The 144,179-nt window shown below is 41.5% G+C and overlaps 2 protein-coding genes across 2 annotated transcripts in view; one reads left to right on the forward strand and one right to left on the reverse strand.

Moving 5' to 3' along the window:
• Nucleotides 1-47,893: 47,893 nt before the first annotated feature.
• LOC139638073 (nesprin-2-like) lies at nucleotides 47,894-79,068 on the reverse strand. Its single transcript, XM_071512098.1, has 36 exons — nucleotides 78,727-79,068; nucleotides 77,365-77,499; nucleotides 76,010-76,203; nucleotides 75,174-75,255; nucleotides 74,837-74,937; nucleotides 74,488-74,608; nucleotides 74,020-74,310; nucleotides 73,086-73,681; nucleotides 72,177-72,329; nucleotides 70,744-70,894; nucleotides 69,694-69,852; nucleotides 68,711-68,878; nucleotides 68,194-68,295; nucleotides 67,547-67,747; nucleotides 66,572-66,779; nucleotides 66,083-66,195; nucleotides 65,718-65,920; nucleotides 64,768-64,875; nucleotides 63,739-64,018; nucleotides 62,412-62,738; nucleotides 61,798-62,127; nucleotides 61,047-61,376; nucleotides 60,179-60,484; nucleotides 59,095-59,322; nucleotides 58,265-58,381; nucleotides 56,669-56,998; nucleotides 55,560-55,904; nucleotides 54,130-54,308; nucleotides 53,374-53,590; nucleotides 52,942-53,040; nucleotides 52,235-52,399; nucleotides 51,678-52,025; nucleotides 51,437-51,573; nucleotides 49,614-49,731; nucleotides 49,021-49,194; nucleotides 47,894-47,920 (listed from the first exon to the last, which is right to left on the reverse strand). Exons 1-36 carry the CDS (start codon nucleotides 79,066-79,068, stop codon nucleotides 47,894-47,896), a joined length of 7,485 nt encoding a protein of 2,494 aa, XP_071368199.1.
• A 63,107-nt stretch (nucleotides 79,069-142,175) lies between these two features.
• The window catches only part of gphb5 (glycoprotein hormone subunit beta 5), a 2,796-nt gene continuing 792 nt past the window's right edge, over nucleotides 142,176-144,179 (forward strand). The window contains exons 1-2 of the mRNA XM_071512099.1: nucleotides 142,176-142,237; nucleotides 142,808-143,003. Of these exons, the coding sequence (XP_071368200.1) occupies nucleotides 142,176-142,237; nucleotides 142,808-143,003 (258 nt within the window). The remainder of the gene's footprint in view (nucleotides 142,238-142,807; nucleotides 143,004-144,179) is intronic.

The raw sequence follows: 144,179 nt of genomic DNA on the forward strand, positions 1-144,179 counted from the left end.
GGATTTGGATGAAGTTTGGTGGACAGATCGCCTTTGGCCCAAGGATCAGTTGATTAGATTTCGGTGCTGATCCAGATCTGGGATTTCTGCCATTAAATGATTTTTATTTTTTAGCTATAACTATTATGCTGCGTTCAGGTACTGGTAGGAAAGTCAGACATCTGGGACTTCCAAGTCGGCTGCTAAACAGCATTGCTTTCAGGTGCTATTTTAATCTATTTTCTTCAATGTCTTCTTATTTGTTTCTGTATAAGAACTGATATCTTCAGTTTTCATTTGAACTTGTTAAAAATAGGGAAATGTATTCTTCTCCCACCTGATGATAAAAATATAAACAGGTGAATTGTTCAGCGTTGGCGGAGGTTTGCGCTTCATTAAGTGCCTTCTAGCTACAAATGTCACAGTGAAAATTGGGTATTAACTGTTTGACTGCTAAACCAAACATGAAAAATCAAGAACGCTTTAAACATAGTTTACCAGTTAGCCTGTTAAACAGTTTGAATCCTGTAGTAGCATTACATAATACTCAATTCTTTATGCACAAATTGTTGCTGAAATCATGGAAATTCATCTTGCATCGTTGCCACTGTTCAACATTTTCTGAAAGTTAATATGGCCGGCTGAGCAAACAGGAATAAACCAAACAGATATAGAATATTTGAATAGATTCTTGACTTTGTGGCTCACTTTGTTGTTGTTTGTCTGCAACACTCCCAGCTAGTTTGTTTGTTTTGTTTGTTTGTTTGTTTGTTTGTTAATTTTAAAAGCTTGGATTTTTATATCTACACGAATATGACATTTTTCTCAACAGTGTTTTATAATGTGTTTTATTAGTTTTTTTGAATCCCTTCACTTCACACTCACTGTAAAGATAACTAAACCAAACCACACTGCAGATGTTACCTGTAAGGTTGTCTGCATGGTGCTGCCTGTCTCCAGAGCCTGCTGCTGCAGGCGGGCCGCCTCGCCCTGCAGGCCCGTCACCACGCCCTCCCACCTCCGCAGGGCGCTGTCCGGGACTCTCTGGGTCAGGTACTGCAGGTTCCTCACATGGCCGCCCAGGAACTGGAAGAACTTCTGACAGCAGGAAGGGAAATTAAATGATGATGAAGATTATTTTTTTGGTTTGGCATGTTAAGACACATTCTTGAACCCCAGATGTGCAATTGTGCATTCATGTGCTATCGGATATATCGGAAAAACAAATTTCCTACTTGGAAATTTTACATGAACGCCCTCCAAAGTCAGATTATTAAATCAGAAACTCAACATTTTGCTACACTAGTTTTCAAGTTATGACACAATGGTGACCTTTAACCTTCTCAACAAGGCGAAAAACTCAACTTTTGTGTCAGTCAACAGTAAGAAAACATACACCTTTATTGCAAATTTGTTGTTAACCTTTTGTTTGAATGAAGTTTGTCTAATAAGCTTTTTAAGATGCAGGACATCCGTGTTTGTTTACGTTTTGTCTTCCAGGTTTGACTTTCCGACAAAATAGCACATTAATGTCACGCTGTTTAGCAGCCGACTTGAAAGTCCCAGATCTCGGACTTTCTCGCCGGCACACGAACACACCGTAAGTCTTTCACCCACTGACCGTATGGGAGCCGAGCTGCTGCTGGAGCTGGGCCCGGCTGTGCAGCTCCACGCCGGGCTGCAGCGCGAGGCGTTCAGGGCCCAGAGAGAGCAGCTCCTCCAGGCTGAGGACCAGCCGCTCACACTGCTGCTGCAGCTCCACGCCGCTCCGCAGCTCCTCACAGCGGGAGGCCACGCCGCCCAGCGCACCCTCCAGCTCCACCTGCACACAGGAGGAGACGGCAGGGTCAATCTGAACTCCACCACTGATGTGATGATTCAAACATGCATGTGATAAACAAAGCATCTTTAGGGAATAAGCTTCCTAAAGTGACTCAGGGCTTATGCAGGAAAAGAGACTTAAAGAATATGTTCAGAAGTTACTGGGTCAAAATTTCATATGGCACAGTATGATATAATGTATAATGATGACTTTGTCCATGAAGTATCTAACTGTAGGCTATATATTTGTATGTTTTTATAGTGTGTTTTATTTTATATTGATTGAAGGGTGTTTTTAATGTAGGAGAGTAGAGAGTAGGTCACTTGGGAAAGAAAGAAAGAAAGAAAGAAAGAAAGAAAGATCTGAATTCATCTAATGCAGTAAACCCCACCAATCTGGCATTACAAACAGGTTAAATTAAACACTAAGAATTATTCTCAACTACTAACTGGAAAATAATGAGAGAAGAACCACTTCTAATGCAAAAGGACTATTTATTCAACAGTTATGATCACAATGCAATGGGAGAGTAGATGTGGCTTACAGTGCATGCTCACTTTAGGCAACACATTGCCAGTAAATAGACTCTTTCTCAGGTGGCAGTTGCCTGAACTGTGTGTGTATTGAATGGCAATTTTTTGTTTCCTTTTTGCATTACAGTGGTTCCTCTCTGTCTGTTTTTTCAGGTATTTTGGGCGGCCTCTGCCCTTCTCCTCACCCATCACAGTTGTACTAAATTCTCTTTAACCCAGGAACAAAATAAACCAGTGATCCTAGCCAACACCTCCTCAGATCCTACCTGTAGCTGAGCGGCCTGGTGGATGAGGGAGGCAGGCAGGTGGTGCTGGTCAGCCTCCCCCAGCAGGGAGCTCAGCTGCTGGGCCTGCTGCTGCAGAGGCTCCTGGACCTGGAGCACAGCCTGGGACATAAACACATGACACTCTGACACTCTTCTATACTGTGAAGTGAATACTTTATCACTTACTTTTCTGAAGTACTGGCTATTCTTGAAGTTTTTGCAGGTTTTAGCATTAGGTTTTTAACCTTTTACACCCCAGTTTGTCTTACTTTAGTGATACAATACGGATCCCTGAAATCTCTTTTCTTTTCACTTCCCCCCCTCCACAGGGAGGTCAAAGGTCAGTGTCAGCTACAGAACAGCACCCCCTGGAGCTAGGTGGTATTCAGTGTCTTGCTCTTCAGCAGGGCAAATAGTTGCCAATATGGGGACTTGAACCTGGTGCGTAGCAAACAGGGAGTTTAAAAAGAAAACGTCTTGTTGCAAGGCGTTTGTTACAGGTTGTTATTGGCTGAGACGGCGATTCTGCACGTCCTCCTCAAATAATTCTCTGAGCCAATTGTGCAAACACGTGACAGGCATTTGTGCGTAGCCAATGAAAATACAGAATCACCCCAAACGGAATTAAATGCACCTCAAAAGCCGTTGCAAAAACGTTTCACACCGTTTCACACCGAGAAAACGGTTTGAACGTGGTCCCGACCAGCCTCTGTACTCACTGCTGGTGCCTTTTACACCTCACTTTGTCTCTCTTTGGTTTTTGAATTGAACCACTTCACCACTCTATCTGTGACTGTATAATTGCAGATGATGATCAGGGTTTGAACTTAAAAATTTGGGGCTCTCACTTTGAGAATCTCTTTTGCTGCCATTGCCTATACTATAAGCCACCACTGAAATTCTAGCTAGTCAAGGCAACTTCGAACTACACCAGACTGAAAAATACGGACATGAGAAAGCAGGAAAGTGAAAACTCCATCTCTGCATGAGTGTGTATAAATCCCTGTTTTATTTGTATTTGTATTTTGTGACCTTTTGCAAGATGATGTTTGTCTTTCTGCAGAAATTTTTCCCGGGGATTAATAAGGCTGGCATCTAAACTCTTGACTTCTCATCAAACTGAATTAGAAGGTCTGTGATAATTAGCAAAACCATAATCAAACAAATACGGTATTTACACAGTTTTATGAAATCACAATATGAATGATAACATTGCGATAAACCAACATCACCATGGTAACAGTACCTGTAGTTGATCGTTAATGCCCCGGGTCCCATTGAATTCGTTAGTTATTTGGTGAACGGCCAACTGGTTAGAGGTGAAGGCTGCATGCAACTCTTTGAGGAGCCTCTGTTGGGTTAGACAGACAACATACAACATACATACAACATATAAACATACATATGTGTATCCAAACATAGAACAAAGGTTTGATTTGAATAAACAGGAATATTATTATATGTTACATATATATGTTAATATGTTATTTCTGATACAATCTGACTAATTGTTCTAAAAAAAAGTTGTACTTGTCGTTTTATCCAGAATAATCATCATAATTGGACCCATATTCATCATTTAGACAAGGTGAGTTGACTGATTAGCTCATCATTATACAACATTCAGAAGACAGTAAGACAAGTCACACAGATCTTGAACAGTAATACAGTATATTTAGCATTTAGACTGGTGAGTTGACTGAAGTCAATAACAAAAGTCACACTGGAAACAGCAGTGGCATCTGTAATCATATTGAAGTCCTGCATCTGGATCGCAGGAATCAGAAAGTTTATTCAGCTGTTGCACTCACTGTTTGGGATAAACGTCTGTCAGCTAAACACCTAAAAATATGCGTTGTTATGATTAAATTTGGAAGTCAGAGTGTTAAGCACAGGTTGCCAAGTGAGCTGTCCATCTGTCAATCAACCCTCCAAACCCAGTCAGTCACCATCACACATTCAGCCAGTGACGTCTAAGTCCGGTAACCTAGCAATGCCTTTTACAGAGCATGATAAAATGTTTTTCTTCAGCTCGAGTCACTGTGGTTTTGGGATGTTGCCAAATAACCACTTGGTGCAACCTGAGTGTAAAAATTCAGCTGAACCAACAGGAAAAGGCAGTTGTTGTCTACTTGATTCAGTGTCCAGTGGCTGTTGCTAGCTTTGAGAGTGGACCAATGTCTTCCTAGTCAACTTGCCTGGTTAAATAATAGTTAACAATTTTTTAATCTGACCTGATGCTTTCCAGTCTCCTCCACCTGTTGTTCTAGTTGTTTCTGTGTGTTGGTCAGTGCAGCCTGCAGCACAGGGACGACTCTGCACAGGTCATCCACACACCGCTGACCACACTCTGACCCCAGGACACCGCTGACCTTTGACCCCTGAGAGACCAGCTCGCTGCCAAGGCCGGCCAGCTCTGCTGCCAGACTCTGGAGAAGAATCACACAGGTTATGATCAGATCCAGGTTGGTCAGATTTAATCAGTCAACCAGGCTCTGGTTCGTTTGTAATTGAGCAGTGTGAACCTAAACGAGCCAAATACAAAAATACAGCAAAGCAAACATTTCCACTATAGGTTTGGACCACAAACTGAAGGTGTGATCACACCATAAAAAGTACCTGCCACAGACTGGAGGGCCAGTGTAATTTCCATTCCATGTCATGAATGAATGAATGAATGAATGAATGAATGAATGAACAACGCTATCACTTCTGAATACTGTAACAGAAATGATACACTGAAATGATTCTTTGGCTTTGACTGCATTGCCTACTTGGTGTTGCATTTATGTTTTATCTACTGTGATAAAGTACATCTTGTCTGCACTATACAGTATGTGAACTTAAGTTTTGTCCTGCTGCATCTAGTATGTAAATCCTATATTATATTACTGTCTTGTAATATGTTTGCACCAATTATCCAAGTCTGGTTCACCCACTGTATCTGTTGAATAAAAGCGATTCTGACTCTGATTCAAATTTGGGTGAATATTACACTTTTTTTTACTGTTGCCTTTCTCCTTGCTTACTTCCTCTAACAGTAGTCACATCAAAAATATAGCAATAAATGAATGATAACAGAACGAATGGTACAGTTGTTAATTAGGGGACTTAATTTAAGAATCTCATGTTTCGCGACTCCTCTTTTGAAATGAAACACATTGAAAACTGTGCTGAGTGTTTGTTACAGTGAGCAGATCCACCTGCAGCTGCAGCAGCCTCAGCTGTGTGTCTTCTTCATGTGTCGGCCCGGCCGGAGACCGCAGCAGGGTGTGGAGGGAGGAGAGGGACAGGGACGCCCCGCACAGCACATCAAACAGACCCTCGTCCAGGCTGTGATGGGAGCCCTCCACTGGGACCTGGGTATCCTGGGTGGGAGCAATTAGTCAAAAAATGATTAACACACCCTGTTGAGGGACAGTAGAGAGGATTTTTACCCACCTTGACAGCCAAGTTGGTCTTGTGTACAGAAAATGCAAAGACAACAGCAATAAAATCAAAAACATGATATCAGCATTATGATTTTTTTTCCGGAAATTTAAGAAAATTCAGACAGAAGACAAATCCGACTGGTTTTTAAATCTGACCTTTTCTTTGCCCACATCGTAATTTACAAATTACCAGAGTGGATTTGTGCGTTTAGACATTATAATAATTTTCTGTCATTAAAACATTGGTTGTCACGGTAACGACATAGGCCACCGTGCACACTCATTTTCTTTTCCAACAACTCTGGGTGCTGCAACAAGCTAGGAACATGGAAGTTTGACAGTTGCTTATTCTGACAGTTTTTATGATGCATTGGTGTGTTGCAGAATTTCACAAGCTCTCCATCAAAACTATATTATTTGCACTTTGTAATGACATTTCTAAATTATTGTTCAGCAGCTAATGACATTGCTAGAAAGATTTGTGGCTCAGAGATAAACATAATTCTGCACAGTCACACTTTGTTGTCACTGAACTTTTATTTATTACATCGTATCGTGGTTGGATTGAATCCTGAACCTCATATCGCGTATCGAATCGTATCGTGAGATGAGCAGATCTTTGATGCTGGGGTGAGGGGTTACTCCTTCACTTTCTCCACCCAGAGTTTCAAGGAGCAGAACTTTTGCACACCTGTAAGATGGACAGGTGCGTAGGAGAAGACCATGGGCCGACTGTAGCAGAACAAAGGACTCCCGCACACTGTCTAACTTGGTATGTTAGCTTTTCTTTATTATGAATATGTGCATTTTAAACTACGTATAATGTGCATTTTGTATATTTCTGTCTATTTATATTGTCGGCCTATGGTGCCATGATGTGATTATGTATGATGCTTTATTCAATGAGTGATGTCAGTCTGTAGTGTGACCTGATTGGTCCACGTGGGTCAACCAACCTATTTAAGATGGTCTCTCCTTTTGTCTTGTAAAAGGTCTGTGTACCGAAACGTTGTTCCCAATAAATCTGTTTTAATTGCAAGTGAAGTAGTCCATTGTCCCACCCAGAGTTTCCCAAATGGAAACGGGGGATTCGAACCAGCAACCCGTCTCCAAGGGTCACAAACCCGCTTCTCTGCCTCCTCACCTGGTCCACAGCCTCAGCAGCGGAGCGGCCCAGCTCTCTCAGACGGCCGATGTGAGTCTGAAGCTCTTTCAGCGTTTGTGTGCCAATCATACGTCCTGCTGTTCCATCACTCCGCCTCACAGATGAGTCTGTCACCTTCAGAGGGAGAGAGAAAGAGAGAGAGAGAGAGAGAGAGAGAGAGAGAGAGAGAGATAATCACACAGACTGACAAGCAGACAGAGAGAGAGAGAGACAGGAGGAGAGCGGAAGAAAGCTGGGAGACACACATGACTCTTATCCAGCTCTGCAGGAGTTCATGAGACACAAAAGAGACAAAAAAAAAAAGTGCTACGCTCTCGAAGAAGGTGATAATCAAGCACAGCATGAACACCACTTTTTTTTTTTTTGGGACAGTGGTAATGAAGCACTTCAGCCTGGGTAATGAAGCCGCACCTCGGAGGGAAGCGCAGAGTCCTGGTCCAGAGCCAGCAGCCGGCTGTGGAGCTGCTCCCACTTCTCCTCCTGAGCAGAGTCCACATCAGGCTCAGCAGGGAGAGACCTGCAGGGGGCGGAGATACGCAGATTAACGTTGGTTTCTGTCGTTTTCTTTCTTTCGCTCTTTCTTTCTCTGTTTCTTTCTTTCTTTTCATTGTTCTTTCATTGGTTGTCATGGTAACGACGCAGACGTGCGCAAACATTTTCTGTCCGAGGAACATGGAGGTTTAGCTGCTGCTTATTGTTTTTTTTCGTCACATTCGTTACTCGAGACGCTTCTTTCTTTCATCGGGTTTTTCATTCTTGTTTTCTACTGTCTTGTTTCCTTCAATGTGCTTCACATAAAACACAAAAAATACATAATTTCTAAAATCAACTCCTAAACTTAGAAAGAAAGAAAGAAAGAAAGAAAGAAAGAAAGAAAGAATAGATAGGTAAGGATAATAATAAAACATATAAATAAAATAAATAAATAATACTAAAAATAATAACACCTTTTACATCTACATACAGATGATTTGGCAAAAGGCCACCATTTCATAATAATCAGGTAACACTTTACAATAAGGGTCACTAAGTTAATTAACAGTTAACTAATGTGTCTGGTAATCATTTACTAATGGTGTTCATGTTAACTAAGATATTAATTTATACATTATTTAATAGTCATCTTTATAAACTATTAAATAATGTATAAATTAATACCTTAGTTAACATGAACACCATTAATAAATTACACATTAGTCAACTGTTAATTAAGGGTTAGTTAATGCTCATTAAGCATTAATTAACCCTTAACTTAGAGACCCTTATTGTAAAGTATTACCAATAATCAAAATAGGAGGAAATAAAGTAAAATATTATATATATCATTTGATATATTAAAAATATACTGTATACTAAATAAGGAGAGGCTGTTACCGTGGCGACGGCAGGCCGTGCTCCTCCGGGTCCTGGCTGTGGAGCCGGACTCTGCTGCCCTGCCTGGAGATGGCATGAGCCAGTCCTCTCTGCTGACTCAGCTCCTGCTCCAGCTCCTGGACAGGGGCAACACACGGGTCAGTGAGCAACTCTGTTATGACTTTTATGGACCTGCTATGTCAGTGTCTTGTCAGTGTCTTAACATATGGAAATAATACTAAATGAGGTTGCAAGTCTACTTCTGTTGAGTCCCCACATGACCAGAGTATCTATATTTTTTCATGAGCATGAGCATCAACACAATAGATGTCATTTTGGATTTGTGCTTTACTGTTTTCATCTTTTCCTATTGGTACTACTACCTATTGATGTATTGACATTGGGGCTGGGCGATATGGTTGAAATCAACATCACAATAATGAATAATATATTATATGAAATACAGTATATATTATGATATGGCTCACGTATGCAAAATCACATGTTAAATAATCAAATTAATGTTCATCCCATTGAACTGAATGGTAATGTTAGGCATGATGTAAAAAAAAATTACATTTTCAAATAATATTTCTTAAATTGTTTCATACCTCATTTTGTTTTAAAATAAAATTTGCTTGTTATCAATATCAATCAATCAATCAATATCACAGCAGAATTGTGTGTCATGATATCCCCAAAATCACCATATCATCACCATATGATTCCACTGAAAGATGATAAACGATAATATTTCATTATCACCCAGCCCTAACTGACATCATATAAAAGCAGTGGGAGTGTCAGAAGCCTAGAGGTTTAGAGATGCATGTTTTTGATGGGAGGGTTGCTGGTTTGCATTCCAGACCAGCTGGGAAAATCTGGGTGGGGTTAAGAACATCAGTTTGCTGATATATGGAGCTGATATTGGCCTTTCATGAGAAACTTCTGATATGATGGAGGTTCCTCCCTGACCACAGCTACAGAGAAAATCTTATTTTCTTTGCACATTTTAATTGTGCATTTAATTGCTCAGTAATACTTTTTGTACATTAACTCTTCATTTAAAGACTTAATGTATCCCAAAGGTGTGGTGGGTCACTCTGCCTTAAAGAGCTGCTGACACTAAAACAATTTCATCAGTCTGGGTTTCAGTGGAGAGTTTCAGAGTCCCATGATGCTCTGAATGCTGTTTCAGAGGCTTTTCCACCCTGACAAGAATAAAAGTCAGAGGGAAACACTGAATACTTTCTGTCTTTTCTGCCAGGCAGAAGGAGTTAGCAGAGTTGTGTACCTTCTGCTGCTGCAAGCTGCTCTGCCTCAGGAGTTTGTTTCTCGGTGAGGAGAACATCTCCTGAACGCTGGTGCTGCGCTTCAGCTTAGCCTCCGGGCGGCGCTCTGCCTCGGGCTTCAGAGGAGGAAGGGCAGTGAGGGGACAAGGAGAGGAAGAACAAAAAGGTTTAATGAATCAATGAATGAATATATGAATATATGAGTGAGTTACTTTCTGGATCCATGAGGTGCCTTGGAACTAAAAAAAGAACCTTTTGGGGTTAAACATTTTAAAAGATAGAAAGTACTAAACAGTTTTGCCAACTGGTCAAACCTTATACCTCCAAGCTCACAAAACATCTAGATTGTCCTGGTGCAGTAAACCCCACCCACCTGGCACTCAGAAAAGGTTAAAACCAACACTAAGACCTTTTTGCAACTGCTGTTTGACCTGGTTTTGATTCATAGGTTGACTGACTTTGTGTGTAGTGCAAAAGCACTGGATTAAACCAGAAGAGAACAGATATCAGGACTGTAGTCAAGACCACCTTAGTCGAGTCCAAGTCAATTTCAACACCAGATCCAGAAGAGTTTGAGTCAAGACCAGGCAATAAATCATGCATATTTCTTTCCAAATGCAAAAATACTTCATAAGGAGTTTCTTAAGAATGAAGAGATGTAGATCTATCTGCAGGAGCTCTGGTCTACACTGCAAAAAATGATAAGTTGTCCAGTGATTTTAACTTGTTTCCAGACCTATCAAGCTTATTTCATGATATTTTTAGTCACATTATCTCACTTCACTGGCAGATCATCTTGTTGGGTTGAATAATCTTGAAAAAAACAGAAAGCTTCTTTAAAAAATCTCGAAACAAGTAACTTTCTCCAAGACTGTTTCACTTTTACCAAGTAAATATCCTGAAACAAGTTACATTCTCCTGAAAAAAGTGCAGTAAGATAATTTCACAAAAAAAATCTTAAAATAAGCTTGATAAGTCTGGATACAAGATAAAAATGATTTAACAAGTCTATCAGTTCAAATTAATGCATAGAAGTTCGAGCATCATTACATACTCAGGTTTCTACAGGTGAAATCCCTTAAAACTGTTTGAAGCAGTGGGGAGAAAATAAACCAAACATTTTTTTATAGCTTTAGATAAGCAGCAAAAAGTCGAGTCAACGTCCAATCAGGAGACAAAATCCAAGACACTCTAAGAAGCTCTATTTTTAATGGCTAATATTATATTTTGCTGAATTATTATTATTATTTTATTTATTTATTTATTTATTTTTTACAATTTTATTTTCCTTTTTTCAACAACATAACATCTTTGTAATATATTCAGTGTGAAATACCAAAATACAAAAGTTTGCATGTTGTCCATTTTTATATCCTCCCCGACGTACATAAACAAACAGCAAAATAGATCAAAGATGTAAACATAAATACACATACATTCATACAAACAAATAGACGTATATATTAGTCACGGTTGTCTTTAGCCAATCTACATTGTAATTTGGTTTGAATAAGAATCAGTTATGGAAGAGGACACAGTTTTAGCGTCACAGACTCAAGACTGAGACTTGAGCACTACAGTCCTGACAGAAATGACTGGTTGATATCTACTTAAATCTATATATGTGTAGATATGCATACCTGTTGTTGTTGTGTGTGTGTGCAGGTGATGGTCTTCTCTCCTCCCTGTCTGTCCTGCAGCAGCTGCTGGAAGGAGACCAGGCTGGACTTGAGGAAGTCCAGTTTGGAGGAGAGCAGCTCCGCCGCCTCCTGCTGCGACCCTGCTGCCTCCTGTCCGTCCTGACTGAGCGCCGCCAGGCCGGACACCCTCTGCTCTATCTCCAGGAACATCTCCTGCACACACACACACACACACACACACACACACGACACTGTCAGGATGATACCTGTGTTCTCAACTCAACTCAACTTTATTTATATAGCACCTTTCATACAAGCAGGCCAAAGTGCTTCACATAGCAAAATTACAACAATAAAACAATAAAATGTTAAAAAATCAATAAATAAGAATCAATAAAATAAAATAAAAATACAATAAAATAAAGACCAGGGATAAAAAATAAAGTAAAAACCAATGATTAGAACTTAAAAACTAAGGCTATAACATTACTCCAAATTAAAAGCCAGATTAAAAAGATAGGTCTTTAATTAATATTCTATTGTACACTACACTTCTCTATTTTTACTATTTTCCACATTTTAGAATAACAGCAAAGACATCAAAACTATGAAATAACACAAATGGAATTATGCAGTGACCAAAAAAGTGTTAAACAAATCAAAACTATCTTATATTTTAGATTCTTTAAAGTAGCCGCCCTTTGCCTTGATGGAAAGGCAAAAGGCTTTGGAAAGAAATTCATACATAGGATCAACTTCACTTTTTATATTTGTCTAAAAAACAAATTTCAAGCATTTCAGCAGAAGCCTTTAGATCAAAATGGCTTTAAGAGAATGAGAAACATAGAACATTCAGTCAGGTGGGTCCAAACTTTTGATTGGTAGTGTATGTTCTGTATATTGCTTGTACTTCTGTTTTTTGAACGCTCTATTATAGTTTCACAGTTCTTCCTTTAACCTCGTTCCCTGCTCTCTGTATTGTTCTGTGTGTGCAAAGTGTTCTGTGACACTTCTGTGTGTGAAAAGCACTTTCAACACAATCGATTTGATCGTGAGGCCAGTTGCGAGCGATGCAGCACAAAGGCTCAGATCAGGGTTCAAGGTTTACATTCAGGTCATGAAAGAGGCATTTACATGGAAGTGGCTGTGCAGATTTGAATGGGAGATAGCGACAGATGATAGATCCCACCAGTCGCTGTTGTTTGTTTGCCCACAAAGCCTCCATTCAAATGTGCCGTGCCACAGCGCCGTGTTTAACCTGTGAAACTTTAATGGAGGGGTCGAGTTACGCCCCTGAGGTCAGCAGAGAGTGAGTCCTGGGCGGGAACACCTGGCTCATCCTGGACTGAAGACACAATGATGAGGTTTCTGTGGGTCTGACTCTGTACACACTACGCTTTGGATTCATTCAGTGTGTATCACCAAACATCTAAAGAGTTATCGCTAAGGTTAGATCTGTATATTGATTTGCCTCTATATCAGGCTGATATCGGCCAGTTAGGTCGTTTTCATATTAGGTACGATTGCTTCGTACCGTGCCTGAGTCCACTCCCCTGCCGCTCAGCTTTCACATTAGTAATGTTGCTCCGTAACCGAGTACACTTGCGTATCTACACACTCCGATACAGTAGGTGGCGGTATGCACCTAGTTGGTTTGCGATCCGCCAATAAACACAAAGAAGAAGAAGAAGAAGAGTACACTTGCGTCATCAACTACACGACATTTGTTTATGTTGTCGCTATATTGCAGCCTCATTTTCTTTAGTTTGTCACGGCATTGTTCTATTGTTCTATTGTACCCACGCACATGTAAATACTCTCGAATTAATCCATAAATCTCGGCATTTTTGTGTGTAATGTCCAGTTGTGATTGTATGTTTTCGTCTGCCCAAATTTCAAGTAAGCATTTTATTTCTTCAGTAGACCAGAAAGTCTCTAAACCTAACCCTAACCCATATTGGGGTAATACTACTTTCTACTCCAAAGTCAGAAGGAGCAGAAGTGCAATCAAATTATGGTGGATGGCCTGTGCCTAACCTGGATAGCTCTGATAAAAAGCCCTTCTTCTGTTCTTTGAAACAGTTGTGGTCAGGGCTCTGGGTAAAAATCTACAAACAACCAACCTAACCCAAACCCTAACCCTAACCCTAACCCTAGAACTGGGGAACATAGGACCCTTTGTCATGTTCCCATTATGTGCCATATAAATCTGGGGAACATAGGACCCTGGGAACATAGGACACTTTGTCATGTTCCCATTATGTGCCATATAAATCTGGGGAACATAGGACTGTGGGAACATAGGAATGACTCCCCAGTGTGGCTGCCTGTATGTGCTGCTCTCTCCTGCAGCATGCTGACTGCTCTGTCTGTCTCTCTGTTTGGTTGTCAGGGAGTTTGTCAGAGTTTAGAAGTGCAACACTTGATAAGTTTTGATAAGACTTGTAATACTGCTGATCTTTACCGGTTTGGTCAACACCTCTGCAGCCGCTGCGCCCGCAATGCAAATACCAGCAGCTGCATATTGGCCGGCCTTCACTGTTTACTCAACCTTCCTCCAAGTCATCTGTTTTACAGGCTGACAGCAGCACCATGACAGTTCAGCCTATATTCACTGGGACTTGAACAAACAGAGTGTCCTTGTAATATTCTGAAGGATATTTTACCAAAGCACTGGCACACATAATAACAAGGGTGATACAGCCTCAATGGATGTAAAAAAGTCAAAATGTTTAAACCACAACAGGGCTTTGGGTTCGGGTTTACTGATTGAATCAGACTGAACTCCTGTCATTTGCAGCTGTAAGCAAAGCAGCATTTTATAACCTTTATTTATCCAGGGAATGTTGGTTGAGTTGGTTGAGAATGTGCTGTTTCACACAGTTCAAAATATTCAAGCTGTCCAGTATAACCTCAGTCTTCTGTGTTTGGGCCTTTCAGTGCCTTGCTCATGGGCAGCTCAAGGCTTTAGTTGTTAAGGATGGTGAGAGTGTCAGTTATAGGTTTATTGTAGGTTGAAAAAGGTCAATAAAACCTGAACAAATAACAGCTAATGAACTCTTCTCACTGAGACTGATCTGAGAAAGTTCTGAACTGTGAACAACAAGTAAGGAATAAGAAAAGGATATAGACTAAAGATAAATACTAAAGTGAAAGTAACTGTGCCAGTTTATGGCTGACAGAAATCAGATAAGAACGTCTCATTTAACACTATCACTTAACTTTTTCCAGCTGAATGAACTTTGACCCCTCACAGCACCTGGGCCAGATGTATCTGAACAGTGTTGATCTTGCCTGACTAATTTTGGGAGGGAAATTTGAACCTCTGAGACGTCAAAATACAAAGAAACCTCCTCAGCTTGTTGTTGCTCCACTTTGCCTCAACAAGCTGTTTCTTACATACGGGCTGAGATTATGAAATGAGCAGTGAGCTGACATGTGGTGAGATTTGTAATAAGCAGTAAGGATTTGGAAAATATTATTCTAGGAGTCATTTTTTGTTCTTGAAACTGCATTGTGCAACCTGAAATAGTTGTACGTCATTTATGTGACCGGACCAATGACACAACCATTCACTACTATTCTTAGATGCCTGGTGCGTACAGGCCGAGGAGAAGTGTGACCAAATCATCTCAGACTAGATGTGCTGATTTGAAACCAGCTTACGTATTTAGTGCATATGGTCATGTGACCTGATGAGTAATCCTATATTTCCTAATAAGTACTACTACAAGCCTTCTTTGAAGCATGCTGTCAGATAAAAACAAGTAACTCCAGTTTGACATTTTTCTTTTTCTTATGTGAATTGAAATTTTAATGGTCATATATAGGTTTCAAGACATTTGTGCTCATGAAACCTGTTAAAATCCCTTTCATTTTAAAATGCATGGTCAATAAGATTGTTTTACATTCCTGAACCAATTAAAGTGGTAATCTGTGAAATTCTTGTTTTTTCTATTTTTTTTTTTCATATTTAACACATTGCTGTGGGGTTTCTGCACTGGACTTCCCAGAGATCACCTGTCAATCAAACATTGTGGGCGGTACTGTGACATTTTGTGTCTTTTTCCTTGGATTTTCTGAATCAAGTCCTAAGTTTCTGTAGGTGGTGCACTTTTCTTCATCTGTTCAGCCATGGTGGCTATCGCTGCTCATGCTAACTACCAGTTCTGCCAGTTCTTCTTCTTCTGTTTATTCCAAACAAACCGGAAACTTAAAACGCATCACTTCCTGTGCGGCAGAGGATTTTTTCCCGGGAAAGTCCTACCTGACACCGGCTGTTTAGAGCAGCAAATGGAAAAACTTTCTTGAACTGGCTACATTTATTCATATGAAAATGTAATGGATTATTACTTTAATTTTCAAAGTTGCAAGGTTTCCATCAAACTGCAGAGATCTGGTCTCCTGGTCTGGGTCTGGTCTTACCTGGCAGGTGAGCAGCTGCTGCTCCAGGCCGTCCTGCATGGCGTCTGAAGCGGCTCCCAGGCTGCTCTGTGCCCTCTGCAGCCGAGCCTCCAGCTGACTGGCCCTCTCCAGGCAGACATGGAGGAAGCCTTCGCATGGAGGGGCCGGCCCAGGCTCGGACCCGGCCGCCCGGCGCTCCCCCGGGGCCTGGGACACAAACACAGCACACCCAGCTGAGCCGCCCAGCTCCAGGGTCACAGACAGAGGAGGAGAGGAGGAGAGGAGAGGAGGGGAGGGGTGGGGGGGCTGGAGGTAAGACTTACTGAGCTGACCTGCTAATGATGACCTGTAATTCTACTTCTCACGCTGCACACTTCCCACTCCTTCTCATATATCTCTTCTTCTCCCTCTCTTTTCCCTCGCTGATTATCTCTTTCTCTCTTTCCCTCGTCTCTCTCCTCTCTCTCTCTTTCTCTTTCTGTCTGTCTTTCTTTCTTTCTTTCTCCCATACTGCTCCACCCACCTGTGGCAGAAACCACTTCCTGGAGTGGTGGCAGGCTCCGGTGACAGGGACTCATTATCACACACAGAGAGAGAGAGAGAGAGAGAGAGAGAGAGAGAGAGAGAGAGAGAGAGAGAGAGAGAGAGAGAGAGAGAGAGAGAGAGAGAGAGAGAGAGAGAGGCCTCAGGCTACAGGGGTGGAGCTCAGACGGAGGGCTGGGTTACCGCCGCGGACAGCTGAGTAAGCAGTAAACACATCACACTTCCCTATAGTTCCTCCTCAAGTCGGTTATGTCCTTGGTAGGTTTTAATCACTCAACCCTTTGTTGTATCTGCCATTCATTCTCTTATCTTATCTCATGTGTATAAATGATTTGCTGTTCTTTTCCTTTTTCTCCCTCTCACTTTTCTTCCATTCAAATACTTTTTCCTTCTCCGTTTCTCTTGAATTGACTGAATTTGACTTCAGTCAGCCCTGCTGTGAGGAGAATGTACTTTTGTCTCTGTGCACTGAAATGTATTTATTGTATCGCAATAAATACATTATATACCAGTCAAAAGTTTGGACCCACCACACTGAATGTTCTATGTTTTTCATTCTCTTAAAGCCATTTTGATCTAAAGGCTTCTGCTTAAATGCTTGAAATGTGTTTCTTAGACAAATATAAATAGTGAAGTTGATCCTATGTATGAATTTCTTTCCAAGGCGGCTACTTTAAAGAATCTAAAATAGAAGATAGTTTTGATTTAACACTTTTTTTGGTCGCTGCATAATTCCATTTGTGTTATTTCATATTTTTGATGTCTTTACTGTTATTCTAAAATGTGGAAAATAGTAAAAATAGAGAAAAATGTGTCCAAACTCTTCACTGGTAGTGCCGCTGGACATCTGAGCGCTCCACATACAGTGCAAAGAAACTATTGAGGATCTGACATAACCTCAATAGGAGGTGAACACCATGAGTCAACAAACCCAGTCTGGATGTGAAGATAAATCACTCAGCAAGGATTACTGAAACCATTACACCATTCATGAGGCTTGGGTGTGAGTAAGTCCAATGCGAACGTAGTGTAAATGCAGAATGTAATGTGAATAAATGCACAAATGTAAAACGTAACCATTAAACCAGTGGTTCTCAACGTGGGGTCCGGGGACCACCAGGGGTCCCTGAGGGGGTTCCAGGGGGTCCCCAGGAAATTGATGAATTGTTAAACTTCACCATTATTTAATTTACAGGAAGTTAACACAATTAGAGAATGCAGAAGAATGACTATTACTACAATACAGATAGTTATGGAATTCTGGACAAAATCATATCCAACGAGAAATATATTCTCAGATTTGGGTCCGAGAGACAAACTCTCATCAAATGGGGGTCCACGGCCCTAATGTGGACTAAATTAGGGGTCCTTTATATGAAAAAGGTTGAGAATCACTGCATTAAACCATTCAACTGGTAAAACCAAAAAAAGTAGATTGTTATCTTGTGAATGAACAGCAGTAAACTCAATCCACCAGTGAGTATTTATGTGCAACCAGACCCCGTCTCTGCATCCAGTCTTGCATGGTTAGAGAGGGTTAGGAGTGCGATCAGTTTGGGTGTGTTTCATGCCGGGACTGGGACCGGGACCATGAACGAGTCCGGGACTGGGAGGTAGGTGTGTAAAGTCTTACCAGGGCTGCCGCAGGACGCAGGCCCTCTCCGTCCTCCTGCCGCTGGGCTCTGAATGTGCTCTGATGGGTGCTGTGTGTGCGGCTGCAGGTGGGGGTGGTGGGGGTGGTGGGGGAGGTGGGGGAGGGCGGGGGCTCTAAGGCGAAGGCCCCTGCTTGCACCGGTGACGTTTCACTGAGTTGAGAGGGTGTGTGCGTCATTTCTAGAGGCTGGGACTGCGCTGTGTGCGACCCAGCCTGAGGTGTTTCTAAGCTGGGTGCAACCTGGGACTCTACAGGTCTTCCCTCTGACTCTGCCAGAACCTTCCGTGAGGTGGAACATGGAGAACATGGGGGAACCGGGCCTTGAAATGTCTCCACTGACCACACGCCGCTGTCCGCTTCACTGGTTTCCGGTTTTCTAGCCTGGAAATCTGTGGCGGCAGCTGTATCTTCTACTCTGAACTCACTAGGTGTGTGCGAGTCCTCGGCCTGTGTGTGCGCTGCGGGTGTGTGTACGTCCTCGACAGGTGTGTGTGTGCCGTGTGTGTGTGCCGTGTGTGTCTTCAGCCCCTCTGGGTGGCTGTCATCCCCCCTCCATGCAAGCCCCCTCTGTCCCTTCATGAGCTCCTGACACAGAAAAAGAGAGACGGAGGAGTAGATCATTGTTGTGGATTTATTCGTATTCTTGTTTGGCCGCGGCAGTGAGCGGCTGTAATGTACTGACAAAATGGAAAGACAAAAATGGAACAATCTACATTACAGTACATGCAAAAATGTAAGACGTCTTACTATCGCTGCTTTCGGGTGAAAACCTTGCATCTCCAAAAATGTCAGCTTTTCAGGTGTTATTACTTATTTTTAGATTGACACCTTTACAATGTGCTTTAAATGGATTGCAGGAGTGCAAGAATCAATTTACAACTTTGATCCTTAGGGCTCAATATAATCCTTTTAATCAAGTAATGTTCAAGTTATCACTAAAATTGGAGTTATGAGGTTTTCACCTGCCAACAGCGCTGTGTTAATCTATTAATGTCAAATCAGTGCATTTTCATGGCCAACAGTAATCTTAGGAGAGGTAATTTTCTACAGTATAAAAGCTGTATAGTCTGGAGTGTGGATGTGAATCTGCTGATTCAAACCAAAGGGGGAATCCCTCTCCACTCGTCCTGCTGTCAGGCAGTGACAGAGGAATTCATCAGAGTAATTACTCAGTTAATCAATCAATTCTCTAAACAGCACATTCTGCAAATCATCATGATGTTCAGCTTGTAGAAATATAAAAAGCAGATGCATACTGTAAGCAAGCAAATAAGGGCATATTTTAATAACAGATAATCACTGCATTGGCAAATAAGCTCAGATAGTAAATGAAAGGTCAACAATCAAAAAAGGAATATATTACTTTATGTAATTCCTATCTTAAAACAGCATTCTCGATCAATTCTGTATAATACATTATAAAACATGGTACACAAAATTTCACTATTAGTACATTTTGTGTAAATTTAAAGACTCTTTTTGGCTTTTATAAAATTATATTAAACCATCAGAATTAAGGTCCATGCAAAACCATATTATAGACTGTTAAAAACACATCCACCCCACATGCTGAATACTATCAGTCTGCTCTTTCATTTTTTGGTGTAAATGGTAGCTGGGTTACTGTTCACCTCACTCTGCCAAACACAATCTCACTTAGTTGCAGATAATGTGCTCTGTCATCTCTCACTAACAGCCACAAACCACATGTATGTCGCTGAACAGGCAGAATTGCTCACTGACAATGGGTGAGCTTAGTAGTCCTTCATGTAAACACACAAGTAAACCTAGAAAAACTAGGTTTGCCACACATATAGACTGACTTATTTAAACTACTTAGGCCTGTCCTCTAATCCTTTTCACAATGCAATTAAAAACACTGATAAATCTGCTGGAATCCAAATATCCAATGTAAACAAAATGTCCACAGCTCTGACAATCCAACTGCAGAAACTAAACGTAACACCTGGAATTCTTCTTGCCATGTAAATGCACTGAAGGTAGAAAGAGACAGTTCTAGAAGAACTTGGTTCTAGAAGAAGCGGGGAGTTCTGGAGTTGGTTTTGAGCTCTAGGTTTGGTTGTAGAAGATGCAGAAGTTCTAGGGTTGGTTCTAGATGAGCTTGGGAGTTCTAAGCTCGGTTGTCGAAGAAATGGGAGGCCTAAGGTTGATTCTTGAGCAAGCTGTGAAATCTAGACTTGGTTTAGAAGAAGATGGGAGTTCTAGCCTCGGTTCTAGAAGAGGTTTGGGAGTTCTCAGGTTGGTTGTAGAGGAAGTCTGAGTTTTAGGCTTTGTTCTAGGAGAAATGAGAGGTCTACTGTTGGTTCTAGAAGAAGCCGCGGAATCTAGACGTAGTTCTAGAAACGGTTTGTGAGTTCTAGGCTCCGTTCTAGAGGAACTGATAGGTCTAACGTTGATTCTAGAAGAAGCTGTGACATCGAGACTTGGTTCTATAAGAAGGTGGGAGTTCTAGGCTTGGTTCTAGAAGAAGTTGGGAGTTCTAGGCTTGATTCTAGAAGAAATAAAGTGGGTGTTCCAGGCTTCGTTCTAGAACAAACGAGAGGTCTACGGTTGATTTTAAGAAGAAGGCTTGCTTCTAGGAGGTGGGAGTTCTAGGCTTGGTTCTAGAAGAAGTTGGAAGTCAAAAGCTTGGATTGAGAAGAAGCAAGAGGTTCTAGATCTAGTTCTAGAAGTTCTAGATCTAGGAGACTACGCATCTCTGCTGGGACCTGGGGTCGGATGTGGAGATGTCTACGGACGAGGGTGTGTTTACCATGCTCTGGGGCAGGGACTGGGTTCTGACCGTGCCCAGGGGTTTTGATAAAGCTTCAGACTCACTCTCTCCCGCGGTGACCGAGACGCCCTCAACATCCTAAAGAAACATGAGCAGGGTTAGAACATGGGTCAGGTATTATTCTGATTAACCACAGTAATCATTTAGTTGAGAGAGATACCACAAGAAAAGATTGAGCCACACAGTTACTGATACACTCGGTTATGGAATCATGTTCCGTAATGTTATGGACATCTTTTTGTTATGTTATCTTATAACATTTGCAACCTGTTACACTGTAAAAACAAATTCATCGCTCAAATTAAAATCACAATCCAGGTGCATTGGCTTTGCTGGGAGCTGATTCTGAATGAATGAGTAGATGTCAGTTGTGTAGAAATTTGGAAGTTGGTGTAAATAACAAAAAAGGGACTGGAGCTATTTTAAGTTGAGACTTTTGCATTTACATTTTATGCTTTTAGCTCACACTTTTATATAGTCAGTGCAATGCAACACTAGAATAGGCCCCAGTTCCTGAAACACCAACATTAGAAGCAACCAATAGCAAAAAACAAAAGTTCACTGCAAACTGTAATTGGAATTTGGAACCAATACTCAAATACATATGGATTAGAATTCCAATAAGAGCCAACGATTATGTTTTAGAGTGTGTGATAGTTTGGTTACCTTTCTGTCTCCAGACTGACTGTCAGTCTGGTCTGTGCTGGTCAGGCTTTGGTCTGTGGCAGCTTCAGCCCCTTCTGGGCCAGGACCCACAGGCTCCTGACATCAGCAACAAAACAGCAATGACAATCATAACAAAATTATATTGACAAATACATGTGAAAAGGGAAATGGCTGAAAGAGAAAACATTTACTACTGTTAACATGTTATAAATATAGAAATTAATTGAATCTAATTTATCTACAGTTCTGTCTGACAAATCACAAACATTGTTCCATACTGCCCTCTAGAGGAAGAAAAAATCCAGACATGAGAAATACACTGGAGTAGAGAAGAGGTAATCAGAAATCATTATGATTCAGCAGATTTATTCAGGATAAAAAAAAAATATTTTTAAAAAAGGAAATTGCAGAAGGAGCAAGCAGCCTAGATGATGATGAGGAGGATGAGGAAGATGGTGTGGAGATGAAGGTGGAGGGACTCAGTGCCAACAGAGAAGCAGGGAGCAGAGTGACCCAGGTCAAAGGTGAGGAATGGGTAAAGATCAGGCCTTAATAATTAGTTTGTTTTAACATGCTTGGAGCACCAGATGGGTGGAGTTTAACTCATCAGGACGATTCAGAGAAGTACGCCTAATTGACTGTCAAATATTTTCCTATAATTATCTAATCTTTCTGGCACCCATTATAGCATCCTATGTGGCAAACCCCACCCACCTGACACCTAAAATAAAAAAGGTTTTTGCAAACACTAGATCTGTCAAAGATATTTCTATAATCTTGGGTCACTTGGGTCACCATGGGGAGAAGTGAGGTCACCATGGGGGGAAGTGAGGTCACCCACAGGGGAAGCGAGATCACCCCAAAGAACTGAGGACGGAAAGAGAAAACGGATCCTGGGTATTTTCAGCACCAGGTCTCGTTCTTCTTTACCTCTAGAGAAATGCCCAGGAAGGCCTCCAAGAGCCACCACAGAACACCTCCTCCACCTTCTTCCTCGTTCTCCTCCTCCCTCCCTGTCTCCCGTGTCGGTTCTCCAGCCTGGAGCACGCCAACATGCCCCTGCTGCTGTCATGGAAACACGCTCATGTGCAGAGTCGCAGAGGTGCGGTCACAAGAACATTTGAGACACTGACACTGCAAGCCTGTCGTTGTTTCCGTTGCCGACGGTTGCAGTCAAGCTGGGTATAGTGTCCTTTTTCTTAACATTTATTCATCCAGGGAAGGTTTACTGAGCACAAGCTTTAGCCTAGCTAATCTTCCAAGTTCAAACTAGTCATACTAGCCTATAGCTATCTAGCCTGCTGACCTTCCAAGATCATAAATGCCATGGTCATTTCCATAGTTCCAGTTTGCCACATAGCTAACTTGGGCTCTGAAAAACTGTGGTTCTCTGGCTGTGCTCATTGAGATTTAATCAGTTCCTCCCAAGCTCTAGGTTTGGTTGTACAAGAAGTAGAAGTTCTAGGGTTGGTTCTAGATGAGTTTGGGAGTTCTAAGCTTGGTTGTCGAAGAAATGTGAGATCTAAGTATGAATCTTGAACAAGCTTTGAAATCTAGACTTGGTTTAGAAGAAGATGGGAGTTCTAGCCTCGGTTCTAGAAGAGGTTTGGGAGTTCTCAGGTTGGTTGTAGAGGAAGTCTGAGTTTTAGGCTTGGTTCTAGAAGAAATGAGAGGTCTACTGTTGGTTCTAGAAGAAGCCGTGGAATCTAGACTTAGTTCTAGAAATGGTTTGTGAGTTCTAGGCTCCGTTCTAGAGGAACTGATAGGTCTAACGTTGATTCTAGAAGAAGCTGTGACATCGAGACTTGGTTCTCTCTCTAGGCTTGATTCTAGAAGAAATAAACTAGGTGTTCCAGGCTTTGTTCTAGAAGAAACGAGAGGTCTAACGTTGATTTTAAGAAGAAGGTTTGCTTCTAGGAGGTGGGAGTTCTAGGCTTGGTTCTAGGCTTGAGAAGCTCAGCTGCCTCAGTGAATGTTTGTATAACTAAAACTCCCATCTGCAAGGGGAAGGTGAGATGTGAGACAGGTCACTGGGGAGAGAGCAGCCAGTTGAGTGGGAATAGGTTTATGTAAATGGGGGAAAGCTGTGAGGGTAAAGCTGCCGGGGGCCCAGTTAGACACGACGTGAATACATGGCCCTTGTCCTCTGATCCAACCATGTTAAGAGATGGATTTGATGTGTTTGTTTGTTGGGTCAGTGTACAAGAGCTTCAGCAGAAGGAGACAGAAAGAAGGCTTCGCCGCTTCCTTACCGGAGTCCTGTCCGCTGCCCAGGACAGCCTCTGCTGTGTCGAGGACGCCTCCACAGTCATCAGCGCGGCTCCAGACCTCCTCAGCACATCCTCTTCCATATGGACAATTCTGATCCGGCCGCGGTCCGTGCCGTCCTGCGGGGAGACGGAGGAGAGTGCAGGAGTATATGTTAAATCTACTATCTTGGCACAGTGACTTTGATCCTTGTGCTACTTACTTTTGGATGTATGTAATGTTGGCAATCTAGGATTTGGAGTTAAGTCTGTTAACTACTGCTGCACTTTCCAAGTAGAAAGTGAACTCCAAAGACAGTTTAACATTCTGTCATTTTCATATATTGGAGAACAATTTGCCTTCTAAACTAAACTAAACTAAACTAAACTAAACTAAACTAACGTATTTCCTCTAATAGTGGCCGGTAGTCAGTTAAAACTCGGGTCTCCGATAATGGCCGGGGCCATGGTCGACATGAACAAATAAAGGCCGGCCCCAAATACAGGCCGGGGAAAAAAACAAAGGAAAAAACAACGGTGGATACCGGTAAACTCCTGGTGCCTGTTATATAATGTAACTGTAGTTTGTAGTAAAGTACAAGTGCCACAAGATGGCAGTATGCCACAAGATGGCTCGGCCGGTGGAAGTCTCTGGAGCGTGCCGTCGCCGATTACCGTAATTATCGGTAATGCATTGCAGTAACAAAAAAAACGGCTACCTAACGAACCCCAACAGAAGCAGATCAGAAACAAGGAGGCTTCCTACTAAAATATGAGCAAATATACTTATCAAACAGAGGGAATTAGAAATAAAAGCCTGTCTCTAATATAAGCCTGCTTCCAATAAAGGCCTGGTACCCTCTGCAGTTGAGGTAAATAAAGGCCCGGGCCAATATTAGAGGAAATACGGTAAACTAAACTAAACTAAACTAAACTAAACTAAACTAAACTAAACTAAACTAAACTAAACTAAACTAAACTAAACTAAACTAAACTAACTCAACTCTAAACTATGATCTAAAAGGATTGACAGCCGCACCCTGTCTTCACTTGCTAATAGATTGTATTTATTAAAAAGCAATGTTTCGGTCTGTGCGAGCTTCATCAGGCAACCGGTGTATAAAATCTATTAGCAAGTGAAGATAATGTGCAGGTGTCCATCCTTTTAGATCATCTGCTCCCACTCCTACGCACCTGTCACAGAGACTCATCCCAGGTGTGCACAGAATCTTTAACTTTAAATCCAGTACACTGAAAGTACTCCTGATCAGTGAGTACAACATACAGTTTGGACAGAGTGCTGAACTCACCTGGGCCTCGGTCACTGTGATTAGCGGCTGAGCGGTCCTCTGCCGGGATGATGCTGGAACAGACCGGCTGGGGGACGGGGCCTTGGCTGGGGTTGGGGTGGGAGGCTGCTGCAGGAACAGAGCAGGAACCCTCTACAGCAGGACGGTAAGGCAGAAGGCCGGTTCGTTACAAACTTCTAGTATAATAGCATCGGACAAGCCAGTGCAGATTCCCAGATCTTGCACTGAGGGTATTGTTATAAATAGAAAACCTGGTTCCAGACTCCTGAGTCTCGTCCCGCCCACTTTTCAGATTCTGTCACACGATTCAGAGGGTCTGGTGTTGCTCTAGTCAACGGCTTGTTCTCGCTCCGAGAAACAATTGAGCCAATCAGCACCATTGCGGGCAGGACTAAAGTTTGAACGGTTTTTCATTAGCGTTTCGGCAGAATAGATTTGTTGAAATCACCTCCTTAACCAACATACTATCTTTGAAAAAACTATATTTTTGTCAAAATCAATCGACATTCTTGGTGATGTTGGTAAATAGGCTGGCAGCCGGATGCATCAGTCACTAGTGATTGGTTCGGGGAAAATCAACCCCCCCACACAGAAAACACAATAAATAATCTTCCCGATTCAAAGCAATGAGGTTCTATTTCAGTAACAATCAAGCCACATATGTCATTTTTGAAACTTTTAGAAAAACATTGATATCATGGTTTAGAATGAGAGTCTATGAGAATTTTGCCACACGTGATGTTGAATGAGAGAAACAAATCAATGATGAGCGTGAGTTAGCTCGCCTGTTTATATATGTTTGCTATTAAGCAGCTTGTGATCAACTTCACATTGGGCTTTTTTTAAATAAACTTAAATATCTATTTATCTATTTGATATTTTTATGTCCAGTTATTAGCATTACCGTTGTCCTTGTTGTTTTATGCTCTTAACTTTTGCATTATTGTGAGTGAGTAGTGTGTAGTGAGCAAGTGAATGAAAGAGGGAGTGACTGAGCGATTGATTGATTTACTGACTTGGGATTGATTCACTGATTGATTGACTGACCTTCTCCAGTTCCAGCAGGAGAGTTTGGAGCTGGTTCACTATGGTGAAGACAGACAGCGTCTCTTCCGCTTTCTCTGGAAGACAGAGGCCCGGTTTACATTTCTGGATCTCAGCTATCGTCCTCCTCATTGACTGGATCCTCCCCTCAATCACCTGTTCACAGATAGGAGGAGAATTCAGAATAAAAGGGATGAGAACAGAAGCCCCAACCAAATTTTCCGACTTTTCTTTCATTTTCTGTAGTATATTTGTCTGAGCCACTGAGGAAAAGCTTGTTTCTACCATTTATTACCATATAAACATGGATTTGTGTGTATGGAAGCAGTTCAGAGATTTAGTTTGAGCTTCACTGAGCTGGAAGATGCACTGACTGACTCAATCACCTGTACACATGATGCCAGTCTTTTCTCATACAAAAAATCCCACTGCATCAATATAAACTGAAAACACAAATCAGTGCCTCATCTCACCTTGAGACTTTCCTCTCTGGGGCTGGGGAGACTCTCTGGAGAAGATAATAAATTCTTGATCTCAGTCACGTCATTCTCCATGCGCCTGACCTCACTCTCGATGGCATCCACCTCCTACAGAGCAACACCATTAATGTCTTTGATCATCCGAAAGACAGAAAAATACATTAGCATAAGGATGAAAGGAGGAGGAGGATGAGCGACAGATGTCAAATGTAAGAACAAAACAAAGAAAGAAAGAAGGAAAGAGAGAAAGGGAAAGAAAGAAAGAAAGACAGAAAGAAAGAAAGACAGAAAGAAAGAAAGAAAGAAAGAAGGAAAGAGAGAAAGGGAAAGAAAGAAAGACAGAAAGAAAGAAAGAAAGAAAGAAAGAGAAAGAAAGAAAGAAAGAGAGAAAAGGAAAGACAGAAAGAAAGAAAGAAAGAGAAAGAAAGAAAGAAAGAAAAAAGAAAGAAAGAAAGAAAGAAAGAAAGAAGGAAAGAGATAAAAGGAAAGATAATGAAAGAAAGAAAGAAAGAAGGAAAGAAAGAAAGAAAGAAAGAAAGAAAGATCCTGGAGAAACAAAAAAGAAATTTAAGCAAGAAAGAACAGAAAAAAGCAAAAGGAACAGTAAAAGAACAGAAGAGAAAACAAATCAAAAACTGACGAAAGAAAGAAAGAAAGAAAGAAAGAAAGAAAGAAAGAAAGAAAGAGAAAGAAAAAAAGAACATATGAAATGTATGAGACGTGAGAGGGAATGCAGGGACAGTGCAGGACTCACGGCGGCGGCGTGCTCCAGCTGTGACAGCGGAGCCACGAAGCTCTTCTGCACGGCGGCCACCCGGCGGTCGGACTCGGCCAGCTGCTCCTGCAGGGCCGTGACATCACAGACCCGCGACATCTCCTTCAGCACCGAGCCGAAGCCCTGCAGCGTGGTCCGGATCTGAGCCGAGTCGTCCAGCACCAGCTGCAGCACACGCAGGAGGGAAAGATGGTCAAACTCCAGAAAACTTAGCTTCATTTTCAGTTTCTCTGTTGGTCTATCCATGAATATTATTAGACTTGTAAGACTGATAATTTAACTGTGAATGTTGCTATATGTTCTTTTCTGAATAGTGTTAAATGTTGCCCACTGTTGTGTATAATGTTGTGTAATGTGGAAATTGTGTTTTAACAAGTCATATCGTCTATTATTGAGTCCTAGAATCCTAATTTTCTTTAAATAAGTGAAAAAATCTGCGATCACTTCACTTGTTTCCAATACAAATCAACAAGAATTTCAAGAATTTAGGAGAATCAAGAGTCATTTTCTTGACAGCAGTGCAGTGATCTGCCTTATTGTGACTGGTTTCAACATACTGACACTCATTTCTAGAAAATTCCTGAAACAAGTGAAACTGCATTGGAAACAAGTGTTACGAGTTATCTCTCCTCACTGGCAGGATTTTTCTCTTGGTTTAAGAAAAATAAGATTTGAAGGCTGAATATGAGACTAAATTTATAGCCTCGTCACCCTGAGACAAATCAAAGGAATGGAGACTTCCCATTCTGAAATTCATTGGCAAAACTCTTAATAAAAGAAGTGACAACATGTGACAACTAATCATGAGTTTTTTGAATGACATCACTATTGACAGTGAAGATGGACAAACATCAAGAAACATTTGAATTTCTCATCAAACGCAAAATCTAAAACGTATGATACACCTTGCAACTTATATTTGTTACATTTACTTTGAAAGTGGGTGTAGAGTAGTATAGCATATTATGGTATAGTGAAGTGAAGTGTAGTGTAGAGTTGCATACAGCAGTGCAGTGCAGTAAAGGTCAACATGCACTAACCTGAAGAGCGTGCACGTGGCTGGCCAGACATTTAGCTGTGGTGTAGCTGCAGGGGGCCGTGAGCCACGACTGAGCCTCAGTCATCCAGCTCTTAGAGCTATTGATCATCTCCTCATGCTGCTGAAGCCATGTGTGGATCTGACCGTAACACAAGTAACATTCAGTGCAAAAATATTACATTTAGAAATCACACACCAAGAAATAATCATACAAAAACTTCACATACTGCACAAAAAAAACTTTCAACCATTTTTCTCCACATCTGACAAACAAAATTCAGTTTCCCATTTCCACTTGTGGATTATACCTCACCAAAAACAATACTAAATCATCATGCGATAAAAAACAGCACATTGATCCAGTCATAAACACCAATCAAAAACCCATTCAAAGCTGTAAAAGCACAAATATTGTACAGTCATTACTGTAACAACAATCAAAAAAGCTGAGCCATGAAAGCACAAATACAGTGCGAATACAGTATCATCATAACAAGGGAAACACACTGAAATGATTTCTTGAATTAAGTCAAATTTCAAGATCTGGATGCACCAAGAAAGCTTCATAGAGAAAGTACTATTTAGGAGTTTCATCTTCTCTTCTGTGGGCTTAACTGGGCTAACACTGATGAAAATCTTCTCAAAACAAATGGTGCTTTCAAGTGTTGTCAAAAGTATTGTAATTCTGTGATCAGTGCACATGAGTGACCCAACAAAGTGGTCATTACAGGTGGGAAAGATGCATTTTTCTGTATTTCCAAGTTGCTGAGTTTATTTTATTTTATTTTTTTTTAGGGTGGGGGTGGGGGTGGGGGGTATTGTGAGAATTGCTAATGACACTGATGAATGCTATACGCTAACAAGCCTAGAGGAACAAATATTACTCATATACAACATTAGATAGTGGCTAATGAAATAAGTAAATACATAGCTCTGTAGCAGCAAAGAAAACTAGTCACAGCATCCAATTTGCTGTTTCTGACCAACAGTACAGGTTGCAATTCTGAACTCAGAAAAGGGAGTTTAGGAGGAGCACTTGAAGGTATCATAAGTGTGACACTGGCAGAAAACAAGAGCTTCTGGGAGTTGTAGTTGTTCTGACCTTGCTGAGGAGGCCGGTCCTCTGCTCGGCCTGTTTGGCCACCTGGGAGTGCAGCTGCTGGACGTCGGCCAGCCGCTCGCTGAGCAGCAGCGCCTCCTCTGGCTTCTCCAAGTCCTGCATCTCCACCTCCAGAGCCGCCACACAGGAGTGCCACACATCCAGCTCATCCCACACACGCTGCACACACACACACACACACACATTATGGGAAGACAGTACATAGGAACATAGGCAGAGAGACTGGTATGCAGAAAGAAACATGTGCACACATATGTATACACACTAAAAACACACAATGCACACGCACACGCTAAACAAATTTGTGAACATAAATTGAGAGAAATAAGCCTTTTGTGTACATAGAAAAAGTCTTAGATCTTTTATTTCAACTCATGAAAAATGGGAGCAAAACCAAAAGTGTTGCGTTTATATTTTTGTTCAGTATAGATCTCCATTTTCCATTTTTCACCACCAACCTTCTGAGTGCTCTCTGCTTCAGTCACAGTGGGGCTTCTCTGTTCCAGTTTGTCCTGGACTGACCTCAGACCAGCCCGGACCTCACACAGCTTAGCTCCCAGTCTGTAGACGGGACCACTTCTCTCCACCGCCTCTCCCACCTGAAAACACATTAAGAGCTACAGTAGGACCCAGGATGTAGTATTCCAGTCTGGTCACTTTTTTGATCATCAGTTTGTCTTGGCCACTATTGGATACTGACTCAACTTTTTCCTTCCTGTCTAAAACTATAAAAAATGGGTAATCTTTTTTTTCTCCTCAGCACTACAAACAATTTAAGGGATTTCAACTGTAAGAACCTGTGCATGTAAGGATCCTCAAACTTCTAAGCACTTAATTCTGTGCAATTCCTGTGCATCAATCAGCTGGATGATCGATTTTAAAAATGATAATAATGACAAAAATGCTAATACGTTTCTTAAGGATGAACAGAGATCTATTTGCAAATCAAAGTAGATAAATCTCTGTCCATCCTTAAGAAACGTATTATCAATTTTAATTTTGGAAAAAACGGTGTGTGTGTGTGATTTATTGTGTTGTGTGCTGCAAACCAAATGTCCCATTAGTGACAATAAAGTGTTAAACTACAACCTGAACTCAGCTATGACAAAATCTAAATATTTCGTACCTTCTCCTCCACTTCCTTCAGAGACTGTGTGACTTCCTGCAGTGGGCCTTCGATGTCGACGGGAACCAGGCTGTACATGTCAGAGTACTTCATCCTCAGGCTCTCCATGATGCGCTGGAGCACGGCCTTCTGGGTACACAGCTGGCCGTGGACCTCCTGCAGCCGGGGGAGAGAGGATAATTGTGTTGAGTGAGAGAGAGAGAGAGAGAGAGAGAGAGAGATAGTGTGTGTGAGAGAGAGAAAGAGGGAAAAGGGGACAAAAAACAGAAAAGAGAAGAAGAGAAATTTGATGATGATGATGATGGTGGCAAGGAAGAAGAGGGGGATGATGGTGATGAAGAAGAACGACAGGAAGAGGAAGGTACTGCTGTTGTGAAAAGGATGAAATGATGAGAGTTTGATAAAGTTTTGCGTTCTGCAGCACTGAAGAAAAATCTCAATATTTGCTCATTCTCTTTATGAAGACTCATTCCAAAATCTGATGAGTGGATCCTTTAAAAAAAAAAAACCTTACCATCTCTTAAGCAAAGGCCTTCAGATATTTAACAACTTCAGATTTTCAGAGACACTTTACTTTCATGCCAGCATTATTTTTGTCAGGGAAAGTGTAATTTTTCAAACGGTGGAAATCAATCTTCTGTCTACATCTCTTACCGCACAACTGCTCAGCTCTTTGTTCAGCAGTCAGCCCCTTCTCTCTCTCTCCTGCGCTGCTTTCATTAAAGAGAGCCTACCTCTTCAAGTCTTTCATTCCCGCATTAGTCGGAGTGACCTCTTTTCACCTCTCAACTGCTACCACATGAAACACAATGACAGCCAGTTCTATTTTTCTAACACAATCTATGGGCTAAAGATAAAAAAAACAAAACAGTTAGGATATGGAGAAAAGCTAGAAATGCGAGCAGGAATACAGAAGAGACTACCTGGGTCTGAAAGTGTCCGATGCTCTGCAAAAGAGGGAGGTGCATCGCGTTATCACCATGGGAAACTGGGTATGTGTGTGTGTGTGTGTGTGTGTATTAGAGAGAGTGAGAGAGAGTGTAAGTGGTTGTGTGTGTGTGTGTGTGTGTGTGTGTGTATTAGAGAGAGCGAGAGAGAGATACAAAGCAAGAAGGAACACACACAGGGAGACAGTTTGTGTGTGTGTGAGACAGGCATGAGAGAGCGGGGACATGGTGTGTGTGTAAGTGTGTAAGTGTGTGTGTGTGTGTGTGTGTGTGTTGTGTGTGTGTGTCCATGAGGTGACATGAGTGCTGGTCGGAGACTTGGCCACAGAGGCCACCTGGAAGATCCACTTACAACGGGGAACAAAAGGTGTCTGGTACAAGAGCGGTGGGGATGGAGTGAGTGTGTGTGTGTGTGTGTGTGTTGGGGTGTATGTGTGTGTTGGGGGGGGGGGGGGGGGCTTTCTGTCTTTCAGCAGCACAGACCCTCTGCATGGGGAAGGGAACCGGTGGGGGCAGCAGAGAAAAGAAGGAGTGGATAGGGAGATGTTGGCTGCTGCTCAGGTCTTTGGACAAAAGCAGCACAATACTGCAGCATAATGCTGGGCTGGTGGGACAGAGAGCAAACCAGACAGCCACCGGGCCTCCGGCCAAACCAACGGTTACATTCAAACGTTAGCAGCATATTTACCGGACAGTTACACCGCACAGTCAACAGTCACTAAATTCATTACTGTAGCTCTGCATTTCCTAGAGGTTTTTCTGAACTTCAGGCTGAACTTCAGGAACTACTTGTAACAACTGTTTTGGCCTCGTAGCCAAGACCGTTACTCTAAATTAGCATTTTTTTTAAAGCAAAATTGTAATGTAACTAGAAGGGCACTCGGAGAGCAAAGACCTCCACCAAGGTTCGTGCTATTATTGCTTGTTTGTGAGTCGGATCCGGATACACTCCAAAATGTAATGGGTTCTTCCTTGGCCCATGCTACACCCTTCCACCAAGTTTCATGGAAATCGGGCCAGTAGTTTTTCCGTAATCCTGCTAACAGACAAACAAACAAACGGCACCAAAAACATAACCTCCTTGACGGAGGTAAAAATACACCTGTCTCATCAGCCTAAATGGTGGGGCTGCAATAGAGAAGAGCATCCCATCCCCACTAATTGAGATGCTGCAGATTCACCCTGTTTGCCCAAATGAAATTCTGGTACCAGGTATGGACACTTCTCTACACACAGGAAGTGACGAATTGAAACACAGGAGTGAAATCCAATCTGTCTCCTGAACAGCAGCAGAGAAAGCTGGACTGGATCTTTTCCTCTCTCGTCTCTTTGCTTGCCTTTGGTATAAAGCATCACAGACCGGCCGGGTTGGTAAACATGAGTGAACTGTGTGACGTTTACTTACCTCACCGCACAGGATTTCTGGGTATTGGATTTCAAATTTTTCAAACAGTTACTGTACCTCTCGCTGCCATTTGGCCACCAACATGCAGAGTTGCCCAGTGTTGATTTAAACTATGGGCTGAGATCAGACCTTTAGGTCAAATTTGTAATTTATTTATTTGTATGTTACTACAACAGTTGGCATAGCAAGCACAGCTGAGCTTTATGGGAATTATCAATACGGTTGGATCAACTGTCTATGGCTGAAACTAACCATTGTATACAATGTGACCACTGCTTGTCATAATGTCAGCATTATATTCAGTGTTGTAGTTGTGAATACATCTTTGGATTGGATTTTCTAGTTGAGTGTTTCATGTTCTGTTTACAAAGATATCAATGAGCTACGATGTTGGCTGCAGTGAGCACAAATGCATCATTGCATTTTACAGTCAGGAGGATGAAACCGTCCTCTCTCATTAAAGAGACATAATCTACACATCACCGGCCAGGAGGCAGAGAGATGCTCAGAACTCAGCACTGTGTTGGTTAGATCAGAGGTTCCCAAAGTGGGGTCTGGAGACCGTCAGAGGTCCTTGAGAGGGTTCTAGGGGGTCCGCTGCTAAATGAGATGCTAAAGTTACAGGGACTGGAATTACATTTTGTTTTTGACTCCCCCACATCGCCAAAGTCTCTAAAGCTGACCAATAAAGGAGCTACTTCTGAGTCCATGTGACTTTTACAAGCCCTGGTTTTGGTCATTGTGAAGTTGAACAAACCAAATACCAAAATGCAGCAGCGGAGCAGTGACCCACCTGCAGCTCCTGTGTGCTGCCGGAGGTTTCCAGCTCTGACAGAAGACCGTCTGCAGCCTCCAGCCAAACTCTGACACCCTGCAGCTGCTCCCGAACCTTCTCCCTCTCCTCCACCTCCAGCCTGGCTGCCTCCAGACCCGCCCTGCTCCTCTGCTTCACACTGTGGACACACACACACACACACACACACACACACACACACACACACACAGGAGCAATTACACTTTATTAATGATCACTAATAATGATGATAATAATGTGATCACTTTGAGAAATGCTTGTCATAAAGGGCTATATACTGTATGTAAACCTGACCTAATTATTTAATTATTGTGGCACTAATATATGGTATAAATATTACTGAATGGTTAAGTAACAACTAATTGATGATCGATTGATTGATCAATTGATCAATTTCCTTTATTATCCTAGTTTGTTATATATTAGTTAATATCCTTAATAATATTCTAACAGATGATTAACAAATGACTAACAAATTGTCAAAAAATATGTATTTAATTTCTTAATATTAGAATACAAAGGTAAATGGTTACTTGATTTATTAGCATGTCAATCAATATTTAAATATTTACATTATATCATCGGTAAACAATGTAGGAAATTAATGAATCATGAATTAGCTGTGAATCATTATGTGACATTTATTAATTATCATTTAATGGACTAATTCACCATTTATCAGTAATCGTTATTATAAAGTGTCACATGAAATGGGTTTTTAAAGTAGTATTATGTTACATTTTCTTGAAAATACTTTCATGTAACTTTCATCTGTCTGATTCTACTTCCTACAATGTTTACAATAAAATTATTATAAATATTTCTATCAGCTTAAAATGTGGGCAATGCTGTTAATAAAAGTAATGAAACTGAGTAAACAGTGAAACTATTATCAAAATAGTCATTCTGCATTCTCTAATTGGGTTAACTTCTTGTAAGTGAAATAATGGTGAAGTTTAACAATTCATCAATTTGCTGGGGGACCCCCTGGAACACCCTCAAGGACCCCTGGTGGTCCCCAGACCCCACGTTGAGAACCACTGTACTAAACTACATCTCTGCTTGTTTCAACCTAGAAAGCAGCAGCTGTGAATCTAACTGCTGTCCAACAGCTTGTGTAAAACTTCACTGTCCAAGCTGTTACATCTGTTTTTTTTTTTCATTCTCAAATATCAACAATTCTAACAAACAAGGCACAGATCAGTATGCCCAGTAAATTGTCTTCAGTTTAACTTGTATCAACATTTTAACAACAGCAGACACAAACAATAATACTTTGACAATTTTCTGTAGCTGCAGTCTCTTACCTTAAATCCATTAAAGTGATAGTTTGCATTGAGAACAAAATCCACAACTGAATTCAGAAGACAGAGCCTCATGGCAGTTAAAGCACTTGTGGATGATGAAGTATATATAAATACATCCTCACATACTTGTGCTCTAAACATAGAGGCACTGCAGCCTACTGTATGTCCGACCCACTTTCCCCTGATTGCTAATCCAGGCATGGCAGTCAGGGGCTTCTGGGTAATGGAGTCTTTTGTGTCAAGAGCCTAATACTTGTCTTCCTGGAAACCAATATCCTTCTCAATTCTAATTTTTCAGGAGCAGAGAAAAAAAGATGATAAATGATGATGTTTAAAAAGTTCCAACCTCACCAAAAGTCACAAGTGTCTTAATCTTGTGTGGGATTTTGGAGGATTTTTTTTTTTGGTGCTTTTGTTAATTTCTTTGCGACCAGAAAGAAATAATGATAAAGCGTTTTTATGATAAAGCATAACTTTATCTTTTGAGTATCAGGAATCAAGAAAATCGAGATTTTGTTTTGAGATGATGTTTCTAAATCCCCATTTCTAAATTTGGGGTTGTTTTGATGCAAACTTTCAGGTAATGCATAAATTTCACACTCCAAACGATGTAAACTGACTGCCTTATAAAGGTAAGTTAACCATTCAAAGGATTTCAAAATGGACTTTCATAGTTCTTAGTGATTTGCACACTGAATCCCGTCTCACCTGCTGTATCGGCCCTGCATGGCTTGCAGCTGCTGGCAGAGCGGAGTGGGAGGAGCCTGTTCCAGGTGGGCGGGGACACCCAGCAGCCTGGCGATGCGCAGCTCCAGTGCGGACAGGGCTCGGTGCTCACAGTCCAGCCGGTCCTGGTACTGGTCCCAGTACTGCAGCAGGTCGTGAAGCTCCTCAGTTGAGGCTTTCTCTCCGGAGCCGTCAGGTAGCTCCTCCTCCACCTGCTCCAGGACAACAGAGGCCTTCTCCACCTGAGAGGAAGAACAGTAGAGAAGTGATGTCAATATTAAATCTGGTGTAACTCTGCACCCCCTACGGAAGAGGATTAGGGCCACATGTGAAATCTATTTGAGTTCTGAGATAAAAGTCAGAATTCTGAGTTTATAGTCAGAATTCTGAGAATAAAGTTCTGAGATTAAAGTCAGAATTCTGAGAAAAAAATCTGAATTCTGACTATATTTTCAAAATGGTAATGCAGCAGAGCCATGAGGTTTTAAATTTAGAGGATTATCTATTGCACGTATCTATCTACTTATGCCATCCGTCTACTTATACTAATTCCTGGCTCTAACAATGATGGGAATCTGCAGTATCATGGCCAATGCTAATGTACCTAGGCTTCAACCTAACTAGGCTTCCACTTCACCTCTTGATAGTAGTAATATGTACATACACACAATCCATAAAATGATTGTGTTGAAGCAGCAGTGCTTGTATGTGCAACATAAATTCCTCCCTCTTCACTATCATTTGGTTTGATCCAGTTGAGGACACAAAACAGCTTGACTGGAAAGTGCACAGGAAGGCAAGGCTAAGTGGTCATTTGATCTAGTCTTTTAATCTAGTATTGAGGCTCATCTTAATTTTTCTTGGAACAAGTGAGAGAAAACTCAATGAGGTGAGATAATTTCACTCAAATCAAGTCATAATCTTGATCTTGGAATGAACTATTTCAAGAAAATTCTTAAAACAAGTCACTGCACTGAAAACTAGTGACATTTTTTCACTTGTTCAAACTTCAATACAAGAAGTCATTTGTGAAGATGGACATGTATGTTTGTATCTAGATGTACTTACGCTCTTGGTGATGTCGCTCCATTCTGCCATCCTCTGTTTGCAGCGGGCTGTCAGCTCCCGCGTGCAGCGATGCAGTCTGGACACGTGTTTCCTGACAGAAGCCACGGCCGCCTCCCTGCCCCCACGACAGCTCTGCTCCGGGCACCACTCCTTCAGCCCCTCCAGACGCCTCTGGAGCGACTCCACCTCCTCACACAGAGCCTGCACAACACACCCAACACAGTCATGTCAGTCACAATAGCGTTTCTTCATGAATGGACCTTTAAGTGGTAATCTGTGGGTGGGGAAAGTAAACGAGTAATGCTCTCTCCGCTAGGCTTGGGTTGATATGCGATAATATTGAATATCGCAATATTTTGTGAACATTGTGATATTTTCTGCAGTATTGAATAACGACCCCCACCCAACCCAATGTGCTGCCTAGATCAGTGGTTCTCAATGCGGGGTCCGGGGACCACCAGGGGTCCTTGAGGGCATTCCAGGGGGTCCCCAGTAAATTGATGAATTGTTAAACTTCATTATTTTGTCATTTTAGAATGACTATTTTGATCATAGCTTCACTGTTATCTCTCTACCTACAGTACAGATAGTCATGGAATTCTGGACAAAATCATATCTGACAATAAAAATATTCTCAGATTTGGGTCCGAGAGACAAAATCTCATCAAATGGGGGTCCGTGGCCCTAATGAGGACTAAATTAGGGGTCCTTGATATGAAAAAAATTGAGAACCACTGGCCTAGATCACAGTTGTGCAAACTTTTAATCTTGTAAACCTATAATCTACTAGTGATAGTAAAAAAAACAAACAAAATAATCTAAATTAAACCAAATGGCCACTATTTCCTCCAATTCTTAATTCATTAATTACATTTTGGATATTGCAGACAGAGTGAAAATATATTACCTAGGTCTAATTTTCCGTGTTTTTTGTTCCAGGTGTCATTTTAATACAAACTTTAAAAAACAAAAGTAAGTCAGTGGTGCTGAATACGGGTCCCCAGAGCAGTCAACATCGACGACGATCATTTTCATACCGACCTTTAGCTTAACTTGCTGGTCAGTGCAGTCAGTGAGAGAAGTGACTTTGTGAAAGATGCACTGTGAGAGGCCGTCCTCTGTGCTCTTCACACACTGGCTGATTTCATCCTGGAACGTCCTGTATTTTCTGTGATGTTCTGCACACCTGAAAGACACAAATCTTGATCTGTTAATGTCCAACTTAATTCAAATCTCCAATTCCATGTTTTGGCTTCCTGCGGCGGAGCTATCCCTTCTGCTTACATACACATAGTGACTAATTGTTGAATGTATAAAATGACATGTACAGCCCTGATATCTATTGTATGTCTTGCACTATCCCCTTACACTGTGTGAGGGCCTGTTATCCTGGTGTATGATATCCTGATAACCTGAAATACATGTGTTACTATGTAAGTTGTTGATACTGTATCTGCTCCAATGTCATCAAGACAAATTCTTTTACATTAATTGTACCTAATTGATCTTCATTCTGATTCTGATCATGATTGGAATGAGGCTTTTATGTGAGATTGAGGAATCAGGAATTTTATGTGAGATTACTACAAAAGCCTTGTACCTGCTGAGACACTCCAGTCTGATGTGGCCCTGTGCCTGGAGGGTGGACATCCTGACCAGGAGCTGGCTCAGAACGTTCTCCTGGAGATGCTCCACCTCCTGGGGGGAAAAGTAAGGATGCTGGGGAACCTGGCTCTGGAGCTGGCCCACATGGATCTGGAACTGCTGCTCGAGTGAGGCCAAGGCCTGCTGGGTCTCCTCTAGCGTTTCAGAGCACGCTCCGACCGAGCCGCGTGGCGGCAGGAGAGACGCCTCGGTGTCCCGCAGGAACTGTACTGCACGTTTAACAGCAGAGGTGTAGCTCCTCAAAGACTCCCTGGCCTGGGAGATATTCTCCTAAAATATCATAAAGAGCATATGTTAACCATAGATTATAATGACATCAGGCCTGCAGTACTTCAGTCCAGTCTCAGTCTTGAGTCCGGTCTCGAGATCCCTTTTTTGACGTGTTTGACACTGACCTATCTTGTCTCAGCCGCTATTGGATGTTGATTTGCCTAAAACTTAAAAAAATTTAGTAATTTTATTGATGTTTGGTTTATTTTTTCCCTAGCACTAGAAAAAGTTTAAGTGATTTCAACCTGTGTATTTGGATCTCAAACTTCTATGCATTGATTAGTCAATTCCTAATCGCTATTGAATGGTATAGTGCAGAGTGGATTTGCAAAAAGATCTACATCTGTGTTCTTGACTTGACTTGACTGGACCTATATAATAAATATAATAATACAAATATTGACCAATATATAAATAAGTCAGACCTGGGTCAAATAGTATTTGAAAATAATTCTTAGAATTAGTTTTAACATGTGTAGAGTACAAGATGGGTGGGCTTTACTGCATCACGACAATTCAAATAAGTAAGGTGTAAGGTAAAAGTATACTAGATTGACGTTCAAGTGCTTTGCTGTGATTGTCTAAACATCCCAAAGCCTCATTGTGTTGTCCAAAGCAAGAAACCCCACTTCTCTGGCACCTAGGTAGGTCAAAACAAGTCCTAAAAAGTATTTGCAAACACTAGATGAACCAGATCATAGAAAAAAATATGCAAGCACACAGCAAAACAAAGCCGAATGATGCAACTTGCCATTCGTGAATCACATTCAGTTAGGACTGTATTCTTCAACTCCACCAGATCCAGAGATTTACGTCCTTGTCTGTTTCCTTTCTTTTGCTCCAGAACCTCCAATGCTCTCAGTCTGGACTCTACAGTCTTTTTCAAAGACATAATCCTCCGGTGCTCTTTGTTAATGACTGCTTCCTTGGGCTCCAACATGGAGGGTTGTTGGAGCTCCCGCTGGGTGTCCCTGAGGAAGGCCTGGGTGGCTTTCTGCTCTGAGTCGAGGTCCAACCCCTTCAGCAGGCCCCACTCCATGATGCTAAGGTTGTTATGGACAGCCATCTCCCAGGTGTTAAGGCTCTCCATGTTCTGCTTAAGTCTCTGTCGCTCAGCACTCAGCTGCGAGGGGTAGAGGTCAGGGGAGATGCTCTGGAGCTTGTGACCAGCCTCCTCGCACTGCCCCTTCATCAGAGGGAACTGGGCCAGCAGGGTCTGACAGGTCTTGTACCTCTCCTCCACATCCCTACTGTCCTCTTTGGTCTGAAGGACCTGCTCCCCCACATTCTCCCTGAGGTCCTCCACGCACTGCCTCAAGTTCAGGTACCTCTCATGATCCTTGGCCTTCATGTCCAGGGCAGCCATTTTGCTGTGAAGTTCAGAAATGACTGAAAGCACTTCCCTCGTCTTTTCCTGGGGGATATAGGGTCGGACAAGGTCCACCTGGCACTTGTGTTCTACAATCATGTGTTTGAAAGGTTCGAGAGCATGCAGGGACTCTCTGGTGATGGGGAACCTGTATCTGTTCAGGTCTCCCAACATCTGCCTCAGGCTTTTTTCTACGGCAGTCAGCTTTTGCTTGGACGAGTCTAGAGTCTGGATGTGTTCCTCTAGCTCCTGCTTGTTGGTCTTCTCATAGCTGCTAATGGCTCTGATGTCCTCCTGGAGGTTGGTAAGCTTGTCGTGAAGCATGCAGTTCTCTGTGATGCTGAGCTCAGAGGCAATGTCTCTGCTCTTCATTACAAGAGCCTCGCAGACGGCAGCCTGCTTCTCAGCTTCAGACAGGGTCTCTTGGATCTGACGGGTCCGGCGATCAAGGTCAGCAGGGCTCGTAACCTCGCCCTCTGCTCTCCTGGAGGCCTCTTTGTGCAGGTGAGCCACAACCCAGGAGTCTAGGTCAGCAATCTGTCCTGACATCTTTTCTCTGGTCTGCAGGCCTGACTCTATCTCTCTCACAGCTTTGGCCAGCTTCTCTGCTGTGGACTTGGAGAGTTCTTCCAGGGCATCCAGAGAGTAGTGCACCATGGGCACCTCCTCAGCCTTGTCCAGCTGTGGAAGGAGCTCTGTCACCTCCTCCACCAGCGCCTCCAGCTGGCCCTGTTTGGCCATCACCTCAGACTGTAGCTTCTTCAGGTCTCTGATCTGCTGGTGCACCTCCTCAGGGAGGAGAGCCACCCGTTTCCTCTTGCCCTCAATGTCAATCTCTGTTTTCTTAGCCCAGGCAAGGGCATCCCTCATCACCTTGACGATTTTCTCCATGGTGGGGTTGCTGCTGCTCTGTGTTTGGGAAGACACAAGTTCTTCTTTCTGGCAGAGCTGGTCTTTGACCCTCTGGAGCCCCTGTTCTATGTCTTTTGTTTCCTTCTCCCACTGTGAGTTGAGGACTAGTGTCTCTGACAGCTGCTGCAGATGGAGGTATCTCTGCCGGGCAGCACTGACCTCAGCGTTTACTACCATCAGCTGCTGCACCCTCTTACAATTCCACTGAGCATCAGCTGGAGACTGGACGTCAAGGTCTTTGCCAATTATCTCCAGGTGTTCCTGAAGGCCTGATATCTCCAACAGAAGGTCACTAGTCTCCCGGGCAAGGACATTTACACAGTGCAAGGTCCTGTCCACGGCTTTTTCTAGGCCTCTCCACTCCTCCTGTAGGCCCTTCTGCTCAATCTGTGCAGTTGCTTGCTCAGACTGGCTGAGGTGGGGGCTCAGCTTGGTATGGGTCAGGAGCAGCTCCCCAAGGACCGTCCTGTTCTCCTCCATACCTCTTTGTATGGAGCACAGTCGCTCTGCCTCTTTGGAGCTGCTCTCTTCTGGGGATCTGAGGGAGAAACAAAGGGATAAGTGCACAACTCTTGAGTTTGGCATTAAAGTTGTTACAACAAAGGCATTAGGCATAAGACTGAGTTGTACCCACTGTTGCAAAATCCAAGACAAGTAGCAACACTTATCAGAGGAAGCAACAGGGAAGAGTTATTGGAAGAGTCGTGTTTTTGACAAAGAGCAGCACTAACTATTCCACTTGTAGATAGATGCTACCAATTGCCTCGACCATCGTCTCATTTGTTAACAGTAATTATAGCAAGGTGTTACAATTAATCTGTTCATGATACATTGATGTTTAAAAATGCTAATTGTAACCACAACCTGAATATAAACCAACTCACGTTCTGACAGCCTCCAGTTCTGCTGCCAGTCTCTCCAGTGTGGTCTTTGCTGCTTGGGTCTGTCTGGCACAATCAGTCACCAGTTGCAGCTGGGCCTCTTTACTCTGGAGGACAGCAGTGGCGTCCCACACAGCCGCACTCCACTGGCCCTCCACATGCTCCAGAGCATCTGTATCCGCAGCATCGGCTCTTCTGGGCTTGGCGAGCAATGACACCTGGGCCTGGGCAGCCTGTCGGCACTCCTGTACTCAGCAGCGGCAAGACACATAGGGAATTGACTGATAAGATCAAAGTCTGTATTTCCACAAGGTTGGCTTTCAAATGCAGTGCTATTGTGAGATTTTCTGTGTGATTTGTGTGTTTTATTTCTACTAGGGCAGATACAACCATGAGGGCAAGCACCTGCCTGTTGAGAAGGTTACTTTTTGCTTATGTATGCTAGTTTCCAATACCCACCCTTGGAGCAGGCTGGTACAGATATGCAGTAGAGCTGCCCTTGCCTGGGAGCACTTTGGCATCATTAACCAATGTTAGTAACAAGCTGCCTTCCTAACCAAGCTGCCAACCTGCTGTCCAACTCCTGCTGTATCTAAAACTATTTTTTCTTTCCCTCCTGTGCTGTGCGGCCTCTCATTTGGAGTCTCACCTCAGCCTCCTCCACCTGCTGGGCCATGGTTGTTGGGTTGAGCTCAGCCGGGCGGTTCTTGCAGCCCAGGACTTTGGCCGCAAGCCTGCTCAGACGATCCTCCAGATCACTGATGGATGTATCCAGAGCCTCTGAAGCATCCTCTTGGGTTTTACCCTTAGAGAGACATAGAAACACAGTAAAGCCTGGTGTCACAAAATTTGGCTCATGACCCAAAATGGATTGCGGGCATGCTTTTTTTGGAGGGGGGGGGGGGGATCACAGCATGAAATGTGTCCCCTTAGAGCAGCAATCTGAAAAAGTATGAGAATCCCTGCATCAAAGTATAGTGCCCAATAGCATGTTTTTTTGGCATTTCGTTAACTGCATATTTGCTAATATACAGTGGAGAATGACAGGTAGGATAGGAAAGACACGGGGTAACATGACAAAAACCATGAGCTGGATTCAAACCCAAAATGCTGAAAGTACATTACATGCTCTTAGACCACTATTCTTCTAGGACATTTCTAGCATTTATCAAATGTTGTCACCAAATAAAATTTTTCTACATTTTATATTTTTATAGAGACAGCGCTCCAATTACTCTCCTAAAATTTCAGTTAGGATTTCTTGATACCTCAATAAGTAGGCTGTTAGGTCCAGTCCCTGCAAGAAGCTGGATCTCTGAGAAGATGTTCTTCATGGTGGGTCCTGCTGGTGCCTCCAGAACTGGTTTCTCTGTCTTCACAACATTAGCTGCTGCCTCAACTTGGTTTTTCTCAATAGGCACTGCTTCCAGCAGCGCTTTCTCAACCAGAACAGCATCGTTTGAAGCTTTCTGAACAGGAACTGCCTCCACCAGTGCTGGGGATATCTTGTCCACAACGTGCACCTGTTGCTATTGTGAACACAAAAGAACAGCATTAGCGGGTGAAAAGTAGGCCAAATTGTAACGTACAAATGTATACTGTTTCTGCTGAGCTGACAAAAGAGCGCTGCTTCTTAAAACAAGTCTTCCCCCCTTTCGAATAACAAGAAAGACAAGACAACCAAGCCTCGCTCCCTGTGACTTCAAAGAGAATGACATCATGTGTGAGGTAGCTCATATTCCTACCCAGGGGCAGTGAAAGCTGTGCTAGCACAGGTTTAAATGCCTCAAGCTTATGTTCTTTGCTTTGTGTATTATGCCTATAAAATGTAGCCTAGTATGTGACTTGTACAGCCCCAAATGTATTGTACTCTTTTTACAAGCTCTAAAAGCCAGTGTACATTGACCAGTCATCCATGGCATTCTTACAGTGTTACGGAGCAAGTGCAAGCAAGTAAATATAATGATAATAATAACTTTATTTATATAGCACTTTATTTATATAGCACACAAAGTTACAAAGTGCTTTGTAAATGCAGTGGACTGAAAATAACTGATGATATACATTACTTCCCTGAAGCAAGCAAGCTCTATATTCATTCTGTCCCCTATTATTTTCTCTCTCTCTCTCTCTCTCTCTCTCCTCCCCTCTCCCCTGATGTCTCTCTCTCTCTCTCCCCCTCTCCCCTGATGTCTGTCTCTCTCTCTCTCTCTCTTTCTCTCTCTCTCTCTCGATCCACCTCTCTTTGTATTTCTAAGAACTACCATCCATCTGAGTTACAGAGGTATTTTGTACTAGAAACCTGAAATGTTTCTCAAAGGTACAGAAAACTGCAACACAAATCTCATCCATCTTATCCAGGTCATATTACACCACCTACAAAAAGCGCTCAAAAGGAAAGTAGGCAGTCTACCCCCTTATTGTTTCCTTTACTAAGAAAAGATATAGAATAGGGGAGACACTGGGTTTGGAGCCTAAATAAATGGGGGTATTGACATGGGGCACATCTTAAACAGTCTATGGACATGAAAACACAGAATGCTGAATGAAATCTATTTAAAAAATCTCACGCAGGGGCAAAGAATATTGACTTAAAATGCATCAAGTGTAACGGTTACTACTAAACTCATAATGGCTATTCATACCCCTTGCAAGCTGGTGATGGTTCATAAAGTTCCTAAGAAAAGTGCTGATCTTGGATAACTCACACATTATTTAAAAAAATGAAACTTCTTATGACTGACCCTAACCCTAATTCCTGTTTGCTTGTTTTCCTGTGAGGGGCGACCCATTATTTTTTAACAAATTACCCTAAATCTGCAATGAATTTGAAAGTTTTCCCTGTGACTCTGATTCACTTAGAATTCATTGCAAATTTTGCAATGAATAATTATTGGGCCATTACCCACAAACCAAACCATGTATATCAGTCTAAGTAAACTCAGATTCACTGCGAATGGCTCCTAAAAACATACTTAATTAAGAGTTAATTAATTCAAAAAGATTACTGACTTCAGAAACTAAAAATAAAAGTACCCAAAAAAGCTACTCAATTACAGTAATGTGAGTAAATGCAATTAGTTACTTCCACCCTTGAAAAAAACAGATCAGTACCCCACCCACATGTCTTACCTGTGGCAAATCATCGTTCTCCAGCCTCTCTTGGTCAGCGGTTGTTGCTTTGGCAACAGGGAGTGGGACTTCCTCTAGTTCTCGATTTAAACTGAGTCTCTTTTCCTTCAGCTCCTCCCTCTCCTCCTCCTTAACCTTCTCCCACTCATCCCTTTCTTTCTCCCTCTCCTTCTCCTCCTCCTTATTTTCCTCTATGTCTTTTGTGTGTCTGTCTGCTGGTGCTTCAGGGAACACACTGGGTTTGGGGTATTCAGTACTGGTTTCTTGCTCTACGACCCTGTTCAGCTGAACTGCAGCCTTCTCTGGCTGAACCTCAGCGGTAGTCATATCTTTGCTTTCTGGCACTGCCTCACACTGTCTACTTGTTTGGTCCATATCTATCCTTGGCTCCTTTTCTAATGTGACAGATGTGTTTTCATGCTGCTCTATATTGTCCTGCGTATTTAATTGGGAAACATGCACTTCAGTCTTCGTGTGGATTTCCACCATCCTAACAGACATTTCATCCAGACTCTTGGGTGCATCATGTATCTCATGTTTCATCTTCAACTCCTCAGCATGGTCTTCCTGGGTACCATGACCCTTGACCTCTTTGGGTCTTTCTTCAGTGGCTTTGAGGACCTCTGCCTGAGTCTCAGTTTGGCTTGGTTTCATTATCTCTCGCTGAGATATGTTAATTTCTGTACACACTGTTTCTGCCTCATGTGGCTGTGCTGCTTCTGAAACAGCAGGCAGAGTTATGTTAGGCTGAGCAGAGTCACATTCAACCACATTCTCTCGCTGTGCTTGATCAACATGCTTTCTCTCTGACTGATCTGGCTTTTTCTGGGTGACTCCTATCTCAGGCAGATCGAGTACCACGTATCGCTTTTGAGTCTCAGGGGTGTTCTTCCATAATTTGTCTATGTAATCTGCCCCGTGTGGTGTGTCAGTAGGCTGGGAGAGGGGTGATTGTGCCTGAGGTGCTGTACTGAAGTCTCCCTCTGTAGGCTGGGAAACAGTTGGATCTTTGACCTCACTGGGTCTGACTTTAACCTCCTGCAACTCAGACAAGGTAATCTGACTGGGTGGAAGGGAAGACTCTAGATCTTCAGTACGAGGAGGTGATGGAGTATCGGTTTCCAATTTATCTGATGGCTGGAAAAATGTAGTACCAACCCCTCCCAATCCAGTGGATACAGTGCTTGTCTCTGGGTATGTGTCTGCTGTCTGTACATGAACAGCATTGGTGTCTAGAATGACTGAGGCCACTTTCTTCCCTGGAAGCTCCTGTGTTTTCTTATGGAGAGCAGCACTTGGAGTGTCAGGGAGGGAAACTTGCTTAGATGGCTGATGGTCAGGATCAATGTGTTTTGCAGCATCAATGACATCAACCTGGACACGGCTCTTCTCAGATGCTGGACAGATCTCCTTTACAGTAGTTTGCTTCTCTTCTCTGGTTTCCACTCTTTGTAGAACAGTTGACTTATCAGAATAATCCTTGATTGGAGGCTGTACATCACTAGGGATCTCAGCTAACTGACTCTTGATCCCTGGTGCATGGATCTGTTGTGAGACAGTGTCCAGAACGAGCACAGCCACTTTATGGCCTTGCTCCGGCTCATGAAGAGGCACTACTGTCCATGTTGTCTCTGTATCCTTTTCAGGAGTCATGGAAGTCTCTGGACTCTCAGAATCCTTTGTTTGCTTGGGCTCCAACTGAGCAGTTTTATTTGGGACAGTGACTGGCTCTGAGGTTGGAGAAAGTTCTGTACTCTTCGACTTTCTCCGTGTCGGAACCGGCATAGTTTGCTCATCAGCAGCAATTTCAGTCTGCATTATGTCAGGCCTGGAGGCGGTGGCAGATTTCAGAGACTTGCATTTGTAATTACTTTGTTCAGGGTCTGTGACAGTAGTGCTGACATGACCAGCAATTGGCTCTGAAGCTGTATAAAGTTCAGAACTCTTTGACTTTCTCCTGGCTGGTACAAGCTTAGTTTCTTCCACAACAACAGATTCAGTCTGCTCCCTGGAACTCAAGGAAGGCTTTTGACTGTCAGGCTCTTCCTTGGTCTGTGCAGCAATTGGCTCTGAAGCTGTGGAAAATTCATGACTCTTGGACTTTCTCTTGGTTGGTACAAGTTTACTTTGTTTCTCAACAGCAGAGGAAGGAGCAGTTGAGGATGATTTCACACTCTCAGGTTCTTTCTTAGTTTTCTCAGGCTCCACATCAGTAGTTCTACCATGGGCAGCGGCTGGCTCTGAAGTTGTGGAAACTTCTGCACCCTTTGACTTCTTCCTATTTGGCACAGGCTTAGGTTGCTCAACATCATCTGTTTCTGTGACAGGCTCTGAAGTTGGGAAAGTCTTCAGACTCTCAGGCGCTTCCTTCTGTGCAGGTTCTGCTTCAGTAGGTGTTTTGGAAAGTTCTCGACTCTTCTTTGACTTTCTCCTGGTGGGTACAAACTTGGCTTGCTCAACAACAGTGGTTTCAGTTCGCTCTGTGAGCAACTCTGAAGTAATGGAAGACTTCAGAGTCTCTGTCTCTTTCTTAGTGTGTTCAGGCTCAACAGCAGCAGTTATAGGGCCAGTAGTGACTGGTTCTGAAACTTTGGAGAAATCTGGAATCCTGGTTGGTATATACTTAGTTTCATCCATAACAGCAGTTCCAGTCTGATCTGTGACTGACTCTTGTGTTAGTATTTCAGGCTCCTCCTTGGTCTGTGCAGGCTCTGCATCAGTAGATGGAGCCTTGGACCTTCTCCTGGATGGCACAGGTGTAGTGCCTTCCACAACCACAGGTGCAGTCTGTCTTGTGACCGATTCTGGAGTTGAGGCAGCCTTTGGACTCTCAGTCTCTTGCCTGGTCTCTTCCACAGCTGCAGGAGTCATGGAAGGTTCTGTAGTCTTTGACTTTCTCCTGTTTGGTTTAGGTTTTGTCTGCTCCACTAAAGCAGTTTGCTCTGCTGCGACAACCTCAGGAGACATTTCAGATTTTATACTCTTGGGGACTTCTTTGGTCAGTGTAAGCTCCTCAACAGCAGTTTTAGTCTGCTCAGGAGTCATAGCTGGTTTTATACTCTTAGACTGTGCCTCTACAGAAGTAGTGCTACTTTGTGCTGTAGTGGGTTCTGGAACAGATTTCTGACTCTTAGCTTTCCTCTTGCTTGGTTCAGGTTTGGTTTGCTCCACAACAGTAATTTCAGTCTGTTCCACTGGTGTTTTAGCCTCAGTCTGTATGGTTTCAGCTGAAACGGAAAACTCTTCCTCGACAGATATAGATTTCTCAGTTTTGGGAGTTTTTTCCTGCAGTTTAACTTGATGGCTCTCCTGGGCAGCAGAAGCACGCTTTTTCTCAGGTGAGCGCTTGTTTTTTCGTGGTGGAGCCACTACCGGTGTCTTTGTCTCCTCTGGTTTAACAGGAGGGACTTCAGAGGACTGAGGGTCTTGTGACTTCTGTTTACTCTTTTCATCAAGTTCCTGGAATGAAAGGATAAAATCTAAATTGCTACAGGGGAAATGTTGGAATTGTCTAAAATTTTCTAAAACATGACATGCAGTAATATTTAACAATATTAAATGAAGCCTTAAGATGAGGAACCATATGAGTCAGTTTTAAAACTTCAGATGAGTGATGTTATCAAATCTGATATCAAAAGACAGTAAGCAGGAGTGTTGTTCACATTAATAGCTAAAGTTATAGTAGAGGTTATACACCTTCAGGTAATTTGTAACACTCACACTTTTACATAATATGCATTTACAGCTGCAAGTACATTGGGTTTTTTTTTAGAAAATGAAATGTACTTTTATGGTTCTTTGTCTGAAGAGTTCAATTCCATATATTTAAATCATATTAAATACCTTCAGGCTCTGGCTGAGAGAAGCAGTTTGTGTGTCTGCTTCCTTGAGCGTCTCTGAACTCTCTTTCTCCAGTCTCTCTAACAGTTCAGGTTTCAGAGAGTCCAGTAGAAACTGCTGGTGAGAAAGCGCCTCCCGCAGGCTGAGTCGCATTTTCTCACCTTCCTCTAATGCCACCTAAGACCAGGAGGCAAAGACAGAGACATGTTTGTAGTTATGACTAAATGAATGTGTGTGTTTCTGTGTGAAATATAGTGTGCAAATGCATCACCTGTTCACAGATGTAACAAGTCAATGAGATGTGGGAGCAGGAGGAGTCTTAAGCTAATATTTAACTTAATCCCTGAGCTAATGCTTAAAATATTTGCTTAATAATGAGGGTAGAGAAACCACTTGTATTGCAGAAAGTAAGATCATTTATTCAAGGTTAAGACTGCATAAAGAAATCGCATTAGAAAGCTGTGGTACACTGGCTTATACACACTTTCAAGTCATGATTCGAGTCGGTACTCTTCCTCGGGCAGCCATTTGCATTGCTAAGTGTGCATAAGCCAGTGGATAAACCTTCACTGGATAAAGCAGTTTAAAAAAATTACCTGCACAGAAGAAATGGACTCTGATGGTTTTCTGTGGTTCCACTGCTGCAGGGCGTGAAGACAGTCTGTCAGGCAGCGAGCTGTGTTCATACTGCAGGAACCCTGCCTCTCACTCAGCCTGGACCTTAGACTGGAGATCAAATCAATTTATTTTAAGCAGTCATATTATACTGTATATTACACTAAGAGAATGAGGAAAAGCAAGAAAAGAGATGAAAGAAAAACTAATCAACACCATAATGGAGCACACAAAAGGAACTACTGCAAGCATAATACACTCAGGTGGCTCCCTCTTGATATAAGACGGCAATTTCACTGGTACCAATTTATTTTTAAATGCATTAACTTTAACTATCCTTATTGTCTAAAACATTTTTTTGTTCCTTATACCTCAAATTACTCACTAAGACGCTCTGATCAGATCCTCTTTATAGTCCCCTTTGTGTCTAAGGAAGTTGGTAAAAAAGCTTTTATGTTTCGGGCTCCTTCTGATGGGAATAAGTTACCTGTAAATATCCGTTCTCTGTCATCATTTTGCTTATTTAAAAATGTTTTGTTTTCTCATCTTAAAACAGAATGCTTATGTTTTCAGTAAGGCCATCACTGTTCCTTTATTTCCTGTATTTATAGATTGATCCTTTTCTTTTTTTATTGATTGTGTCTAGTCTAAGGTTGTAACTCTCTTCTTTTTTTTTCTCTTTCTTTTGTTATTTAGTTTGTTGTTTGTTTGGTTGTTTATTGTTTGTTTTGTCATTGTTGTTTTATATATCATTCTGTCTTGTACTGTTCTGTTTTCCATTTGTTTTGTGAGTATTTGTTTGGGACCCCCTTGAAAATGAGATGATACATCTCAAGGGGTTTATTCTGATATAATAAATTTATCTCATAATACAGAACAGACAACTAAACAAATCAAGCATCATCCTGACACAACAAATAAGTGAAGTGTGTGTGTGTGTGTGTGTGCATCCTGATGCTTAGTTCAAGAAACCAGGCCTGCGATAAGATGTATTTATATTTGGATGTCTCATATCTCAAACAGAACCAACGAGAACCACTGTGGTATGTTGTCAGCATGTAATAACCATTTAGAGCTGAATAGAAGAAGAGGCGCGCCAGCTGAGAATTCATCAGAGAAGAATCTGTTCAATCTGTATGTACAGTTTGAAATGCCCCAAGTGGTCAAGTGGACCCATGTGAGCTGGTCTGAGTCAGGCTTACGTTATGTGGTGACTCACCTCTTTCCCTGTTTATATCTTCAGTGAGATAAAGATACATGAATCCCATAAAAATTTATAAAAATACAAATGGTATCAGCCGTCTTATGAGCGATTCCACAGTGAAAATCGTCAATATTTAATTGTGTTCTAGTGTTTCAATCTTTTGTATATTTCTTTCTCCCTCCATGTCACATACCACTATGACTACACCTCCTCCCTTTGTAAATGTGTCTGTAGTTTATGCTGCGTTCACGTGAAGTTTAAATCTTCGTTAGAGAGTCGTAATGGCACAAAGGAATGACTTTTGTTCATGAAAGTGATGCGCTTAATGTTTTTTTACTCTGCTGATTCCCTTTGTTTTTTAACTGTTCATTCTTTGAGCCAAATTTACCCCTAGAATGATTTTGTAGTGATATTAAATTGACTTAGTTTTTGATGTCTTTTCAATAACAAAAGTACTAGAAATAGCCGTTTAAACTAAAATTTAAGAACATTTAAAAACATTTTCTCTGGACCCTGAACTAATAAAAACACTGAAAGAGGTTGGGCTGCCCACTCTTGTGGTTTGGCAGTGATTTACATGTTGGCAGTGTGGTGTGGTACCTGTCATGTTTTTGGTTTAGAGATTCCACCATGGTGATAACGTCCGCTGGCAGCTCGTCTGCAACGGCTGCAGACTTCACTTCCTGGTACAAGTCATGAGTCTTCGCACCCAAACCTTCTAGTGACTTCTCACAGTTCTAAGAGGAGAAAACAACATCATGTAAATCACTTTTACATTCGAAATGATGCCAGGATTTAGGATTCATCAAATAGTTTCATCAGTAAATGAAACAGTAGTAACCTTGAGGCTTTGCCAGTGCTGCTGCAGCTGGACGATGTTGTTCTGTGGTTCGCTGTAGCTGAGCGCCTGGTCCAGAGAGCGGAGCTCCCACTGCAGCGCCGCAGCTCTCTCCTTCAGCCCGTCCGCCCTCCTGGTCAGCTGACCGTCCAGCTCCTGGAGCCGGGCCTCGCAGCTGGCCAGGCGCTGCCTCACCTCCTGCTCTGAAGAGGCGCACAGCTGGTGGAGCTGGCTGACCTCCAGGGTCAGGGCGTCCCGACCTCCGGGGGTGCAGAGGCTCAGCAGCTTGTCTCTGACCGAGTCCAGCTCCTTCATCTCCCTCTCCTCCCTGTCCACCGTCTGGAGCAGAGCCTGGCGCAGGGTGGGAGGAGGAGAACCAGGTTATTAGAATGCAGAGAGAACTGGATTACACATACAGTATAATTCACCATTCTTGGATGGTGTTTTATATATCACAAATCATTTTTCTGCCCAGCGTTACGTACGTATTGTCACATTTTTGTATTGCGATATATTGAATTTCTATATATTGTCCCATCCCTAGTGTTTTACTATCAGACCTTGAGTGTGTTGACAGCGCTGTGCAGACCCTGCCTGTCTGCTGGAGGAGCTCCCAGGCCTTTGACCTGCTCCCTCAGCCAGTCCTGGGCCGCTCCATGCTGCTCCACCAGCTGGGTGCACTGCCGCTCGGTCAGGATGCCCAGCTCCAGGTCGGCTCCAGCCTCCTGACCACAGCAGTGGAGGAACACAGGTTTTGGTCAGACTCTGGTTTATTCAGGTTAAGCTGTTTACATGAAACTTTGATACCATGTGATTGAGTCTCACATTTGACGTGAATAAACCACTTAACAGAGTGTAAGACGTGATGGTGCTGCTGTTTAAGAAATTTGCACGTTGACCCAAAAGCGGGTGACTTGAGTGACACAGACAGACAGTATGGTTCAAATTATGTGCATTAACGTAAATCATATGCAGTAAAATCAGTCTAATCTCAATATACAGTGCAATAAAACATCCAAGTGATGATGATAAGAAGTAGAGGAGGAAGATGAAGAAGACGTTGAGGAGCATTGAGAATTATAGCTGTATAACACTTTTTTATAACAAATTTACAATGTTTACAAGAAATTGTAGCAGTAAACCATCAGCTGTAATGAATGGGAGACTTTATAAATAATACAACAAAATAGATTTAAAAAAAAGATATTCCTTGGATTATAGAGAAAGAAATACTCTTCATCATGTCGGTACAGAGAGATGAACTCACGGTTAGCTCTTTCAGCAGGGTGGGGATGGATTCCTCCTTGGCGGCCCAGGACGGGTCTGACCAGCCGGGGTCCTGGGTGATCTGAAACAGCTCGGCACCCTGAGGGGGAACAGTACAGCACAGAGGATTCAAACTTTATCAACCCACTTTCACCCAAATTGATTTTGTGAGCTACTCAACGCTAACAAAATTTCTCCCATTTTTAGCCCCTAAATCACAAAGTGGGGCTGCAATAGAGAAACGCATCCCATCCCCACTAATTGAGATGCCATTGATTCACATGAAATTCTGGTGTTGGTATGGTCAATATCAGAAAATCTTCTCCACAAATGAAGTGAGCTTCATATAAATTGACAGCTATGTGGTAAATGCATAACAGTGGAGTTCAGACACACAACAGAAATCAGCTAAATGACGTCTGGATGTTCGTACCTGTGTGCGGAGGGAGGACAGGACGGGGCCCAGAGCTCTGGTCCGGTCCAGCAGGGTGCGGGTCTGCTCCATGGCCTGCCTGCGGTCTCCCAGGCCGGGCCAGGGGAAGAGGCGGGGCAGGGCGGCCGTCTGGCCCTGCAGCTCAGCCAGGCGGTCCTGGGCCTGGCCTCGCTGGTGCTGGCAGGACACCAGGCGCTCCACAACACCCTTCAGCTGTCTGATGGGGAAACAGTGGAAGCAGAGGATCAGAAATCCGAATCACAATCATTTTCAGCAACAGAGGTTTCCACCCAGCCTGGTGAGCTAGACCTCCCATCCAGCTGTGATGGTCTATAAACCTGAGGCAGAGGTGAACAATATGCTCCAATCAGAAAACCCTCAACCTTTTAAGTGTTAGGTTTTACTGATTGTCAGATATGTCACTTAAACGAGGGTAGGCAGTGTCATTAAGTTGCTAAGTGCCCGAAATCTCCCCAATCTGTTCTAACCAAGCTGTGGACGCAGCAGTAAGTGAGCTTGGCTTTGTTTTGTTTTGGTTGTCTATGTTACTTTTAAACAGATTTTTTACATGTGAAGTGCCATTAATTTAAAGTTCTCCCCTCACAGCCTACATACACTTTTACAAGTTGAATCAGCTGTAACATTTGCACTTGTTGGTATTTTCTCTCTCTCGACAATGACGAGACGAATTAGCAAGCGACAATGAAAACAATCCTTTAATTTAACACAATAGTTTCCCATGAACCGTCACTGTACCTCTGCACCTCCTCAGCAGCCTGCAGGACTTTCCCCCGCTGCTCCTCGGTGTCTTTTACTGTCTGTTGGACCTCTTGTCTCCTGCTCTCCTCCAGGTCCTCATATTCACACAGACTCCTCGCCCGTCTTTTCAGCTCCATCACTTGGGCCTCTCCCTTCGACTTGGAGCTCAAGATGGCCTGGGGACAAAACCATGTGTTATTTGTTAAGTGGAAAATATTACGCGTATATATCTCATGACAACTGGCATGAAAATTGAATCAGTATTCGTGAATGTGCCATTTAGCTGTTCTGTAGCTCTTTGTAAACCTTCATGTATGTGTAACTGCCAACAGCATCACTCCTCTGAGATCTTACAAAAGGAAATCTACATATTTGTTTATAAAAATTTTCAATATGATGTAGATTTAATTTTGGTATTTAGTATCATCACTTATTAGAGGCATAATTAACCAGATATCACTCTAGGACTCCAACTGAAACTGTTGCCAGTTGCTGTGCCAGATATAAAGACTTTGTTCCAAAATGACATATCCACCATTTGAAAAAACATGGCATGAATTCAAAACTCACTTAGGAATATTACTGAAGTGATTTGGTATATGTTTTTAACCGGACTCAGCACTTTTCCACAATGCACGTAGCACTTTGTTTTTAACTCTCTTTGTTTTTTAAGTACTTGTTTTTGATTGCTGTCTCTCTGTTTTGTGTTTGATGAGCCTGACAGAAGCCAAAGAAAAAAAAATCCATGTTGCTTGCAATAACAGACAATAAGGTTTTCTTGAATCTTGAATCTTAAGGTCTTTACCAGCTGAATGTATGTAATAATCTGTATTTTGAATGAGCAATGAAGTTCAGCTACATAGTACCATATCCTGCAAATTTAATATCCTCTGTTTTTTTTTTTTTTATAACTTTATCTTTATTGTTTTCTTTTTAGAGTATACTTACAGAGGGTAAAAAAGATAAAGTAAATGAAAAGGATAGAAAATACAATAACAGGTGAACAGAGCCTGTAGGGAGGAACAGCTTTACATTCTATTTAAACAACATTACTATTTATGCTTTTTTTTTATTTATATAGTAGCCATTTTCCCCAACCTTTTGCAAAACATTCTTCCTTCACTCTTAACCTATATGTGAGATTCTCCATCACTAGGATATCATCTATGATGGTCAGCCATTTGTTCAGACATTTGGTGCATCAGTCTTGAGCCAGTTCTTAGTGATAGCCTTCTTTCTGGCAGCGAGGAGAATCTTGACCACATATTGGTCTTCTGTATTCACAGTTCCTTCCATATGACCCAGGTATAAAACAAGTCAGGATCGAGGGATTTCGTAACCCAATACCTCACACAGAACAGAATGTATATCATCCCAGAAAGGTTGTATTTTCATGCAACTCCAAAAATTAATATCCTCTGTTTTACCTGAGCTGTGTTGAGTCTGTCCTGTATCTGGGCCTGGCTGCCCTGCGTGCCGCTCCCCATGGAGTCGGCCTGCCGCTGCAGCTCTTCCACCCAGGCTCTGGTGCTCTCCGCCTGGGTACGGAAGGCCTCCAGCTCCCTGGAGAGCGAGTAGTGGACCTCAGCCTTGTTGAGAGCCTCCTCAGCAGCCTGCAGGACCGTCCTCCACTGCTCCTCCGTGTCTTTCACTGTCTGCTGAACCTCTCGTCTCCTGCTCTCCTCCAGGTCCTCATTCTCACACAGACTCTGGCTTTGTCTCCTTAGCTCCGCCACCTTGGAGTCTCCCTCAGGCTTGGAGCTCAGGATGGTCTGGAGATAAGATTTTTTTTTTTTATATAACACTTTTCAAAACGTAAGTTACAAAGTGCTTAACAAACAGGGAGTAAAAAGAAGCAAAAACAGCAATAGTGAGGGAAAATAAAATAAAACTAGAAGCCACTTGGAGAGCGGAAACCTCCACCAACACCGAACAATTCTCCAACTTGCTGTCACACCCAAAGACATTACTCCTATCACTTAAAATCTAAGTTAAATCGGTTTCCTGGCCCTGCAAACAGACCCTTAGGATTTGGAATCAAGTCTATATCTCCGTTAGTTTTATAGTTATGGCTAAAAAACAGTAATCAACTAAGGACGGAAATCACAGATCCATATCATCACCAAAATCGAATCCGTTGTTCCTTGACCCAAGGCCGATTTGTCCACCAAATTTCATGGAAATACGTCCTCAGGTTTTTGAGATATCTTGTTGACAGAAAAACTAACTAATTAACAGGGGCAATAACATAGCCTCCTTGGTGGAGATAATAAAATATTAATAACAAATACAAAAATACAATAAAAATAAAATTAAATAGTTCAGCTCAGTGTAAAACATGTAAAACTATGAAAAGGTTTAAATGAAGAAAAAAGAAGAAAAAATATATGATTGTTAGCTAAGTGAGGACCTTCATGTGGGTATGAACATGCATGTCTGTGGATGCTTTAACATATATTTCTACATTTACTACTACATTATACAACTAGATATACATATACTTTTTTTTCCCAAAATAGATCAAATTCAAACTGACCTGTGCAGCGTTGGTTGTCTTTTCTGGATCTGTCCGGCTGTCCAGAGAGAGGAGGCCCTGCTGCTTGTCTCCTACCCAGCTTCTGGTGTTTTCCCTCTGGGCTTCATAGTCTCTGAGCTGCCCCTCCAGAGCGCACTGCCTCTCAGCCTGGTCCAGGGCCTGTTTACCGTCCCGCAGCACCGTCCTCCACTGCTCCTCTGAGTCTCTTACTGTCTGCTGAACCTCTAGCTTCTTGCTCTCCTCCAGATCCTGATGCTCACACAGACGCTGGCTTCGCCTCCTCAGCTCCTGCAGCTTGGCGTCTCCCTCGGGTTTGGAGCTCAGGACGGCCTGGAGACAGATTTTTCTTGCATATAACGCTTTTCAAAAACTAGATGACGACGACCGAATGCGGTGGTTTTCCATCGTGCGTCATCGTGACCCATGAGTCTGCAGGTTTTCATTCCAACCAAAGACTAATCCTTCTCTCCAGTTTACAGTGTGTTAATCAGTGAAATCAGCTGTTTTAGTGTTTGGTTGGAATGAAAACCAGATGAAAGACTCTTGAGTCACGATGGCACATGATTCAAAACACATGATTGAAGTATTCAGTGTATCCATTCATTCGGTGTATTCATTGTATTCATCTGTTATATTTATAAACTCGTGAACTGGGCTTTTAGTTCAGAGTTTTGTGTTGTATTCAGTGTAAACATGATTTCAGTTTATTGATCTTTCGCAGTTTGAAATACTCTGTATGTCATATTATTAATTTTCTGTTGTCAACTGTTGTTTTGTTGTAATTGTTCATTTTTATTTTATATACGTACATGTTTAACTTTGACTGTATTGTATTGATATTTTAAATGGACGAGGAAGACAGGACAGGGAGACTAATCTGTCACTTGTGCGTCGACTAATGAGGATCCACAATGAACAATAAACAATAAGTAGTCACTAAACGTTTTGTTTTCTTTAAGCTAAGCTCCAGTGCACAGACCTGACAGTGTCCTAACAGTATAGATTATATATGTAGTAAGTTAAAGGGGTGGGGCGGGGCTGGGTGAAGTCATCGTTCTTCATTTGCACCCTATAAATCTGACCCACTGTGGAGTTCGGTGCCTTGCTCCCTTGCCTTGTTGGCACACCGAATGTAGTTAAAGGAGGGGAGAGGATTGCTGCATTAACCATTCATTTCACCAACCCAGACTTTAGAAAGAGAAAAATGTTATCTGCACACTTCTGACAGATGCAAAAGTAATATTTATTCAGCTAAGCTTTCGGTCGGTGGACATCAGAGCATGTTGAAGCATGTTGTTTCTCTGATGAAGGTCCATTGACTGAAAGCTTAGCTGAACAAACAGTACTTTTGCATCTGACAGAAGTGTATGGATAGCATTTTTTTTTACCTTAGCTTCCAGCACCTTCATTTTTGGGTGTGCGGTTGATTCTGCATCACTGACCTACCCAGATTTTCCCAGCAGGCATTGGGATCTGAATTAACGACCTTCCGCTCACAAACCCTCTTCTCTAACGTTCAGGCTACCAAAGCCCCTTTGTGCGAACAGTTCCCCCCCTTGTAACCCGAGCCGCTGTCCTCCTTATCTGCAGGCTCACCTGAGCTGCGTGCCGTCTGTCCTCGGCCTTCGTCTGGCTGCTCAGTGAGTTCAGCCGTTGTTGGAGGTCTCTAACCCAGGACCCGGTGTCCTGCTTATGGGTGTCGAATTCTCTCAGCTGAAAAAGAAAAAAAGATACCCACACACTGGATCAGCGCTCACTTTTGTAGTTTATCACTGTGACTGTTCCTCTATTTACTGTTCCTCTATTTATTTCAACCCCCCCCCCCTTAACTCACCTATGCTTACCCCCCCCCTTTTTTTTTCAAGTCCAATAATCTGTTCTATGCAATATCTCTCCAACTATGCTGCATTACTGGCTCCACTTGCTCCCAGTACCGGACATTTCACTCTTTTATTCTGTGTATATACAGTATTATTACACTCTATAGTGTTATATTTTCTTATAGCTTTTATCCTTAATTAGGCATCTATAGGCTCGCTCCAAACGACATTTCATTGTACTCGTACAGTGACAATAAAGATATATATATCTATTTATTCAGCAACTGTTCAGTCAAAACCGGCCTTCGTCAGGAATGAGGAAAAATGTTCTGCCTTTTTCTGCTTGGCTCTTATTTCCTTATGTCACACTTCTCTATCGTACAGGGACACCGGAACATTTCTTATATTTACTGCCAGGCTGTTGTTCTGACTCTTCTGTCCCTTTATACACTGACTTGTACTGTTGGTATATGAACTTCTACTATCCCACAGTGGCATTCATTGGAAGTCGGTCTGGGTAACAGTGGCAGATAAATGCCTAAAATGTTAATATAAATGTTTACACTATTCTCTAAGCTCTTACACCCTTACATTAAGCTCTCTCACCTCCCACACTCTCATCTCCGTCTCCAGGGCGATCTGAGCCTCTGCATCGTCCACAGTCTGTTTTGCAGCCTGCAGCACCGTCCTCCACTGCTCCTCTGTGTCTCGGACTGTCTGCTGAGCCTCTCGTCTCCTGCTCTCCTCCAGGTCCTCACGGTCACACAGACTCTGGCCTCGCCTCCTCAGGTTGTTCACCTTGCAGTCGCCCTCAGGTTTGGAGCTCAAGACGGTCTGCAAACAAAAATTACAACATTCATTACATGCTATGTCCGATTAACTGAAAGTTAGGCCGTGGTAGGGTGGGAAAGCATTGTTTTCTTTCAATATTTCATTAAAAAAACCTCTCCTAAAGCCCTTATATTCTATATCTTTTCCATGCACATCACTCTTACATGGTCATTCTAGGATCACGGAAATATTGTCGGAATCATGACAATATGACTTTGACTGTTGCACTCCTTTCTATCTGTTGCTTATAATCTTGGTGACCAAGGAAGTTGCTCTGGATGTGAGTGTCTGCTAAGTACCTAAAATGTTAAATGTAAAATGAGGGGAATGCATGCTGCAATTAATGTTAAAACAAAGCAGCACAAATCAGCCTGGTTACAGGCCAGAAACAAAATTGCATCACCCCTCTCAGACCTTCATTTTGTCAAAATGGAAAATGTGAATATGGTGTAGATATTAATGCACTAAAAGCTGTTAAAAACGTAACATGTAAGATTTTAACTGCCCAAAAGAACCAATGATGTGTCGATTTTGACAAAAATATCATCGATGCAAAGACAATATGTTGGTTAAGGGGGTGATTTCATCAAATATTACTCTGTCGAAATGGCAATTAAAAGCCGTCGCATGAACAGTTTTGACTTTAGTCCCGCCCACAAAGGCTCTGATTGGCTTGATTATTTCTCAGAGCGAGAACAAGCCCTTGACGAGGGAAACACCAGACTCTCTGAATCGCTCAAAAAAAAATCTGAAAAGTGGGCGGGACGCGATTCAGGAGTCTGGAAGCAGGCTAAAATCATATTGGATTCCAAGCAAACAAGTGAACAATACCACTACAGCATAATGAGTTCAGACAGACCTGTGCTGTGCGACACCGCTCCTCAGCCGGTGTGTGACCGCTCACAGACTGCAGCCGCTGCTGTCTGTCTCTGATCCAGGACTGGGCGTCTTTCCTCTGCGTGTCAAAGTCATCGGAGAGACTTCGGACCTCTGCCTCTCCGGCGGCCTGCAGGACGGTCCTCCACTGCTGCTCCGTGTCCCTGACTGCCAGCTGGACCTCTTGTCTCCTGCTCTCCTCCAGGTCCTCATGCTCGCACAGACCGTCGCCTCGTCTCTTCAGGTCGTTCACCTTGGATTCTGCCTCGGGTTTGGAATTCATGACAGCCTGAAGACGAAGACACAGGTAGAGTTTTACTGTGAGAAATGTTCTTCACTCATAAACACCACCGGTTTGTCAGTCAATAAAACATTATGTGTGACATTTTGTACAAAGGTTTTCAATTCAGTGTGCTTCACGAAACATTGAGCAACCACTCCTATTATGAAAGGAACCAGCTGAGTGAATCTAGGTGTGAGCTTTGGTCCCTTATTGATTTCACTCATTAATGCAAATTGTGTCGTCCAATCTGCCACAAAGACACTTCAACTTAAAAGTGAATTGACATCAAAGGGCTTTATCATGATGTTTTCACTAGGCTTGATCCGACATTCAGTATTATTGAATATCGTGACATTTTACAAATATCACAATATTTTCTGCGGTATCGAATATATTGTGATACTTGTCAAAATATAGTACATGGGTATTTTGACAGACATACAGTACTGAGACCAAAGCTTCAGTTTATTACAATTTGCAATGTGAAGCACATTCGATCTCAAACTTTTGTACAAACTGAGATATATATATATATTTATTGATTGACAAACCTAATTTGTAAACTCACCTGTGCAATCTGTAGCCTTTCTTCAAATGACATGTGACTACCAAGAGACAGCAGCTTCTGTTTCTGGTCTCTGATCCAGGACTGGACGCCTTCATTCTGGGTTTTGAAAGTGTCAAAGTCTCTTTCTAGAACAGCTTGTCTCTCGGCCTTGTTGAGCGCCTCCTCAGCAGCCTGCAGGACCGTCCCCCACTGCTCCTCTGTGTCTCTGACTGTCTGCTGAACCTCTCGTCTCCTGCTCTCATTCAGGTCCTCATTGTCATACAGACTCTGGCCTTGTCTTCTCAGGTCATTTATCTTTGAGTCTCCCTCAGGTCTGGAGCCCAGAACAGCCTAAGAACAAAGACACAGGCAGAGAGTTTAAGAAATGTGTTGCGGTTTGACAGAAATACAATACTGAGACCAGAGTGCACAACATACACTCAGTGTCCAACACATTGGGATCATCTTCCTAATATTGAATTGCACCCCATTTTCCCACAACCCATGTCTCAGTTGACTTACAGCCTAAAATTTCTTCTTTAAGCTTTCTCCTCCCTTTCCTCTACATCTCCCCTCCATGACTGAAGTGGATTTAATAAGTTAAATCAATAAGGGCTCAGTTTATTTTGCTAATTGTTGTGTTCACTCATTATATTCTATGATTACAGCTTCTTTATGGCGTTCGGCTTTCAATTCTGACACACTCACACAGAATGTGCAGCATAATGTTTGATTGACTGACAAACCTGAATTAAATGACTGATACACTCACCTGCGCAGTCTGAGCTCTTTCCTCAAATTGCATGTGGCCGCCAAGAGACTGCAGGCTCTGATTCTGGTCTCTGATCCAGGACTGGACGCCTTCATTCTGGGTTTTGAAAGCGTCACAGTCTCTTTCTAGAACAGCTTGTGTCTCGGCCTTGTTGAGCGCCTCCTCAGCAGCCTCCAGGACCGTCCCCCACTGCTCCTCTGTGTCTCTGACTGTCTGCTGAACCTCTCGTCTCCTGCTCTCCTTCAGGTCCTCATGCTCACACAGACTCTGGCATCGTCCCTTCAGCTCCTGGAGCTTTGAATCCCCCTCAGCCTTTGAATTCAGAACCGCCTGAAGAAAAAAAAATGTCCCTTTCGTTCAATCACATCAAAAACTGATTGCAAAACAGATTGTGGATAGAGACACAGGCAAAGAGTTTGGAGTGAGATATGAGCATTTTTAACAGTGTAGTGACCAAAATCAATGCTGTCTTCGACACTGACAAGTTAATTATTGCCTTGACTTGATCCTTAAAATTTTCCACTGTAAGGAAAACCAAATTGCAATGCTTTTGTGAAAGATGTACTGCACAAATTAAGCTGGACAAATTGATTGACAAGCAATTTTAAACTCACTTGTGCAATCCGTAGCCTTTCTTCAAACTGCATGTGACCCACAGACTGCAGCTTCTGCTTCTGGTCTCTGATCCAGGACTGGACGCCTTCATTCTGGGTTTTGAAAGCATCAAAGTCCTTGCCTAAGACGGCCTGTGTCTCGGCCTTGTTGAGCGCCTCCTCAGCAGCCTGCAGGACCGTCCTCCACTGCTCCTCTGTGTCTCTGACTGTCTGCTGAACCTCTCGTCTCCTGCTCTCCTTCAGGTCCTCATTGTCACACAGACTCTGGCCTTGTCTTCTCAGGTTGTTCACCTTAGAGTCTCCCTCAGGCTTGGAGCTCAGGATGGCCTGGGAACAAAATTGAAAAAAATCCTGAAAAATTTTGAATTTGAATTTTTTGCTTGTTTTCTGTTTTTTTTCTCTGGCTCTGTTCCACCAACACCCAGCTTCATATTTATACAGATACACATATTCACACCTAGGAGCTGCTCAGTACAACCACAGTCTTGAGGAGAGTCAGAGGAGAAGAGGAGAGGAGGAGAGGAGAGGAGAGGAGGAAAGGAGAGGAGAGGACAGGAGAGGAGAGGAGAGGAGACAAGGAGAGGAGAGGAGAGGAGGTTATAAATTCTAGTTTCCAGAATTATTGGTATATGTGAGTGAACTATACGTTCACTCACATATACGTTCACACTAAGATACAATTTACATACTTTATGCCTAAAATCTAAACTGTCAAAAGTAATTTAGACCTGACCTGACCATTCTTAAGCTGTGGACTAAATTCAATTCTGTTTAGTCTGAGTGAGTTGACTTTTCCTTTAAATTCAGATTCTCATCTCATCATGTATTTCCTCCTATGTTTTACCATACTCACTGTCCTGGTGCATGCAAATGAGCTTCAAGTTGATCTTGAAATGAAATATACTTAATTCTAATTTAAAAGGACAAATCCACACTAAAAACAATTTACATATACTGTATTATTCCTATGATCTTGATTCATCTGACCAGCATATTTTATTTGTTGTTTAGTTTGGTTTGCCTTTGCAACAGAGTGGGTGTGCCTTGTTTACTTCAGTTTAGTTTGGTTTAGTTTAGATGCAAAATGAGAGACACCAGAATAAAGAAAAAAGAAACAACCAACAGTGCAGGTAAGACAAAAAAATCTCAGAGGGACTTATAAAAATTCCCAGCCAGAAGAGAAAAAGACAGAAAAGCACTAAGTAAATTTGGTCAAAAGCTTTGAAAGTATATACATTATTATTTTATTTGATTTTGAGTGAACCTTCTCTTTAAATTCTGATGCTGGTTTCTGTATTCTCTCCAGTTTTAACCTCTATTCACTGACCTGCGCTGTGTGTTTCCTCTCCTCAGCCTGGGTCTCTCCGCTGTGGGAGGTGAGGGGCTGCAGCAGGTCTCTGATCCAGGCCCTGGTGCTCTCAGCCTGGGCGTTAAAACCGTCTAACTCCCCCTCCGCAGCGCTCTGGGCCTCCGCCTGCTGCTGCAGCCGGGCCTCCAGGTTTCGGTAGCGCTGTAGCAGGTTGTCTCCGTCCTTCAGGAGGCTGTCGGCTCGGACGCCCTGCCTGCGCACCAAGGCCAGCAGCTCACTGAGGCCCTCGGCTCTGCCACTGGGACATGGGGAGAGACAAATGTCACATATACAGAGGTGGAAAGTAACTAAGTACATTTACTCAAGTACTGTACTTTAGCAGTGGCACTTTACTTGATGTCCATTTTGTGAGACTTTCTACTTTTCCTCCACTACATTTCAGAGGGAAATCTTGTACTTTTTCCTCCACTACATTTATCTGCCGGCTGGAGTTACTAGTTACTTTGCAGAATAAGGTTATATGATAAGCTCATAAAATATGTTGCATTGTTACAGTTTAAACTCCCCAACAGTATATGGAGCAGTCAGACCGACAATATTAAAATACTTCTTACAGGTTAGTGCTTCAATAATTTAACCCTCTGAAAGAATGAGGACTTTTACTTTTGATACTTAAGTACATTTTACTGCTAATACTTCTGTACTTTTACTTATTTTGAATGCAGAACTTTTACTTTTAATGAAGTGTTTTTCCATTATGGTATTGATACTTTTACTTTAGAAATCTGTTTTTTTTTTCTGTGGATTAACATTTTTAAGCCTTCTACTTTTGGCAATGAATTGCTTACCTTAAATATGTATCAACACCAGGTCACTGAGTATATGAGTATATTAACCATGAATGTTGTGAAAGTGAATGTGTTGTTTAGAATTGTGTATGATGTGCACACTCACATACAGTAACACTGTTGTGTATGTTTCACTCATGACAATAAATGGTGTTGTACTGTATGTGAGCTGGAATATTTTCAGTCTTGGGTGTATTACCTCTCATCTTGAAGATCTTTGAGAAGATGTTTGACTCGGTCTGATTCCATAGACTGTTTTTCCTTGGTCTGCAGCCACTCACGGAAGCCATCGTGTTGCTCCTGTAGACTGGAGAACAGAAGACACAAGAGACATTACAGTCACAGTTTTAATTTCAATTAGATTTTCTGTGAAAATTTGAAATCTTATGACACTGCATCATTAGCTTAGATTTTGTTTTTGGGCAATCTTAACCATTTATATACACAGGTAAATTGGAAAAATGTGACTGAATTTTCACTGAATTGTTGCACACAAAAATCAGTCAAGTCATTTAGTCTATTATTACCTCCACCAAGGAGGTTATGTTTTCAGTGCCGTTTGTTTGTTTGTCTGTTTGTCAGCAGGATTACGGAAAAACTACTGCCCCGATTTTCATGAAACTTTGTGGAAGGGTGTAGCATGGACCAAAGAAGAACCCATTAAATTTTGGAGTGGATCCGGATCCGACTCACGAGCAAGCAATAATAGCACAAACCTTGGCGGAGGTCTGCGCTCTCCGAGTGCCCTTCTAGTTGAGTCATAAAATCATAATTTTCTTTAAATAAGTGAAAAAACCTGCCAATGGCGTTAGCTGATTTCACTTGTTTCCAATGCAAATCAATTTGTTTCAAGAATTTTGTAGAATCAAGTGTCATTTTCTGTGTGCAGTGCAGTGATCGGCCTTATTCTGACGGGTTTCAACATACTGACACTATTCCTGAAACAAGTGAAACTGCATTGGAAACAAGTGGAGTTATCTCTCCTCACTGGCAGAATTTTTCTCTTGGTTTAAGAAAAATAAGATCTGAAGGCTGAATATGAGACTAAATTACTTAAGATGGACCTTTTAAAGGTATAGTAGAAGTAGAAGTGCATAATCCCTGGTTAGCCTTGTTCAGCCCTGTTAAGGAAACCAAGCTAGCATCTACCTGTTCAAGGTGCTGAGGACAGACTCCATCTGTTTCTGCCTGTTGAGGCAGTGGGTTCTGAACGTGGCCACCTCCTCCTGCTGCTCCTTCAGCCAGTCGGCCAGCTGGGCCAGCTGCTGGGCAGGGACCTGCTCTCTGCCTCTCTCCAGCTGATCTCTCAGCTGGTCCAGACGCCTCTCTCCGTCCTTGGATGCCAAGAAACCCTGGTGGACAGGGGACAAACTGTTTCAGGACCCATCTTAGGTAGGTTTTAAATCATATCACAATCAGATCTGGAACAGGATGGGAAACTGGAAGTAGGGAATCAACCACTACATCCATCTACCTATCCATCCATCCCTCCCTCCATCCATCCAATAACTCACAGCCAGTCTTTGCAGAGATGTTTCCACGTCTGTTCTGCTCTCTGGGTTTTCAAAACACTCGTTGACCGACAGCTGCAAGTCCTGGAACCACTGCTCAAATAACTGGCTTTCACCTGAGGGAATATGAAGAAATATTAGTATTGCAATAAAATATCATCAAGTAAGATAACATGCATAGATTCTGTCCAGTCCTACAGCGCATTCATGGCAATAACGTATCGTTTTCTTCTTCATAGCTAAGGTGTGATGATTCCTAGTTAAAGATACGTTTTCACAAAAATATAACTTTTACTTTAAACTTCTTACTTATATAACTTTTTTTTTGTTAGTTTCAAGTCAGACTCATGATGTTTGTTGCATATCACCCTCTCTGCCCTTCATATTTCCTCTCACTCTTCACCATATATTATCTACTGAAGCAGGAACACCATAGAAAAAGGAAGAAGGAAGGGAACGAGGGAGATACCATACACATCATCAAACCCTAACCTTGGATAACGCTGACCAGTCCCTTCTCCCTCTCCTGTCTCTTCAGGTGGATCATGTCCTTGGTGTGGGACACGGCCTCCTTCAGCCTGCCGCAGTCTGCAGACAGAGCCTCCAGGACCTGAGGGTTGGCCACGCTGGAGACCAGGCCCACCTCCTTCAGCACCGCCTCCGCCTGCTCCTCCTGGGCCTCCAGCTCCTCACACAGATCCTGATGACATGTAAAGCAGGGAACATGGTGGATATTGTAGTACTACCCTACTCTGTTCTGTTTATGTTCCATTACTTCTCTACTTCTGCTTTGCTCTGTTCTGTTTTGTTCCATTACGTTATGTGCTGTTCTGTTTTGTTCTCTTCTGTTACATTCTGTTCTGTTACATTACGTTCTGTTACATTCTCTTTTGTTCTGTTCTGTTCCATTACTTTATGTTCTGTTATGTTCTGTTATGTTCTCTTCTGTTACATTATGTTCTGTTACATTCTCTTTTGTTCTGTTCTGTTCCATTACGTTATGTTCTGTTATGTTCTCTTCTGTTACATTCTGTACTGTTACATTACGTTCTGCTACATTCTGTTCTGTTCTGTTCCATTACGTTACATTCTGTTCTACCCTACTCTCTTCCATTACATTTTGTTACATTCTGTTCTGTTCCATTACGTTATGTTCTGTTATGTTATGTTCTGTTACATTCTGTTCTGTTACATTATGTTCTGTTACATTTTGTTTTGTTCTGTTCTGTTCCATTACGTTACATTCTGTTCTCTTCTGTTCTCTTCTGTTACATTCTGTTCTGCCCTACTCTGTTCCATTACATTCTGTTACATTCTGTTCTGCTCTGTTCTATTCTGTTGTGTTCCATTCTCATCCGTTACATTCTTTTACCTGCTGTTCTGTTACATTATGTTCTGTTCTGATTTTGACATTTATCTATCCACAGTATCTATCGATCTATCTTTAAGCAGAGTTAAGTTGTTTACCTGTATCTGGGCGTTGGCCTGAGGATCTGAAGCCGTCACCTTGCTGAGGGAAGACTGGATGTTCTCTATCGCCGACCGGCAGTCCTCCATCTTCTCTGCCAGGTGTTTCTTCACAGCTATCAGCTCCTCAAAGACGTCTGTGCTGTCAGTGAACAGCTCCTTCACCTGCTCCATCCTCTTCCTCAGCTGGGTCTCCATCACCTGAGGGTGGAGGAGCAGAGACGAGATGAGAGGAGAGTGGAAAACAGTAGATTAGAGTGGAGCAGAACAGAGTAGGGAAAAGGAGAGGAGAGGAAAGGTAGAGGAGAGGAGAGGAGAGGAGAGGAGAGGAGAGGAAAGTTCAGTTCAAACTTTGTAAAGTTCATCAGGCCGAGCCGAGCAGAGTAGAGGAGAGTAGAGGACAGCAAAGTAGAGTAATGTAGAGTACAGTAGAGTAGCGTAGAGTAGAACAGAGTAGTGTACAGTAGAGTAGAGGCAATCTGCTTCACAGCTACAGCAGTAATCATTAAAACACTGTACGAAGGACACATACACTATAATAACAATAATACAGATGGTAGGCAGTGTGTATTGAATGTGGATCACTCATAATAAATGTGTATTGATAAAACTAATAGCAAAAGGGATAAAATAATTTTTCCACTCACCTGCAGCTCCAGCGGAGCCTCCTGGCTCTGCAGCATCTCCTGGATCTCTATAGACTTCTTATGGAAACGCTCTATGTTCTCCTCATAGTCATGGATCTCATCCTAAAAAACATGGAGAGCAAAAGTCTAGCATTTAACAGAAAAAAATCAAAACTTCTAGGTGTTTTTAAAAGATTAGTTCACATATAGAAATTGAACTTTGAAAGATCAGGGATAGAATTAGCCCACTAGTCCTTGGCAGGTACGTTTCTAATCAGGTTTGTGTTTGGAGATGGTTAAAGGAGGGCTAAAATATTTTCCTTCCATCCATCATGTTTTTGATGCATAGAATCCTAGGCCTTATACTTGTATCTTGAAAAAGATTTGCAGACTGAAAGGTTGAACGATAAAGACACAATCAACTTTCCTACTCCTGCCAACTCTTTTTTTTTTTTTATTCATTTTTAATAAGCCCCTTGTGGGAGGTTGCTCAGCCTGCCTGTGATGCACTGTGAATTCTGCATTTATGGAAACTTACCCTCATGGCCAGTACTTGTTGCTCGCTGTGGAAGGGATGGCTCTCTGCGAACAGAGCCAGTTTGGCCCCGGCCCAGCCGTCCACCTCTCCCCCCAGCATCAGCTGCTTCTCCCACAGCTCCAGCCCCACCTGCAGGTTATCCATGTGTGCGTCTGTCTTCTCCGTCACCTGCCGCACCAACAGAAGCAATGTCCAGTTTAATCCAGTTCAGCGAAAACTTTATTGTTCTAACCACCAACTGAAAACATTAGGACTACCTTCTTTATACTGATTTATGCAGATTGAAGTTTAATTTCTCAGAGGCAAAGTTGCTCTGGAAGCAGAGAAAATCTCATTAGTTGAGTTAAAATTCAAGAACGACAGTTTTTCTGGCTAAATAATGTTAGACTGAGGCCTAGTGAAAAAGGCACAAGGTAAGAGAGATAATGTTATGAAGCCCAACCCTCTTGATACTAACTGAAAAAATGCAATTTAGCCATACTAAGTTATCTAGGTTAGCTAGTTAGCCTAGCTGACCTTCCAAGTTCAAACTAGCCATACTAGCCTATAGCTATCTAGGTAAGCTAGTTAGCTAGCTGCTGACCTTCAACATCACGAATGGTATGGTCATGAATTAATGAAAAACAAAGTAATTAGAATTCATAATTTGTAGATATATTCAGACTCTTTGCCAGATGGCTAACTTCTGCTCTGAGCTGTGGTTCTTTGGCTCCGCCCACTAAGGAAAATCAACCAATGAGATTATTTCTGCCTCCAGACCCTGCCTCCAAGAAATGTTTGTAGAACTGAAACTCCAACTTGCTTGACTTGCACCCCATTTGGTACAGTCCATATCAGAATTGTCTCAAGGGTTATGAAATCCTTCTATAGTCTTTCTCCTTCCCTTGATGTACAAGATAAGCAAATAGGTCTGTATGGACTGATAAATACACTCTGCTTCATTCAGTCCCTCCTGTCTCTCCTTTCCCCCCACAGATCCTTACATCCAGCCAGCTGTCCACCAGCGCGTCGGCCTCCGCCTCGAACGGAGCCTCGCTGCAGTCCGGGATCTTCTTCAGGTGGGACTGCAGCTGTCTGCAAACGCCTCGGATCTCTTCCATTCGCTCCCCAAGACCGCTCAGGTCCTCCTTTATGTCATGGACCTGGGCAGACACACACACACATGTGAACAAACAGTACGCTTAAACACACAGTGAGAACAACTTTCAATCAACTTTCTGTGTGCGTGTGTGTGTACAGTAAACTTTCTTTCTTTCTCAAATCTTTTTATTGATTTTTCACCAGTGTTGTAGACAACAGTGACATATCCAAGATTAAAACACACCCAATACTGCTACTTTTGAATATGTTCCTCGTTTTTCTATATAAATCATACTTGTTACACTTTTTAAATGTTACTTCTCCTGCTCTTGTGTTCCTTTATGATGTTGGTTATATTGTTTCTGTTGTTGGAGGTCTTATTTATGATCTTGAACTGTTTTAATCATAATTGTAAAGCACTTTGGATTACACTGTTGTATGAAATGAGTTAAAATATGCTTTGATTTAATACTGTAAGTGTACTGTATCTGTATGTGTAAACCAGTGGTTCTCAACGAGGAGTCCGGGGACCACCAGGGGTCCTTGAGGGGGTTCCAGGGGGTCCCCAGCAAATTGATGAATTGTTAAACTTCAGCATTATTTCATTTACAAGAAGCTAACACAATTAGAGAATGTAGAAGAATGACTGTTTTGATCATAGTTTCTCTGTTATCTCTCTACCTACAATACAGATAGTCATGGAATTCTGGACAAAATCATATCTAGCAATAAAAGATATCATCAGATTTAGGTCAGAGAGACAAATTCTCATCAAATGGGGGTCCGTGGCCCTAATGTGGACTAAATTAGGGGTCCTTGATATGAAAAAGGTTGAGAATCACTGGTGTAAACTATCATTTATTCTCAGCACAGATAGTGTACAGAGGTAAACTTTAGATGCAGACAGAGTCATTTTAAAGAGGGTTTAAATATATGAATGTTTGTCCATTCACCTTGGCTATAAGCCTCTGCAGGTTGTCCTTGCCCATGTAGGAAGCCTGCTCACTGATGGTCTGCTCGGCTCTCTGCATGGTGTTGCTCAGGTGGCTTCTGCAGCTCTGGAACTTCTTCAGGAGCTCCATCAGGACGCTGCACTGCTCCTGCCTGCAGCCAGAGAAACATAAGCCACTGAGCATTTTATATGTTTAAAAGACGTCTAAATGGTTATAGATGTCTAGGCTAAAATTAGGCTACATAGGCTTTAAAAGTGATAGTTTAGTAATGTCTACGTCTTAGACCAGTGGTTCTCAACGTGGGGGACCGGGGACCACCTGGGGTCCTTGAGGTGGTTCCAGGGGGTCCCCAGCTAACTGATGAATTCTTAAACTTACCATTATTTCATTTATAAGAAGTTAACACAATTAGAGAATGTGGAAGAAAGACTATTTTTATGATAGTTTCAATGTTATCTCTCTGCCTACAATACAGATGGACAAAATAATATCTAATAATAGAAATATTCTCAGATTCCCACTGAGCAAAAGACATGATTTCAACGTTGCATCTATGCTTTAGCTCTCATATAGCCCAGGATCATTACGGCTATGTATAGACCTATTTTAGACCAAGCAGTAAATACATTATTACAATGAATAAACATCTGTAAATACCAAAAATATGCACCAGAGAAGTCCTGTAGACTAGCCTACAAGATAATTATCTGAGCACAAGAAGTAATTTCAACATTGCGTCTATAAGTAGCTCTCATATAGTCCAGGATAATATTGTCTATGTATAGACATCTAATAAACTTTCACTTTTCAACCCCATTTAAACTTAATTTAGCCTAGACGGCTATGGCCATTTAGACGTGTTTTAAACGTCTAATCAACGTAAAATTGCTCAGTGGGTTTGGGTCCAAGAGACAAAATCTCATCAAATGGGGGTCTGTGGCCCTAATGTGAACTAAATTAGGGTCCTTTATATGAAAAAGGTTGAGAATCATTGTCTTAAACTGTCTTGTTTATCTCTGTGCATATTTTTTTTATATATATATTGATTTTACACCTGTTTATGCATTGTTTAAAAATGTAATAATGTATTTATTGCTTGGTCTACGACTAGGTTACACATTGCCAAATAGATCCTGGGCGATATGAGAGTGAAAGCAGAGATGCAACATCAGTTATTTGCTATATTTAGGCCATGATTTCATTCATTTACAGTTCTCTGTATAATGGAATACACAACACTTGCACACTCGGGCATACACACACACACACACACACACACACACACACACACATATCTTCACTCTTATGTCATCCCATTATTTCATAGAAAGTGTGTGAACGTGAACACACACACTACATACACATCACGTAATCCCTCATTCCTTTTATTTTATTTTTTTATTGAACCTCTACTCCTCTCCTCCCTCCTCTACCTGTCAGCCACGGCTCCCTGCGTCTCCTCCCACTGAGTGTCCAGCTCCTGCAGGAGGTTTTCTCCTCCCTGCCTCCCTTGCAGCTCACGGAGGCTGTGGAGCTCCGAGCGCCGGGCCTGCAGCTGGGCCTCCAGGTCTGCCAGGGCACGAAGCCTACACACAGGATTTTCAAATAAATTTAGGAATTCAGCCTTTACTTACGGAAGTTATGTCACTCAGGTCAGTCAGTCTCATCTTCTAAATCACTTCTCAAAACATACTTTAATCGAAAAGCTTACCTTTAATGCTAGTCTGATTTTAGCCAAAATGCCCCATTCATTATGGAATTTTAAATTTTCTGTGAGATTTTGATTTATATATCGTCATTTATTTGTGTTTTTACCTTTTTGCTATGTTATTTCACAGCACCTTCAGTTTTTAGTTTGCACTACTTGTTTTATTCGTTGCTCCTTGCTGTGAAGCACTAACTTTGGTTTTGAAAAATGAAATAAAGAAAATGAAAAATGAAATTAAGTTTATTATTATTATTATTATTATTATTATTATTATAAATATAAATTAATCTCTATATGTTCTGAATGATATCTCGGGTTTACATGCAGAACGATAACTATGTTTTCTGTACTGCTTCTTCAAATGCATTTGAATGCTCCTGAAGGAGAAAAAGTACCTATTGAATGATTTTTATTGAATATCATACAGAGATGTAATAAGGAACACACAACTCAAGTAAGAGGCACGGAATCTGTATTCTCCCATTAGAAGAATATGTTAAATAAAACTTAACATCCTAAAAAAAACAACCTGAAAACTTCCATCCCCAAAGCTAAGTACACACAAACATGAAAAATTTATTCATATTTGTGTTAAAAGTAAAGCATAAGAACTTCATCATAAGCCCACACACACCTTTGCTGCACAGCAGGCATGGTGGGCTCCTTCAGGCCTTGCCTCTCGGCCGCCTCCTGCAGCTTCCTCAGCTCCCCCAGCAGCGTCCTCTTCCTCAGGCCCAGGGATTTACCCTCCGTCTCCCTCTGGACGCTCTGCTGCTGGCTGGCCAGCCCGCCGTCGGCCTCCTCCACCCTCCTCCCCAGCGCAGCCACCATGTCCAGGCAGGAGGCCGGGGCCCCGTCCCTGGTGACCGTCAGCCTGGCCCCCTGGAGGAGCAGGTCCAGCTGGGGAGCCTTGTCCCTCAGACTGTCGATGCTCTGCCTGATCAGAGCCAGCTTGGAGCGGCAGTCCTGCAGCACCGCGCCGTCGCTACAGGGGGCGCCCTGCACCCCGGAGACGTCTTGGTCCACGGTGCGCAGGGACATGAGGAAGCGGTCGAGGGCGCGGGCGGCCGCCTCGCTCTTCCGGACCTGCTGCCGGAGCTGGTCCAGACTGGTTCTGTGGGTCTCCACCTCGCGGGACAGAGGGGAGCGGTCTCTGCGGTCCAGGTCGCTGGATTCAGAGTCCAGCCGGGACAGCTGGTCCAGCTCACTCTGGATATTGTCTTCCAGTTCCTGTGGCAAAGGGAGAGGAAGCATAAACGGAAACATGTTGAGGTTTTTCAACAAAGACTACAGGTTTGGCACATTTGACAGCTGGTTTAACAATGAATACTCTCAACCAGCTTGGGTGGCAAGAGAGAAGATAGGTTTTCTGAAACTAATTTGTCAAACGAGACGGCACACCTAAGATGTAGAAAATCCACAGGTTTGAGGGAAGATTTCTGTTTGACAAGTTAGACTTAGATTCACTAAGACTGTGTTGCAAGGGCAATTTGTGCATTTTTTCATGCTTCAGTTGCTTGAGCTAAGTACAGAGTGTTTTTGTCTACACTGCATCGCTGATGTCAGACCTTGATATCGGTGAGCATGTTGGTGTTGGCCAGTGTGAAGGCGGTGATGTCTTTGGGCTGTCGGAGGTAGCGGTCCAGGCGGTCGGTGAAGTCCACCATGTGGTTCTCGGTGGAGTCGATCTGTCGGAGGGCGGCGCCCAGGGAGCTGCCTCTCCTCTGCAGGTTCACCTGCTGGCCGCGCCACTGCTCCTGCAGCTCCACCCGCTCCTGCTCCAGACCGGTGCTCCCAGTCGCCTGAGAGCACTGGTTTACATAGTCAGACCACAGAGACTCCGTCTCCTGTCTCAAGAACTGGGAAACAAGGAATTCCATTCAGGATTCATTATTGCCAAGCAAACTTTAACATTGCTAGGGAAAAGGTATGCTTATTAAAAACAAAACCAAATGTAAAATCCAGACATTAAAAAAATATTACAATCATAACCTCATATTAGTTTCTGATTATGTGCAGACAAACTTGCATTGTACCTGTATTTCCTGCAGCCGTGTATGCAGGCCTTTAAGAGAGACAGAGTCAGAGGGAACATCTTGGATGCTCTGTTCATTTTTAGCCAGTCGGGATTGCAAGGTCCTCTTACAATTATCATATCTGGGGAATTGAAACAAACAAAGATGAACACTGAATAAAATCACCTCTAAACAGTTTTGAGCAATCTACATAATGTGTGCAATATTATTGCATTTTATTTATTTTTTTAGACTGTGCTAATAACACCATAAAGTATATATATAACTAGTACATTTGAATTAGAACATCATTTGTCTAGTGATTTGTTACTAGATTGACTTGTTTAAGTATAAGGTAAATTCAGTCTACCTTTCTGAAGTGTCCTTTCTGGTGAGATCTTCCTCTATAGATGTCTGCTTTTCAACCTCCCTCCTCTCCACAGTGCTTGTCTTCACGGTCACTTGGGACACCTGACAGACGAAAAGAGTAATAATGCAATATCTGTTATCTAAAACTGATCCAGTGGAGCTGCTCAGCGGCCAGCATTAGAAGACAGTGGTTGTACTGGTATGAACGTGTATAACTGTATGAATGTGAAGCAGGATATTGTTAAAGAATAACAAGCATGCTCAGCAAACTTTACCTGGATAAAAAAGGTTTACTCTAATGTAAATGCATGTATAGTTTCCATGGAAGTAAGGCATACCTCAGTGGAGACTTGAGGTTTGTCAGCAGCTTTCATTGGCTCCTTTTGTGGGGTCTGATCCTGACTGAGGTCAGTAGGGATCCTGGAAAACATAAATGAAATAACTTGTGAGCATCAGTCATCTCTCTGTTCTCTCTTTTTGACTCTATTTTATCAACTATTACCCGTCTTTAATTAACTTTGCTGGTGAATTGTGAATTGATGCTACAGTTATTTGAATGACAAGTGAAATCTACCAATAAAAGCACCTACTAGTATTTCCACAATGAAACACAATGTAAATAAAATGATTACTTTTACATTACATTTAGAATGTAATTAAAACTGCACAAGATAACCTCCCACTTTGGCGGCCCCAAGAGGCATTGGGAGATAAGTGTTTGAGTTTTTGGAAGTTTGGAGGACTTCATTACCCAGAAATGATCTAATATGACATCAGTAAACTGTGCACTTCTAAATTTTGTCTTCTGAGTGGATGGTAATGTGGAAAAAAAAACTCAAATTCAGACATCATTGGTGAGTCTAGCTTTCTCTGGACGGCACGCTCGCTCACTGCTGTTTAGGAGACAGTTTTGTATTTTGTTCTTGAATTTCCTGCACACGGAGAAGATTGTCCAGCAGTGTCCATACCAACACCTGAAATTAAGTTGGACAATCTACAGCAAAACCACAGCCTCTCAAAAATTAGGGATGGGATGCTCTTATCTGTTGTAGGCACTGCGATTAAGATAGGTGTATTTCTACTTACAAATCTTGTGTAGTGCAGCTTTAAAATGCAAGGCATTTACATAACCGTTCAAACTAAAGCACACTAAATTAGTAACATCTCCCCTCACCCAGAAACAGGGGGTGGTGCCTCTTGGTCTCCACTGAACTGGCGCTGGATGGCGGCCAGCCTTTTCTCACACTCCCGGAGCTGAGCCTGGGCCAGGCGGTGGGCGTCCTCAGGACTCAGGGTGTCACACAGCTCTTTCAGGGCCTCGAGGTGCTGCCCTGCCTGGGCCAGGCTGCCCTCCGCCGAGAAGCAAGCCTGGTTAATGTTGACAGAGCAAAGACAGTCAGCACACTGGCATGGTTACAACTACATTTACTTCCAGAGGATTTGTACTGCCAACTCAAACCTGATTTCTTTTTCAGTTTCAGTGTATTACATGCATTTCTTCTTTCTTCTGTCTCAATTTTACCCATTACTGTCACCATATAATGCATGCCCCTGTCACATTTGGTGAAAAGAAAAACTTTAAATGGCAGTGCAAATCCAAACATTCTGCAACACACAACCCACCCCCGCAGATGGCAGCAGCCCACAGAAAGAAAGAATAAAAAGATTATATTTTCTTCTTTAGTTTGCTATGTGATGTCTGTTTTGCTGCTTTTTACATTTAATTATATAGAATTTCATCTGAGCTTGTTAATTTTGTTTTATATGTTGCTTACTGTATTGTGTATGATGTTTACTATGTGTTCTGTGCTGGCCTTGTAAACCAAATTACCTTCAGGACAATAAATAGCATCATACTGTACTGTATTGTATACACATTTCAACAAGAACAGCACTCTCTAAAACAACTGAGACACTACAATGAAAGATTGCATTTACCAAGTCTCTTTGATACAATCTCCACGAAGGCATACAAAAGAGAAGGGGGAAAAAGGTTAGAAAAGCAGAGCTGATAGGCTGGCTGCCTGCCCATCCACCAAAGCACACCCGTCAAGAGTTTATCTTGAGCAATTTGGCTACCTGTGTTTTGCCTGCTAATCTGGAGTTTAAGTGCTTCTCACACTGCAGAGCAGCTGTGTTAAAGTCTTTCCTTGTTACTTCAAACCGTAATTGTTGCAAAGAGCCTGAAATTTCAGCTCTCACGGCCTGGGTGATAAAATGAAACGAATAAAATAGCATGACATGTTAGAACATAAGATGCCTTAACAGGTTTATTCCAGAAACGCTTTACAAGACATGAACAATCAAATTACTGACATTCAAACACTGACGAAAGCACAAAATGCTGCAAATGTTTTAGTACACTTATGTTTTACAAGACATGCACAAGCAAGTATTGACACTTGAATTCCAAATGATGAAGGCTCAAACATGTTCATTTTTGTCTCATTAAAGTGTGTGAACATTCCCTTATTAACAGAAATTAAAATCTCTAAACTCAAATTCCCACACAGTGAGATTGTGCCCTACCTCCCACTGCGTCCTGACAGACTGGGTGAAGAACTCCATGTCTCGGAGCTGGAAGGGGGTACAGAAGGCCTCCATGCCCTCGGCCGCTCTCAGGAACTCCTCCAGTAACTCTGGGTCGAGGGTCCTCAGAGTCTCCTGGGAGAAGAGACAGGCACAGATTTAATGAGCAGACTGGCTCCTGGGTAAAAGAGTTTATTTCAGTTAGAAAGAGAAATTGGAAACATGAGAAGGAGTACCACATCGTAGATCTAAATTTGGACAATCAGCTTTCTCCATAAAGGGCTGTCAACTCTGGAACACATTACCAACTGAAATCAAATTAATTCCAGATATAAAATCTTTTACAACAAAGGTTAAGTGCTGGCTAAAAGCAAACCAGAGCTGTACTCATTTTTAGCTAATTGTACTCTAAATTAGGCCACTATTGGTGTATGGTGTATGTGTATTGGTGTATTGTGCTACGTGTATTTTATCGTATTTCCATATCTGTAGTGTATTGTGGATACTGAAAGCTGTATATTTTAATTACACTGTACATGTAAAAGCCCAACTAGGGACAAGAGTTGAAAATTAGCAATAGCTATAAACTCTCTGTGCAGCACATCAGTTTCATGCTCTGTATTGGAATGTTAAATTGCATCGTCCCTATCAGATAAAATTCAAATAAATAAAATAAAATAGTATGTTTATTTAAGCATAATTTGTGAGAAATATCTCCCCTTTTGAGGATGCCACAGTGCCAAGAAATGTAATCAAGTGATCCTCTAATAGCTCAACTGATACCAGAATAAAAGAGAGCAAATATCCGTACATTTAGATCCATGGAATTTTCACATTCATTGCTGGGCTATGAGTCTATATGGCCTTCTTGACTTGTGTGTATGCTTTCTTTTTCTTTACATGGATTTTATGGATCCTTCAGCTCTTAAGCAAAGTTTGGATGAGTAATTCACAAAATCTGTGTTGTTGTTGTTGTTGATTACTTGTCAATCAAACAGTGTGGCCAGTACTGTGGCCAGACATCTTTTCCTGTAGGTGGCACTTTGTCTGTTCAGCCATGGTGGCTATTGCTGCTCATGCTAACTACCCAGGTAATTCTTCCATTTATTACAAAGAAACTGCTGTTGCTTGTCGCGGGCAAGACCTACCAGACACCAGGTATTTAGAACAGCAAATGTAGAAGCTTTCATTAACTGGCTATGGGTTGAATCACTACTGTGTTATATCAAACAGTGATAGAGAATAGCAAAACACATACGTATTTATATGCAAATGTTGCAGATTATTTCTTTAAAGTTGGATAGTTACTATTTTAGAGATGAATATCATACTGCAGAAATGATGATCAATAATCATGTTTACCTCTTTCACCGATGCTTGCTCGGTTGATATACATTTGTCTTTGAAGACGTTGATGGCTTCCAGGATGTGCTCCTGTAGGCAGTGCTTGGCCTCCTCAAAGCCATTCCTGGCCAGGGCCTGGGCCTTGGCGTAGGCCTCTGTGTAGGCCTGGGGAGGCGCCTGGGCCAGGGCTTGAGGTTTGATGCGAAGCTCTGGAGAATCAGACAGAGACTGAGGCAGGACATGAGGCTGGGAGAGGAGCTTGAGTTGGGGCTGTTGAGGTTTGGGTTGTGGTGGGGACTGAGCCATGGGTTGTGGTGGTGACTGGGCATGAGCCTTGGGTTGTGGTGGTGACTGAGCCATGGGTTGTGGTGGTGACTGAGTCAAGGGTTGTGGTAGGGACTGGGCCTGAGGTTTGGGCTGTGGTGGTGACTGAGCCATGGGTTGTGGTGTTGATTGAGCCAAGGGTTGTGGTGGGGACTGGGCCTGAGGTTTGGGTTGTGGTGGTGATTGAGCCTGAGGTTTTGGTTGTGGTGGTGACTGAGCCTTGGGTTGTGGTTGGGACTGAGCCATGGGTTGTGGTGGTGACTGAGCCAAGGGTTGTGGTGGTGATTGAGTCTGAGGTTTGGGTTGTGGTGGTGACTGAGCCATGGGTTGCAGTGTTGATTGGGCTTTAGGCTGTTGCAGTGACTGAACGTTGGGCTGTGGTGGTGATTGAGCCTCAGGTTGTGGTGGTGACTGAGCCTTGGGTTGTGGTGGTGACTGAGCCTTGGGTTGTGGTGGTGACTGAGCCTTGGATTGTGGTGGTGACTGAGCCGTGGGTTGTGGTGGTGACTGAGCCTCTGGTTGTGGTGGTGACTGAGCTTGAGGTTTGGGTTGTGGTGGTGGCTGTTGAAACTGAGGCTTGGGCTGAGGCTGCTCAGACTGGGGCTGGGGCTTTCCTTGGGCAGATGGCTGTGCTTGGATGTGTGATTGGGAATGAGCCTGCAGCTGAGGTTGGAGCTGGGCTTGTGAAAGAAGCTGAGGATGTACCTGGCGTTGTGGTTGTGATTGAGAAGGTGCTTGGGCTTGGATATGAGGCTGAGGGTGGCGCTGAGTTTGGGGCTGATGTTGAGCATGTGAATATTGCTGAGGCTGAGGCTGAGGCTGGAGTTGTGGCGGTGCCTGAATCCAAGACTGTTGCTGAACCTGGCCTTGTTGTGTCTGCATATGAGCCAGATTATAAGGTCTCATCTGAGGCTGCTGCTGTTGCATGGGGCTTTGGGGCCTCATTTGGGCTTGTGTTTGAGCCCATGGCTGGGTTTGTGCTTGGGGCTTCATCTGAGACTGAGTGTATGGTGGCCCCATGTGAGGATACCCAGGGGGCCCTTGCTGAGGTCCTTGCTGAGGTCCTTGCTGGGGCCCAGCAGGGGGCCATTGTTGTGGAGCCTGACCTGCTGGAAAAGCCTGAGCTTGTGGAACTTGACCCACATGCTGAGTGTACGCTTGGGGAAGGGGATGCCTTTGCTGGGGGAGGGACTGGTTGTGTGGCTCTTGTTTGGGGGCCCATTGCTGGGGTGAAGACTGAGCCTGGGGGTAACCCTGGGGGTAAAGAGGAGGCTGTACTGTAGCTTGGGGATGCTGGATTGGCATTGGGGATGAGGCTCTGACTTGAGCCCAAGCCTGCAGTTGGCCCTGGACAATATGGCCTTGATGCTGGACCACTGACTGAGCATGAGTTTGTGGTTGGACTATAGATTGAGCATGGGTGTGAGGCTGAGCCATAGATTGGGCATGAGTTTGATGTGGAGTCATATGTTGGGCATGAGTTTGAGGCTGGGCTACTGGTTGAGCATGGGTTTGAGGCTGGGTCATTGGTAGGGCATGGGTTTGATGCTGAGTCATGGGCTGAGTGTGAGTTTGAGGCTGGGCCATCACTTGGGCATGGGTTTGAGGCTGGGTCATTGGGAGGGCATGGGTTTGATGCTGAGTCATGGGCTGAGTGTGAGTTTGAGGCTGGGCCATCACTTGGGCATGGGTTTGAGGTTGGGCCATTGGTTGGGCATGGGTTTGAGGCTGGTCCATCGGTTGGGCATGGGTTTGAGGCTGGGCCATTGGTTGGACATGGGTTTGAGGCTGGGCCTGAGGACTGGAGGACTGGGTCGGCATAGGGGAAGGGGGCCTGACTGGAGCCCATGACTGTGGATGACTACGGAGCTGAATGTGGGATGGCACAGGAGGCTGAATTTGAGCCTGCAGCTGGGCCTGGGCATGAGCCTGCATGGGGGAGGAAGATCTGACTTGAGCCCATGTCTGCACTTGGGCCATAGCTTGGATGTGGGCTTGAGCCTGAAGCTGACCCTGTGGCTGCATAGGAGATTGAGGTCTGACTGGGGACCATGTGTGAGGCTGAGCCTGACTTTGAGGCTGCAGCTGCAGTTGGGGCTGTGGCTGGCTGAATGACTGTGTCTTAATGGGGCCCTGAGGCAGTGGATGAGCCTGTGTCTGTGATTGACCTTGGCTCATGTTGGCATGGGACATGGTCTCTAATGACTGCTGACTATGCATTGTAGTGTGGGACAGACTTGTGGTTTGTACTTGAGCTTGGGTCACTGGCTGAGATTGAGAGGGAACCATAGTTTGGGGTTGTGGTTGAGTTTGGGCCTTTGTTTGCTGCTGAGGCTGAGTCATGGTGATAGTCTGGGTTTTAGCCTTGGTGGCTGAATGTGCTTCTGCCTGTCTCATAGTAGGCTGTGGTTGTTCTGGTTGTTTCTGCTGTGCTTGTTGTTGTCCTGCCCGTTGCTGTTCCTGTTGCTTTTGTTTTTGTTGTGGTTGTTGCTGGTGCTTTTCTTGTTTTTGTTGTTTCCGCTGTTGTTGTTGCAGTTGTTCTTGCTTTTGTTTTTGATGTTGCTGTTGCTGCTGTTTTCGTTGCTCTTTCTGCTGTTGTTGTTGTGGCTGTTTTGTAGCCTTAGCTCGTGCCTCAGGTTGGGGCCTTGGAGTTCCTGTATGCTGTGAAACCACTTGAACTGGAGTCACTGTTTCTTCTCCTGGCTGTGGTTGCGTCTGTGTTAGTGTAGCAGCTTGTACTGGAATAGAAGCCTTGGTTGGAGTAGGAGCCTGGGCTGGAGTGGGATCCTGTTCTGGATGAGGAGCTGGAGTTGTAGCCTGTTCTGAGGCCTTTTTCTGGAGCCAGGGACGGTTCTTCTTGGCTTGAGCCTTTCTAATCTGAAGCTCCTGGGGGCTTAGAGGCTGCTTCTGTACAGCTGTTTGTTGAGGTGGAGCCTGTTTCTGGGCCCCTACTGTCTCTTTGGCTTGTGTTTCAACCTGTCTCTTAGTTGCCTCAAGTTGTTGAGCGTGATATTGCTGCTGGTGTTCTTGCTGCTGCTTCACCTGTTGTTGCTGTCTCTGATGCTGCTGTTGTTGCTGTTGTTTCTGTATCAGCTCCTGCTGTTGCACTTCTTCTTGTAGTTGCTGTTCCTTGAGTTGTTGCTGCTGTAGCTGAAGTTCATTCTGTCTCTGTTGTTCTTGTTGCTGCTGTAGTTCTGTCTGTCTTTGAAGTTGTTCTTGCTGCAACTGTTGTTGCTGCTGAATCAATGCTTGTGTCTGTGGTTGTTTCTGAGCTGGGATCTCTGGCTGAGCCTCAGCCTGGCCTTCTGGCGACTGCGAACTGGTCTGAGTCACAGCTTGTGCGTAGGAATATGGTAATGGAGGAGAACTCATCTTCTCTTCTCTGTACTCCTGCACTACTATCTTTGGCACAAGGGGTTCCTGGTACTGATGGGAAACTTGTGACTGTGTCTGGGGCTGCTGAGTTGGCTGCCTGGTGGCTAAGAGAGTGTCTGAGAGCCTCCGCTGTTGAGTCTCCTCCGACTCTTCCTGAGCTTGGATGAAGATTTTTGGTGGAGGAGGTTCTTCTGGAGGGCTTCTGCTTCTGTCTCTCCTGGCTCCGAGGCTGCTAAGCATACCTACTGCTTCCTGGAATAGGAAACACACACATTACCAAATAGATACTATATTAATCTATCCCATAGCAAAACAAAAATGAATCTTCCCTATTAAGCTTGGGGAAAACAGGTTTCAGATATTTGAACTATTAAGGTGTGCTTAATTAAACTTCCCAGCCACTTCAAATGTCTAAAAAGTGGTTTCATTGTTTTTTATTGATCACTGAAGATGTGTCCAGATTGGTGTATCAGCAGATGTATCAGTACAGTTTAACAGCTATTTCCCAGATATAGGATTTGAACCCCCACCTCTAGAACCATATGTATCTCTGCTGCCTTATGATCAATTTCCCCAAAACCTTCTCTCCTGTGTCTCTCCTACCTTGTGTCCCCTTCAGCTTTTCTATTGTTGGAAAATGCAAAACGCAATGGACTGCCCTCTCCCTTAATAAAAAAGACTACTGGCCTGAGACTGAGCAACAGCAGCTCGCACACGGTCCTGCATGGCGGAGGCGTGGAGGTACTGGATGGGAGAGTTCTTCTGCCCTGTCATCACCATCACCTGCAGGTCCTGCTCCTCCGTCACCACCTGACCCTCCAGCTGTAGACCACGGGAAATCAAGACCTGGGGGGAGGAAATGGGATTTAATAAGCATCATTTCCTCAGTCATTTCAGTCAAGGGCAATAAGTACGATTTTTACTGCCCTATAGTACAAAATGACCATGAACATATACATGGGGGGTTGATTGAGCAGTTCCACTGGAGCAGTTGTATTAAGTGCCTTGCTCAAGGGCATCTTGATGGCAGTTGTTGAGGCAGGGGATAGCTTTACTTTGTTTCCCAGCAAGTCCTAGTATTCAAACCGGCTAACTTCTGGTCAGAAGCCTACTTCTCTAATCATTAGGCTACATTTACTGGTTCCTCAATCGTCCATTCCTATTTCAGTCAGGGAAATTAACACAAGTGATAATTTAATCTTGTGCAACAGAAGAAGTTCTCCAAGGCTATTATATATTATAGTATCCTAATGAAACCATATAATTTCTTATACTGTGGATAAACACCCAAAATGGGCCACAGGACTACCTCTGGTTGGTCTCTGCATAATAAGAGAAGAAATATGTTTTAATGAGTGTGGGTCCCAGGATGAGAGTTTTCATTAAGGATCCTGGACAGAAAAAGTTTAAGAACCCCTTCTGTAATTTTCTCCATGAAAGTTACTATTCCCTTACTACACTGGTGGGTCCATAGGAGTGCATTATTATCACTTAAGTGACTGGGTAATGGTAATTCAGCCAAGCTTCCGCTGGCTAAAACCAGCCTACCTATGGCTAATATAGCATCTTTGTGGCAATTATAGATATGTCTTATAAGTTCAGAAGATGAACACTTTCCTTTCTAAAAACAGGCGGTTGACAATTCAGTTTACCAAAGGTTCACTGCACCAGAGGATGGTACGCTGACGTGTTTAATAAACCATCTTTTTAATTTTCACACAGTAAGTGAAAATAAAACAGCAATAAAAAACATATTCACACAGAGCTTCATCAGCATCGCTGTTGCTTTATGTGCATTTAGGAAAATTAAAAAGATCCATTATCCAGCTACCTATGCCAAGACCGGAGTCACAATTTATGTATTCAAGTGATCCTTTATTTTGCAAGCTATTACCTTGTTCTAAATTCTAAATTCATCAAATGTTTGCCTGTCTACCAGAAATTGCATATTTCCACATCTACTGAAGCTTAGCTGTGGTTTTCTTGTCTTAAGTTATTATCCATTGTGTTTTGTTTGTTTTAAATTTAACCACAGTGAAGCCAGAGATACATTTTCACATGTGCAGTTTCTACTCTAGGGCTTTCAGGTGGCACCCTCTGGCGGCCATATTGGAGGTCCTCAGCTCTTCGGTAAGTGGCATTTGTTGCGTTTCTAAACATGACTGTCTCAAAAGAACTGAATAGACATGGGTAATTTCTGTGCTAACCACAGTATCTTGTCAGCCAACGATCTGTGTCTCATTATAAACACACTGAATTTATCTAGGGTATCTAGTAGAAGCTAGTGGCTAGTATGCGCATGTTAGCCTGCTTTTTAGTTAGTTAGCTAACAAAGCCAAAAACCAGCTCTTTGTTCAGGTTAACTGAGCTGATGCTTTTCAAGCTATAACTCGTAGTGTTTTGGAGTAGAGATGAGGGCTAAAGACAAGACAGCTTACTGTGTCATCGTAACGTAAATATAGAAACAAATCTACCTTCTTAGACTGTTCACTTTTACTTAGAACATTATAGGATTAATCTACACCCAAACCACAACAATCTTCTTCAGGTATCTCTCTTTTTGTAGCTTGCTTGTTATTTAGCAATTTTTTGCACACAACCAATTCTCCAATGGACCTATATGATGATGCCAGCTGTGGTTGCTTGGAGATTTGTCCTTTTCTGTTCAATTCTATTTTATTCTTGACAAGGCAAGCAGTCCAGCCTGCCTGTCTGGATCTTACCCTGGCTCGTGGGTCCTGGCCCCGCTGCGGCTGTCGCTCTGCAGCCTTCAGCAGCTGGTACAGCTCCCTGGCCTCCGTCTCCCAGTGCAGCAGCTCAGCCAGGCGGCTGTCCAGACCCGACACACTGTGCTGCAGCTCTGCACACACCTGCTCTGCCTCAGACAGGGTCTGCATCACCTAGGGACAGACAGAGCATGGAGGGTTATGAACGCACAAAATTACATGCTCAGGACAAACTGTAAATACAAGGCTCATGCAAGAAGATCCTGGACAAATATACAAATATGCAATGATATATTGTATCAAAAATGGTTCATTCATTCATTTTTTTTTTTACATCAAAATATTGTTAAATTAGTTGTGATGTGTTGGTATAATTACTGTAATTACTGTAAACAAATGAGACCATGGTCGAGGCGATTGATAGCTTCTATGTCATGCAAGTGGGATTGTTAGTGTTAGTGTTTCTCAAAATTAAGACCACATTTCCTTGTTGCTTGGACACCCCCCTCGTTTCCTTTTTGCTTGCACACACACACACCCCCCGCCTGCTTTTATTGCAGCATTCACACATTTACACACATTCACAACTGGGAGCTGTTAGTTTCTATCTAGTTACAAAATGTGATAAACACTGGAGCAAAAGGTAAAGAAAGAGTAGAATACTTATGAACATAGCTGTGTAAATGTTTAGGAGGGAAGGGGTCATCCTTACCTCAGGTATGGCCAGCTTCAGCTTCTGTAACATGTCTGCTGAGCATTCTGGGGACGGATCCAGAGCATCCAGATCCACTTCCTTTATCTTCCTCATTATGAACTGAGAGGCAGAAAGACAATGTCATTTCTGCAAAGATCTATCTGATCATTTATATTAAAGCTATCATGACAGTGTACAACATAACACGCATACTACAATACTACAGCATAATATACTATAACGTACTTTTTTACACAGCTTTTCTGACTGGCCAATGATCGCATTCTAATGTCTGTTATTTCTGAATAACACACCACTGTTTCATAGACGTCTGATTAATTGTGTTGATTTCTAATCAAATTAACTTGTGCCAAATTATTATTTTTGCTTGTAATAAAATCAGTTTGAATCAATATTTCATGTCAAATGATTAATGTCTTTGGTAATAACCATGTAATAAGCGGGATAACATACAGGGAGTCTCGCCTCATTTTGAGGTCTTGATTCATAGTCGGGGCTTATTGTGTGATAATGACCAGCTTGCTGTACATAACCTTTTACATAACACACTATAAAATACTATAATATGACAACGTAATTTGGAAAGTGCAGAGTAAACATTATACAGTATATCGCCTTTTTCCCCAGCCTCTGAAAATGTCCATGTGATATTTATCCGGTTGGAGTCGAGTTAGAGTTAAGAGTCAAGTTCAGTTAATACAAGTCTAGAATTATGACTCTATTCCTCTGTGTCAAGGAAAGAAATGATTTATCTATCCATCAGTCCCACCTGTATTCTCTTCCTGTAGGTGCGTAGAGGACCTGCCATCACCTCCAAAGGCTCCTTGAGGATCAGCGTGGCTTCTCTGATCAGAGCCTGGAGGTCTTGGGGTCTGGACTGGACGTCAGCGCTGGGCTCAGCCGCACTGGCCTGGAGCAAGCACAAGTAAAGATGTTAGATAACACAGTGTTACAAGAAGAAGCACAATAACCACATAGATTACAGAAACTTGTTTTTACTTGTTAGCCCAATCAGAAACCTGTTTGGACTGTAAGATAACAGAGAAAAACAGAATTTCACACAGAAAAACTACAGGTTTGCTGCATGCTTAATCACTCATGGACTTGTTTCAATTCCTTATCTTTTTAGTTTGTAATAATTAAAAGTGGAGCTTGGTGAAAAAAAACAGGTGATAAAGGACATTAATAAAAGTAAAATAACATTAATGATAGTCTGTATGGATGGTATTGAAATGTTCATTTCAATGGTTATTGACAGATTTGCAGTTTACAGATTTACAAATGTACAGTCCAGAGTACAAAGCAAATGCGTGCAAGTTGGTCTATGAGTGATTAATACCTGAGTATACTGACTTTTTATGGACACTTATTTCCTATACTTGTACAGGAGTACAGGAAATATCGCTGGTGGCTACAGCTGTACACACAACACTACAGTCTGATTGAATAATTGAACATATCTTAAAATAAGTCTTAGAGGTAATGATAACTCCTTCCCAGCCCCGAAGATGTACAACTTGAGAAATCAATTAAAGCTGCATGACAATACATCATAATCAGACACTATAAAACGTTTTATAATTGCCTCCACACACAAAAGCAAAGGTGGGGCAGCACATTTAAACTTGGAGCCTGTCATTATGAGGGCGTGAGACTGCAACAATAAGAGAATCTCAGCTTCAAATTCCAGAAACCTGACGCATGGTGAGACAAACACAACAAAACAAAAAAGCACTAACAATGTGACTAACTATAAAACAGAATAGAATTAAATCATTAGGTCAACACAGGCAGAAATAAAAAATAATTGTCATTTCTGCTATTCTAATTTACTGATTGCTCTAACACAGCAGTGATTCAACCTATATCCAGTTCATGAAAACTTTTCCATTATCTGTTCTAAACAGCCAGTGTCTGGTAGCTCTTTCCTGGGAAAAATCCTGTGCCGCACAGGAAGTGATGCGTTTCCGGTTTATAGAAGAACTGGGTAGTTAGCATGAGCAGCGATAGCCACCATGGCTGAACAGACAGAGAGAAGAGAAAGTCAAACTGCATCAACAGAAATTCAAAATTCCAAGCTCCGCCCACACTGTTTGATTGACAGGTGATCTCTGGGAAGTGCAGTGCAGAAACACTACAGCAATGAGGAATGAACAAAAAAGTTGCTAAAATAAATAAACCCCCAATTATCACTTTAATCTCCACAGGCAAACTGAATGACATGATTTACTATTTCTCATCAGTTTCTACTACTTCTCAGAGCGCCTCAGGTTTCCCCCCATGCTGTAACTTACAAATGTGTTTCTCTTGACGAACTCGGCCCAGTGCATGTTGAGTCTGCGCAGCTCCTCTGCCAGGCTCCTGCTGGTCTGAGGGTCCGCCGTCTCGATCAGGAAGGTCCCCACCTCGTTCAGGTGGGCCTGGCGGGAGCCCCACTCTGCCATGGCCTCTGACGCCACCTACACAAAAACATCAGTATAACGGTGTTACCAAAAGAGATGAGGAATAGTTTGGTGTGTGTGGAGGGATGAGTGTGTCTGTGAGTGTGTGTTATCTCACTATTGTTTGTGATACGTGCTCACAGATTAAGAGTTTTAGTTTAACAACCATTTCCCGATGGCAGAGTTGCTCTGGAGCCAGAAATAATCTGATTGGTTGAGTTCAACCTCAATGGGCGGAGCCAAAGAACCAAAAATTTCCTAAGTAACCTAATGGTACGTTTCCACAGGATCCGTGATTTCTACGCTTCCCATTCATTTCCTATGTAAGCAGCCGTGCAATGCATTATGGTAGCGCCGCGGTGCGTTTCGAGAGACGGGGAGTCCCGTTGGCTGCTCTACATTTGCATAAAGTTGAGGTCTAGGCTACTTTATGCAAATCAGGGGCGTCCAGTGCGACTCGCCGCCTCTGGAAACTCACGAAACTCACGTACAAACTCTTAAACTAACTGTTGTCGATCTAAAATGAACACAGATTCAGCAACTGCACGACTTATTTCTAGCCTCAAATGTTTTCAGGAACACATTTCGGTGAACTTTTTTCATAATATAAGAGAAAGTTTGCAAACGAGCCGCCATGTTTTTCCAGTTTGAGTGACAGCGTTTGTCCAATCAGGTGCAGCAAGGAACCAATATCGAAGCACACCTATCAAGCGTCCAATACTGGAAAGCAGTGTGATCCCTTGCGTGAAATGATGCCTGTGAAAACCTACCATTAGATTTTAATTTAGAGTGAAAAGACAAGCGGTAAGAGAGGAGGAAGCTAATATTATGAAGCCTAGCACTCTGCTACTAACTGAAAAAATTTAATCTAGTCATTAAGTTAGCTATCTAGGTAAGCTACTTAGCTAGCTGCTGAACCTTCCAACATCATGAATGCCATGGTCATGAATGAATGAAAAAGAATGAAAAAGTCAGTCATTTATATTTTTAAACATATTTTGACCAGAGTTCCTTCTTTCCATTCAAGTTTGCCAGTTAGCTAACATGCACTCCAAAAAACTGACTGTGTTTCTTTGGCTCAACCCATTGAGGTTTAACTCAAACAATGAGAATATTTCTGCCATCTCTTCACCCATCTCTCTCTCTTCCCTCCCCTCTCTGTGTGTTTATACCTCTGCTCTCTGGCCATGTGTGTGTGTTGCAGATCCCTGCTCCAGCCAGGCCTGCAGGGAGCTGAGGCAGTCGCTGTAGGAGTCCCAGGCGGACAGCACCCTTCCCATGGTGCTCTTGGCTGCGGTGACTCCCTCCAGAACCACGGCGGTCTCCTCCTCCAGCTCCCTCACCTGCCGACTCACATGGTTGTAGTCTGCAGCTGAGGAGCAGCCAGGTGCTCAGTCAGTAACTCAGTCAGTCAATCAATCAATCAATGAATTTGCATGATCTATCTATCTATCCATTCACATTTTTCCATTATGTTGATTTACACAGTATGAAGACACCTAGGCAAGGTGTCAATCAAGCTACAAACAGCCAACAAATGTATCAAGTCTGTTAAGTCTGTTCATTCAGGTAAAGGTAAAAAAAGAGTGAGCTTCCTATTGATCTCTGAATCAATTAGTTAAGGTGGAAGAAGAGTCAGATGGAGGGAATTTAATCCATCTAGAGTCCCAGTACACTCACCAAGGGCAGATTTGCTTTCATATTTCCCAGAAACCTGTTTCAGCTTATGAAGGGCTGCTTCCAACAGAGAAGGGAGCTCCTGCTTATTTACCAGCTCCTGTGTGTAAAGAAAAACAGTATGGAGAACAGTAGAGTCAGAGTCTCAGCACACTAAAATTTAGATCGGAAAAAATGATCATCCTCACATTCATACAGTTAGGCTGCCAGTATACTTGTTGTGGAAACAAAATTCTGCTGTTTTGCACAAACAGAAATCCAGTTTGCACAGGCTTGCTGGCTGAACTAGTTGAATTATCGCACATCAGTCACCAAATAACACGTGAGTGGTCGTGTTGCCTTGTGAGATAACATCTCCATTTCCTTTTCCAGTGGATTGTCTCTGTTTACATCTCCAGCTAACATCTTGTGTTTAGTAAATGTAAAATACAAAGCACAGTGAGTATACACACACATTTGAATGAGGCAATGAGGCCTTCGACTCTGATTTCGCATTCATTGCAAGTCTACTGCCAGCTTTAGACACATTCACGCCTGGTTGTACACAGAACAACAGTCTTCTACTGTCGGCCACTGAGCAGCTCTACTGAATTGGAGGTTAAGTGCCTTGCTCAAGGGTAACTTGATGCTAGTTGTTCAAGGAGAGAGCATTACTCATTCATTTTCCCAGCTGATCTGGGGATTCAAACTAGCAACCTCCTGGTCTTACGCCTGCTTCTCTAACCATTAGGCTACCATAATGCGAATTCCCGTGCCATTTTCGATTCTTCTGATTGATCCGTTTGTCAGGGGTAAAAGACTACATACAGCTTTAATGCCATTTAACTTTGCTTTATTATTCAAGAAAGGCATTGCTGTGTGGAGCTACTTTTGTCTCATAATTACTTTTCAAAACAGGTAAGGCACATTTGGCATGTCAAAGAGCAAGTGAAAAAACTTAAGTAATTGGAGGTCAACATCACTGAACAAAACAAAATATTTACCACTGTATTTATTGGGTCATTCAAGCGCATTCTACCCATAATTACAATATTTCTGACGGCGTTTGAAGGCAGCATCTTGCTACTGTTGTGACTGAAGTGTGGAGATAATGAGGTAAATATTGGACTTTTGGACCCACAGTGCAATCGTTTGGCTTCAGAACACTTGGATTATGCTGTTTAGAGAATTTTAATCTTTAGTCTTTTTTTTTTGTGGTTTTTGGAACTCTAAAGAAACAGTTTCCAGCGACTTCTGTTGTTCTGTAGAAAGTTGCCACAGCTGTGCTACCTAACTCACTGTATGTTCTATAGACATACAAACTTCACCGGTGTTTCCACTGACATGAGGGTGAGCAGTCAAATTACATCATTGTTTGTGATTGACAGCATACCGAAAGGGTCAAAAGGTTTTTGCGACGTTACTCCAGAAGCATCCAACTGTTATACATTCTTAATGCTCAGTAAGAGGTAGCCTATCGTTAGTGCGGTGGCTTATCAATTCCAGTGAATTAGGCAGTTTGGAACTTGACTAAAGTGTGGAAATAATGAGTTAAATATTGGACTTTTGGACCCACTGTGCAACCATATGGCTTCAGAACACTTGGATTATGCTGTTTAGAGAATTTTATTCTTAAGTCTTTTTTTTTTTTGGTGGTTTTAGGAACTCTAAAGAAACAGTTTCCACCAACTTCTGTTGTTCTGTAGACAGTTGCCAAAGCTGTGCTACCTAACTCACTGTATGTTCTATGGACATGAGGGGGAGCAGTCAAATTAAGGATAAGGATACAGATGCACTTTATTGATCCCCTTGGGGAAATTTGGGTGTCATTGTTTGTGATTGACAGCACACCGAAAGGGTCAGAAGGTTGTTGCTAGTATCGTTAGTGCGGTGGCTTATCGATTCTGGTGAACTGGGCAATTTGGAGCTAAATTGGAACTGGTTCTCGATACCCAGCCCTAATCAAGCCACAGTGCTTTTCTAAGATGTCGATTTTGAACGAAGACTACGTACATGCCACTCCTGCAGCAGCACCCTGACGGCCTCTTGGGACAGGTAGGGCCTCTTCCAGACCCGCAGCTTGGTCCTGATCTGCCCCAGCAGATCCAGCACTGTGTGGCGGTGCTCCCGGTACTCCAGCTTGATCCCATGGTACTTAGCAGTCACTCTCACACTGGTAAACCTGTTGAAGATGAGCGTGGGAAGATGATGACACAGACAAATAAACCTGAGGACTGCAAAAAGGTTTATATTTGCACGTATAAATGAAAAAAACACAGCAAAAAACTGAAATTGTGCAGGTGAGATGAAGTAACAAAGAGCTTATAAAAATATTTAACTCAAAAGAAATCAAGACAACAAATTTCTTGTTGAACTCTGAGTTGAACAACATGAAACGTAATCATATGTATCATGTTATAAATGACACTGCTCCTGGATATCGCAAATGTCATGTTTCATAATCAACATTCCTAAAATACCACTATAATAATAACCCCCCCGTGTGAAAAGCTCTGCAGCTCGAGGCTCATTTTGCTTTTCTGGTTTTAGTTTCTGGAACTGAACCTCCGTCTGCAAATCAAAAACTGTCCTACCAACTTTATTTTGCAATTTCTAATGTTTGCAGTTAAAAGAATCTAGTTTGAACTCTGTCCTCGCTCCTTTTAGAATCACATGGAAAAGATCACAGCTAACAACGTTCGCTGTTCTAAAAAAGTAACTAAGTAACTTTTACTCTGAGGACATTTTAAAGGAGACACTTTTTACTTTTACTGAAGTAGATTTTTACGACGGTAGTTTTAGTTTTACTTAAGTACAATATCAGCAAAATAACAGTACCTCTACATGATTAGGAGATTCTAGTACCCTTTCCACCACTGCATATAGCTGCAAATGATCAATTCAAAGACTGCACATTTGGACTGTTCACTGTTATTGACCCAGACCATCAGGTCCGTAGAGGGGAAGCAGGCAGAAAGCCAGCAGCCTCACCTCCTCTTCATCTCTTCCATCTTGTCCGTGGGAACCAGCATGTTTCCGTACTCATCCAGGTTCTGGAACATCTGGAAGGTCTTCACCTGCTGGGGCATCTCCTCCAGGCAAACCTTACATGCACATTTACATTTCAATATCAATCAAAAATATCATGTTTTCCATCCATGGCAGTCCATATTTCAACACCTTACAAAAAAAAGCAAGGATATCCAGATTATAGTAACGCTGAATGAGTGCACAAAGACATCTTCATATCCAGATCACAAATATCTTCATTGAAATAAATGAATAGTATACTCAAATAAGGTGATTATTCTGGATAGGGGTTTTTCCATCCTTAATGTGGAACCTCCTGCCCAGTCAGTGTCATCTGATAAATCATTTACTAAAGAGTTTTTGATCTTGCCCATTTTCAATCTTGTGATGTTTCTTATGTTTTCTTGTATCTGATTTCATTTTACGCATCGATTTATTCTTCTTATGATGTGGTTTCTCTTGCTTCTAGTTCTTGTTTTTACTTCCTCATTATGTACTTTACTATTCTTGTTTTTATGCCTTCCTGTACAGCAGCATTAGTAGTCATAGTAGCAGTAACAGTAGTAGTAGTATCCTGGATAATATTGGGATATTCCAGCTATCATATGTCACTATTGAATGAAATCCAAATATTATCCATAATATTTGAGTTTCTACTAAACAAATGATACAAACTTATCCCTGCTACTGTAAAGAAGACATGGCATTTTGACTTATATGTTCTCAGTAGAAACAGGAGGGTTCCTCTCTGGTTCTCTGGTTAGTGTAGTGGTTCTATATGGAACCATAAAGAACCCTCTGATTGGTTCAAACAGAAACCTGATAAATCATAATAAAGAACCCAGTGTGGTTCTGAAAAAGTTCCTTAATCCTGCTGGTTTGGAACATTTCATATGTTCTGAAAGGTTGTTTACAGCACCATTAGATGAAGTGCAGTGCTGTCGCTCATACATGAAGAACCATTCAGTGGTACAGCATGGAACCCTTTTTGTTAAGAGTGTGGAATACTTCAGTATCCTGAGTAATATTGGAATATTAGGTAGGATAGGTGAGGTGTCGAAACTAGCCTGGAAATTGAAAGGATTTCCATTTGAAGCCAGAAAGAAAATTGTGCAAAGCTCATTTCTAACTGTATTAGATTATGGTGTATGGTGATTTACATGCATGCAACTTCACCCCTACTTAAAAAAAAATGGATTCTGCATATCACGCTGCATTACGCTTTGTAACAAGTGCAAGCTCACGCGCTCACCATTGCATTTTATATGAATCCCTAGGATGGTCCTCTCTATACCAGAGGAGAAAAATACACATTGCTATTTACTGTCATGACATTGCTAGGAAAACTACCTACTTATATCTCCAGCCTTTTATCCTATCATACCAGCAACTATAACACTAGATCTACTAATCAGAGTCTTCTAAATGTCCCCAGGGTGCACTCAGAGCTTGTTAAAAACCCTTTCTCCTTTTATGCACCTTGGGCATGGAATGAGTTGCAAAATACCATTACCTTAGAAGCACTCCCTTCTTTGAATACCTTTAAAGGTCTTTTACAAACTGCCCTGAAGGCAAAATGTTTCTGTTTTATATAACCTTGACTTAAGATGGACTGTGTTATGGATATCGATGGTATGGCCTGTATGCTTCTCTTCCCTTACTTTTTCCCTTGTGTAGCTTTTATGTATTATATGTGTTCTACCATGTAAGATTGTTTTTTTTTTTATGTGAAACTGTTTTTTTTTTTTTTATGTGAAACCATCTTGACCAGGACTCATTGGAAGAAGAGATCCTGTATCTCAATGGGACCTTCCTGGTTAAATAAAGGATAAATAAAAATAAATAAAATAAAAGGATGTACACTGCCAGTCAAAAGTTTGGACACACACATTTTTCATTATTTTTTTTACTATTTTCCACATTTTAGAATAACAGTAAAGATATCAAAACTATGAAATAACACAAATGGAATTATGCAGCGACCAAAAAAGTGTTAAACAAATCCAAACTATCTTATATTTTAGATTCTTTAAAGTATCCGCCTTTTGCCTTGATGGAAAGGCAAAGGCTTTGGAAAGAAATTCATACATCGGATCAACTTCACTATTTATATTTGTCTAAGAAACGAATTTCAAGCATTTCAGCATGAGCCTTATATAGTACATTCAATCAGGTGGGTCCAGACTTTTGACTGGTAGTGTAGACGCATTATCCTATTTACTGTGATTAAAGTGAGTGAGTTAAGGCCTGACTGAAGTGACCGGTCACCTTCAGCAGCTCCTGTTTCTCTCTGGCGTTGTCGGCGGCCCGGCCGTGGTCCTGCGGGTCGCCCTCCTCCTCGGCCAGCGCCCCCTCCGCCCGCAGCAGCCAGCGGGCCACCGAGTCCAGGGGGGCCGGGAGACTCATATCCAGCTCCACCTTGTATTCACGCAGCTGGACAAACAGAGAGAGAGGGAGGGAGAGAGAGAGAGAGAGAGAGCGGGGTAGATGAATGGAGAGATTTGTATGTAGATAGATAGATAGATAGATAGAGAGAGAGAGAGAGGGGTAGATGAATGGAGAGATTTGTAGGCAGATAGATAGATAGATAGATAGATAGATAGATAGATAGATAGATAGATAGATAGAGAGAGAGAGATAGATAGATAGATAGATAGATAGATATAGAGATAGATAGAGAGAGAGAGAGATAGATAGATAGATAGATAGATAGATAGATAGATAGATAGATAGATAGATAGATAGATAGATGTAGAAAGACGGAGACGTAGATTGACAGATAGATACTGTACGTACATACTAGGGTTCGACTGATATGGGGTTTTGTTGGACGATGCCGATATTTTTGGATTGAAGCTGCTGATGGCCAATATTTTGTGCTGATATAAATTTTCAGAATTTTACCATTTTCATCCCAAAAGATGTAAAGGATTTTGTGTTTCCCCCTAGAATTGTATTCTTGTCAGGGTGGAAAAGCCTCTGAAAAAAAGCCTTTAGAGCATCATGGGACACTAAAACTCCCCGGCATTGAAAGTCGGACTAATGAAATTATTATTTTTGCGTTTGCAACATTACTGCCTTTAAATGGAGAATTAATTTACAAAAAAAAAAAACATTATTGAAGAATTAAACAAATAATAAAATGTGTAAAGAAAATTCAGGTTTGTCAGGTTTGTCAGGTTTGTTTTTCTGTAGCTGTGATCAGGGAGGAACCTCCATCACATCAGAGGTGGACGACATGACAGGCCAATATTCAATATGTAATAAAAGATCAATCGGCCCGATATATCTGTCTAACCTTAATACGTACATACATATAGACATACATACATGATTGAAGATGGATTTATCGGTATTATCTGATGGGTTTACCATCAAAGTGAATTAAAGATTAAAAAAAATGGTAACACTTTACAATAAGGGTCACTAAGTTAATGCTTAATAAGCATTAACTAACCCTTAATTAACAGTTAACTAATGTGTCTGGTAATCATTTACTAATGGTGTTCATGTTAACTAAGGTATTAATTTATTATTACATTATTTAATAGTCATCTTTATAAACTATTAAATAATGTATAAATTAATACCTTTGTTAACATGAACACCATTAGTAAATTACACATTAGTTAACTGTTAATTAAGGGTTAGTTAATGCTTATTAAGCACTAACTAACCCTTATTAAGCATTAACTAACCCTCGTTAAGCATTAACTAACCCTTAACTTAGTGACCCTTATTGCAAAGTGTTACCAAAAAAATAAAGTGAGACCAAATCTGTGGTCTGAAGGAACCACAGATTTGAGTGGGACCGACCTTTTCGGCGAGGGCGTCCCATGCCTCTCTAAGCGCCCGCTGCTCCTCGCTCAGTTTCTGGGTTCGTTTCATCGCCGTCAACAGCGGCATGACGGGGCGCCGCTGCTCGTTAAAGGACACCACAAAGGTCTGAAACACCTGCAGGACAAAAAAAAAAAAAAATTGTTTTTAACATCAATAAATCATCATCAAATTAGTATTTACCATAAACAAATAATACAATTTTCCATTTTCTACACCAGGTTGAATTTGGCGGGAAAAGTGCTGGTTGCTTTATGGCACAAAACAGAAAGAGAGCCCTGTTCACTGTCCAAACATCCTCTTTGCATCAGCTTTTGGAAATGTCTTCATTTTGAGAAACATCAACTCTAACAGGACCACAGGTGTGAGATAGAGGCTGTCAATCATCCACCATGGTCTCATTTGTTTATGGTAAACATACCAAGGTATCACAATTAATTTGGCAGTGACATACTGATGTTTAAAAATGCTACACATGGCACCTTTAAAGAGTGTTTTAATACAAAATATTTTCATGGCAGCTAGCTGGAGTCGTACATGGTATCTCTCTGCGTAGCTCTCTCCCTCGGTGGAGTCCCAGCCCTCCAGCAGCTCCTCGTAGGCCTGCGCCAGCCAGCATGTCACCTCCTGCGCCTTCTGATTGGGTGTCGCCTAGCAACGCAGAATGTAGAGAACAGAGTTATTGTCTGAAGACGAGCGGCAAAATTCAAGGCTGCAGTGTTCATTCGTTCACTTATTCATTCATTTATTCATTGCTTCAATCTCATTCATTCATCAAACTTTTATTTTATTAAAAGACGTTAAATTATTATTTTTTCGGGGTTAGTCAGGATGGGCGATGCAGGTGAAGTCTTGTTTAGTTTAGCGTTTAGTTAAATTTGGATTTTTTTGCGCATGTAAAGGATAAAACACAGGAAGAAGAGGGAAGATAAACATGAAAGTATGCAGGTGAGGTTAAGAAACCACAAAGGGTTTATAAAAACATCTCACCGCAAAAGAAAAAAACAACGAAAAAGAAGACTGGAACTGGAAAAGAGAATCTAAATTGAACTGAAAATGAAATCATCAGCTTCTTCCCTTCTCTTCTGGATCAGAAACCTGATGATGCTTGGTGCTCAGTGTGGAAATCATTTCCCTTTGGTAGTGGGAAATTGTCTAAACCTCTCTGAGGATTTCAACTATCCACTGTAAGACAGTGAAGGGTTTAGTGTTTCTAATTTGATCATGATGGGGTTAGAGACAAATTTCCCACATATTTGCTTGAATTTGGGTTTGGGTTCAAATTCAAGAACACAGCTGAAAATGATGTAAGTGAAATACTCTGAAATACTTAAAAATAAAGTGAAAAATAGCGGTTTAGTTGTTCAGGTTCAGGTTTTTGGTCCAAGCTATTACTCTTATCCAGGTTTGGTTAATAATTTGTCAGGGTCAATTTTGCGGCCCGGGTTATAAACTCTAGGTTTGGTTTAGATGTGTTTTTTTTTAGCTTTATTAGAGTAGGGCAGAAGCCTTAAGGAGAGAGCCTTAAGAAGTTTGTAGATGTTTACCGCTGCAGCTCTGGTTGGCTCAGCTATATCATAAGAAGCTGATGTGATTTGATCTGATCTGGGCTGGAGCAGGTGGGCCTGACCAGAGAACACACACACACAGAGACACACACACACACACACACACACACACACACACACACACACACACAGACAGGGGTGAATGAACCTGTGTAAAAACTATGAAGATACTAAATGTGTTGTTATGATGACAGCTGTAGTCTCTCAGTCACATGCAGAGTTCACACACTTTCCCAAAACTTTTCCACGACCTCTCCATGATTCCTTTTCAAATTTCCATGACCAACTTTTAATAAGACTGAATTAAAAAGTAACCATAAACTACACTAACTTTAAGCATTAGTTTCAACAAAAAACAATCAGCAACCAACAAGATTTTCCTCCAACAGGGAGCGGGGCCATCTGACAATATTCAAGAAAAACAAGAACTTGCATGATATTTCCCAAACTTTTCTTCTTTTTATAATTTTTCCTAACTTCTCCAGGAAAGTACCTTTTTAAAACTCCCTGATTTTTCATGTGTGGGAACACTGCATGTGATCAAACTGGCAGAAAGAAGTTCAAGTTCATACAAGGTTTTTATTGAACTTCCAGTGACTCAGCCATCTTGTGTATCTGCACCCAGGAGAACTGGGGAACTCTCCTCAAACTGGAAACGCCAGAGTTTTAAGGTTAATTACACCTTTTTAGGAGTCCATTTCCAAAATGTTGCATCATTCACTGCCTCTAAAACATAAAGAATGCAGTGTGTAATAGTGTGAAGGCTTCAGTTGCCTGTTACCTTTAAAAACGATCATTTGTTTTGATTTTGTGCATTACGTAAGAGTGTCCCTTTTTGCAGATGGGCTGACATCTCATGTTAGAACAAAACCTTTCCAGAAGGTTTTCCAGACTCTAACACCTGTCTGCATCCGATCCTACATAAGTACTGCAGGATTATTACAAAAATTCCTCGTGGGGGTGCAGCAGCAGGAGTATTAAAAACTCAGATTTCTACGACGGCTACATCTGTACGTCCTGAAGCCTTGTCAGAAACCTGAGCTGACGGGTCTGTGTCCGCCGTGACGGATCTGGCATGACTTGACAGTTGATACCAGCAGATCTCAGTGCTGCTCAGCCGCTCTGCGCCTCATTCTCGTGTTGGGAGGCAGGCGGGGGAATACACCCTCCTGCGGCTTTGGATTTGCGCCCAGAAAACAGGACAAACTAGTCCGAAACAGCATGATCAGTCCTGTTTTGAACCACCATGTGATTTGAAGGTAATCTTGGCTTTGAGCAACTGAATGATTTTTTTTTTTAAAGCAGATGCACTGCCGTCTTGCTAAACAAGTTTCCTGGCATGCCTTTAAGAGATATAATTGTCAGCAATAAAATCTAAACTTGTTTACGGTTGGTACAAAGGTTTGATGAGGCTGATTTACGGCGTACGACGCTGCTGACAACCACTAACCATCACTGCTGTTCTTCTTCTGAAACCACAAACTAATGACAGGCTGCTGTGGCACTGATGAAGCAGATTTCAGACAAAAGTCAGGAAATCATATGGACTTTGGTCAAATTTTCACATTTCATGTTATTATTTATTGCTTATATTTGTATTTGTCTTGTAACACCGTTTTGATGAAGTGGTCTATAAAGGTTATTATATACTGTGTATAATACAGGTGAATATGAATGGTTTCATTTATTTGCTTATTTTTTTATGCATTTATTTATGTGTTAATTTGTTTGTTTATCTATCTATCTGTTTATTCATTCATTATTCATTAATTTACCAACTTACTTATTTACTTATTTATTGTTTGAGAAAAATGTATTACCTGAAATTCCCAGCTCTATCCAATCCTCTAAAATGTTACATTTGTACAAAAGTCCTGACGTCCAGTAACTAATAACATTAGTATTTCATGGTGATTTGTACTCTCACATCAATAATTATTTTGTTAAAGTCAAAATGGTGGGTATCAGAATTTGGAATGAAGCCTGTGTGTTAGTAATAAATCTGACTCAGTGGATCCAAAGATGAATGGATGTCTCTCAACACACAGGTAGGAAGGAAGGTCATTGGGATGAAGGTTGGGGTGGGGTGGGGTGTGTGTGTGTGTGTGTGTGTGTGTGTATGGGTGGGGGGGGGGGATACCTGTCGCAGAGGTGAGGCAGAAATAGCAGGAGTGTAGTGAATAGGCAGGTTGACAGGAGAAAGACTTTTAGGAGGAGTCAGGTATTGCGTCTGGGAGGAAAAGAGGAGAGAAGAGGAGAGGAGAGGAGAGGAGAGGAGGAGAGGAGAGGAGAGGAGATTAGAGGAAAGGAGAAGAGAGGAGAGGAGAGGAGAGGAGGAAAGAAATCCCAAGCAAAACAGAATATTTTAGCGGAAAGATATTTAAGTAAGGGAAGGATAAATGCAGTGCAACATAGTTGGTGAAAAACAAAGAGACACAATAGCAAAAATTTCAATACAACTTCAACACCGTTACACAAGATTGAACTCAATATTGAATTTTACAAACATTCAATATTTTCACCAAACATTTTCTGCAAGCTGTAATTTAATTTCAGTGTAACCTGTGTAAAAGCACAGATTGGATTATTAGTAGTGTTATTTTCATCTATGTTGTTTTGATGGTCTTCCCATTTTTCCCATCAGGGACAATAAAGTTATTGATTGAAGAAGGAAGAAGGCTTCAAACAGCTGAAAACATGGCAACACCGTCAAACAGTCCACCATGTCTTCAACTGGATCCCAGTCCATCTAAACTGGTTGGCAAACTGGTGTCAGGAGCCAAACTGACATCAATACCGCCTTGCAAACGTTGCTTCAAAGTCAAGAGTGGTTGTTCTTGTTTACCGTGGTTTTGTAGTAGTATTGAATTTTTAGATATTGCACTTGATATTGGTATCAAACTGAAAATGAGTAAGGCAAAGAATGAGATACAGACCTGCATGTCTTCCTCTGGCACTGGCAGGTCTTTGGAGTACTGCAGGAACTGAGCCACGTAGGTCATGATGGACTTCTCATCAGGGTCCCGGACGTCCACATCTGCATCCAGATCACAGTCCTCCATGATCAGTCTCACACTACAAAACCACTGCCAAGACTTCAGGTCAAAAACACTGACACATCAAGCTCATCAGCTCTTCAATTAGACTAGATAAGAGGGTTGATATTGGAGGCTGAGGAGTGAAAGTTTAACTGCTTTCTCTGAACCATTTCAGGCTCAAAACTGATGAAATCTGGCAATAAACTGACAGGCTAACAGGCACGACAAGGCCAAACAAGCGAGGGCTTCATATAAAATTGAAACAAACAACCAGCGAGCGAGTCAGCAGACCGTCCGACCGTCATCCCCCTCGCCCTGAGGCATGCTGGGTACCGCACAGTCACAACAGCCGGCCGCGCTCTGCTCAGACTCACACAGATTCACATGGCGCCAGACTCACATCGGTCGGTGCCAGTGAAGAACGACAGTGAGGAAAAATTGGATGAATCATATTTGGGGTCATGAGAAAGTAATCGGCATGGAGTGTTTGGTGTCTCTACTGACCAACAGGCGTGGTGGGAAACACTCCAGGCTGAGGAAAGCACTTCAGTCCAGACTAACCAGGGGCAAATAGTGCAAAAAGATGAAGGAAAGATAGATCGATAAATCAGAGCAAGTGCGACATGTGGCTAGCCTGCGTCAAAATGGATTAAATTTAAATTTTTTTGGGGGGGAATTTTGTTAATTTATTGAAACAGAAATGCTCTAATATCTCATGTATTCAACCTTGTGAGTCAGTACTTTGCAGAAACACCTTTGGCAGCGATTACAGCTTTTAATTCTACTTGGATAAATCTCATCTATTATATTTTATAAAATGTACTTTCTGATTCTGTTTCGGACACACTGCCACTGCTACAGCACGAAACGTCCAACAGTGGGCCGGGCTAACCGCACACTGATATACACAATACTGATATATACTGAATATCCTACTGGAGTTATTTTGACAGATATTGCAGTTAGAAAACCACTTGCAGTATTTCTTTTAAATTCAGTTTTAACTTTTAGATCTACAATACCTATTGATGTAGTTTGACACACTTTCAGTAGCTCTATACCACAGCGGACTGTGGGAATATCTGCCACTAGGATTCCCACTGATGATCAAAGCAGACCCGCCTGCCATACACTTCTCCTCCTCACTACTTCAGTCATTGATTGATTGTAGTGCAAAAATGTATTTTAAAAATACCCATGATGCAACCTTGGAATAGGTTATCAAGTTCATTGATATTGTAATATTGATAATAACTAAAGAAGTGGTTCATAGCTACCATGTAACATAAGTTTCTGCACTTCACCAATTCAATAACAAGATGAAATCAAGCCTGTGGACATCAGCAGACCAAGGAAACAATGTCAAAATATGGAAAAGAGAGATTCTTGAACCAAAAAAGTACAGCTGGCTAGGTGGTGTGTGTCAGTATGAGCTGTGAAACTAAGTAGTTGAAACTCTAACATACTATTCTGTGTGTGTTCTTGTTTTGCCACTGCACAAGGAAATTATCACAGGGGAAACATGCTTAAGTAAACAGATTTATGGCTGACTTCTTTGTGGGTTGAGATAGTAAGATGATACTCATGCATTACTAGGCAACCAGGTAGATTACTTTCTGTAGGCTACTTTCATTCCTTGTAATCTTGTGAAAAGTTTTCTAAATGTTGTTTTACCATTTGAAGAGCCCGCGATAGGAAAACATCCACAAAAATCAAAATGACTTTGTTACTTTCTTCTCTGGTGTGAAATCAAGGCAGAAACACACCACCAGGGGAAAAGTATTTTTAAAGGATAAAAAAAATGTTGGCACGACACCAGCAGCAGCAACAACAACAGAGGTTTGTTTGGATCAAAAGGAGAAGCATCACACCAAATTTTAAAAATATTATCTTCCTGATTACCATTTCAAAATGCCTCTCCAACAGCATTACAGAGACAAAGTCCTGTACGCTGTTTTTCTTGGCTATAAAAGTGATCCTGGTCTGGACAGTCCTACACTGACACAAACCCCGTCCTGAGCAGGCGGGGGCGGCGGCTCGGCTCCGTACCGTCAGGCTCCAGCAGCCGGGGGATCCTCAGCTCTCTCTCGGCGGTGCGGAAGGCCTCCTCAAGGTTCTGCCTGTTGGTTCTGGTCCTGGCCTTGGACAGATCCACCAGGTCGGGCCGCAGGGCGTACAGCACCGCCAGGAACACAACTCCACTCCTCCAGCTGGACTTGAAGTCTTTCACATTCAGTGTGCAGCCAGCTCTGAAGAGGGAGATGGAGTTCAGATCAGTATAATATAACAATATTAACACTACTACTAATACTACTACTACTGCTACTATACTACTACCACTAGTACTGATACTACTACTACTACTACCACTGATACTACTACTACTACTGCTGCTAGTACTATTACTACTAACACTACTACTACTGCTACTACTACTACTACTGCTGCTAGTACTATTACTACTACTGCTACTACTACAACTACTGCTGCTAATACTATTACTAGTACTACTACTACTACTACTACTACTACTACTACTACTACTACTTCAACTACTACTACTACTGCTACTACTACTACTACTACTACTAGTACTGCTGCTCCTACTACTACTGGTGCTACTACTATTGCTGCTAGTACTGCTACTGCTACTGCTACTACTAACGACTAATACTATTACTATTATAAATACTAATAATATAATACTATTATAAATTTTGTTTGTGTAACACTTTTCAAAACAGCTATCAGCAGCTTTACAGAAAAATACAACAATAATAACTACAAGCCAGTAATATAAAAAAAAAATATATATATATATATATATATTAGATAAAATTCAAACATGGTTATAAAGGATGAAAACGGGCAAATTTGCCCATTTTCATCCTTCATAACCATGTTTCTTTTGTATTTATATACAATCGGTATGAAACAAAATGAACTCCACTAAAGCCTGTCTATAGAAATGTGTTTTAAGAAGTGATTTTAAAGTGTTCTAAATAATCCTGCGGCCCAGACAGGAAAGGCCTGGTCACTTTTTTGGTCTTTAGCCCAGACCTGAGACCGGCCCAGAGGTTCCCGCATGAGGATATATCACTGCTTACATCACAGAGTCGGACCCACAACAGAAAACTTGCATCAATTAGTTTCTCAGCGCTTCGGCGAACCGATACATCAGCCTAACCCCATCTGTAACAGGACACATTTCTCTGTGTTTCTGTCGGCCCCGGGGGCTTACTTGTGGCACTGCTCCCGGACCCAGAGCAGGAGGGCCTTCTTGGCGGAGACCCTGAAGCGGTTGTGCAGCGGAGAGCCTCTGGGAGGGACCGGGCTGCTGCTGGCCGAGCGGCTCGACAGCGTGGAGCGAGAGTCCAGGCTGGCCAGAGACTCCATGGACGACTGGCGGGAGCTGAAGGACAGGCTGCTGGCCAGCTCCTCGATCTGACAACACCACAGACGCACACTTCAGGTTTTACAGTTCAGGCATTTACATTTAAAAAGCTGCTGTTGCATGAAAACCTTGTCAACCCTGACCCTTGGGTGCCAGGAAAACCTATTCAAAATCAATGTTGTGCAGAAAATGACGATATTAAATTTTTATCTGACAGCCATTATCACTGCTGGCAGACAAACACCTCATATCTCCAATAAGATTTTTCAGGAGTTAGGTATGACTTGGAGAGCATTTCAATGGGAAAAAAACATATCCATGGAAACGTGAACAAGAAGTCCAGAACAAGAAAACATGGCCTGCATTCACTTTTATATCTTCTGGCTGCATTGCTTTTCTATAAAAACTACAACAAGACTTCACCTGTCCAGTATGAAAATCTTTTCAGTTCAAACGTCATTATTTGGACCAGGGACACACTAAGAGCAAGCTTTCTGTTTCAGGTGTGATCTGTGACACAAGGTCACAAAAAAACATAAGAAAGAAAGAAAGCTATGATAAGAAAACATAATAAACTCACATGATACTGTAGAATGATTGTCCATATGAGGCCCAGGATGATGGATGGTTTCCCATCGATGATGTCAGGAATGTTTATGTTGACTAGTCTGATCTGTGGAGAAGCAGGGAAACAGGATTCTTCTTATATAGAAAACTTAGAAGAAAAACTTCCAGAAAACAAGTAAACACAAACGATGCAGCATCCTTTGGGCCAATCAATAACCAGATGCCTTATCCCTCCAACTTTCATCAAAATCAGACCAGTGGTGCAGCAGTTCAAAGTTTGAACTTTTGACCTTTAATTATAGCGCCATCATTAGGCCAATCAGTGTAATTTGTAAGTAATGTAAGAAAAATTGTCAGAAATTTAAGAGAAATGTACTTTTTGAAAGGCGTTGTGTCAGGCTATAGTCAATTATTCCACTTCACTTATAGTGTGATATTGCCACTTGACTTTCCTTGCTACTGTAGCAGTTGCCGCAATTGAGGTTAAAAAAAATGAATCAAAGCTACCCAAGACAGAGGAAAATAAAAGCTTTGTTGACAGCGTTTTTCATCAAAGATCAACTGCTGCTAGTGTTTGCTGCTAGCAACATTCCCCCTGCCTCCAGGCTCAGCCGGCTCTAGTGTAGCAAACATTCGCTCCACTGAGGGCAAGTAAATGTTAGAAATAATGTGTAAATGTATAGAATGGATGGATTCGAAATGGGTGAGAGCTGGAATTCAGGGGGCCCCATGCTTGCCTTTGCCCAGGGCCCCCAAATCAGTGAGAACACCCCTGAAAATTGACCCAGTGTTTTCTGAGACATCACATTTGAGTTTCAAATTATGACTTCTAATCATAGCGCCCTCATTCGGTCTTAAGTTTTGTCAAAATCAGACCGCACATGTCTGAGATATCATGTTTATTGAACAGACAGAGACCATGGCCATCAACTGAGCATACAGTACATTCTCACATATACAACGCAAAGTGTCCCTTACCGATTTCTTCTTTAAAAAGGACAGGGCTTTCTCAATGTTGCTCCTGTGCTGAAACATCCCTCTGCCTCTCTCCCGACTCTGCAAAAGGAAACCAGCCTCATCAGTCATGCAGCATTAAATAAGAAGCCGGGTAAAACAAAACAACATAAAGACGAACTGCTGCAAAACATTACATCATCACAATCTTTGTTTTATTTCAGCAAAAGACTCTATTTCAATGTCACAAATCTGGTTATACGTGCTGTCATGCATTACTATCAACCATTCTTTATTAATTCATTTATAAGGATTGGAATTTAGATTTATGGCAGCAGCATCAAATCACAGTCATAGTTCCACATGACTGATTATACTACGGTAGCGGCTGTTTCATGCATCAGAAAACAATATTAATTATTAGGCCAGCGGGTTGGAATGAACAGCATCTTGACAATGTTGTTTACATCAGAAATTTGGACCCACGCCCTATTCACCTTTCATTGCTGCTGCACCTGCCTGTCATTGAGTTTTAGTTTATTTAGTCACGCATATGATAACATTACAGATGGAGAAGGACAGATTAAAAAAAGAAAAACATCAATTCCACACCTATGTTTTCATCTAAGGGGTGGCTCAGACTTGCTGCAGCATGTGAAGGTAGTTTTAGGTAGTGGAGTCGAGGGATTGGCTGATATGGGGTTTTTGAAGGCTGATACTGATATTTTTGGATTGAACCTGCCAATCTGACCATTTTTATGACAAAAAGAACAAGGATTCAGTGTTTTGTACCAGCATTTTCTTCTTGTGAGGGTGGAAAAGCCTCTGAAACGGCATTTAGACCACCATGGGACATTCAAATTCTCCACTGACACTGTTTTATATCATCACACATCTGTTATGTTCAATTGTCATATATCAATCATATTTTGTGATGAAAAGTTGTAATTTACTTTCTTTCCCTCAACCTGCCTCACCTACTTCTTCTGCAGTTAGTTGATTTCCGACATTTCCCAGAATGACTTTTAGTGAGAGTTTTTCCAGTTGAGAGAAAGTGAGAGCCACGCCCCCTTCCTTTGCAAACCCCAACCTGTCTCTCTGCTGCAGTGCATTCTGGTCTCTCTCCTGCTCCTGTGGGTGGAGAAATCGGTCTCTCTCCTCTTCTACGATGGATTTCTCCCTGTATGATTGTTGAACGTCTCTTGGTGCAAAATGGCGGCTCTAGAAAGAAGCCCTCGCTCTTTGATTCTGAGGGACTGACGCCAAAAACCTTTACCAGTCCTTGGCTGGTGTCTGGTGTTAATTTCCCAGCCTGGCGTCAGTAGAGACCATGTGAAGGGTTTAAGCTGAGGTGAGACTCACCATGCGCTGGCCACTCATCACCTCCAGCAGGTCCAGCAGTTTGGAGCCGTCACGGAAATCACTGAACAGGTCCAGAACCCTACATGGCGGCCTCCTCTGTTCGGGCAAGCACACACACACACACACACACACACACACACACACACACACACACAATCACACAAGCACAGATAAATGAGACATAAACTTCAAGCACTATGAAAAAAACTGAGGGGCACAATGTGCAAGACTGAGGGTGCCATATCTCCTAATACCCTCCCAGCCTATCATGGGGTTGTGTGTGTGTGTGTGCGTGTGTGTGTGTGTGTGTGTGTGTGTGCGCGTGTGTGTGTGTGTGTGTGTGTGTGTGTGTGTGTGTGTGCCTTTCTATGACTACATGGACTCAAATAGGCATGATGCAGTTCGATTAAATCTGTCTTTCCCTGTTTAACTTTCCTGTGCAGATGTGGATCAAATCACTTTTATTCAAAAGCTTCTCAGCGTTTGTTTTAACCTGTGTGGCGTGCCAGATGGGAGGAGTTTTTTTTTTTACCACATCAGGACAGTTCAGATCAATTCAGGTGAGTTGGCAGCCATAGAAAAGTATGCAAATATTGACTTTCAAACTCTCTCCTGTAAAATTTATGGTACTCATAATATTTTATTACTCTCAGGTCTGGTTTCTATATGCAAAACAGGCCAGAAAATGAGTTTTGAACGGCAGAAATCTCGGCAGCTGGCCAAGTAATAACTGAGTCATTGGTATGGATTAACAACCCAGTCAACCCCTCGCAGATATATCATTTTGTGCTAGGGGCAATTTCTTACTTATTGCCCCTTTAAGACCTTTGCTTACAAAATAGTGACTAGAGCACAAAACGGAGCACATTACACCGGTCCTCAAATCACTGCACTGGCTTCCTGTGTGTCAAAGGATAGACTTTAAAATCCTAGTACTAGTCTATAAAGCAATAAATGGTCTCGGGCCCAAATACATTTATGATTTGCTCATACGTTATGAAGCACCCAGACCCCTCGGGTCATCTGGGACAGGTTCACTCAGTGTTCCCAGGATCAAAACCAAGCAAGGTGAAGCAGCTTTTAGTTTCTATGCTCCCCACCTGTGGAACAAGCTTCCTGAATACCTGAGGTCTGCTAAAACTGTCAGCTCATTTAAATCAGGGCTTAAAACATTATTGTTTACTGCGGCTTTCCAATAAATTAAATACGTAACTTATTTTTAATCTTTAACTATTTATTTGCTTGTTTTTGTTTTTATTGTCTTTTAAATGCAATTTTAATGTCTTTTTGTCTTCTTGCTTTTAATGTCCTTTAAATGCAATCTTAATGTCATCTTAATGTCCTATTTTCAATGTATTTCTATGCCCTTGTAAAGCACTTTGAATTGCCTTGTGTCTGAATGGTGCTATATAAATAAAATTGCCTTGCCTTGACTTGCCTAGAGAAATACTGACTGATGAATTTCACCTAGTTATGATCCTACAAAATATGGATGCTCTGTATAGCACAGCAGAAACCCTTCACATGGAACATGAGTTTCTGTTGCAATGCGAGCTCTAATGTGAACAGCCCCCCCCCCCCCCCCCCCCCCGATTAACAATTATCTCCACCATTCAGTTTACTGGCAGAGTGTCCAGGCGATGTGGATCCACAGCTGAGCCCAACACAGCCTGACACTGACACTATGGTGGATGGGTGGAGGGGGGGGGGGAGCCGTCTGTTGCTGTCTGTCTGTGTGTGTGAACCTTGCTCCTGAAGGCTATATTTACACACACACCCCCCCCTTCCTCCACTGTCACATTCACAGCTGACCTCCACCATGAGACTTTCCACTCCCGCTCACATTGGCTCATTGTGAAGGTGGAGCTCCAGAATAAAAACACTGATCCACTGCATCACGTCTCCACATGGCCTCATGCTGCAGTTATCAGATTTACCACAGAACAGTGGTGGAAAGTAACTAACTACATTTACTCAAGTACTTTACTTAAGTACAATTTAGAGGTACTTGTACTTTACTTGAGTATTTCCATTTCATGCTACTTTATACTTCTACTCCACTACATTTCAGAGGGAAATATTGTACTTTTTACTCCACTACATTTATTTGACAGCTTTAGTTACTAGTTACTTTGCAGATTTATATTATTAATACAAATTATAAATCAACTAATAAATTATGATATATTTTTATAAGTTAAGCTACCCAGCAGTATATAAAGTAATTAAAATTAGCTCCACCTTTACCAGCTGCAACATTAAAGTGATGAACACATTAATGCATCAATAATTATAGCCCAATAACATGATATATATGATTCTGAAATGGGGCATTCTGCATAATGACTATTTTTACTTTTGCTACTTTAAGTATATTTTGATGCTAATACTTTTGTACTTTGACTTAAGTAAGATTTTGAATGCAGGACTTTTACTTGTAACAAAGTATTTTTACACTGTGGTATTGCTACTTTTACTTAAGTCAAAGATCTGAATACTTCTTCCACCACTGCCACAGAATGATAAGTGTGTGCACATCCAAAAAAGCAGCCAGGTGCTTGGTATTAAACAGTGACAATTGTCTCCACCCATTGTTACACAGAAAGTATTGGATTTACCATAAATTAAGGCTGGGCAATATGGTTGAAATCAATATCACGATTATCATAAAGATTTTTTTTTATATTGATATATATCACAATATGGCTACCAATATCCCTACTTTTGAGTTTTTAAATAAAATTTGCTTGTTATCATCAATTTAGACCGAAAAATTCTGTGTCACAATATCCCAAAATCACCAAATCATCATGATATGATTCCACTGAAAAACGATAATATCCATCATATGGAAAAAAAAAACTCCACTATCTACTCTAATTAAATGATTGATAACACTAAATTAAACAAATGATGGTCCATTTTAAAGAATAGTAGTTAATGTTAGTTGAAAGTTTTGCAGAATGGATCCTCCATATTTTAAAGATATTGAATGTGAAAATATTGAATGATGAACTACTAAAATATTGAATGGTGAAATATTGAATTTCAGCCATAATTGAGCCTTTATGATGAATTTTACCAACAATGCATATGTACAGTATATCTTCATTACAAGACATTTTTATGACCCGATTTCCCCACACTGATCAATAAAGTTTCAACATATTTTAGGCATAAATGAAACACCTAACTAACCCAATATTAATGGAATATTGGTGTGCATGTGAGCACAGCTGTTGATCCATCGTATTTTGCCCCTATAATTCTTGCTTATCCCCATTTTGTATACAGCTGAATTCATTGAGGTTTGAGGATGGAAATTATATTATTATACTACATCAAGATAAGATGAGATAAGATGAGCTTTATTGATCCCTGAGGGGAAACTGGGCCATAACAGGAGTATAGATAAAAATACAACAAATAACACATACTGAAGAAACAGTGTCTTCTTTATGCTGATATAAAGTTCTAATGAGCTAGAACAAATTGTCCCTATGTTGACTATTGACAGATTTACAGAAGTTGTTTACTGTTGTGTTCCTGTGTTCCTTTGGTTTTAAGTCGGACACCTCCAGCCTCCGAGGAAGAGGAAGGGTTTGTCAATTCCATTTTTTCCTAATAAAGTTTCTTGGGAGTTTTGTCCTTGTATGCTTCAAGGGTCTAAGGCTGGTGGGAGGTAAGGATATGTAGAGTAGGTAGGCTGCTATGTCTTGCTAAAACCTGCTATTGTGTGTCTTGTGCTTTGTTCTGCATCCTTAAGTTTGTGTGACGTCAATCTGTTCTGTGATTGATTGGTGATCAGTTAGATCTAGTTAGGCTCATTCTCTGAGACAGAACTTTGAGACAGGCTTGTGATGAAGGGCTGGAGAAATAACTTGAACTTGTACAAATCTTTTTACATGTTACATGTAAATTTTAGACATTTACCTGATGCTCTTATCCAGTGCAACTGGATTAGACTTCAATTAGCTAAAATTGTCAACATTATAAGCAACCCATAGTAGTGAGGTGAAAGGTCAGAGCCACAGCTCACCTTTGCCAGCTGAGCGTTGACCCAGTTGGTGAAGGTCCGCTTCTGAATCTGCTCCTGCTCCACTGTTGAAGGAAGACAAACACAGGGTGTCAAGTTGATATTATATTTGCATACATATTGCTTGCACAAAGTGGCAGGTGGCAGGGGGCCAGGTGGTTTAAGAGACTTTCCCATACATAAAAAGTCACAGGTTTGGTCCCTGCAACAGCCAGTGTGTGTCCTGTCAAAGCATCTTTGAGCAAGCCTCTACCTGCTCACTCATCATTACTTTGGTTGAGAATCAGCTGAAGGCCTTCAAATTAAATGGATTTAACCAGTAAAACCAATAAGGTTTCACCTTGTCAGTGTAATTCATGTAAACAACAGGTGGTCTTACCGGTTTGTACACACATTCTGAAATTAGCTAGGCATCTATAACAACGATAATTAAAGTGAGATATTACAGTAGCTGACACCCAAGGGATTGGTCAAACAGTTGTGAAAACCTTGCAGGATAATATGCACCAACAGAAGTATTCAGTGTGTGTGTTGTCTGGACAGGTAGAGAGGCAGAGACAGTAACTCCACAGAGAGAGAGTATGGTTCCAACACGCTCTGGAGGGAGTCGAGAGAGGCGGGCTTTAAAGGTCGATCATTCAAATTTGGCTGTGAACAAAACACAGAACCAACCATTGTACTGGGCAGTGCATAACTGTATGAATGTAAAGCAGGGTGTTGCTGAAAAAGAGCATGCATAGTACTCAACAGTTTTCCCTGGATAAATAAAAGTTTAGTATCAATCATTTGAATTTTGTCGATGCCCGACGGAAAATTGGGTCAATACAGCAGTAAAGAATAGGATATTCTGGAGATAAATATGCAATAAATCTAAATGAATGCATCATACTTATAAATTGTATATATTTGTATTATAAGTATATATATAAGTATATATATATATTTGTATTATAAGTATATATATATGTATTATAAGTATATATATAAGTATATATATATATTTGTATTATAAGTATATATATATGTATTATAAGTATATATATAAGTATATATATATATTTGTATTATAAGTATATATATATGTATTAAAAAAGGCTAAAGACCCAGCTCTTTAGTGAATACCTCCTTTCATAAAAAATAAAAAAATTTGATGCACTCTATGCATTACCTCATAGCACTGCCTTGTAGCACTCCCTCGTAGCACCTGTGTCCTGTTGGACCAGAACTTAGCTCTATAGCACTTACTCTCGTTGTTCTCTCCTATCTAGAAACTTGCTTGTGTTGTATGCAACTCTCATGTGTAAGTCGCTTTGGATAAAAGCGTCTGCCAAATGTGAAATTGTAAATTGTAAATTGTAATTGTATTTATTTATTTAGCCTTTTACCAGGAAGTCCCACTGAGATTCAAAATCTCTTTTCCAAGGGAGACCTGGCCAAGAAATGGCAGCAGGGGGTTACACAATAAAACATACAATACAGTATAAAATACATCTACTGTATTGCACACATCTTGCATAAAACTGTGAATTAATTTGTTTGAACTGATTTAGGGGAATAAAACGGTCGAGCTGGAGCTTCGACTGGAGATTGTTCCAGGACCGGGATGCAAAATAATCAAATGCCAAAATAAAATCACCAAAACAGTTCTGCTTCTGGGAACATTAAGAAGAATGTAGGACTGTGATCTTAGACTATAAGCATAATATTGCTGGATATTTGCAGATGATATTATATTAGAGAATAGAGAATATTATAGAGGCTACAGAGCAGTTTCAGCCTTATTCAGACAGTCCAGTTTAATACTAAAAGGCTTGGTCAGCAACACAGCCACCACTCACCATCGTAAATCTCTATAAAGTCATTCAGGTCAGCGACAGTGTGAAGAGTCTCACATATAATCCAGTCCTGAATCTCCGTTGTCCTCATAAGGCCGACTTCCTGACTCCACTCACATGTCTGATAGGCCGTGTTAAAACTCTCCATGTGTCGCTGTCGTCAGACGAAAACCACGTACAGTATCTCCAACCAGTAGGTTTTCCAGGAATTCTTATTTTTAATTTCCTCATAAAATGCGCAGGTGTACGTTTAAATTAAGAGGTACCAGATGCTCATCAATTTCGCTCAGCACATGAACAACCAATGTAAAACTTCAATTCAAGTAAGAAAAAAACAGAAACAGCACCAGTTTTGAGGGTTTTTACCCGACAACAGCGATGGATTCCACTGTTTCTTATCATTGATATTTTATAGTTCGTCTTGTGGTTTCTTAGCCATAGATCTTGAATACTTTAACTAAGTTCCAGCTGAACTCTTGATCCATCAATCTCCCAGTTCACTGCATTGTTAGCAAGAGGCTAGAGGTCCTTTTTCCTGCATGTTGAGCTCCAGTTCAACTCCTGTCTGTCTGTGTTTCTAGGTTCTGGGACGGTTTACAGACTAGTTTCCTCAGTAATCTGTTTAGCAGCAGGCCGCCCTTGGATTGAGTTCACTCACAGTCTAATCTTAATCATAAAAAGTCCCTCCGACGGACTCAGACGACTAATAAAGACGAATCTGATATGACAAACAAAGATATCGGGGGAGGGGAGGTGTCGGTTTTCTGCAGTGACATGTCGACCCTCTGAGCTGTGTTACGTCTGGATGTTACACTCCTGATCATCGATCTTCAAACCATGATAAGTGATTTGAGATTTAAGAGTTCCTGATTGGCGAGTCCAGAGGAAGTGGAAACCAGAGCTGTGACACACTTGTGAGTTTGCCAAGGTGCAAATTATTTTAAACAACCCCCGCTTGCTCACGGCAACCACTGACCTTTAAACAGGGTTCTACACTTAGCAGCTGTAGGCTGCTGAACGTGAATCCCTGCTACGTCGATAATTGGAAAAGAAGCACGAGGTTAACAATATGAAACACAAATAGTGACAATTTATAAGACAAGTCTTCAACTACCACCTCCAAAAAGTAGATCGTAGATATTTTCATTTATTTTTCATAGAATAGACGGCTTTCAGGTGAACACACCCACTGGCAGCCATATTGGAGAGCCTCAGCTTTTGGCAACAGCTGAACAGCTGATGCATTTCAAAATATACAGTTTGGCCATCTAAACAGAATTGAACAGACGGTTCATTTCTGTTCTGTTTTTGACTGGAAAGTGATCATTTCATCACTGATCCATCTGATTGATTTAGTGTTTAGATAATGTCAGCTTGTTAGCTAGCTAGCCATAGTATCTGGTCAGCTAACCATCACTGTCTTGTTGTTAACACATCTGATTTGACATTTTGATTCATGACATCCTGATCTTTACAACAAACAGTTATATAAAAAAGCAGAATCCATCCTGTCTGTTTCCATCCTTTACATCAACAGTTTCAGTTTCTGCCATCTCCTCAGACTTCCACTAGCTAAAACAAACAGATACAAACACTCCTTTATACCCTCTGCCATCTCCCTCCTAAACTCTAGGACGAAAAGGTAGTTATTTGCATAATGTTGTATCCTTTTAATTGAGTTTGTTGTACTGTGTATTTATGTTTTTTGGTCTAGTGTTGTATTTATGTGCCCTGTGTTTTATGTGTGCTAAATGTATGCGTCCCACTGCTGCATAACCAATTGCCCCACCTGGGACAAATAAAGTTATTGAACTTGAACTTGAACTTGCACAACATATCTAGTAGAAGCTATAGCGTTAGTTGTGGCTTGATGTGGTCACATGCTAACGATCAGTTGCTTTGCTAAATTAGCTTGTCAGGTTGTTAGCTGTAGCTAACAAATCCAAAAGCCAACTGTTTGTTCTGGTTAACTGAGCTCAGAGTTTTGGAGTAGAGACAATGACCAAAGGGTCAGGGCTAAAGACTGTTTCCTATGTCACACTAACCTAAATTCAGAAACAAATCTAGGCTACTTCATCAGAATATTCACTTTTACTTATAACATTACTTCATTAATCTACACCTGCACCACTACAGTCTTTTCTAGCCTTGTTATATATTTAGCCATATTTGAACACAACCTGTTCTCCAGTGGACCTCCATGAGGTCAGACAGGCTGCTTGGAGGTTTGTGATGCAGCTGCAAAGCCTCTGTTGGACAAGAACTAACTTTTTTAGGACAGGGCCTCCACATGACGCTTGGTTACTCTACTGGGTGGTGGAGAAGACAAGCTTAATCACCAGCAATTTAAAACCAAAATTTAAAAGCATTTGACGGGCGGCTGGTGTTAATTTCCCACTGTGCTTCCATATTTCTAGCAAGCATATTAATTTATTGTGAAATCCAGAAGGACGTGTTCTCCTGAATGTCAGAGCAGAGCGCTGCCTTCAGGGCAAGGCTCCGCTCAACACTTTATCCACAAACAATAAAGGCACATTCTCTGGATGGGCGCCATTTCTCACCTTGTGTTTTGATCCTACTGTACAGTGTGCTTCACTGACTGCTGCTGCAATGCATTAGACCTACTGAAGCACTGGAAACAATGAAAGCACCTATTCTCTCTGAGTAGGGATTACATTATGTCCACAAATCTTCACATACTGCCTCAGCTGTAATGAATGAATGAATGAATGAATGAATGAAAGAATAAGTGAATGGATGATTTGAAATGAAGAATGTGTAGGAGTTGAGGGAACCAAAACCTACTTTACTTAAAAAGGGAAAGAAGTGGGAATCAGAATGAGATGCAGAATTTTGACTTTTCTGACTACTGATTTTTCCTCACCTTAAGCACCCACTGCTGAATTGATTAATCGTGGATCAGGTTATTGATATGACTCACCTGTGCCAATCCCGCCATACTCCACTGAGCAGAATTGAGTTTTAAATTAAATATGACTCGCTCCACACAAGCTCAAAACTCCCCGCTCTAGATCAAAATCTTACATTTGACTCTAACAGAAGTCTAGACTGTGAGCCAAATTATAACTCAATGCACATAAAAAAAGTCATTTTGTAGTTCTGTATTGCTGAGCCTCTACAGCTACTATATTATAGATACAGGTTACTGTAATATGGATATTATTTGGACATAATATCCATCATAGTATTGTGCCTCTACACATAGCATTTAATATAGTTCTGTTTTCCTAAAAAGGTACATGAAGACGAAGAAGAAAGAACTCACCCATGACGGGATCATAAATGCTGATTCAGCAGGGAAAATTGTCAGATCAGCAAACTCTGCTGCACCTCAGTTTAAAACCAAAAACTCTTTTTCCTGCAGATGCATGGTTCTCTTCACTAACGCTAAACACGGCAGCAGATCCATATCCAAAAGGAGAACAGACATAAACAACACACAGATATGAAATTCGTTAGTGAGTGATTCTTGTAAAACCAGCTAACATCCAGCCTGCAGGGAGGCAGGTGGATCCAGCCGGCTCCGCCTCTTCTGGGTCTGACTCACATGGGCTGCAGGCCTGCCCAAACAAGACGAGCAGTAAGCCTGTCCTGCTGGTGCTTCATGGGTAGTTTATGCAGAAAAAGAGGCATGACTTGACTGAAAAACTGCTGAGTTCAGGTGCTGTCGGAAATATCAAAATTATGAGTTGAACACACATGAAAGACCCGACAAAGAGATAAATAGGATTTGGAAAGTGGAAATTTTCTGTGATACCTGTGTTGCTAAGATGTGATGTTTAGGTGTTGGAGAACATGTCAGACATGTCAACATCTGATGGTAAAAGAGAAGTATTTCATCATTATATGATATTGTTTGACATACTATGTAATTAATTCATATTTTTGCATATTCCTATGGAAAAATATAAATATGCAAGGATATGCTGGTCACTTCAAAGACCAGCAAGAAGCCTGTCCTCCTGGTGCTTCATGGGTACTTTATGCAGAAAAAGAGGCATGACTTGACTGAAAAACTGCTGACTTCAGGTATTGTCAGATAAATTAATCAAAACATTAATTACATGCCACATTTTCACTTAATTCTGTTGCTGCACAGTACAGGGTCTGTTTTATTATTATTAAGCACCTGAATGTGCGACATGTCATGCTTATGACTTCAGAACTCAGACGAGCTCATGAGGAGCATTTGAAGGCAGCAATATTGTAAATCTTTAAATCTTTTTCTGCCTTGGACCCAGATGAGAAGTTTATGTTTTCATCCTGCGACCAGGTTCACTATAACATTAAGCTGCTAGTTGTTGCGCTGATACCTCTGAGCTCCAAGCAAGAAGCTTGACTGAGTTCTTATAGTTTTCTGTTTCAGATGGATATTTTTGGAGGCGGTATTTGCAAAATAAAGATGTCAGTACTTTTACATGATTAACCTTGTCATGTAGGAGGTTTAGCATCTGATAAAACAGAGGCAGAACTGAAAACTTTGTGCCATTGCATTTCCATTTTACAGTTTAGGCTTTTAGGTGATGTGCTTATCCAGAGCAATTTGTCTGTTTGTTTGTTTGTTTGTTTGTTTGTTTGTTATGCACAAACTGCAGAACAAGTAAACCATCTGAAATACTTGGCACTTACAAAGGTTTTTTAACCTTTATGTAAATCTTTTCATTTAGTTGTTAAACTAGGTTAATTATACAATTATTTACAATGGGTGCTCCAGTAGAATGAGCCCCACATCCAGGATCATTAAGCAACTAACAGTCAATAAGGAACTGGCAGTGAGGAGTGTCATGCTGTCTTTACAGTACAGCCGGGTTTTAAAGCTTTCTGCCTGGAACCCATGAGAGAAATTAATCAGTCCAGAGAGTCAGGATATATATACTCTATAGACGACTAATATAGTTACACAGCACATACTGACACATATGGTGAAGGGACATGAATGTAAAGACAGCGTGCCAGACTATAATTACACTGCATACTACAGACTGTAGACTGTAGATATCACTAAATTTACACATCCAATGTTCCACAATGCAAAGACCTGTAGTGGCCCTCAGAGACATGAAACACTGTGATAATTCATATTGCCTCCAATTCAAATGCTTGTAAATCTTTTAAATGGCTTCTTAAAAAGAAGTTTTATATAAGTTGTATTAACTTCTATAGAGTTTATTTGCCCTTATTGTTTTACTGTAACCCTGCTGCACTCTGTAACTCTGTTTTAAAACACAAATAAAGTTCATGATTATTACATTACGGCACATGTGTAAGTCTGTTTAACATGGTGTGATTATAGACTGAAATCACACCCAACTCCAGCAGTATGTAAATGTTACCAAGCTATCAAGACCCTGCATGTCCATCACAGTGCCATAGGTGTGAGTCAGAAACATTATATAGCCTGCTGCATATTTTCCCAGCTTGCATCTGGATTAGACTTTCTGTAACACTGTCCAATAGCCTTACAGCAGTGTATTAACTTGTGTGTTTGCTTCTGGAATAGCATTCAGAGCAGACTAATGGTCAATGAGTCTGTTCTGTACCTGAATATCATGTTTGATCCCAACAAGAGCCAGTATGTAGCCATCATATGTGACTCGCATTGGATAATGTAAAAAAATATCTTAAGTATACATAAAAATAAATTACATGTTATGGAACTGTAGACAGTAATCAGATTGCAGATACCTTTGGAAAAAAGTATGTGATTGTTGACTTTGTTACTCAGATATACTGTATGTTTTAAGAGAAACTGCATGTAGACTGTGAGATTAGAATTAGAAACACATAATTTCACAAATCTTGTCAGTGGTGATTTACAGTCAAACACAGTTCACAGCAAAATCGAAATCGCAATATGGCCTAGGCAAAATGTGTGTCAAAATACCATTTTAAATGAAATATTGTGGTGCTGCAGAGATGTCCTGGCCTACACATCATATTCTACAGACTTAAGAAAACATCTTTGTTTGGTACAGATCCCCGCAAAAATCACACCATAATCATTTTAATACGTTTTTCAATGAAAATGAGAGTAATGATGTAAAAATTATCATTCCCTCTAATATCGCAAATCATATCGCAATTGCAATATCAGTCAAAATAATCGCAATTAGATATTTTTTCAAAATCGTTCAGCCCTACTCTCATCCAGAGGGACAGGTTGGGGTTCAGCGTCTTGCTAAAATCACTGAGTTTATTGCATGTGGTTGATGGTTCGTAGACACATCAGGTGTTGTGGGGATCGAACCCGTGGTGTTTCAGTTACAGGGCGGTCACTCTAACACATAGATCAGTCTTCATCTGTAGATTACGACAGTGTGAAAGTCGCCTTCCAAACATCACATACATTCACACACAGCATGTTATATTTAGCCACATTCCTTCATCATTACCACTTCAAATATCCACAGAAAAAAAGACTTTCCCACTCGTTTTTAACAAGCTGGCTTGTCATCGCGGCTTCAGGCTTACATCACCCACTCTGCACATCGTACCATCTGGTAACTGCACAGCTTTGGAGAATTTACAAGGCTCGAATAAAGTGATCCAGAAAACACTGTTTCTAAATATGGGGAGAAAACAGTCGTGTGCCTGAAATAGCTCAGTGGAAAACCTCGCAGTAATGGGCCCAAAAAATATGGAGAACAAAAGAGAAGAAAGAGAAGAAGGGTGGTGGGTAGATAGAGAGAGGCTGTCTCTGAGGAGAGAGAACGAGATGGAGAGAGAGATGGAGAGAGAGAGAGACAGACATACAGAGAGTGGGAGAGAGAAGAAGAGAGGGAGAAAAAAGTGAAAAGAACGACAGTGAGTTCTTAATAACAGCCTGAAACAATACAGAGAATAATAAATATATGAGAAGCGAGGGTGCATATAGTGAGGTGGATAGATATCGGAGTAAAGAGAGAGAGAATGAAAAAGGCAGAGAGAAAGAGAGGTGCCCTGTCCACAAAAAACCCGCCATCAAAAACAAAACAGCTTGGCACCACATTGAAAAATAGACACATTGAAAATTGGAGATATGGAATAGAAAAATCAAAACAAGCTGAAGTGCTACTCGCTACTAAATTTTGAAAGTTTCAATTGGCAAGCGACCTTAAAATCAAGAATTTTAAAGAAAGAAGAACTCAGATGATCAGATCATAATGTTTAGATAGAGAGAGGCAGGCACCAAAAGACCAGAGGCTGTGAAGACAATGTGATTTAAACAAGACAGAAACACACATACATTTCTTATTTAAATGTCCGAAAAATAAATTTCAATAAATTCCAAATGTTGATGGCAGATTTATCTGCCATCTCTGGAACAAAAACTCAAAAATATGATAAATATAATATATATAAAGATTGTATGTATGTATGTGTGTTCTCTATATACTAAAATATTACAATGATGATTGTATTATATGTAGTTATATTGACCTATGATCTCACCGAATGTTTTGGCAACACATAACTGTTGTAATGCCAATAAAGCCGGGGACAGAGAGAGAGAGAGAGAGAGAAAGGGAAAGAGACAGGGAGAGAGAGAGAGAGAGAGAGAGAGAGAGAGGAAAAGAGACAGGCAGAGAGACGGGCAGGGAGAGAGAGAATGAAAAAGACAGAGAGGAAGAGTGAGAAAGGGAAAGAGACAGAGAGAGAAAGAATGAAAAAGACAGAGAGAGAGAATGAAAAAGACAGAGAGAGAAAGGGAGAGAGAGAGAGAGAGAGAGAATGAATGAAAAAGACAGAGAGAGAATGAAAAAGACAGAGAGGGAGAGTGAGAAAGGGAAAGAGAGAGAGAGAAAGAATGAAAAAGACAGAGAGAGAATGAAAAAGACAGAGAGAGACAGGGAAAGAGAGAGAGAGAGAGAGAATGAATGAAAAAGACAGAGAGAATGAATGAAAAAGACAGAGAGAGAGAAAGGGAAAGAGAGAGAGAATAAACTAGACAGACAGAGAGAGAAAGGGAAAGAGACAGAGAGAGAGAATGAAAAAGACAGAGACAGAGAGAGAAAGGGAAAGAGAGAGAGAGAGAATGAAAAAGACAGAGAGAGAGAGAAAAAGGGAAAGAGAGAGAGAGAGAATGAAAAAGACAGACAGAGAGAGAGAATGGGAAAGAGACAGAAGGAGAGAGAGAACGAGAGTGAAGCTCCTGTCAGAGTGGGTGCCACAGTGTATCACCGGTGCGTCCATCACACCAGAACAAAGAAACTATTAATGAGAGTCAGATGCTGTCTGTCAGGATGAAACCTGTCCAGACTGCCAAGGTCAGCGCAGAGTGAACTGCAACACCGGACAGCGTCCCGTCCCGCTAACCGGATGGTGTCCCGCTAACCGGACGGCGTCCCGCTAACCGGACGGCGTCCCGCTAACCGGACGCTCGGCCAAAACAGGCGGAAAACGACAGAGCCGCAGATCGAATGGCAAAAACCTTCCTGCAGAAGTCACACACACAATGACAACAGAATCCAGCACTGCATGGTGTTCATGTTCATGTCATGTGTGCAGTGAAAAGAGAATGAAGTTTCCATCATGACACTGCAGATCACAGAGCAAAATGAAACGGAGTCAGATTGATTAGTTCCATTTCCACATGCTATTGTCATTTTGGAAATTCAACGTTCAGTATCTCTAAAATGTAAAATCCAGGCAAACTGTAATCATTTTGTCAACAAAACTTACCAACTATCCTTTAAAAAGAGCAATAATTAATTTGTATTTTGTGTTAATTATTTAAAAATTAAGAGTAGACGTCACCATTTTCGTGGATATCTCACTTTGAAACGAAACTTCAAAAATCTCTGAAGTTCATCCATCAATTCTTCTAAAATATAGAAAATCCAGTCTGTTAAAGTGCTTTTCATTTTGTCAACAAAGAACTTAATTTACCTGCTGTGCTTTAAGACGCACCAGACTGCAAAAGCAGTCTTGCAAAATTGTCTCTTTTTTTCAAATGGATGATATTTCATTTTGAAACAAAATTCGGTAACACTTTGAAGGGGGTTGAATAATAATAGTAGTAGTAGTATTTGTATAGTATAGTAGTTGTATAGTTTATAGTAGTTGTAGTGTAGTTTTTGTGTATATATATATATATTTTGTAATTCCGTGCTACTTTTTACCGACCTCATTGTGTGTGTTTTTCCTCATTTATGTGAATTGCTGCTGCAACACTGTAATTTCCCTTTGGGGATAAATAAAGTACTCTATCCATCTATCTATCTATCTATCTATCTATCTATCTATCTATCTATCTATCTATCTATCTATCTAATAATAATTTCAATGCAAAGTTGACACTTTTCTAGACGTCTCTGCATTGAAAGTGACATTATCAACCGAATGACACTTAATGACAACAGTTCATTCATGTTCATGTCAGTAGTCATGGCATAGTTATGACAGTGTTGTCAGCCTTATTCACCCCCCTTCAAATAAATTGTTACTCAATATTCTACTCAATATTCACAGCATCAGAGATCCAACTGCAAAAACCTTACAGCTAATGTGACACACCCACTAGAAACTGACTTAAATTGTTATTTCTATAACTGATTGTGAATCTCACACATTCAGGGAAAACCAAATCAGATCCTGCTGCATCACAGCTTAGCGAACACTTCAGATGTTGAGAATGCCTGTGAGACAGTGGCTTGATGTCGCCCTGTTTATCATGGACGCCCTCCTCTCTCTCCTCTCTCTCTCCCGCTGGGTGAGTGTTTGCAACATGACTCACGTCTCAGAGAAGAAGGAGAAGGTTTCAATTTCAGCAGATAAAAAGCGAGCATGAGCTCAGAAAGTGACGAAAGTGAAGTGTGAGTCCGAACGGGCCGGAGCCAGCGCAGGACTCTGACTGTTCCCCTGAGCGAGGCAGACACCGCGGGCTTAATGGTTATTATGTTGCCGTGGAAACCGAGATAAAACAGTGAAATGAAGACATGAGGGATGTTTCACACAGGCGTGACCTCAGAACCATGAGCCTTCAGCAACAGTTTGACTGGAATCCTCCTTGAATTCATTTCCCACCCTGTTTTCTTTCAAGTAAATCACTGATCTTGTGTTAACCGAGGTTATTATAGTCAAACAAAACAAAGACAAAAACTAGGTGTTGAAAATATAGAAAATACCTGTTCTGAACTTCTGTCATTATACCTGTAAAAAAACAACTAAAACTAGCAAATCCAAACTCAAAACTAGCTAAAACTGAACTGAAATTGAAATAAAAAAAAAATGATTTGAAACTTCTTTCTTTGATTCTTTCTCTCTCTTTTTCATTCTTTCTCTTTCTTTCTTTCTTCTTTCTTTCTTTCTTTCTTTCTTTCTCTTTTTATTTATTTCTCTTTCTTTCTTTCTTTCTTTCTTTCTCTCTCTCTCTCTTTCTTTCTTTCTGTCTTTCTCTTTTTCTTTCTTTCTTTCTCTTTCTTTCTTTCTGTCTCTCTGTCTCTCTCTCTTTCTTTCTGTCTTTCTGTCTTTCTGTCTTTTTCTCGCTCTTTCTTTCTTTCTTTCTTTCTGTCTCTGTCTCTCTTTCTTTCTTTCTTTCTGTCTTTCTGTCTGTCTTTCTCTTTTTCTTTCTTTCTTTCTCTTTCTTTCTTTCTTTCTGTCTCTCTGTCTCTCTCTCTCTCTCTTTCTTTCTTTCTTTCTTTCTTTCTTTCTTTCTGTCTGTCTTTCTCTTTTTCTTTCTTTCTTTCTCTTTCTTTCTTTCTTTCTTTCTGTCTCTCTGTCTCTCTCTCTCTTTCTTTCTTTCTTTTCTTTCTCTTTCTTTCTTTCTTTCTTTCCTTCTTCCTTCCTTCCTTCCTTTCTTCCTTCCTTCCTCCACAGGCAGACAAACAGGAACATGAAGACATTTTCTGTGCTCATAGATTTCTTTGTTTGACTCTTTCACTCGTTATTAAAACAGGAGGTGCAGACTGACCCTGCAGCAGCAGCTGGACGTTGTCGATGTCCAGGGGGATGGAGCCCCGCTCCACCGGGTCGTCCCGGCTGTAGAAGTCCGACGCCATGATTTCTCACCCGCGGACTCCCGGCAGCATGGCACCGCTCTGGAAACAGAGAGGAGAGTCAAACCTGAGTCAGTGTGGTCCAGTGCAGCTTAAAGAAGAGTGAGGCATCGCACTAGAGCTGCCGGGGTCAAGAGTTCATATTAGCATTGGAGACATATAGACAACATACAGATGACCAGTGGTGGAAAGTAACATTTACTCAAGTACTGTACAATTTTGAGGTACTTGTACTTCACTTGAGTATTTCCATTTTATGCTACTTTGTACTTATACTCCACCACATTTTAGAGGGAAATATTACACTTTTTACTCCATTACATTTATTTCACAGCTATAGTTACTAGTTACTTTTGAGATCTATATTTTATATTTAAAACATTTGGTCATCTTTATAAAATAACTATAAAATAGCATTGTTATAGATTAGACTACCCAAAAGTATAGCTAAATTGTTAAGATTAGCTTTACGTTGACAACTTTAAAATGCTGCTTACTTGTACATGTATGTCAATAAATCAGTATTGATATTCCTAATAATTTATGAAAAATATAACTCTCTAAATGGGGACAGTTTGCATAATGAGTACGTTTACTTTGATACTCTAAGTACATTTTGCTGCCAATACCTATGTACTTTTACTTAAGTAAGATTTTGAATGCAGGGCTTTTATTTGTAATGGAGTATCTTTACATTGTTGTATTGCTAAAGAAAGATCTGAGTACTTCTTCCACCACTACAGATGACATGTTAACACAGGACATACCGGAACATCGTACACAGACAGTAGAACCTCAGACACATGCATAGATACATTACTGTTAAAATAATTTAAAAAAGACCAACATTACAGCTAGCATTTGGTCAACACTTTAACTTGCACACAGCACGCATACAAAAAATAGAGAGAGATTTTAATGCATAGCAGTGGCTTCAACTGTACTATATGACACTTTGCATTTGAGAGCCCGCACTTCTCAAATCAAGGAAATCTACAGACTGACATGGAGGCTTCAGACTATCAGATGTTCAGACTCAAGTTCCTGTACTCTCACTGCGGAAAATAGGACAAAAACAATTGCTGCACACATTTTAACCAACTTGCACACACATGTAGCACAAGTGACATTTATTCATAAAGTGCTTTGGACTAAATAATTTGCTTTACAAAGTGCTTTAGAAACTAACAATAGGCATACAGAGAAAAACACTAAATAAGAGAAACTAAATAAAAACTAAACAAACTAAACATTTGTAAAAACAAAACAAAACAAAAGAAAGAAAAAAACTGAACTAAAACCACCATATCCAAACTCTAAACTAACTAAAACTGAACTGAAATTGAAATAAAAATTGAAAACAATTGAAAAATGTAAACTTCTTTCTTCCTTTCTTTCTTTCTTTCTTTCTTCCTCTCTTTCTTTCTTTCTTTCTTTCTTAAAAGAGACTCAAGTTCCTGTACTCTCACTGTGGAAAATAGGGCACAAACAATTGCTGCACACATTTTAACCAACTTGCACACACATGTAGCACAAGTGACATTTATTCATAAAGTGCTTTGGACTAAATAATTTGCTTTAGTGCTTTAGAAACTAACAAAAGGCATACAGAGAAAAACACACTTAGAAAAAGAGAGAAAACACACAGAGAAACAGAATAGCAACGCCCAAGGAAACTGCACCAGCACTTCCAACAGATGAGCAGGAAACACTTTCAAATACCAGTTCAGGGGAGTTTATCATCATTTCGACCAATAAAACACTCTGTTCTGTCAGTTTACATTGTGCGCTGGGTGAAAGGTGCCGGGTGTTCAGTCTCGTCTCGTCTCACCCTGGGGACATAAATAAGTGAACTGAGAAAAATGTGTGACATTTAACCGTCTTTCCCAACACGCCCGCCTGAACAATCAGGCTGTGAAGAGGAAGGAGCGTTTGATTTGACGAGCCCGTCTTCCCTTCGCTCATCGCCGACATGACTGACAGCTTTGCAAAACAGACAGGTGAGCCAGGCCAAAATAAAACAGAGGAAAATAGAACTAGCCTTTGCCTATATGTCACACCAGGGTCAAACAGTAGCAGCGAGTTTGTTTTAACCTGCTTGAGGTACCAGATGGGTGGGGTTTAATTCAACAGAACAATTCAGACAGTGTTCTTTAAGTTGTCAATCACAGAAAAATGTACTTCCCAATACATCTTGTATTGCTTTATGTGGCAAGCCCCACCCATCTGTCCCCACCCATTTGTCTTTCCTAAGGTTTGACAGATCTGGGTTTTTGAAGGTCAACACTGATACCAATATTTTTGGGTGGAAGTTGCTGATATTGTGTGCAGTAATATTCAATATCTTTAAATTTGACCATCTTCATACAAGAAAAATACAAGTATTCAGTGTCCCCCCCCCCCCCCCGAATTGTATTCTTGTCAGGGTGGAAAAGCCTCTGAAACAGCATTTAGACCATCAAGGGACACTAAATTCACATTAAATTCATTTTCGGTGGTTGCAGTTTCTTAAAGCAGGTTGACCCACCACACCTATATAAAGTTAGGGGAAACTCTGGGATGCATTTCTGCCTTTAAATGAGGATTTCATTTACAAAAAATTATTATGAAACAATGAAATGATTGTAAAAACATGCAAAATTCATTGCAGGTTTTACTAACTCTTTTTGGGGAGGAACCTCCATCATATCCAAGGTGGACGATACTGACAATTGTTAATAAAAGCTCAATATCGGCCCGATAAATCAGTCTAATCCTGCTATTTGCTCTACATTTAGTGCCATCTGCAAGAGGAACAACATACAGAAGAAGCACGGACAATCGCTGCCTTGTCATTATGTCACAAACTCTATCTATCTGGCAAAACAAAAGCATAAAATAGTATTTCTGAGTATTTCCAGATGCAGTCTGGCCCGGTCCGGCCTGCGCTGCTATGCAACCTTTCCACAGAGAGGACACAGAGCGCCGCAGCAGTAAACACCTGCGGGATTTCTAAAAACACAACTGAGACCTCCAGTGTTAACGTGAGCATGTGGACAGCGAGTCAAGTGTGTGTGTGTGTGTGTGTGTGTGTGTGTGTGTGTGTTGCACTGTGTCGTCGCTTAAACAACTATAGCACGGCATCTGAGCTATCCTAAGGCTTCATGTCAGCTGCTGGAAGAGTGAGGGGGTGTCAGTGGATATGAGAGAGTGAGAGAGAGAGAGAGAGAGAGAGAGAGAGAGCAAGAGACCGAGAACCAGTAAGAGAGAAGGAACTAGAGGGGAAAAGAGAAGAGGAAAAGACAAGGGAAGAGAATGAGAGAGAGCGAGAGACACTGACAAGGAGCGAAAAAGAGAGAGAGACAGAAAGAGAGAGAAAGAGACTTAGAAACCAGAACGAAAGATAAGGATAGAGTCCAAGAGAGAGAGAGAGAGAGAGAGAGATAAAAGACAAGAGAAGGGAATGAGAGTGAGAGAATGAGTAAGAGCGACAGAGAGAGAGAGAGAGAGAGAGAGAGAGAAAGAAAGAAAAGAGAAAGGAACAGAACAAGACAGCAACAGATAGAGAGAGAGAATAATTGCAATTTTCTATTGTTCAATTACTTTCATCATCGGTCACTTTTTTTTGGATTATCACTGTTTTGCTTTGGCAACAGATACTGAAGTATTTAATGCCAATAAAGCTCATTTGAATTGAAATTGAATTGAAAGTGACAGAGGGGAAGAGAAAGAGAGAGAGGAAGAGACGATGACAAAGAGAGGGAGAGAGAAAGACGGAGTGGAAGTCACTCAGGTCGGCTGTAAAACACATCACACACTGCGGTGGAAAACAGACGGGGGGGGAGTGGACCGTGACACACACCTTTAACCCACATCCAACCAGGCAAGGTGCACAAGTCACTGCTGCTGGGTAAAAACATTGTGTCTCCAAACTGCAGCACTTAGGCCACGCCCTCTGTCCTGATCACCCAACATGAGCCGAGGATTCAAACCAGCAACCTTCCAGTCACACACTCTCTCCTCTAACCATTAGACTGCCACCAGCCCAGCCTGTTTAATAATATTGATTATTATTATAATATTATTATCAGGCAACGCCACTGTTTGTCTACCGCTACACCACATTCCTACGGCAGCCTGTAGAGGACATACACAAACACTGTTTTTTCTCTTTTGTTATGACAAGATAACAAGATAATTGCTGTTTTCACGACAGTGTTTTCTTGTCATAACGAGATGATATTTTAGGTCTCTACAATTGTGAGTGTGAATTAATTCTAGACTGTTGTGGGAAGCCAAACAATAGCAGAAATAGCATTTTGTCTTTCAATTAGGGCTGGGCGAAAATTCAATATTATTGTTTATCGTTTTTCAGTGGAATCATATCGTGATGATATGAAGATATTTTAGTATCGTGACACACATTTCTGCTGTCTAAATTGATGATGACAAGCTAATTTTACTTAAAAACTCTCATAAAATGAGGAATGGTAGGAATATTATTTGAATATTTCTGTTTTGTTTGACATCACACCTAACATTACCATTCGGTTCAATGAGAAGAACATTAATTTGATTATTTAACATGATTTTGCATACATGAACCATATCGTGATATATATTGATATTGAGAAAAATCCTTATGATTATCATGATATTGATTTCAACCATATCACCAAGCCCTACTTTCAATAATAGTCAATTATACAGCAACACCATGGCATGCTAACATATGTGTTCTAGCCATCAGGTTAATTCACATGATGAAATAAGTCGTTATGACCAGAAAACGACTTTTATTTTGTCAAGATAACAAAGTAATTAAGTCGTTATGAGGAGAAAATGATTTGTTTTGATGTGATAAGATAATTAGATGAGAAAACAAGTTGTTTTATTGTGATAATGAGGTAATTAAGTCGTTATCTCGAAATAACAAAAGAGAAAAAAAATCTTTATGCATGTCCTCTACGGACTGCCGTCCATTCCCCATGCATTCACAATGAGGGACTCTCTCCTGTCTATAAGCAATGGGAAGTTTCCACATTAATTTGAATGACCACATGTCATTCATATGGGCGCAGCTTCCTCTCTGAGTGAATCGTTCCTCTGTACTGAACTCATAAGTCCTTTCCCTGTCAGTTTGATAGATTACTGCAGCACCAATCAACCAGGCGCTCTGTGTTCTGCTGGGACTCACTACAAGAGAAACAAGTGAATTTAATAGACTTCTTCAACTTAACAGATGCTCAACCCAGTTTACACTACAGGAGAGGAGGAGGGACTCATTTGCCCAATTACAATCCTTCACTCATTGTAATATAATGCTTCTCATGCCACCATCATCTGCTTTGCACTATTGCATGTCTTTTTGGTATTGTGTGGACTTTTTTCACTTGTATGTGGAAGATGCCAAAGGAAAATTTCCACTCTGCTGGACTTACTTTTACTGCACAAAAACAGATATTGATTTTGTAAATATGGATGATACACAAAGATTGAGTTGGCTGTTTGCTTATGAAACATTTAGATTAGCTAGTTACCTGGAGAAAGCCTGGGAGATGAGAAAAAAAGCTTTTTATCAAGATAAACTGTAAGTTTGTAGCAGTTCTTTTCAGTGTATTGTTCATTTGAAACCTATCATTTCAAATATGTTTTTTTTTTTTTGCTATGTATCACCGGAAGATGTATGTTTTGTAAAATGATGGTGTCCTGTAATCCCATGTGGGATGGGCCAGATGTTTGGCATGACACAGAAATAAAAATAAACTATTATTAAATTATCTTTTTTTACACCGTTCAGGATAATTTGGGGTATAATTCGGGGATTAGTTGTACATTTTTATGTTACACTTTGTCTGCAAATCTCATTTCTCTTATGCAACAATAAAGAATGGAATGGGATTAGATTGAAATGACTGAAGTGGAATGAACAGCATTGAATTTAACTGAACTGAACTGAACTGATCGAAAATATTGAAATAAAACCTTTGACGTCCAGAGAGTGGCTGAAACCAAAACACCTCTGGAACCACATATACCTTACGGGCCTGGGTTTAATTCCAACAATAACCTTCGTTCCTGTTCCTCTTTCCCATCATTCATGGCGTGAACAACAATAGACTCTCATTCACCTCCTCTAAATGATTTTCAGCAGATGCTCTTTGTAGCCTTTGTTTAAGCCGGGGCGATAAATCAATAGTGTCAGTGTTGTTGAACCCGTCAGGCCGAGCGTTCACAGACACACCCCGGCAGATCGGATAATAGAACATGGGAGAGGCAAGCTCCTGTTTCGTATTGATGGAGACACCGCAGTCAGCGCAGAGGGCAGTTTGGGACAAACATCTTGCAGGTGCAGCGTGTCATTTAAAATACACAACATCTCAGGACGTACTCTTAGGGTTAGCACCTATAGAAACCTGGCTTGGATGTTAGCAGACTGAAATTTCAGTTCTACAAACATTTCTCTGAGGCAGAGTACCGCCCACACGGTGTGATCGACAGGTGATCTCTGGGAAGCACATGCAAAAACACCACAGCAATGAGAGTTTCCGACCAGGAAGAGCCACATAAACTCCGAATTATGTGATCAAGTCAGAGAAACCATGATTGTAGCTGCAGCAGGAATTGGTCGAGTTGTGGCGTCATCTCTCTTTCCAACATGGCTGAACAGAGCGCAGAGTCGTACGTGAACGTAAAAAATTTCATTTCAAGTACAAATTTAAAACACATGGACATTCCTTGCTAGTGCTACGGCATTAAATTTCCTGTGGTATTTACATTCATAATCCCCTTGAAATAGACGAAGATTGCAGCTAGGCTATCGCTAGCTCGACTGGGAGTCATTCCTATGTTCCCAGGGTCCTATGTTCCCCAGATTTATATGGCACATAATGGGAACAAGACAAAGGGTCCTATGTTCCCCAGTTCTAGGGTTAGGGTTAGAGACCTTCAAAATCAAATAAAATGATGACCATTGGTTTTGTTGTGTTTATATAGCTGTTTTGAAGCCTTGTTCCAATAAAAAAAACTGGATAATATTTATGAAATATTTTAACTTGAAACGGGTCAAATTTGACCCGAACACAATAGGAGGGTTAATGTGTGTTAACAGAATATTGAACTGGGGAACATAGGACCTTGGGAACATAGGACCTTGGGAACATAGGACCCTGGGAACATAGGACCCTGGGAACATAGGACCCTGGGAACATAGGACCTTGGGAACATAGGACCCTGGGAACATAGGACCTTGGGAACATAGGACCTTGGGAACATAGGACCCTGGGAACATAGGACCCTGGGAACATAGGACCTTGGGAACATAGGACCCTGGGAACATAGGACCCTGGGAACATAGGACCCTGGGAACATAGGACCTTGGGAACATAGGACCCTGGGAACATAGGACCCTGGGAACATAGGACCTTGGGAACATAGGACCCTGGGAACATAGGACCCTGGGAACATAGGACCTTGGGAACATAGGACCCTGGGAACATAGGACCTTGGGAACATAGGACCTTGGGAACATAGATACGCTCCCTCTCGATTGCTAACATTAGCCTACAGGGCTGGCAATGTGTGGAAACAGGTGAGGAAACGTTCTCCAATTTTCCGACCATAAAGTACGTGAACGCAAACTACTCAGATGGCGGAGTTGTGACGTATTCCCGTCTCAGAGAAAAGTACGACATCACTGGAATGCAGATGAGAATGTTGCATATTAGCTCTTTGATCTCAGTGTGGGCTATTCTGCTACAGCACAGCAGGGGCAAAGACACAGTTCCAACTAATGTTTTTTTTTTAATTACACCCATCTATTCAGTCTGGCTTTTATGTAGTGTTTTATAATTTTATGGTTTTAGTATTTGTACTTATTTTATTTATTATCATTATTATTTATTTTATTCTATTTTGTTTTATCAACGTTTGACTCTTGATCATTATTATTTATTTTATTCTATTTTATTTTATTTACATTTTGCTGTTTTACTATAATCAATTTATTTTGTGTAGTATTTCATCATTTTATTTTTATCAATATTTTTATTGCTTGTATTATTTTTTTATTATTTATCTTTTATTATCTTAACTACCCATCTTTTATTGTTTTATTCAATTAACTTTTTGGGATTTTTTGGTTGTTTTGGTGTGCATTAGTCTCTAAATCCATTTTTAACATCCTATGTTTTGGCAATAAAGCACTTTGAATTGCATTTGATTTGTTTGAAAGGTGCTATATAAATAAAGTTTGATTGATTGATTGATTGATTGATTGATTCACTGGAGCAGACAGGAGTTCACTGTCTTGCTCAATGGCACCTTGAAGGCAGTTGGGGTTAGGAGCGCTAATCATTCACACTCATTCACAATCCCTGTCCAGAATCTCCCAGGGATTCAAACCCTCCGGTCACCGGCCTGCTGCTCCAACCTTTGGGCCGTCACCTCTCCACCGGCTCCATCCTGCCACTCCATCAAACTAAAGGCCACACTGCTCGGCATGCCATGGTACGCATTTCTAATCCAGTGTGCTTTGCAGAGCGAAGCCCACTGGCACATAGTCAGTTCACTTAAGTTAGCGTGTACATAGGCATGCTGTGTAAATGTTGTTTATCTGTTTTACAAGCCGGGAAGCATGAATTTACATGTCGGAAAAATTATAAGGAGCTCTCAGGCCTCAGCAGAGTCTCTGGGTTTCAACACATGAATTACAACTAATCACAGCAGCGATCCAACACCCTCCTGTCCTGTATACTGTAGTGTAGGTCCTGTGCAGCTCAATGGGAAAAGCATCACACTAACACTGGTCTGATTCCCTGTACAGCGATACAGTGAGTTCAGGTGTGTCTTGGCTTTGTGTTTTGCTGAAGTGTTCCTCAGTACCAAAAGGTTCGTTATTCCACTGCAGTATAGAAAAAGAGAGATTGTACAGTAAAATGGCAAAATAGCCATGTACTGTAGCTCAGTTTTGGGGGGAATTCAACTTTATGGAAAAAACTCACTGCCAGAGGTTTGGGGTTCAAATCCCGCTGAGGCAACCAGTGCACAAAAAAACAAAACAAAACAACAATACATGCACTCATGGTACCATAACTAAATGGCATTCATTATGCAGTATAAAATCAATTCATAAGCACAAGCAGGGATGTGATCTGGCCTTTTCCATCAGAAGTCAATGGAAGTTTTGAGAAACCTGTGACCCTAAAATAAACAGATAAATCTCATCTCTTCATGAGGCACAGAGCAGATTACAGTGAGCTTACATTGCGATTTGCACATAAAGCTTCACCGAGACACTTTATCCACTTTGGATTTTCCCCCTAAGTGGGTTGAAAATGTTATATCTTAGCAGAATACTTTCTCAGATAATGTAGTAACGTCACATTATTACATTTAGCAATTATAACTTGTTTTTAACTGATGATGTCATTATTATTAATGTAATTATAGGAGTTATATACATTCTCCTTTTTCCTACAAGGAATACATTGTTAGTCAATGTAATTATTCCATCAGCAGTTAAAAATATGTTACACATTATTAATAGGCCTATAGCCTATAGTAATGTGGTGTTGATGCATTATAGAGCCATTTGTGACATTAACAGGTTTCATTGCCTTTTCAACCCATTTAGAGGGATATTTTCCATTTGATTTTGACCAGTTTTTAAATTATCCGTCATTTATTTATTGTATATTATCAGTTGCCACAAAGTGCGCTGCCTGAGACTGCAGGAATGTGAGATACGGCTGGTGTTATGAAGCTGTCAGGCCCGAAATAGCAGCAGAGAACACGTGTCTACGGCTGCTTCCAGATCAGTTCAGCGGAGCCGTAATTAGTCCTTGAGGAGGACCAGAGGACTTTTTAATAAAGCAGATAACAAGCGGCTGGCCCGCAGGTTCAGAGGGCTGGAATGAGAAGTCAGCTTTAAAACAAAAAGCTCTGCAGAGAAAACACAAGGGACCAAACAGCCGCGGCGAACTTATTGGATGATCTGTGGTATCAATTACAGCGGCTAAATTTGGCATTTTGTAAACCTCAATATGAAATAACGCAGCTAGGAGGCAAGGCACTTCAGCGGCACACTTTTCATTAGCTTTCTGCTAAATGAGAATATTCAAAATCACAAAGTTTGCTTTCTACTCACGTGCAGCGAAAGTCGATAGAGCGAGTTTTGGTGAGGATGCAGAAAGCGGTGCAGATGCCAGTCCAGTCAATAAAGATCTCTAATCCGGTTTGACAAATATTGCACTCTAGTAGTTTGGTAGAGATTAAACTTGAAGCGCAGTCACACTGATCTGGAGTCCGCAGCAGCTCCCGCAGTAACCGGCCGGACTGACACCGGAGAAGCCGGAGCCACACCGAGGCCAGGAAACTCACTGGAGAGACTAAATATAGAAAGCAGTCAGGGTTCAACACACACACACACACACACACACACACACCCCAGTTTGGCACTGGCTGTCACCTGGCCGGGTTAAAGGTCCAGCCTTAGTGAGCCTCAGTAAGAGCCACAGGTTTCACTTCGGCTCAGTCTGGATCAGCAAATCACTCTGACATACCTGACTGTTCTGATTTATGATATTTACTGTCGTTATTCCACTATTTCATACTGTATACATATTGATATTTTTTATATTTACAACGTTGTATTTATACGTACTTATATTTTACACACACACACACACACACACACACACACACACACACACACACACACACCGGTATATACAGTAAATACATGTATTTGTATTTTTTTTATATCTACACTAGTCAAAAGTTTGGACACACACATTTATCTTTATGTTTACTATTTTTTTCACATTTTAGAATAATAATAAAGACATCAAAGCTATGAAATAACACAAATGGAATTATGCAGTGAAAAGTGTTAAATCAAAACTATCTTCTATTTTAGATTCTTTCTTCTAGAAGTAGCCGCCCTTTGCCTTGATGGAAAGGCAAAGGCTTTGGAAATAAATTCATACATAGGATCAACTTCACTATTTATATTTGTCTAAGAAACTCATTTCAAAGCATTTAAGCAGAAGCCTTTAGATCAAAATGGCTTTAAGAGAATGAAAAACATAGAACATTCAGTCAGGTGGGTCCAAACCTTTGACTGGTAGTGTGTTATATTTACTCAAGTTATATCCAGCCCAGTTCTGGATTTGCACTGTCAACTAATAAAAAAAAAAATGTATCCTCTGTGACAGATTACAACTTCCCATCACACTTTAAGGGTGGAGGATTCATCTAGGGACATTGCTGAAACCATATCAGTTTGTGCCTGGTGGTGGAAAAAAAACCAACTGATTTCTGCTGGCCATGTGAGTCAAACTGAACGTCTGGAGGGTCGCTGTTACAGATCCCGCTGAAGACATGACACAGAGGTCAAAGTTCACACAGGCCGCCTCAGCAGTCGAGGAGAGTCACTGAGCTCTGTGTGAAGCTCCGGGTCTTTTGACGTTCTGCTGTGTCTTTTGTAGAGTTTGAGTAATTTGTCCCATGCAGAGCCAGAAAAAAAAAACATTTTCTAAACATAGGAGACATTGTCAGCTGTCAATTACAGTAATAAAATGGCAAAACTAAACACACCAGGTTTATACAAAACACAGAGAATATAGAATAAGGTACATACATAAGATTGTATCGGTTTATTGAATGAATGAATGGATGAATGAATGGATGGATGAATGAATGAATGAATGGCTTTATTGATTTACTAGAAGGTCGCAGCTCAGACAGCACTGGTATCTGTTGCAGAACCTGGTGCACTGCACGTGTGAGGCAGCCAAAGCTACTGAAATGAGCTTTTTTTGGGGTTTTTTTAGTTATGACTTTATTATTATCTGACACACCTGGCTTCCACATAAAATTACAGAAAACCCCTGGCAAACAAAAAGATCTACTGTAGAAGAGATCTTTTGTCCCGAGTGCAATTAACGTCATTAACAAGCTGCACTAATCTCCCCCTTCACTTACTGATGTCATGTGATTTGTTTCATTGATGTAATGTACATGGATGTGATGTTGTCTTTTAAATGGCGAGACCAAAGACCATTTTGTTGTATTCTATTCTGTTCTATTCTATTCTATTCTATTCTGAAATTAAAAAAACAAGAAGTAAAACGACAAGGAACAGAATGAAGATGATGAACAGAAAATCAGAATTCCAAAAAATGGCATCAAGAGAATAAGTGAGTAATTGTTCCAAACTTGAAACGTCAGATCTCATTGAAGCAGTCAACGGTGCGTTCACTGACGCTTGGAAAGTATCAGTACTACAAGTGAGCACCAGAGGTCAGTGCAACATCATCCAGCAGAGAGACTGCTGGTCTGAGCAGCAGATGAGGCTGCTGATGCCTTCAGGCAAAACACTGATGCTGCCATAATGATGAATGAGTGTTTTGGTCTTTATTAATCAAAGGAAAACTGATGGGATGTTCATGCTCTTTTTCAGCAGCGTCTTGCTTCACTCACACCATCACACACAGGCACATGTCTTTTATTTTTATTTGTTTTGTGTGGAATATATGTTTTTTTTTTTTTTACATTTTTCTTATTCTTATTAGATTTTATGTTGACACCTGCACCAAGAGAAATCCCTTGTACAGTGTTCTTGGCGAATAAAGTTTCTGATTCTAATTCTGATTCTGTACAACCTCTTCTTCTACTGTTGGCAACTGGGAGCTGCCCAGTATAATTTCTTCTTCTACTGTTGGCCACTGGGAGCTGCCCAGTATAATTTCTTCTTCTACTGTTGGCCACTGGGGGCTGCCCAGCATAATTTCTTCTTCTACGCCACTGCAGCTCCACTGGGCAGTTGGAGGTGAGGTTCCTTGGCTGTAGTGAGAGTTTCTAATTTACTTTCCCTGCCCAGATTCTCCCAACCGGATTCAAACCGAAGCCTGCTGTCTTCTTCTGCCTTCTGCTACTTTTAAAATACAATCAGTTACAAATTATTGACTACCTGATTTTCAAATGAGTAACTAATTCTCTGAAATACCCAAAATTAGCAAGGTAATATGATTACTTTCAATCACTTTTTGATTATTTTGCCTCCATTTTCCAATTTATAACACTTCCTTATCCAAACACTTCTTTGGATATTGCTATTCTCATAGAGTGCAAATTATATCAATCCAAATTTTTTTTTTCTTTTACCCTTAAACATGTTTGTGTGATCCAACAGGTAATCTCCTATTTTTCAAAAGCATCTGCATTTTGATTGCTGTGTTAATTACAGTAACTGCAGTGTATTACAAATATCATTTTTTGGACTCAGATTACTGCGATGCTCTGATGAAGGTCACTGACCGAAAGTTTAGCACTCTTGTGAATAAATTATGTGATACTTGCAGTGGAGACAGTGTGTGGAAGTCTTTCTTTTTGAATGCTGTACTCAGATGTTACTGTAATCTGAACTCAGATTACTGTAATCTGAGTACAAAACATCACCTTCCCATCCACTTCACTACGGTAACATTCCCTCTGCTGTCTGCATTTTGTAACAGATTACAGTTTTGTGATGCTTTTACTTTAATCATGACACATGCGTTCTGTTACTGGCCTTTTTGTAATGGTCATTGTTAGCCCACTACATGCATTGTGTTATTCCCCACCACAGTCTCCAGATGGGTGTGTTTGGGGTCAAGGCCGGTCTGCTTAGGGCCCCCAAGAGCGCTTGGAATGTTTTTTGTTTTTTTGTGATATATTATATTATGTCAATGGTAATCATACAAAAATGCAATATTATGTTAACGGGCTGGCTAGCTAATACTACTGGTTTAATCAATTCCTGCTGCCTCTGTCAGAGCTGGTGTCACGTTCATGTGCATTGTGCAGTCAGTCAGACTAACGTTAGGTTACAGTTCTCTCCTCTGTGTCGATGCAGCAAAAGAGTAATGTCGCAAAAAAGGACATATCCTTCTGGAGCAGAGAAAAGAAAAAAGAAGAAAACAGAAGATGAGAAATCTAAGTTATTTGATTTTAATTGGAGTTGATTGTTGTTCTGCACTTTTGCACGTTGCAAATTATTTAAACCGAAAGCAATTAAAGTGGTTAACTTGTTTACAGTAAATGCATTGTCTGCTGGTTTATTTTGTTACTTTTCAGTACACCATGTTCAGTATTCCACTTAGTACTGTATCACTTTGAATATTAAAGTGCAAATTAACACCAGACCACTCTTGTGAGTTTGCTACCTTTTAAGATTAAAAACCATAGAAGGGTAGAAACATGTCAGGCTGACATTCGTATGATGTAAGCAACACAGCTACAACTAATAAAATTGATAATGGGTGCGTTAGATTTACAGTAGGTGTGCGAATGATCAAGCATTGACAATAGTCAATAGTAGTGGCGGGGCCGAGGCAGTGGGGGGCCCCCAAATCAAATTCTACTTAGGGCTTGGGTTGGCTCTGTTTGGGGTCTCTGGGGGGAGCGTGGACCCGTCTCTTGACTCATCCTCCTCGATATTTCGTCTAATCTAACTTTAATTGCTTGGCCTCAGCTTTCAACTTTACTTTTAAAGATTCATTTCCTAAACTACTTGAAAGCAGTTCTGCTCTGTTGGCTCTACAAGGCACCCGCAGGGCTTCCAACGATGGTAATTTCTTGATGAGGTGCTTACTCACCCAGATCAATTCTCCCCCTTCTCGTCATCTCTCCATCTCCCCCCTCACCTCCTCCTCCTCCTCCTCCTCCTGCCCGGCCCGACACATCCTCCAACACGCATCCTGTCTCCAGTGAAGGGATCGGTGCTGTAAGCCTATAAGACGCCCCGAGTAACAGCCAGCTTTCTTTCTCTCTCCCCGTGTGTGAAAATGTCATGTGGAAATGTCATTGGCAAAAAGGCAAAAAGGCATAATGAAAAGAATGAGTCAAAGTGGAAGAATAGCGAATAAAAGACAAACAGCGGTGAGCTCGGGGGTGAAGTTATTACATCCAGCATGTGAGAACAGGAGCCGGGTCTGTCTCCGGAGCCAACTAATTGAGCTCGGATGAGTGAGAGTAGACACAGGTAGGTTCTGTGTATGAGTGCGTTGTTCCCCCTCTTCCGTGTGGATGACTATGAACAAAAGGCCAGGCTCTCTCCCTAATCAAGCTAATGGAGTGGGAACAAGCCGGTGGCTGAAGGAGATGGGCAGCGACAGGTAGAAGGGCCTGAGGGGGATTTAGAGAGTCGGGGAAACAGAGAGGAGGACTTCAGCCCCGGCTCGGCTGGCTGCCTCTTGATTGACAGGACGCAGGACGATAAAAAGCCCCGGCTTGTTCTGTCAGATCCATTAGCAGGTGGTTCGGGATCCGAGGAGCACACGGCAACTTCATGTTACCCATCCACACTGCCAGAGAATAACCTCGGAGACTAGAGACTGTGGGTCTGCGCTAGAACCGTTTGACGAATAACAGGAGAGCAGTACAGAGACACTAACTTCTGCTGTTTCACTGTGTTTTACTCTGCTGTGTCTGTGTTTGATTGACAGTCGACATCTGTGACCCACGGCTAAGATGACCCTGCAGAGGAGAAGGCCACAATGGTGAGTGAATCTGGCAGTGATGGAAGAAGTACTGAGATGTTTTACTTAGGTAAAAGTAGCAATACAACAATGTAAAGATACTCCATTATAAGTAAAAGTCCTGCATTCAAAGTTTTACTTAAGTAAAAGTACATAAGTATTGGCAGCAAAATGTACTTAGAGTATCAAAGTAAACGTACTCATTATGCAAACTGTCCCCATTTAGAGAGTTATATTCTTCATAAATTATTGGAATATTAATACTGATTTATTGACATACATGTACATGTAAGCAGCATTTTAAAGTTGTCAACGTGAAGCTAATCTTAACAATTTAGCTATACTTTTGGGTAGTCTAATCCAGTGGTTCTCAACGTGGGGTCCGGGGACCACCAGGGGTCCTTGAGGGCGTTCCAGGGGGTCCCCAGCAAATTGATGAATTGTTAAACTTCACCATTATATCATTTACAAGAAGTTAACACATACAGAATGTAGAAGAATGACTATCATATTTTCACTGTTATCTTTGCCTACAATACAGATAGTCATAGAATTCTGGACAAAATCACATCTAACAATAAAAATATTCTCAGATTTGGGTCTGAGAGACAAATGGGGGCCCATGGCCCTAATGTGTACTAACTTTGGGGTCCTTGATATGAAAAAGGTTGAGAACCACTGGTCTAATTTATAACAATGCTATTTTATAGTTATTTTATAAAGATGATCAAATGTTTTAAATATAAAATATTGATCTGAAAAGAAACTAGTAGCCTAACTATAGCTGTGAAATAAATGTAATGGAGTAAAAAGTACAATGTTTCCCTCTAAAATGTATGGAGTATAAGTACAAAGTAGCATAAAATGGAAATACTCAAGTAAAGTACAAGTACCTCAAAACTGTATTTAAGTACAGTACGTGAGTAAATGTACTTAGTTACTTTCCACCACTGGAATTTTGAGAAGGCAAAACACTCAAGAATGATGTTGTGATTGTATTTCTAAGATTATTTTATGGGGGGCATTTTGGCTTTATTTTGGATAGTTAATGTACAGTGAGGCAGTCATTACAGCAAAATAAGCCCCAACAGAGTGAATCCGCTTGGCATCAGGGGCTCGATCACCGTCAAGGGGCTTATTTCACAATAATGACCGGCTCCAGGTACATTATCCTGCTTATTACACTGCTACTTCACCTACCAATGACATCAGCTGGACTAAATATGGGACTAACGGGACTCATTTGTAGGATTAAAGGTAGAATTTTTCATGATTTATTTTTCCAAATAGACTATGGCTCAGGATAAGAAAAACATTCTTCATGATGATTTGAAAATAAATGCAGTTTAGTTGAATTGAATTAGTTAAATTGAATGAATGTGAAGACTAAGTCGTCACAATACTGGACCCTGATTGGCCGTCAGCAGCAGCTCCTCTAAGTCAAATGAGGTAAACCTGCTGAGTGGAGGCTTCCAGTTCAAATGCTGCAAACTGGCCTGATTGAAAGTAATTCTTTAGTCAGGAGAGCCAATCAGGATCGAGTCCAGTTGTGATGCGTTTCCTGGAGTTAGTGTTCAACAATGCAGTGTAATAGGACAATTCTCTTTCAGCATCCACCCTGCTGAAGTGTCCTTCAGCAAATCACTGAAGCCCTATCAGTAGCTGAGCCTGACCTCTGACCTCTTTGGACATTCCATGTCTCAGTTGTTTAAAGATCTTTCTTTAGCTGCATCATCTCATCATCTCCATCTCTCCTTCACGACTGAAATGGATTTAATAAGTGAAATCAATAAGGTGTGATATAGCTCTCACCTGTACTCACTTGATCGGTCCATTTTTTTGTCCACTCAGTGTTCTCTGAGAATCGTTTTGAACCCATTTTGATCCCATCATCTTTGTGATTCTTTCTTTCATGGCAGTGTGAATGTCACAGCTGATATGACACAGAACAAGTAGTTTAGTTGAGGATATACACAGGAATGTCTGGGCATGTGGAGAATACTCACTGATCAGCTTAATTGCCATTGAAATTAATTTCCTAAGCAGAATACATCGCCTAAATTTTGACAAAAGGTACAATGTAGATATTTTATTCTGAGTACTTGACCTGTCATGTATGATGATGATGATGATGATGATGATGATGATGATGATGATGATGATGCAGTTCTTAGGTGAAAACCTTGTAGCCTACCTCCAATTTTGGTGAGTGATTACTGATTAATGATTTGAAGAATTACAGTGTCCTCTGTGGGAGGAAATGTTAATAATAATAATAAAAATAATTAAAAAGAAAAAGAGTTTACGAAGCACTTTTTAGAGCATAAAAATACATAAAAACTAGAGACTACATAAAAAGTAATGAAACAAAATCAAATTAAAAAAAGACCCAAAGAATTAAGAAGAGTTATTACAGAATGCAACTGGGTTTTAAGAAGTGATTTAAAAACGGAACCCTTTGAATTACGACCCTTGGGCTCATGAAACCCTTTTAAAACCCTTGATAATAATCATCATCATCATAATCATAATTTAGTTTCCTTAATTCCTGAAAACCTGAGTTTTTTGGAGATAAAAGACTTTCTCCAGGCAGATGTGACACGTTCCTGAATGTACTTTTTCACATGACAACCTGATAGGTTACATACTGTCTTAACACATTAAAGGTGCTGGTTATATACAGTCTAACACATTAAAGGTGCTGATGTATTCTGGAATGTATCTGAACTTCTTGACACCAGCAGGTCTGGTCTGGTTCTGTCCTGCCTGGTGCTGTGGATCTGTCTGCAGCCGGACTCCCTGCCCCGAGCCTCGGCCGTCAACCTGCGGCGCTTCATCGGCTGTGCTGTCCGGGAGTTCACCTTCCTGGCCAGGAAGCCCGGCTGCGGGGGGCTGCACATCACCACCGACGCCTGCTGGGGGCGCTGCGAGACCTGGGAGGTGAGGAGCCGGGCGGGCGGCTACTGTACACACACACAGGCGGGAGCAGGGGCGTAATGTAATTATACCCAAGCAACGCTGACAACTTCACACAAAAGAAATTAGCCTGCCGTTTGCATCAGCTTAAATCTGAAGCAAGAGAGACAGAGAAGATGGATGAGAGCGAGATTCAGCCAGCTGGCCAGCCAAATAGACACAGAGACAGAGAGAGAGAGAGACATAGAGAGACAGACAGAGAGAGAGAGAGTGAGACAAATAGACACATGTGCAGATAGACAGGTGATCCCCACAGAGACATTCTGTTTTTGCTTGCCCCCTCCACAGGGAGGTCAGTGCAAGGTCTACCAGTACTGGCAGGGATTCAGCTGCTCAGTGCCAGACAGAGAGACAAAAATACAAACAGATAGATAGATAGATAGATAGATAGATACTGTAGTTGCCTAAGCAGGGGAAAATATATTCTGTTTTTAATTCTGTTCAGACTGCCATCACTGTCACATATAATAAGTGGCTGGATAAGTCTGAAGTGTAAACCCTGCAGAAGAATAGAGGCGTGCAGAAGGCTTTGGAGAGCCGTACATTTGAAATCGAGTTAATGTTCAGCAAGAATAGAAAGCAGCACGGAATCGAGAAATTGAAGTGACAGTAGTAGTTTTCTTAACAATGCCTCAAGTGCATAAAAAGCGACGATTGGATTTCATAACTCGCCGGGTAGTGGTTACAAAATTCTGTGAAATCTCAAGTTTCATCGGGTTCATTGTATTCGGTGACAGGAGGCATTAGGAAGCTCGTGGTTCTTTCTGCTTTATTATTGCAGTCCAGTGAGTATGCATGTAGCAGGGCCTGGCTGCTTTTGTGATCCCCCAGGGAGGAAACTCATCTTTTCACCTGCTCCCTGCACAGAGAGGTCAGAGCGCAGCGTCAGGATTCGATGTCCTGCTTTAGGACATTCTGCGGGACAGACACTGGGAGTCACGGAGGATCAAATCTGGGACCTTATGGTTTTACAGGACGAGTCTCCACTTACAACCACACTGCCCCCGCTTCAGCATTTACATTTTTACATTCTAGGCCTTTGGGTGAGACGTTCTTATCCAGAGCAAAATTCAATTACTGCAACAGTAGAATAAGATTAAATTCCTTTCATCACCAACATTACAAGCAATCAATAGAGGC

Source organism: Centroberyx affinis, unplaced genomic scaffold (assembly GCF_046629955.1).
Source record: "Centroberyx affinis isolate AG114_WGS23_722 - 3 ecotype Tasmania unplaced genomic scaffold, CSIRO-AGI_Caff_v1 ptg006087l_1, whole genome shotgun sequence".
Taxonomy (NCBI): Eukaryota; Metazoa; Chordata; class Actinopteri; order Beryciformes; family Berycidae; genus Centroberyx; species Centroberyx affinis.

Bases quoted from the DNA above. Each gene is read 5' to 3' on its own strand.
- LOC139638073 (XM_071512098.1), bottom strand. From the start codon at position 79,068: ATGGCTCAGTCACCACCACAACCCAAGGCTCATGCCCAGTCACCACCA. The intron at 64,876-65,717 runs GTAGATGCTAGC...TCTGTTCTCCAG, and splicing joins GTCCTCAGCACCTTGAACAG to TCTACAGGAGCAACACGATG. The intron at 51,574-51,677 runs GTTACTACTGTT...TTCTCCTCTTAG, and splicing joins AGCACTGGCAAAGCCTCAAG to AACTGTGAGAAGTCACTAGA.